This window comes from Heterodontus francisci, chromosome 10 (genome assembly GCF_036365525.1).
Source record: "Heterodontus francisci isolate sHetFra1 chromosome 10, sHetFra1.hap1, whole genome shotgun sequence".
NCBI classification, from domain to species: Eukaryota; Metazoa; Chordata; class Chondrichthyes; order Heterodontiformes; family Heterodontidae; genus Heterodontus; species Heterodontus francisci.
In genome coordinates this window covers 40023265-40167443 of record NC_090380.1, presented here as the reverse complement: position 1 = coordinate 40167443, position 144179 = coordinate 40023265, and the positions used below count along the sequence as shown (strand labels likewise).

General features: G+C 44.0%; 1 long non-coding RNA gene across 1 annotated transcript; it reads right to left on the bottom strand.

Annotated features, from left to right (window-relative positions):
* Positions 1-82097: 82097 nt before the first annotated feature.
* LOC137374109 (uncharacterized) lies at positions 82098-127036 on the bottom strand. Its single transcript, XR_010975764.1, has 3 exons — positions 126949-127036; positions 96232-96308; positions 82098-82180 (listed from the first exon to the last, which is right to left on the bottom strand). It is a non-coding gene; the product is annotated as an uncharacterized lncRNA (long non-coding RNA).
* Between the last annotated feature and the right edge of the window lie 17143 nt (positions 127037-144179).

The following is a 144179-nucleotide window of genomic DNA, read 5'->3' as shown; positions in this document are numbered from 1 at the left end:
GATGAGGCAATTATTTTTGGAAAGTCAGTGGATCTACAGTTTACCCAGTCAAGACATTATTGTATCCCCTTAACAACACCTGATGTTTCTCATCAAAGTGTTAGACAAGTATGAATGGCATCAAGTGATAAGAATCAGAGAGGGGGAAAAAAAAAGCAAATTAACAAGTAGGGTGAGCAAATTGTCTAACATTAAAAATCCTGCTAAAAGATACAATTGTGGTTGATGAAGAGTGTACAAAGCTAATAGAAGAAATTAATGAGAAGTGTGAAATCTGTGAGAAGTAGGGGGATGCCGCCACATCCTAGTGTAAGACTTCCATTGGCATGTGACTTTAATAGATCTAAAGGTTTGGGACAGAGGCAGAAATATTTTTATTCTACATTTTGTAGACCTGGTGACCAGATTTAGTCTTCCTACAATAATACCTAGAAAGGACAAAGGGCTTATTGTCGACAAAATCATGAAAAAAAGGATAGAGACCTGACTTGAGGCACCAGCGAAGTTTCTGCCTGATAATGGAGAGGAATTTGCCAATGACGCGTTCAGAGCCATGTGTGAGCACATGAACATCATGTTCATGAATACTGCAGCTGAAATTCCTTTAAACAATGAATTCTGTGAAAAGAATTATGTGGTGACAGATGAAATGCTGCATAGAATTTTAGCTTATCAACTGAACTGCAAGTTAATAATTGCCTTGGCATGGGTAGTTCATGCAAAGGATTCACTCCAGATGGCTGGAGGATATAGTCCCTATCAATTACTTTATGTATGAAATCCCAAATTGCTTTCTGTGCTGTGTGATAATCCTCCTGCTCTAGGAAGTACGACAATTAGCTCTGTTTTTTTCTGCACGTTTAAATACTTTACATGCAGGGAGATGGGCTTTCCGTATTATTATTTGTTCCTTTGATATGTGAGTTATTGTAAGACTCAGAGGGCTACAAGAAATATCCAAAGAAAATGTGGGTTTTTACTATACTTTAAACTGGAACATATATATACAAATAGTTACTGCACATCTAAACACATCTCACCTTTACTTACAGCTCTTAAGGTGGTCCGCTCTTAAGGTCATAGCACAACATCCCCCTTTTCTCAAAAGATAAAAACATGTGCAATATTCAATGATGTTGCAGTTTGGACTACTATACATGAGTAAAACAAAACATTATTTACAGGTAAGTAAATTCAACAGTCTCTAAAATGTAAAGGAGGTTTGCTCATTCATCCTGATTTTGTTATTGTAAACCTCTTCCCAGAGCTCAAGCTCATCTTGACTCCTCTGAGGCTCTGGTAACTCAGAACTCTGGTTAGTATGTTCTTTCTCTGTGCTTCTGTAAGGTCATCTTCAGACTTTGTCTTTGAACGTGTCCACGATGCCATAGGGTCGTCATGTGTAATGTTGTCATACGGCTCTTTTAGTTGACATCGGTTCCATCTGAGAATCGCACCATTGGGTGTCTGGACCTTATACGATCTGGGCTGGTCACATATCCAAGTTCCCGGCGATGATTGAGGACTCTGACCTTCTGTTCTACCCACAATCGAGCTAATTCTGGTCCTGCTTCCCTATCATATGAAGCCTTCATCTTCTCTTGCTTAGAAAGTATATCCTTTACTGTGGAAAAATTAGAGAGATGATGACTGGGTTGGATAGTTCTTACCTGCCTCCAAACATCAGCTCTGCAGGTGATGGTAAGCTCATATCCAATGGAGTAGCTTGGAGGTGCAGCATTGCAACCTTGAGATCTTGGCCTGTGCCTACACTATAAAATTAGTGATTTGATGGTGTGCACTATGCGTTCAGCTATGCCGTTGGACTTTGGATAATATGGAGATGATCATGTGGCAGCCTCCCCATCTTGGAATATTCTTCTGCATATTGTGGTCCATTATCGGAGATAATTTCTTCCGGCATGCCAAATAGGCTGAACAGATCACTGACCATATCAGCAACCACTTGACGCATCTTGTAGATGTTTGATGATCGGAAACTTGGTGAAGTAATCCGTAACAAGGAGGAAATCATCACCATGAATGTGAAATAAATCTGTGCCGATCTTCATCCATGGATGTGAAGGTGTTTCATGTGGGATCAAGGTTTCCTTCTGTTGATTTGGCTGACAACTTTGACATGCCTCACAGGATTTCGCCATCGTCTCAACATCATGTTCTATTTCTAAATGCCTGAAATGCAGTTGGGTTAGAATATCAGAATGCAGAGCTTCGGTATCAGGACTTGTTTCCCTTTGAAAATCACCCCTTGTGATATACTGAGCTCGGCTTAATGCAGCCAGAAACAGTGTAGATACTTGGCTACTTCCTGTATGGTGCCAGGCCATCCTTCCACAATCATCTTCCAAAACAATGATAAGATAGGGTCACATGTCGTCGCATCTCTTAGTTGCTCACATTTGTGGGGTCCAAAATTCATAAGGTTGATCTTCAGGACATCCTCAATCTCAATAATCTCAGACGTGCAAATCTAGTGAGACATCTTTATCTTTATTCGAGTTAGGCAACCTGCTCAGTGTGTCCAATGTGACTATTTTGCTGCCCAGTTGATATCAGTCGTCACTATCATAGCCCTGGGCTTCACCAAAAGTCTCTGCAATCGCAGAGGAGCACTGGTGAACGGTTTGTGCCATATGGTTTCAAGTGTCTTGTGGTCGGTCTCCACAGTGAAATGTTTTCCGAACAAGTCAGTGTGAAACCTAATGATACCAAAAACCAGAGCTGAGGTTTCATTTTGATGTTAGAGTAATTAGATTGGGTTGTGAAAAATTCTTCAACTCGAAGGTGATTGGCTTTCCTTCCTACATGATGCAGGTGTGTAATCCCTTCTGGAACACGTCGACCTCAAGTGTGGTCTCTTTGGTTGGGTCGTCACACTGTTTTGACTTGGCAGAGCTAACTTAAGGACTCAAACACCTGCTGGTGATCTTCCTGCTACAAGCGAGGGGCATCTTTACACAGCAGTTCCCTAAGCAGTGCTGCTCACTCTGTGAAATTATGAATGTACGGGGCCAGAAGGTTGAACAGCCCTAGACACTGTTGTAGGTCATCCTGGTCCTGAGGAGTTGGTATGGCTCTGACATCTTCAATCTCATCTGGGTCTGGGCGTATTTCTGTGGCAGAATATAATGACCCAAAGAAGTTGATGTACCCAACGTTGACCTGGCATTTCTTGCTGTTAAGCGCAAGGCCTTCACGACAAGCAGCCAGCATTAGCAAATGCAAGTTTCAGTTATACTTTGCTTTGGTTTGCCTCATCACCACAATATCGTCGGCTATACAGATACAGCCCAAGACATTTTCTGTTTCATGTATTGTTGGAAAATGTCCTGGCTGACGCACAGAACAAATAGTAACTGTCTGAAATAGTATCTCCCGAATGATGTTCTAGAAGTAGTGAGTAGCTGGGACTACTTGGCTAAGTGGACAGACCAGTAGCCATGTTTCGTGTCGAGCTTTGAAAAATACTTACTACCAGTAAACTTAGGATTCATCTCCTCCAGGGTTGGAATTTTATGTGGCCATCTCTCGTGAGGGCTAAATTCAGTCATCACGCATCTAAGCAAATCCTGAGAGTGCCATCTTTCTTCAGCACGCAGGTAATAGAGCTGCACCAATCGGAATGCTGGTGCACTTGGCGGAAGGCAGCTCCATCTCATCCAGTTCCACTTTAAGCTTCTCTTGAATTTGCAAGCTGCACTTCCTCGGTGCGTCGATAGTATGAACTGCATCCTCTCTGATATGCAATAAGGCATCACCCTTGAAATCGCCAATTGCATCAAATCTGTCTGGGTAAAGTAATTTCATGTCTCTAATCAACTCATTGCACTCTGTGCTGCAACCTACTGTACCTTTCAGCGCGGTGCTGACCTCATGTATTTTGGCGATTTGTAAATTTTGGCATACTGGATGTTCTGCGACAGCTGGTCCACTTGTGTCTACAATATAAAACATTTGTGCTAGCCATTCGGAGCTCCCATAGCTGCACTGAAAGGTTATCGTTCCAATGCACTTGATTGGAGGACAATTGTAGGCAGTCAGCCGAGTTGTGGTGCGTCGTACCATAGATTCCCATTTCTTTAAATACATGTCCTTCAGTATATGGGTGGGCACAATAGTGGCGCAATGGTTAGCACCGCAGCCTCACAGCTCCAGTGACCCGGGTTCGATTCTGGGTACTAACTGTGTGGAGTTTGCAAGTTCTCCCTGTGAACATGTGGGTTTCCTCTGGGTGCTCTGGTTTCCTCCCACATGCCAAAGACTTGTGGGTTGATAGGTAAATTGGCTATTCTAAAAAGAAATTGCCCATAGTGTAGGTAGGTGGTAGGAGAATTGAGGGAAGGTGGGGATGTGAGAGGGAAAATGGGATTAATGTAGGATTAGTATAAATGGGTGGTTGATGGAGGTGTGGACTCGATGGGCCGAAGGGCCTGTTTTGGTGCTGTATCTCTCTATGACTCTGAGCTTATGCTTGCCACTCTGTTCTGGACATATCCCAATCGTGGTGAATGCCACAGATTGCATAACAGCATTGACATGTTGATCAAAATTAACTATGTGGAATGCTTGCTCGCTGTTCATATGAGTGCGCTCTTCATCTATGTCCTCCTGACAATCTGTCTCTGCTGACCTGATGTACCCTCAAGGGCTTTTGTTGTGATTTGGCATACCTTGCAAATATGACCCCACTATTTAAGAAAGGAGGGATAGAGAAAACGGGGAACTACAGACCTGTTAGCTTGACGTCAGTAGTAGGGAAAATGTTAGAATCTATTATAAAGGGTATTATAACTAGACACGTAGAAAATAATTATATGATTGGGCAGATGCAACATGGATTGATGAAAGGGAAATCATGTTTGACAAACCTATTGGAGTTTTTGAGAATTTTGCTTGTAGCATAAATAAAAAAGAACCAGTGGAGATGGTGTATTTGGATTGTCAGAAGTCTTTTGATAAGGTCACACACAGGAGGTCAGAAAACAAGATTAGAGCACATGGGATTGGGTGTAATATACTGGTATGGACTGAGAATTGGTTAACAGACAGAAAACAGAGAGTAGGAATAAACAGGTCATTCTCAGATGTCAGGCTGTTCCTAGTGGGGTACCGCAAGGATCAGTGCTTGGGTCACAGCTGCTCACCAACTGTATAAATGATTTGGATGTGGGGACCAATTGTAATATTTCCAAATTTGCTGATGACACAAAACTAGGAGGGAATGTAAGTTGTGAGGAGAATGCAAGGAGGCTTCAAGAGGACTTGAGCAGGCTAAGTGAATGGGCAAGAAATACTTCTTAAATGTTGTGAGGGTTCCTGCCTCTACCACCCCTCAGGCAGTGTGTTCCAGATTCCAACCACCTCATATCCCCTCTAAACCTCCTGTCCGTTACCTTAAATCTATGCCGCCGGTTATTGATACCTCTGCAAAGGGAAAAAGTTTCTTCCTAGCTACCCTAACAATGCCCCTCATAATTTTGTATACCTCAATCAGATCCCCCCTCAGCCTTCTCTGCTGTAAGAAAAACAACCCTAACCTATCCAATCTCTCTTCATAGCTGAAATGCTTAGATTAGCACTTGACTCTAAGTGTGAAGTTAACCACTTTGATAGAAAAAACAGAAAGACAGAGTGTTTCTTAAATGGTGAGAGGTTGGGAAATGTTGATGTCCAAAGGAGACCAGGGTGTCCTTGTTTATGTGTCACTAAAAGCTAGGCAGGTGCAGCAGGCAATTAAGAAGGCAAATGGTTTGTTGGCCTTCTTTGCAAGGGATTTTAAGTACAGGAGTAAAGAAATGTTGCTGCAATTGTATACAGCCTTGGTGAGACCACACCTGGAGTATTGCGTACAGTTTTCACCTAAGGAAGGATATACTTGCCATAGATGGAGTGCAGCAGAGGTTCACCAGACTAAGCCCTGGGATGGCAGGACTGTCTTATGAGAAGAGATTGAAGAAACTGGGCCAGTATTCTCTAGAGTTTCGAAGAATGAGAGGTGATCTCATTGAAACTTACAAAATTATTTCAGGGCGTGAGAGGGTGGATGTAGATAAGGGACTAATTTTACAGACCCACCGATGTTGGAGGTTGTGGCAAGGGGGCCAGAAAATGCCTCCGGGAGAGGCCCACCATGGACCGCGACGCTGGGAAGGCCCAGCCCCATATTGCCAGCGGTGGTGAGGCCTCGTGGCACCCCCCCCCCCCCCCCCCACTGCCCCCCCCCGCCACTTGGCGATGGGAGCCCAATTTCAATGTGTAAATCAATTTAAATAAATGGATTAATTACTGTCGCGCTCTCGCCATCTGTCCCAGAGCAATATTGGTGCCAAAGGCCGGCACTCCTGCGCCTTGGCAGAAAACTGGTGGTGAGGGGGAGCAGGTACGTTTTTCAGTGCGGTGGTGAGGGGAACGGTGTCAAACTCATCTCATTGGTGTAGGGGATGGTGAGAAGGGTTACAGTGCACCGTTTATGAACTTTGCGGGGGAAGGTCATGTTCACAATCTAAGTATTTTGTGGGGGAGAGGGCAAGGAATTAATTCTATGGTTATTAGGGGGATGGGTGAGGGTCAAGATCAATTTGTTTAATTTATTAAAATCAATCTTGCTTTAAATCTTTAAATTGAAATGTAGGGCTCGAATCCCTTTAAAAATGGCGTCAGTGCCTGCGCAAAGGCGGTTGACACCATTGCCGGGGACGGACCACCCGCCCCCTCCTCGTCATCAGGGTGGGCGGTCCGCCCCTGCGATTTAAATGAGTTGCTGCACTTAACATCGCGCCGGCTCTGCATCTCAGCTGCTCGCTGGATAAACTTGCAGCAAGTATTTTAACCTGTAAAGCAGGAGTCTAGGTAATGTATACTGATATTTTCTGAGACTTTGGGCAATTGCTGTGTTTATTTTAAGCAATACTGGTACAGTGTGGCACTACCTGTCTGGGCACACCTCCATGGTTCTCTGTTTAACTCGTGACCAAACAATCACTGACGTTGTGGCTCCAATCTTCATCTTTTTAAATAACCTTTCATGTCCAATTAATACTGTGTGTGTCCGACCCGGACCCGACCTGACCCGAGCTGAGCACGAAAGCCGGATTCGGAAAAGCGATCTGACCTGACCCGATCCCGACACATGTCATTGGGTCCCGTTGGGTTCAGGTTGGATAGCAGGCCTTTACAACCAGGTTTGTCACATCAGTGTATTTGCACTGAAAAAGTCCTTGCAGATAGGAGTGATAAGGCCAAAGCGAGGCTATATGCAAGGGGTTTTGAAGAGTGACGAGGTGATACAGAAGTTAGAAATGAACTCTTACACAGCTGAAAAAGTAATCTTGAAAATCTTTTTAGCTCTTTTGGCCATATAATCATGACAATGTGGATCAATTGACATAAAAGCCGCATTTCTGCAGGACAATACTTTTTAGAGAGAATTGTTTCTGAAATCACCAAAAGAAACAGCAGATGCAGTAAAAACACTATGAAAACTAAACAAATGCATCTATAGCCTGAATGATGCTTCCAGGGTGTTGTATTTTTCACTGAGATCTGTTTTGCTGAAAATAAGTTCAGTTCAAAGCAGATCCCACAATGTTTTATTCATGTTGTCAGGGAAGCGCCCCACCTGCCAAGACTGAGGCACACATTATTTTGCCACATGAACATTAAAACTTAACATTGCAAGCCCCTGACTGGAAAGACATTTGCATCGTACCAGACAGTGCTGAAACAAAGGAACCAGACCCTGCCCCAATACACAGAAGAGACCTGGTCAAACCAGTCGGTCATGTAACCACCTGCTGGCCAACTAGGGGAGTTTTAAATTGGAAAAACAGAATTTGAAATGAGAGAACGCCATCTGCTCCCAGTTGGAACAGAACCTCTCCACTGTCTGCCTGCCTCCATCTCTTTCCCACAGAACTGACTCTTATGAAAACACAGGAACCTCAAAGGGAGAAAAGTATCCTACGTGAACAAGGTTTAAAAGGAACAATGTGCCCCGACGAACAGCAAGACTACCTACAATCAAGTGAGCTCACAACATAGTAAACAAGAGACTCTTCTAATATTGCCTCAAACCCCTCTCTACTATATTTTCCTCTTCTCTTTTCTGTCCCTATCTGCATGTGTATATCATGTGCGCATGCTAGCATGGGCACATTGTATATCCGTAGGTGTGAACTGTATTACAGTGTAAATTTAAGCTTAAGGCTTAATAAATTTCATTTTCCTTCTTTAAACCTGAGAAAACCTGGTGTGTTGGTTTCTTTGCCTTATAATTGGAAGGCTGTGAACAAGGATTCACAAAAGGAGGAGCTCAAAACACAGTGTGTTTAAAAATAAAACCCTGTTATGATAAGACCAGGTGAAGATAGTAACAGACCCCTAGACACCTTTCTCACCTGGTCGTAACAATGTTATATAGGAAAACTTTCAGGCATACTCTTGATAGTGGTACTGTGGAATTGAAGAAATATGTTATAAGCAAGATTAGCGTAGAATTTAAAATTGGGAGTCAGGCGTGTGGGGCTTTTAAATGTATTGGTTTAGTTATGAAACAGAGTAGGTCTGGAATAACTTTAAATCAGCAATCCTATTTAACGAGTGTTATTCCCATCCCAGTTAATCATGCTAGGTCATCACAGAAAGATGGTGTTCTATCTAAAGAAGAAACAGAGCAATTGCGAAGCTTGATAGGTCAGATGAACTGGTTGGGCACTAGTTTTTTATGTATTGGAATTAAGTATTATGATACAACACCCGAACATAGAGAATGTTTTAAAGGCAAAAAAAAAAATTAATAATTAAATCTGGAGAAATATGTACTTACATGCCTAACTTTAGGTGGTCCAAAAGAACATGAAACTGGTCATTTTTACTTTCACATGCTAATCTTCCTAATGGATATTATAGTGCAGCTGGTTCCATAATATTCGTTCTGGCTAAAATGTGGGAAATGCTGCCCTTTATCTTGGGAAGCTAAGAAAATAAAAAAAAGGGTTGTTAAAAGTACTTTAGCTGCTGAAACACTGACTCTTGTGGAGGCAGTGGATATGGGGTTCTATTTGTCAAATATGTCAAGTGAGATTCTGCATAAGCGGTATACTGAAGATATTATACCCATTGAATATTATGTAGATAATCGTTCATTGTGGGATAATGTATACTATATGAAATGTGTGACTGAGAAAAGGTTATGGATTGACTGGCTGGCTTGAAATTGCTGGAGAGGAAACAAATCTTTAAAATTAAATGGGTGGATGAAAGTCATCAACTGTCTGATTGTTTTACAAAAAGAAATGAATGTACAAAGAAATTGTTAGGGGTCCTAGAGGAAGGGCATCTCACAATGTAATGCTTTGCACAGAATGTGGAGGTTTTTAATTTAATTCATTTTGAAACTTTCATTGTGCGTATTAACTCTAATTTTAATTTTAAGAGAGAAAAGGGAATCTGTTAATTGTATATTAATTGTATGCAGGTTTTCGGACTAATGAGGCATGAGCCCCCTATAAATAAAACCATGGTTGTTGATTTGGAGGTGTACCCTTCTAGGGCTGAATTTTATCCGGGCGCCACGCTGTGTGGTGGCGCACTTTAAACTTGGTGGGGTGCCCGCAATTAGCAGCCGCCACAAAGCCCACACGATATTAGGTATGGGGGCTCATTAGCATCACTGCGCCGAGCCTCCCCCCCGATATTACGTGGGGAGAGGTGGGACATTCGGCGCAGTGAGGAACACTTTGACAGTTGTACTGCAGGTGCTGAGGCTCTATTTAAAGCATCCCAGCATCTGCTTCCTGACAGCTTTCAAAGAATACTTACCTGACTGCTGAAGAGTGGGGCTGCTGTCAATTTGGCAGCAAAGCAGAAAATGCTGCAGAAATCCAGCAGGTCAGGCAGCATCTGTGGAGAGAAAAGCAGAGTTAACTTGTCCAAGGTCACAGACCTGAAAGTTAACTCTGCTTCTCTCTCCACAGATGCTGCCTGACCTGCTGAGTTACCCCAGCACTTTCTGCTTTGCTGCCACATACTTACCCAGCTGTGTCCTAATGTCTTGTGAAGTTGCAATCCTCTTCTTCCACTCAAGTTCAAACATTCCTTCTTGTAGGCATGCCGCACCTGGGTGAAGAATCGTAATTTTGCACATTCCAGGAAATGAGACTTAAATAGACCATAAAAGTTATTACAGAGGTTTACAGAGAACACACTGACACAAATGGGAATGCACAAGTGTCACAGCAATGTAAATACGTCTTTCACTAAATGTTCCTCACCAACATGTGTGTCCTTTCCTCTGTGTGAATGATGTGTGCCAGCTTGTAGCGCCAATGTCACATCCCTTTGCACCGTTGGCCCTTCAGAGGAACCAACGTATGCAATAACATCATTGCCATGCCACCATTACACATGAGCGTCTCCACGGATGCAGTGACATGGACATTGGCTCAGTCAGCTGCTATCTCTAATGGTTTACACAGGGATGCTGCAGATGTGGACTGGTGCACAGCAGGTGAGCGAGGGTGATGTGTGGCTTGCAGAGCTCATGTCAGTTCCTATGGAGCAGACAGCCTTTGTCTGATAAGCCAGTGCTGTACATCCCTAGCTCACTGCTAGCCCTGCATGCAGAGCCTTCTTCCCTCCCATGCATCTCTTATGTTGTAGGTCCTCAGCATCCTCATAGTCCAACGAAGAATCCTGTTGACGTCTCTCCTCATCACGCCAGGCCTGGCCCCTATTGGGTGAGTAGTTGTGCAGAGCATCAAAGAAAGGAGCTAGCCTTTTCAGCCCATAGTACAGGGCATCACCCTATCCATACAGGCATTGGAAGCATTCTTTCAGCATCCCGATCTCCTGCTCAATGGTGGCTCTTGTAGCTCAGTGGCTGGCTTTTTATCTCTCCTCTGCAGCAGTGGTGGGGTCTCTCACTGGTGTCGTGAGCCATGTCTGCAAGGGGTAGCCCTTATCTACAAGAAGCCACCCCTCCATCTGAGCCAATTCAGTGAGCAGTGGTGGCAGGTGGGACTGGCGCAGGTCGCAGGTATCATGGCAGCTGCCTGAGATGCGGTCACAGGTTTGCAAGAAGCATCTCTGGTGATCACATACCAGCTTCACCTAAATTGAGAGGATTCCTTTCATGGTGACGTCTGCAGGTGGCAGCCTTGCGGCAGGCCTGATGGCCACATGAGTGCAGTCTATGAACATTACAACCTATGGTTCTCTGGCAATGATGCCAAAACCGATGGCTTTCTGGACCTGGCTGTGAGAGTCCGTCCTGAAGTGAACATACTCACTGGCCCTCTGGTGCAGGGCATCAATGACTTCCCTGATCCAGCGGTGCACTGTTGACTGTGTGACCTCACAAAGGTCTCTGGTGGGCCCCGGGAAAGCTGCATAGGTGTCAAGCTTGAGAACCACTGCCACTGTGAGGACCACAGGAATAGGATGTCCACCAAAGCCCATGGGTTGCAGGTTATCTTTGAGCAGGGCACAGAAATGTGTTATCACCCTCTCTACATACGCAATCACCTCTGACACTGGTCCTCTGACATCCGATGGCATGTCATGTGGGGCTTGTAGATGCACGGCAATTGTAATGGCGAGCTCCTCTTGGGGACACTGGAGGTCTCTACGTGGATGACACCTGCCTGTTGATTTTGCTTCTGACACATACGGATCCTCAGGAGCAGAGGATCACACAATGTAGGATGAGCCAAACCTATTTCCATGTGATAAATAAAGTTGAACCCTGCATGTATTCGAAGGTTCCTAACAGGGCAGGGATTGGTGTTGACGTGTACATCAGGTGCTTTCATGGATCAACTATGTGGCATGCCATGGCATTGCCCATCTTGGTCAACACTGAGCGGCACAGCATGACCACATTAAGATCAAGATCCTACCAGCTGAATCGATTGCCCTCACCATCCATATAACTTTAATCCTCCTACCCTTTCTGGCACCCTCCTCACATAGAGGGTGCCGAGTGTGCCATTGCCCCTCACAAACACAGAGCGTACACTGTTAACGGAGGGATGATACATGGTACCTCCCTTCATGCCAGCACAGCTTTCCCTCCAGTAATCCCAGACCCCCTCCCTTCCAGAATGCAGAGTTAGACCCCTGTGTATCCCCCCCTCCTCCCTTTAAGAATGCAGAGTTAGACCCCTGTGTATCCCCCCCCCTCCTCCCTTTAAGAATGCAGAGTTAGACCCCTGTGTATCCCTCCCTCCTCCCTTCCAGAATGCAAAGTGAGACCCCTGTGTATTTCCCCCTCCCTTTAAGAATGCAGAGTTAGACCCCTGAATACCCCCTCCATCCTCCCTTCCGTAATGCAGAGTGAGACCCCTGAATAGCAGAACTTGCCTTCGCTGGTGACAACTTCTGCCTCTGAGGACCCGCAGGCTTTTCAAATCGTGAATGGGACGGCACGTAACGGCCGCACATTCAGCAAAAAATCCAGAAGTGTCAGTGAAGAGGCAGCGGGCTGCATAATCAGCAAAAGTAAGTACTCTTTACCATATGCTAATTGTGGTGCCGCCGCCGTGTGGCCGGGGGGCCACACTGAGGTCCCACCGCTGCCGGTAATATGCAGCAGGCCCTTCTCGATGTCATGGGTCATGGTGGGCCTCTCCCTGCGGCATTTTATTAGCCCCCGCGCTGCGACCCTTGGCGTCGTGGGGCCGGTAAAATTAAGCCCCTAATGTGTAACTCTGCTAAATAAAGAGAAAGATATGTGAAGATTGATGACAGTTCTACCTTAAACCAACTGGCTTCTTGGAGTAAGACCAGTCATTGCTTGCTTGCTGCTGTTGCCTGAAGATTGAGGCCTGGAAAAGAGAGAATGGAGAGGCCCGAGGGGAGGAAGGAGCTGCTTCTGCTGTTACTATTATTGCTACAAGCCTGAAGCCTGGAGAGAGAAGAGTGGAGAGGCCTGAGGGGAGGAAGCCGCTGCTGCTGCCAATGTTTCATAGCTGGAAGAGAGAGAGGTGAGTCATTTATAATTGACAACACCTGCTTCAGAGGAGGGAAGGGAAGAGAAAGCATTTTATACAGCAAGAGGTCGGTGCTTTGTGCACTTTTTGCTTTTGTGAAAGCTTTTACTGTTGCTTGTAGGTGGAGGGAGGGAAGAAGAAGAAGAGGAGAGGCCGGAAGAGTGCGAAGGGGTAAGGTGGCTTCCCCACCTCCACTTTTTGCCTGGCCTGGGATAGCTGGAGCTGCCTGGGTGAAGTTTTTTTATCCTCATCAATAAGACCTGGTGGACGACTATGCTCGGGCAATTCCAGTTGTCCCAATTGAAGATATCCCCTCCCCCTAACTGGAAGATCACTAAGAATTCTTTACTATCTAAAGTAAGTGCACCCCTGTAGCACCCACCCATTCACCAACTTCACTCCTAGGTGGAGACCCTGCCCTGTGGCCCCCCTCTCTCCCCTGTTTCTCTCTCTCTCTCTCTCTCTCTCCTTCCCCACCTTTGCATCTCTCTCTCTCTCTCTCTCTCTCTCTCTCGAGAGAGAGAGAGAGAGAGAGACAGAGAGAGAGACAGAGACAGAGAGAGGCAGCTGGCCCATCCTTTAGGCTCCTCAGTAATTGTATTTGTTTTTATTATTAACTTGGGGTGGGAGTTGCTCATAAGATTCCATGGTGACTCCATCTTCGTCAATAACAGTATCTGCAAGGACCTATGTGAGTGTAATTGCATCTTCTGCTCCTGCATCCCCTGTCACCATTCATACTTTTGACTAAACAATGTCGGATGCCTTGCGGTGCCACACCTGTAAGGAGGTGGAGCATGTATGGAAGAACTGCCCTGCCTCCCAGGCTGCTGAAACATCAAAGGCTGCAGAGGCTCACGCTGCTGCATCTCCCCCCACTCCCAATCCTGCACCTGTAGCCTCCAGGGTGTCGTCAGGGTCGGCAGCCAATGTCACCACGGTCACTGGTGGATCTTGAGGAGAACGTCCGAGCGGAAGGAAGGTGCGGTGTAAATCTAGACAAGCCCTCCGGATAGTAAAGGACAGCCCACGAGCGACCCTGCGAGTGTCCCCATGCCCGCAAGTGACGCTAAGGCCATTGCAAAATCTTTATGCCCTGTGGCTGGGCTCCGGGGCAATAGCAAAGATGTAAGGGAGGGTCCGGAGCCAGAGACCCGAACGGACATTGAGGTCTTCCTCCCTCCACAATTCTCCCAGAAAAAGAGGAGCTGCCACTCCTCTGAAGTGGAGGTGACCATGGAGAAGGGATGTCCCTATGTAGAAGGGAGAGATCAGTGACCCTCAAGAATCCTGCACCATGCCCCACCACCATGCACCCTAGGTGGGACTCATCCGCCCCTCGGGAGGCTGAGACAGATCCTTCTGTCCAGCTTGTGCCTCCCGGGGATGAGCTGAGACCCCTGCCAGAGGGAAGTGGGCAAGGATCCTACTAGAAAAGCCCAGGCACTCTCTGCCACGTCAGGCGTACTAGGGGCTGAGGCGGGTGAGGTCATTGATCCTGAAATGCCCAGTCGCACGCTGATGTCACCCAGGGTCTGCCCGATCTGGTGGAGGATCCAATTAAAAGGACCCTACATGCTGGGTCACTGGGTGGCGGCAGGGGAGGGGAATGCCCCCCTTCTCTGTCTCTGACAGTGCCAGGACTGCTGGTGATAGAATTGATCCCTGCATCTTCGCAGGACCCTGTGCCTGAGGCGGAACAGGGCCTTGAGCTTCTGCTGCCCTCTGGCCTGGACCCCTGGAGGAGCCCGGGCTGAACGCCCCTGCCACTGGTCCTGGGGGTGAGATGCTGGTAGATGTAGGACTGGCTGGTGCAGCCAGGCTGCCCACTGCACTCTGGAGGAGGATGATGACTTGGTTGGGAGGTACCGGGGATAATTTAGAATCCGTTGCCAGCGAGGCGGTGGATGCCCTAGTGATCCCTGCCAAAACCCCCTTCATCCCCCTTGAGGAGCTCTGGGAATTTCTATCGATAATTTGGCTCGCCGTGACAAAGTCCAGCTGGCCCTCAACTGATGGTCAGAGCTGGTGCTGCGCATCAGATCCGAGCGCTCTGCTGCAAAAGCCGCAAGCACCAGCGAGGATGTGGACCAACTTGAGAGGCACCAGTTGAAGACATTCGTTGCAGGGCTGCTGAGGGATTGGAGATTCAGGAATGATTTTGCTCCCTTCCCACACTTGGGTGTAGGTGTATGGTCGCACTAGACTCTTGCCACGATCATAGCCAGCCTCAACATCAACGTCAGCAAAGAGGCACACCGTAGATTTTTCAACTTTTCGCTCCTTAAGGAAGGGAAGTATGCTGTGTGCTTCCTGCAGAAAACTCACACCATTCCAGGAGACAAAGCCATGTAACTCCTGGAATGGCAAGTAGGGGTCTACATGAGTCACCTCGCTTCCAAGTCTGGCGGTTTGGCTATCTTGTTGGCCCCACATTTTCAGCCGAAGATCTTAAGGAGCCTGTGCCAGGCTGCCTGCTCCATATCACATCAGGCTGGGGGTTGTGCCGCTTCACTTAGTGAATGTGCACTCTCCCCAGGCTGGCGTGCTGCAGGCGTACTTCTTCAAAGAAGTGTCCACTCACCTTGGCTCCATTGACGCGGTGAGTCCATTATCCTTGGGGGAGATTTCAATGGTACCCTGGAGGCGAGGGACCACTCCCGGACCCCACACCGCCTGACAGCAATGGAGAAGTTGAGGGACTCATTTCATCAGTTCTGGGCTAACTGGAGAAGGAAGCAGGGGGGCTTCGCCTCCTTGAGACTATTGTGGGGCGTGGGCAAAGCTCATGTCCACATCTTCTGTCAAGAGTACGCAAAGGAGTCAACCAGGAGACAGAAGGCCAGGGTCGAGAGGTTGGAGCAGGAGATGCTTGACCTGAAATCCTGTCTCATTTAGGCCATTGAAGACCTGGCCCTGCGTAAGGTGTATGAAGAGGAGAAAAGTGCGCTGAAGGAGCTGCAGCTTATCAGGTCCTGAGGTGCGTTTGTGAGGTTGCTGATCCAGTTCTTTCAGGACACAAACTGCGGCTCCCCCTTCTTCTACTCGCCGGAAAACAGACCGGGGGTCCATAAGCAGATCCTGGGGCTGCTGGCCAACAACAGATCCCTCATCTCGGATCCAGAGGGCATCAGTGCCCAGGCCCAGGCCTATTATGGCACTCTGCTCTCTCCAGATCCATCCTGTGAGGATGCTCGCAGAGTGTTGTGGGAGGACCTGCCGAAGGTCAGCTCAGAGAGTGCAGAGTGGCTCGAAGCTCCGCTCAGTCTGGCAGAGCTGACTGGTGTCCTTGAGCCAGCTCTCGAGGGGCAAGTCCCCAGGGCTGGATGGGCTGACCATGGAGTTCGACAGGAATATTCTGGGGGGTGACTATATACGGGGTTCTGGGGAAAGTTTGTCGACTGGGAAGATGCCCCTTTTGGTGCAGGGACGTCATTGTCCTGCTGCCCAAGAGCAGTGATCTCTGAAATAAAAACAAGAAATGCTGGAACCACTCAGCAGGTGTGAAGGGTCACTGACCCGAAACGTTAACTCTGCTTCTCTTTCCACAGATGCTGCCAGACCAGCTGAGTGGTTCCAGCATTTCTTGTTTTTATTTCAGATTTCCAGCATCCGCAGTATTTTGCTTTTATTATAGCAGTGATCTCTGCCTGCTTAAGAGCTGGTGCCCGGCCTCCCTCCTCAGCATGGACTACATGATCTTTGCCAGGGCCACGTCTGCTCGCCTTGGCACCGTGATGGCCCACATGATCCATGCTGACTGGTCCAACATGGTCCCGGGCCAGACAATACAAGGCAATGTGCACCTGGTCCGGGACCTGGTCCACTATTCTCATAGGGTTGGTCTGTTATTTGCCATCCTTCCCTGGAGCAAGAGAAGGTGCTCAACATGGTGAATCATGGGCACTCGGGTTTGGAATACATTTTGTGGCCTGGATCATTCTTTTGTATGCCACTGCAGAGTGTCTGATTAAGGTACATGGGTCTTTGACAGTGCCGCTTCACTTTGGGAGAGGAGTACGTCAGGGGTCTCCCATGTCTGGTCAGTTATATGCCACCTGCATGGAGCCTTTCATATACCTCTTGCAGAGGAGGCTGATGGCTCTGCATGGGCTGGGCATGGAGCTTGTCCTCTTGGCTTATGTTGATGACATGCTGCGCATGGTCATGGATCCCGTTGACCTGCAGAGCATGCACGAGTGCCCGCAGGTATACTCTGCGGCATCCTATGCCAGGATCAACTGGGAGAAATGTTCTGGACTCCTGGTGGGTCAGTGAAGGATGGACTCCCTGCTGGAGGAACTCAGGCCTTTTGCCTGGAGCACCACCCACCTCCTCTACCTGGGAGTCTATCTTAGCCCTGCCGAGGAAGCCTGGCCAGTGGACTGACATAGTGCTGGACAGGACTACTCTGATTGCCGTCCTATAGGGCTTAAGTGCCGGTCATAAACCAACTGGTGGCTGCTAAGCAGTGATACCAGTTGGTCACTTTAATCCCTGCCCCTGAATTTGTTGCTGCGATACAGAAGAAACTTGTCGATTTCTTCTGGGACAAAAGGGCGCACTGCATCTCTGCCATGGTGTTGAGTCTCCCACTTAGGGAGCTGTTGCTTCACTGTTGACTACAAAATCTGGGCCAATATAATTTCACTGTGAATCAAAATTGAAAGATCTTTTCAGTTAGCATGATGAGTTGTTGAAATCACATGTAGAATGTGAATTATTCAATACAATCGAGGTTTCTTTCATCACATATTTAACAGTCAGCCGAACCTGTATGGTGGGCGAATTGTTGGAAAAAGTTCTGAGGGACAGTGTTAACCATCATTTAGAAAGGCATTGATTAATCAATAACAGTCAGCATGAATTTGTTAAGGATAGGCCTTGTTTGATTGACTTGATTGTATTTTTTTGATGTGGTAACAAGGAGAGTCAATGAGGGTAGCATATTTGATGTAGTCTATATGGAGGTCAGCAATGCTTTTGACAAGGTAGACTGGTCAGAAAAGGAAAAGCCCATGGGATCCAAAGGAAAGTGGCAAGTTGAACCCAGAATTGGCTCAGTGGCAAGAAGCAAAGGGTTGACAGGTGCTTTTGTAACTGGAAGGCTATTTCCAGTGGAGTTCCACAAGGCTCAGCACCAGATCCCTTGCTTTTCATGGTATATATAAATGATTTAGAATTAAATGTAGGGGGCATGATTAAGAAGTTTGCAGATGATACAAAAATTGGCTGCATGATTGACAGTGAGGAAGAAGGCTGTAGACTGCAGGAAGGTATCAATATTCTGGTCGGGTGGGCAGAAAAGTGACAAATGGAATTCAACCCAGAGACATGTGAGGTAATGCATTTGGGGAGGGCAAACAAGGCAAGGGAATACACAATAAATGGTAAGATAAGGCGAAATGTAGAGGAATTGGGGGTCCTTGATGTGCATGCCCACAGATCCCTGAAGGTAGCAGGACAGGTAGATAAAGTGATTCAGAAGGCACATGGGATACCTTCCTTTATTAGCCAAAGTATAGAATAAAAGAGCTGGGAGGTTATGCTAGAACTGTATAAAACACTAGTTAGGCCGCAGCTAGAGAACTGTATACAGTTCTGGTCAGCGCATTACAGGAAGGATGTGATTGCACTAGAGAGGGTATGGGGAGATTTATGAGGATGTTGCCAGGACTGGAGAACTTTATCAATGACGAAAGGTTGGATAGGCAGGGATTTTTTTTTTGTCACAAAGGAGATTTAACTGAGGCGAATAAAATTATAGGGGGCCTAGATAGAGTGGATAGGAAGGACCTATTTCCCTTAGCAGAGAGGTCAATGACCAATGGTCACAGATTTAAAGTAATTGGCAGAAGGATTAGAAGGGAGTTGAGGAAAGAATTTTTCACCCGGGGGTAGTGGGGGTCTAGAACTCACTGCCTGAAAGGGTGGTAGAAGCAGAAACCTGCATTGTATTTAAAAAATACTTGAACATGCAACTGAAGTGCTATAGCCTGCAAGGCTATGGATCAAGAGCTGGAAAATTGGACTAGACTGTATAGCTCTCTTTAGGTGGCACAGCCATGATGGACTGAAAGGCTTCCTTCTACCTGTAAATATCTGGTTTCTATGATTATAGCAACAGGTTTGTGAAATCCTGTAAATTGTTGTAATTGAGCTATTCTGTGAGTGGTATGTTGTAGATTTGTACCCATGTGGTTGTTTCCAGCCTTATTCTGGATTTTGGAGAGGTAGTGAATGATGGTTAAGAGGCATTAGTGAAGGTTGCTTGGCACTCTTGTGCCCATCCCAATGGTGACAACACAAGATTAGCAAAGGTTGGCTGCTCACCATCCGAAGCAGGTAACTGCATGTTGTGCAAAGGGAAAAGGAAATAACATAGAAGGAAATTTTTTTTTGAAAGTGCCATGTCAACACAAGCACAGTAAGCATTTGAATCAAAACTAATGTAATATTGCTGCTGTACATCAATCAATCAATTGGAATTAAAGAAATAAAGCTGGAAGAAAATGGCAAAAGATGGACTTGTTTGAGAAAAATATCTGGTGTAGGTTTTAATAAGTGGTTGTTAAAGAGATTTTGTTAAGTGGACTATGGAGTTTAGCTTGCCAGCAAACTTCTGAGAACATCTCTGCTGAGAGCAATTAGGTGACAAAACTGACATTTTAAAAATCTTTGCACCAAGATTTTTTTTCATGTGTTTACACCAATTAACCAACTGTCATTGCTCATTATTGCCGAAATTAAAACGTTCATTTGGAAATGACTGAAAAATACCTCATGGCTTCTTAAATGAGACAGTATGCTATTGTGCCACATAATTATGATTAAATGTATTATTCTTATAATTTGACCTGTTTCTGTTAGCATTTAATTTGCTTATTTTGGAGATATATAGTTTTTTTAAAAACTCATTGAAGAAAAAAAAATGGTAATACAACAAAAACAGAAAAGGTTGGAAATACTCAGCAGGTCAGGCAGCATTTGTGGAGAGAGAAATAGAGCTAACGTTTCAGGTCGATGACCTTTCATCAAGACCAAGTTAATCCATAAAGTGTTAGTTTTCACATATACGCTGACGACACCCAGCTCTGCCTCACCACCAACCGCAGACATGAATCCAGGATGGTGCGTTGCCTCCCTGGTGCCAGGATCAAGGATGTCACTGAGTGGCTGCAGAGCACCTTGAGGGGGAGAGTGAACAGCCAGCAATTGTGGTCCACATTGGTACCAACGACATAGGTAGGAAGAGGGATATTGTCCTGCAGAGAAAGTTTAGTGAGCTAGGAAAGAAATTAGCAAGCAGGACCTCAAAAGTTGTAATCTCAGGATTACTCCCAGTGCCATGCGCAAGTGAGTATAGATATAGGAGGATAGTACAGATGAATACGTGGCTAGAAAGATGGTGCAGGAGGAAGGGCTGTAGATTCCTGGGGCACTGGGATCAGTTCTGGAGAAGATGGGACCTGTACAGGCCGGACGGATTGCACCTGAACAGAGCTGGGACAAATTTCCTTGCGGGGTGATTTGCTTGTGCTGCTGGGGAGGATTTAGACTAACTTGGCAGGGGTGTGGGAGCCAGGAGATAATACAAGACAGGAACACCAAGAATTGGAAGAGACAGATAACACTAGAGTAGGAAATAGCAAAGTATTAGATGGGGTCAGAGTGAGAATGTTAAACAGTACCAGAAAAGGGAGCAGTTCAGCATTAGATGGGAAGAGTCTGAGAAGAACTACAAGGATTACAATGCATTTGTAGAAACGCAGAAAGTGTGGTGAATAAGACTGGTGAGCTACAAGCACAAATAGCATTATGGGAATATGATGTAGTGGCAGTAACAGAAGTACTGTAGTACTTTTTAAAGTACTGTAAATAAACCAGTTGGTGAGTGTGATATCTGCATTTCTCTGAGATAATCCAGCAACCCGCATGAACATAACAAAAACATGGCAATGAGGATGATACAACAAAATTTAATTTTATCAGCTCCAGAACTATTTATTTCAATGCTGGGAAATCCTCCTTTGTGCTAGGAGTGATGGATTTCAGGGGTCAAGACTTGCTCACTCGCTATGGGGACAGACAGCGCAGCTGTAGCAGCAAACCGTAAGAAAGCGATACTCGTGCATGGTCTCGGAGCAGAAGGCCAGCGTCTATTTGGAGTAGCTCACAGAAGATACATCTACGTTTGATATGGTGGTAAGTACTCTCAAAAAATACTTTGTGCTGAAGTAAAGTGTGATGATAGAGCAATACACATTCTGCAGGAGATCCCAGGGACATGGTGAGCCCATTAAACAATATGTGACAGCATTGCAGCAATTGGTGTCTACATGTAAATTTGGCACACTAACTAACGAAATAATTTGTGACCAATTACTAGAAAAGACTTCAATTCCACAAATTAGGGAACGTCTCCTTATGGAGGATGATGATTTAACCTTGGATAAATTCATAACCTTGGCAATCCAGACCAAACCTGCCGTTGGTTAGATTCAAGGAGGTTACACACACATGGTTCCTTAGACTCAGGGCTGCAGGCACAGCTTGCCCAACCAGCTTCAGTGCAAGGGTTATGGACAACAAGACCTCAGCAACCTCAGAAAAATGTGTCCATCACAGTCAGTTACCTTCAAAACTGTGCCCAAATTGTGGAAATGCTCATTCAGTCACAATGTCATGTCCAGCTCGAGGAAAAAGGTGTAACTCATTTTTAAAGTGGAACCATTTTGCAAAGATGTGCAGGTTGTTGAAGAAAAAGAATTCATCGGTTGGACATGTGGGGGAGTCTCTTCCTGAGAGTGAGGTACAACATGTATTTACCATCACAAAGAGTAAAGCACCAGGTCATTTTAAGGAGTGCTCAGTCGAGATTGTAGCCACCTCAGGGTCACATCTTATCGATTTTGGTACAAAAGTATCTATTTTGAGTGACAAACTTTTTCACAATTCTCTCTCACTCCTGCAACAGACACTTTTCAAGCTGATGACGACTCAATCATTCCAGTTTCGGGGACAATCACAGTTCCAGTATGCTACAAAAATGCCACCCTAGACAGGTTCACTTCCTATGTAGCTAAAGGCCAAAACCTTGTGGGGGTAAACCTTTTCGAAAGGCTTGGATTCAAACTTGAAGACCCCACCAGAGCACACATGGGATTGATAATGCAGATTATCCATGCCAGTATCCTTCTTTATTTACGGGATTTGGGGAGCTCAAAGGGTACTGTCATGCTCCTCTCATTGACACATCAATTCCACCAGTTTCCCAAAATTTGACATAGTTGCCATTTGCAATCCGTGTCGAAGTGTCACAGGAGCTGAAATGACTATAAGCGATGGTATCATTGAGTGAATCGACACTTCGCTGTGGATATCAAATCTAGTCATTACATGATGAAAAAATAGCGAACTTAGACCATGCACTGACCTTAAGGCAGTCAACAAAGCTGTCATACCAGACAAGTATCCACTTCCTACATTCAAGAAATGTCATCATTCCACAGTCTTCACAAAGTTTGATATGTGACAGAGTTATCTTCAGATACCTCTAAAAGAAGAAAGCCGATATCTTACGGCTTTTGAAACCCATGAAGGTGTGCTTTAGTACTGCAGAATGCCATATGGACTAAGTTCAGCACCTAGCGCATTCCAGAAGATCATTTCTTCAGTCCTGTCAGATGTTGAGGGGATGCTTAACCTTCTTGATGGTATCGTTGTCCATGAAAGGGACAAAGCTGAACATGATCAATGATTATCTGCAGTGCTCACTCGACTTGCAAAACACAATTTAACGCTAAACAAGGACAAATGCACATTTGCAGCATCTGAAATTGACTTTCTGGGTTACAGAGTGATAGCAATTTTGGAGTAAAGCCTACACACTCCCTGACCAGAAAGACACCAGCTGACCTTATGATAGGTCGTAACGTTCGCATGCCACTGACCATTCTTAATCCATCACTACGAGTTAATGAGAATGTCAGAGCTAAAGCAGATGAAATCGCAAAGTGTCAACGTAAAGCAAAAGCATACATTGATGAATGTACAGGTGCAAGGGAACCACAATTTAAAGTTGGAGATTGGGTTCAAATCAAACAGTCAAATTGCAACCATAAACTTGTTCCATCAGTATCAAGTCCAAAGCAGACTAAACGTTTGCTCGGTACCAATGCTTATCTGTTGTATGACAACACAGAATCACAGTATTGTTATAGTGCAGATGGAGATCATTTGGCCTATCATGTCTGCACTGGCTCTCCAAAAGAGCAATTCCCTCAGTTCCATTCCCTTGCCTTCTCCCCATAATCCTGCACATTCTTCCTTTTCATATAACTATCTAATTCCCTTTTGAATGCTTCAATTGAACCTGCCTACACCATTTTCTGAGGCAGCGCATTCCAGATTTTAACCACTTGCTACGTGAAAAAGTTTTTCCTCAGGTCACTTTTGCTTCTCTTATCAAATAATTTAAATCTGTGCCCTCTCATTCTCAATCTTTTCATGAATGGGAACAGTGTCTGTCTATCTACTCTGTCCAGACTCCTCATGATTTTGAATACCTCTATCAAATCATCTCTCAGCCTTCTCTTCAAGGAAAACAGTCCTAACTTCTCCAATCTATCTTCATAACTGAAATTCCTCATCCCTGGAACCATTCTCGTGAATCTCTTCTGTACTCTCACCAATGCCCTCACGTCTTTCCTAAAGCGCAACGCCCAGAACTGGATGCAATATTCCAGCTGAGGTTGAACTAGTGTCTTATACAAGTTCAGCATAACTTCCTTGCTCTTGTACTCTATGCCTCTATTCATAAAGCCCAGGATACTGTATGCTTTATTAACTGCTCTCTCAACCTGGCCTGCTACCTTTAAGGACCTTTGCACATATACACTGAGGTCCCTCTGCTCCTGCACCACTTTTAGAATTGTGCCTTTTATTCTATACTGTCTCTCCATGTTCTTCCTACCAAAATGAATTATCTCACATTTCTCTGCATTGAACTTCATCTGCCACTTGTCTGCCCATTCCACCAACTTCTCCATGTCCTTTTGAAGTTCTACCCTCTCCTCCTCACAGTTCACAATGCTTCCAAGTTTCTTATCATCTGCAAACTTTGAAATTGTGCCCTGAACACCAAGGTATAGGTCATTAATATATATCAGGAAAAGCAAGCGTCCCAACACTGATACTGGGGAACTCCACTACAAGCCTTCCTCCAGCACGAAAAACATCCATTAACCACCACTCTTTGCTTCCTGTCACTCAGCCAAATTCGTATCCATGTTGCTACCTTCCCTTTTATTCCATGAGCTGCAAGTTTGCTCACAAGTCTGTTGTGTGGCAGTGTATCAAATGTCTTTTGAAAATCCATGTACACCACTTCAACAGCATTGCCCTCATCAACCCTCTCTGATTCCTCCTCACAAAACTCCAGCAAGTTAGTTAATCGTGATTTTCCCTTACGAAATCCATGCTGGCTTTCCTTAATTAACTCGCAATTGTCCTTGTGACTATTGATTTTGTCCCAAATTATTTTTTCTAGAAGTTTTCCCACCACCGAAGTTAAACTGACTGGCCTGTAGTTGTTGGGCTTATCTTTACACCTTTTTTGAGCAAGGGTGTAACGTTTGCAATTCTCCAGTTCTCTGGTACCACCCCTGAGTCTAAGGAAGACTGAAAAACTATGGCCAGTGCCTCTGTGATTTCCACCCTCACTTCCCTCAGTATCCTTGGATGCATCTCATCCGGCCCTGGTGCTTTATCCACTTTAAGTTCAGACTGCCTATCTAATACTTCCACTTTATCAATTTTAAACCCCTCTAGTGTCTGACTTACCTCCTCTTTCAACATTGCCTGGGTTGCATCTTCTTCCTTGTAAAGGCAGATGCAAAGTATTCATTGAATACCTCAGCTATGCCCTCTGCCTCCATGTGTAAATCCCTTTTCTGGTCTCTAATCAGCTCCACTCCTCCTTTTACCACCTTTTTACTATTTATATATCTACAGAAAACTTTGGGATTTCCTTTAATGCTAGCTGCCAGTTTCTTCTTGTGCTCTCTCTTTGTTTCTCTTATTTGCTTTTTCGCTTCCCCTCTGGACCTTCTATATTCAGCCTGGTTCTCGATAGTATTTTCTACCTGGCATCTGTTATAAGCACACTTTTTCTTCTTTATCTTAATCTCTACCTCTTTTCTCATCCAGGGTGCTCTGGATTCGTTAGCTCTACTTTTCCCCTTCAAGGGAATATACCTTGACTGTGCCTGAACTATCTCTTCTTTGAAGGTAGCCCAATCTTCATCTACCAGTTTTCCTGCCAGCTTTTGATTCCAATTTATTTGCACAGCTCTTTGTCCTTTTGCATAGTCAACCTAAACCTTATTATACAATGATCACTATCCCCTAAATGTTCTCCTACTGATAATTGGCCCACCTCCTTTCCAAGAACCAGGTTTAGCACTGCCTCCTTTCTTGTTGGACTGGCAACATACTCTTGTAGAAAATTTTCCTGAACATGCTTTAGGAACTCTTGCCCTTCACTGCCCTTTACGTTACTATTATCCCAGTCTATGTTTGGATAATTAAAGTCCCCCATTAAAACTACCCTATAATTCTTGCACCTCTCTGTAATTTCCTTGCAAGTTTGTTCCTCCACATCCTTCCCACTAGCTGGTGGCATATAGACAACACCGAGCAATGTAACTGCACCTTATTTGTTCCTTAGCTCTCGTCAAATTGATTCTGTCCTGGACTCCTCTGGGACATCCTTTTTCTCCAGCTTGGCAATGCTTTCCTTAATCAATACCACCACCCCTCCTCCTTTTTTCCCTTTCCTATCTTTCCTGAACCCCTTGTATCCAGGAATATTTAACATCCAGTCCTGCCCTTCTTTGAGCCAGGTCTCTGTTATAGCCACAACATCATGTTTCCACATGGCAATCTGCGCCTGTACCTCACCAATCTTATTAACCACATTCCATGTATTCACTTGCATGCACATTAACCCTGATTCAGACTTTATTACTTTCTCCCTTACTCTGACCCCACCTAATAACGTACTATTGCCTATTCTCCTGCTATCTATCTTCCTCAGTATTCTGTGCACCTTGGTATTCCTCTCTAATACTTGCTCCTGGTTTCCACACCCCAGACAAGTTATCAGTGTTGCTTCCCTCCAACCTGAGCTCCCTCTCAGGTTCCCATCCCCCTGACAATTTAGTTTAAACCCTCCCCAACAGCACTAGCAATCTCCCTGCAAGGATATTCATCCCAGTCCTGCTAAGATGCAACGTGTCCATCTTGTACAGGTCCCACCTGTCCCAGAACTGGTCCCAATGTCTTAGAAATCTGATGCCCTCCCTCCTACACCAGTACTCCAACCATATGTTCAATCGCTCAATTCTCCTATTCCTATGCTCACTGGCACGTGTGACTAGGAGTAATCCTGAGATTATTGCTTTTGAGGACCTGCTTTTTAATCTCCTTCCTAACTCCCTAAAATCTGCTTTCAGGACCTCATCTCCCATTCTTACCTATGTCATTGGTACCAATGTGGACCACGACCGCTGGCTGTTCACCCTCCCCAGAAGGATGTCCTGCAGCCTCTCTGTGACATCCTTGATCCTGGCACCAGGGAGGCAACACATAATCCTGGAGTTACGTTTAGTGCCGCAGAAATGCCTGTCTATTCCTCTAACTAATGAATCCCCTATCACTACTGCTCTTCCACTTCTCTTCCTCCCCTCCTGTGCAGCTGAGCCACCTGTGGTGCCACAAACTTGGCCCTGACTGTATCCTCTGAGGAACCATCACCCTCACCAGTATCCAAAATGGAAAACTGATCAGCAAGTGAGATCATATCAGGAGACTCCTGCACTGCCTGCCTGGTTCTCTCAGACTGCCTGGTGGTCACCCATTCCCTTTCTGCCTGCATGCTCCTAATCTGTGGTCTGACCACCTCCCTAAACATGCTATCCATGTAGTCCTCCGCCTGGCAGATGCACAACAGTGACTCGAGCCGCCGCTTAAGTTCCAAAACCCAGAGGTCAAGCCTCTGCAGCCGGTCACACTTCCTGCAGATGTGTTTGTCTGGGACACATGGTGCATCCATGACTTCCCACATGCCATAGGCTGTACATTCCACTCGGCAGAGCTGCCCTGCCATACCTTAAATTTACAGACTATTTATTATAAGTAGAATAGCAAGTGGAATGTGAGACATTTGATAGGGAACAGACCAGAATATTTTGAGGATAGTGGTTATGAGGATACATTTCCTTTTCCTATGAGTGATATTGATAATCCGCTTCATCATGCTGATCAAACAGATTCACAAACTCAAATTTGTTAATCTAATCATAGACCTAAGAGACCTTCCAATCTCAAAGACTATGTCTGTACTTAGAGAAAATAGACATGTTGAATACTAAGAAATAACAATGTATAAATGTTGTTTAATACTTTACTTCAATACTTTACTGTGTTTGATTGTTTAAGCCTAAGTTGAAACTGAAACTAAAAGAGGGATAGAATGTTCCACTGAAATCACAGAAGGTTCTGAGAAGGCATATTTTAAACTACTTTAAATAAACCAGTTGATGATTTAATACGTGAGATATCTGCATTGCTCTGAGCTAAGTCAGATATATAATATCCAGCAACCCAGCGAACAATGTTCGGAAAGGATAGAGAAGGAAAAAAAGGGATGAGAACAGAAAGTGCCAGAAATACTCAGCAGGGTCTGGCAGCATCTGTGTAGAGAGAAACAAAGTTAACGTTTCAGGTCTGTGACCCTTCATCTGATTAAACGTTAACTCTGTTTCTCCCGACGCACATGCTGCCAGAGCTGCTGAGTATTTCCAGCACGTTCTGTTCTCATTTCAGAGTTCCAGCATCTGCAGTATTTTGCTCTTATATTAAGGAGAAAAGGGAGGTGTGGTGGGAGTCCTGATTAGGGAAGGCATTGCTGTGTTGGAAAGGGAGGATGTCCTTGAAGGAGCAAGGACAGAATCCATTTGGTTAGAGTTGAAGAACAAAAAGCGTAGGTCACACTATTAGGGTTATTCTATAGGCCTCCAAATAGTGAGAGAGATAAAGGAGCACATCTGCAGGAAATTACAGAGATGTGCAAGAACTATAGAGTGGTGATATTGGGGGAATTTAATTACCCAAATATTGATTGGGATAATTTTAGAGTAAAGGGTAAGGAGGGGGAGGAATTTTAAAAATGTGTTCAGGAGAACTTCCTTGACCAGTATGTTCTCAGCCCAACTAGAAAAGAGGCACTGCTGGATCTGGTACTGGGAAATGAGGTGGGGCCAACTGTCTGTGGGGGAACACTTGGGTAAGAGTGATCATCATATCATAAGGATGAGACCAGTAATGCAGAAAAGCAAGGAAGAAAATAAGGTGGGATGTCTTGATTGGAAGAGGGCTAATTTCAACATGATGAGAAGGAATCTAGCCAGGGTAAAATGGAACCAAAGACTGGCAGGAAGAGCTGTATCGGAACAATGGGTTATCTTTACGGAAGAGATGCTTCAGATACAGGCTAGGAACGTTCCAACAAGGGTGAAAGGTGGGCTAACCAAGAACAAGGCTCTTTTGTTGACGAGGGAGATAGAGATGATGATTAAACAAAAGAGGGTGCATGATGCATGTCAGACGACCTCATCAGGTAAAAGCCAGACCATATACAATAAGTTGAGAGGGAAGGTGAAGAGGAAAATAAGACTGGCAAAGAGAAAATATGAAAATAGAATAGCAGTTAACGTAAATGGGAACCCAAAGATCATCTACCGGCATGTAAATAGTAAGCGAGTAGTAAAAAGAAGAGTGGGGCCTATTCGGGACAGAGAGGATAATATATGTTTAGAGGCGCAGGGCAAGGCTAATCTATATAATGAGTACTTTGTATCAGTGTTCACTAAGGAATTGGAGGCTGACAAAATATCAGTAGAAGCAGAGAGAGCAGAGGCAATTGATACAATAAAAATTGAAGGGGGTGGTACTAAAAAGGCTGGCTATGCTTAGCGTAGATAAGTCACCTGGTCCGGATGGCTTGAATGCCAGGTTGCTAAAGGAAGTGGGGATGGAGATAGCGGAAGGGCTTGCCATAATCTTCCAATCTTCCCTGGATACAGGTGAGGTTCCAGAGGATTGGAGAATGGCAAATGTGACTCCCTCATTCAAGAAAGGATATAAGGGTCTTAGCAACTACAGGCCAGTTAGTTTAACATCAGTGGTGGGTAAGGTTTTAGAAACAATAATCAGGGAAAATATCAATGAACACTTCTAAAGGTTCAAGTTAATTAAGGATAACCAGCATGGATTTGTAAAAGGCAGATCATGCTTGACTAATCTAATTGAATTTTTTGATGAAATAACAGAGAAGGTTGATGAAGGGAATGTGGTGGATGTTGTTTAAATTGATTTTAAGGAAGCATTTGATAAGGTACCACATAAAAGACTGGTTAACAATATTGAGGTTCATGGAATAGGAGGATCAGTGTCCAATTGGATAAAAAATTGGCTTAAGGACAGAAAACAGTGAGTCATAGTAAATGGTTGCTTTTCAGATTGGAGGATGGTAGACAGTGGTGTTCCTCAAGGGTCAATGCTGGGACCACTGCTTTTTTGGTATATATAAATGATTTGGATCTTGGAACAAAGAGTAGAATCTCAAAGTTTGCTGACTACACCAAATTTGGAGGTACAGCAAACAGTGAGGATGATATGAATTGCCTGCAACAGGACATAGACAGGCTAGCAGAATGGGCAGAGAGGTGGCAGATGGAATTGAATACCGACAAGTGTGAAGTGATGCATTTTGGCAGAAGGAATAGGGAGAGGCAATATAGACTTAATTGCACAGTTCTAAAGAGTATGCAGGATCAGAGGGCCCTGGGAGTGCATGTGCATCGATCTTTGAAGGTGGCAGGACATATTGAGAGAGTGGTTAGTAAAGCATATGAGATTATGGGCTTTATAAATAGAGGGATTGAGTACAAAAGCAGGGAAGCTATGCTAAACCTTTATAAAGCTCTAGTTAGGCCCCAACTGGAATATTGCATCCAGTTCTGGTCACCACACTTCAGGAAGGATGTGAGGGTCCTTGAGAGGGTGCAGAGGAGCTTTACCAGAATGGTTCCAGGGATGGAGAATTTTAGTTACAAGGTTAGGCTGGAAAAGCTGGGATTGTTCTCCATAGAACAAAGGAGATTGAGGGGAGATGTAATAGAAGGGTACAAGATTCTGACAGGCTTAAATAAGTTAGACAAGGAAAAACTGTTCCCATTAACAATGGTACAAGGACTAGGGGACACAGATTGAACGTTTTGGGCAAAAGATGCAGGGGGAATATGAGGAAGCACTTTTTTATGCAGCAGGTGGTAACAGTCCCGACAAGCAATTTTATCTGTAGCATCTGTGGAAGAGTCTGTCACTCTGGAATTGGCCTTTATAGCCACTCCATGCGCTGCTTCACAATCCACTGACCACCTCTAGGCGCTTACCCATTGTCTCTCGAGACAAGGAGGCCAAAGAAGAAGGAGGTGGCAATGGCCTGGAACTCGCTGCCCACAAGGGTGGTGGAAGCAGAGACTATCAATGACTTCAAGAGGAGGTAGGAGGGAAGTAGACTTGCAGTGGTATGGGGATCGAGCCGGAGTGGACTGACTGCATAGCTCCGTGGAGAGCCAGCATGGACTCGGTGGGCCGAATGGCATCCTTCTGTGCCATAAATGCCTCTCTGACTCTAAAACCTACCAAGCTTTTAGCCATCAACCCTAATATTGCCTTATGTGGCTTGGTGTATGATTTTGCTTTATAACGCTCGGGGCGGCACAGTGGCGCAGTGGTTAGCACCACAGCCTCACAGCTCCAGCGACCCGGGTTCAATTCTGGGTACTGCCTGTGTGGAGTTTGCAAGTTCTCCCTGTGTCTGCGTGGGTTTTCTCCGGGTGCTCCGGTTTCCTCCCACATGCCAAAAGACTTGCAGGTTGATAGGTAAATTGGCCATTATAAATTGCCCCTAGTATAGGTAGGTGGTAGGGAAATATAGGGACAGGTGGGGATGTGGTAGGAATATGGAATTAGTGTAGGATTAGTATAAATGGGTGGTTGATGGTCGGCACAGACTCAGTGGGCCGAAGGGCCTGTTTCAGTGCTGTATTTCTAAACTAAACTAAACGCTCATGTGCCTTTTGACATTTCATTGCATAAAGGCGCTATATAAGTATGTTGTTTTAACCTGCCAACTAACTTACCAGAACATCACTGCTGCGAAGAATTAGGTGTCAAAAGTGAAATTTAAAAGCCTTTGCTGAGACTTTTTTTGATGCTGTTAAACCAATTAATCAGTGGTGAAAGATAGCCAAGTAGTTTTGTTTTATATTGTAATGCTTACAATCAATCAAATGCTCCATTCCTTTTTTTCCCCTATCAGTACATTATCGCAAATTATCTTTGAAGCTGTAATGTTGGATATTGAATATGCTTTTCACTGGAATGCATGAAAAAATCTTTAGGAGAGTGTTTTGTTTTCATCAATTTGAGCTCCCGATTCTACATTTGGCTGTACTTTAAGCAGGAAGTTAGTTAACCTGTAACCCTGAAATTAAACTAAGTCATTTAAGGTAACAAGAAAAGCAGTGTCCAAAATGTTCACTCCACAATCTGGTTAAATGACAACAGTAATTGAAAGATTAATATATCACTAAAACTAATAACCTTCCCGACATTCCGTCATAGACATCAATAACTCAACGGTAATCACATATCATTATAATTAATCATTCAATAAACTATTTATTACTTGTAATTAATAATGATGTCAATAATGGTTCTTCCTCATGTCAAGATGATTGGAGCATGAGGTGTTTCTCACAGTCTTTGCTGTGGCAACAACTTGCATTTATATACATACTTGTAAAGATGCAATTTCAGTCTGCCTACAGCCTCATTTCTCTGTGTGGATGGGGCGGAAGGCAGACAAAAAAAAATGTTAGAAACCTACTATGCACATTACACCTGAGGCCCACTGAAAAATCGGGTTGAGTGGGCCTCAAACTACTCAAAACAAGCAGCCTGCACTCCTGCCCAAACCAGGGATAAGTCTTATTAGCATATTAAATTGAGGTCTTGGGCCTATTTAGGACCCCAATGCGAGTTTGTGCTTCTGCAGAGGCAGATGTGCACCTTTTACACTCCATGTTGTAACCAGCCAGGAGTCAAGTGGCTGAACTAGCAGTCCTTAAAGGGATGACTGCAGTCTGTTCTTCCCCCTGGACCACAGAAATCTTCTGGTTCACTGCTAGTTCCTCCAAACCCCTGCCCACCCTGCCCCCCATCCCCAATGGGATTATCATGAGATTTAAGGATATAGAAAGAAACTGGACTGACAGAGAATTAGAGGGAATTAGAGTCAAATCAGGTACAGAAGTTCGTAATTAAAATGAAAGTGCAGCAATTTCTTGAAACTCATGGAGAGGTTGATGGTGAGCTGCCATTTTTACAAGGCTAACAGTGGGGGTGTAATCGTCTAGCAATTTGTGGTGATTTGCCACGTTTGGCGTATCTCTTGCTCTCCATAAATTGCTGGACAATTTACACACTAATAACAGCGTGCAGCTTAAACTCACCTTTAATTTTCCAGAAAATTTTGGGCTATTAACTTAAGTGAGGCTCCCCCTATTGTTAGATAACCATCAATTAACTGCTGCTGTAAACTTTTTTGAACTTTCAGTACAATTCCCACACATGAGCATCATTTGTGAGTCATGAGTCATTTGAGGGACATGGAGGCTTTGGAGAGGGTGCAGAAGAGGTTTGCCAGTATGTTGCCTGGTCTGGAGGGCATTAGCTATGAGGAGAAGTTGGATAAACTTGGATTGTTTTCACTGGAATGACGGAGGTGGAGGGGCGACATGATAGAGGTTTACAAAGTTATAAGTGGCATGGACAGAGTGGATAGTCAGAAGCTTTTTCCCAGGGTGGAAGAGTCAGTTACTAGGGGACATAGGTTTAAGGTGAGAGGGGCAATGTTTAGAGGGGATGTGCGAGGCAAATTCTTTACACAGAGGGTGGTGAGTGCCTGGAACTTGTTGCCAGGGGAGGTGGTGGAAGCAGGTACCATAGAGACGTTTAAGAGGAATCTTGACAAATACATGAATAGGATGGGAATAGAGGGATATGGACCCCGGAAGTGCAGAAGGTTTTAGTTTAGGCAGGCATCAAGATCGGCGCAGGCTTGGAGGGCCGAATGGCCTGTTCCTGTGCAGTACTGTTCTTTGTTCTTTCTTTTTTATGACCACATCTTACCTAACTTTTCCTCCCTTCCTGCCTGTTGCAGCCAAGATGAGGAGGGGGTCACAGTTGCCCCTCTTGCCCTTCCTCTTATTTGACCACAACAGGGTTTATTCCTTTTAAACAGTGGTTGTGCTTACCACCTCAGTGAGTGTTTTATCTTTTACCCATAATGTGATCGTGAAAGAACCAATCGGACAGGTTTTCTTGAGTTTAAACAAAAAAGAGGTAAGTTTATTATACTCAACAAGCTAAACCCGATCTAAAATAATAAAAACTATGCTACGCATTCATGCACACATTCATACGAGGACCACACACACACAAATAAATTACAAAGTGGAAAGTGGGTTTTTTGGTTGGATTAAAGTCCAGAATAAATAAAAGTTAAATACACAGTTTGAGGTTGGATAATTTGGTGGTCTTCCAGCTGGAGTTGTATACTTGAAATCTTTGGCTGGTCAAAGTGCACTTTGTGGCTGGCCCACTCTGCTCAGGGTTTTCTTGGAGGCAAACTTGTAGTTGGCTCTCTTCCCCTGGTCTCTGGATGTAGCAGTTTGTAGGTTTGGAGGGTCCACAGTCATAGACGTTTTATAAACTTGATGTTTTCTGGAGAGAGTGAAAGAGAGAAAGGGAGTCACATAGCCTTCTCTCTTCTGCACACTCAGTTACTGCTTGTCTCTTGTCTGTGTAACTAAACTCCCAGTTTTTTTCAGCGATGGACAGACAGTCCTTCCCTTCTCATTCTCACCTCCTCCTTTTCCTCTCCTCCTCTCTGCTTTCCCTCTATCCCTCTTCTCTCCATCTCCACCCTCCAATTTACCTGCTCTCTTTCCCACCTTGGTTCAATTATCCTCATGCTCTCTAACCCTGTTCACTTTAAATACTCTAGTGGGAGAGTGGCAAAGTAATATATAAAAATAGTATGTCTAGTACACCCTAGATACCACACTTCATTATAGGTTCAAAGCAATCTTTAAGTGCTGAGTTATTTTGATCTGCAGCCTGAAATTTATTTGTACATTCTAAGCTGTAAAGTTCCCTGACCAAACAATTACTGGGAACTTTTGTGGGGCGGTGGGGTGGGGGTGGGGGGGTAGGGGGTGGTGGGGGGGGTGGGGGGAGCTGTCGGTGTTCAGCCACTTGTGGTGATCTTTTTATTTTCAGCAATGATTGTGTTTCTCCTGCAGCTTTGAAGTGATCTCCTCACTTCAATCACCATTCATAGGTTGTTGTCAGTGAAATTCCTGTGGAGAAAAGTGAAAGCACATAACGGAACTCCGAGCTGCAATGGTCACCTTCAGCAAAATGGTCATAATGTAAATATATTTTGTAAGTTGTCAAAATACTATACACAGTTGATTTTAGACACATTACAAGAATGAACCCTGGATAAATGTACCAGAAGGCATAGACAAAGGACAAAAAGGGCATTATCAACTGTGAGAAAGATGGACAGATGACATCAAAGATGAGACAGAATAAACAAAGATTTGCAGTAACACAGGATGAGGAACCAACAGATGGCAACATGGCCTGAATCCTAGGCCCTACAAGGCAGATATGAGAACTAGTCCCAGTCCCTACACGTACCAAACTAAAGATGTCTTTTCCCATACATGTTGAACTCTATTATGTTTGCATTCCTATTCAGAGAACACTTTAAAAAAATGAATATGTTGGGGATATTTAATTCCATAACTAAGCGCGCCAGGAAAATCAAGCAAAAAAGTGAATCAAAGTAGTGACACAACTCTACACTATAGAATAGCAGTAATGCAACAGTAACACATTTAAGAACAATTTTGTTAGCCCTGAGGCAAGATGAAGCAAACACCAGTAACAATGAAAGATCATATAAACTAGTTCATTCCTCCACGCCTCCTGAAAGGCAAAAAACAATTTCCGGTGTTGAATTTACTTTTTGGGCAATAAAAACAGAAAATGCTGGGAATACTCAGCGGGTCAGGCAGCAACTGTGGAGAGAGAAACAGAGGGCTGAATTTTTCTGGCCTATTGTGATCAAACTGGGAGGCGGGAGGCAGGAGGGGTTGGAATATTGGGATAGAAGGCAATGAGCTAGTAGGAGGCGAGTTCTGGTTCCAGACAGCAGCCATTGAGATTCCTAGTGTGGCTTGGCAGGGAGGGTGGAATTGCATAGGCATTGACACTGTCAGTTGGGAGAAGGGGAAAAGTTGCCAGAACTGCAGGCATATACCATCAGAGTGTCATCTCGGTGCTGGCACTCGTGTGCGTAATGCAGGGGTAGTAAGAAGCCCTGGAGACCGAGTAAATCCACATGCTATGGGTATATTGACTCAGGTTTTGGGTCATCCAGTGAGGAGGAGCATCAGAGAGGGAGGCAGCAGCAGCTACAGGAAGCAGAGCAGCAAGAACCCGAGGGGCACCATGAGCACCAGCCATGGGGAGTTGTGGGGGGGGGGGGGAACGGAGGAGAAGGGCACAGAGAGGCATGCACACAGCCTTTTGTGCACAGAAGAGCTTACCTACCACAGAGGGTCTACCGTTCAAGGCTCAGCTACCTACAAGTGTTGCCAAAGACTCCGCCTCTCCAGGGAGGTTGACACAGAACTGTATGCCATGATGGAGGACAAGCTGAGCCCCATGGGAAGTGGTGGCCACTCAATGACAGTGGTGCTGTAGGTCACCATTCCAGGGATCCACTGGAGATATGTGTGGAATCCTCCAGTCTGCGGCTCATCGCTGCATCAAGATGGTCACCAATGCCATGTTCAAGAGGGCCAGCCAATACATGCAATTTCGTATTGATGTGGACAGCCTGGCTGAGAGGGCTGTAAGATTCGGGGCCATTGCTGGTTTCCCCCAGATGCAGGGGTAATTGACTGCACACATGTGGCCATCAAGGCTTCCACTGACCAGGCAGCAGCCTTCATCAACAGGAAGGGTTTCCACAGGCTCAATGTACAACAGGTCTGCAACCACCGTAAGCACTTCCTGCAGGTGTGTGCACAGTTCCTGGGAAGCAGCCATGATGCCTACAGATTAAGGCAGTCCCACGTGCCAGACCTTTTAAGATCCCAGAGTACCTTCAAGAATGGATACTGGGTGACAATTGTTACCCATTGAAGACATGGCTATCAATGCCTGATAGGAACCCTAGCACTGCTGCAGAGGAGAGGTTCAAAACCTGCCACAGGACAATTCAAGCGACCTTCAAGCAGGCCATAGGGCTTCTGAAGATACGGTTCAGATGCCTAGATTGATCCGGTGGAGCCCTTCAGTATGTCTCAACAAGGGTCTCGTGTATCGTCATGGTGTGCCATGCTCTGCAAAAACTGGCACAACAGGGGGGAGAATAATTGAACAGTGAGATATTGTGCACTGCAGTGCCTCCTTCAATGATGAGGAAATGGAGGAAGATAATGACCTAGGAGGATGCTGAAGAACCTCAGGGACCACAGGCAAGGCACCATGAGACGCGCGCAAGGGAAGTTTGGGACGGATTAATACAGGTACAGTTCATATGATCCTTAATTACAGATTGATGCAATTCTATAAAGCTTCAGCACTCTGCAGCCCAGCATTGACCTTGCCATTTCCCTGCACCCAGTAAGACATTGCACTACAGCACGGGGAATGCATCGACCTAATGCAAGGGGCCCCACCCATCACATATAGATGGAGCCTGGGAGCTCTTGAAGTCCCAGCAGCCCACAATAAAGGCAAGGAATCCTAATGCCTTGCCACAACGCACATTTATTGGCAAACAAAAAATTACAAGTCTGCACGCTTCAAAAAAAAATTAACTCGTGAATCCCAAATGCAGCTTGGTGCTCTTCCTAAATCTCTTACGTGTGCTTCTGCATTGTGCACCCCACCCACTTGCCACAGTGCCAGCTGAGGTCGACGCAGGCTGCTGACCTTGCTGCCCTTGGTCATCGTCCTCAGGTTGCCTGAGGCCTGCAGGACACCGGCATACTGAGGGCCTCCTGCACAGGTGCAGGAGCCTCCTCTCTCATCGTGGCAAAGTGAAGTGCTAGTGTCAGAGCTAGATGGGCTGAGGGGCAGCTGTCCATGCCAGGAGTGCCCTGAGAGCACCTCAGATGCATCAGCCAGTCACTCCTCTGCCCTTTAAAGGCACAGCTGTACCTCACTGCTCACCTGAGGAGTGCGAGGACCTGGTAGTGAGGCCAGGTGCCTTGCTTCCCCCTCGCCCAGCCATCGCTGCATGATGCTCTTGGAATTGGCAAAGGCATGCAGGTCCACATGCATCTCCGGATACACTGGTTGGTTTGCTGGATATGACTCTCCCTGAGAGTCGCCAATCTCTCGCTAAAGGAAGTCAATGCACACATGCCAGAAACAAGGGGGCACTTATGGCCTGGATGAACTCCTCCATCGTTTGTGCCAGGGTGCGCCTTGCCTCTGAAAGCTCCGCCACATGTTCCCTCACCTCACGTTGTAGCTCCAGTATCTGCCACCTTGCTGACGACTCCAGAGGTACATCATCAGTCTAAGGCTCAGCATCATCGGGCCCTTTCACAGTCCTTCAAGTATCGGTGGCCTCAGATGTCACAGTCTCTGTGACTGCTCGGGTATGTCAATGCTGTTCTCACCAGATTGTGTTCCCGAATCTACTCGTGAATGGATACCCACCAAAATGAAAGTCTCCGCGTTGGTGAAGGGTGGGGGAGAACAATGTGACAGTGCATCCTCTGAGGCGCCCTCCTCCTCCTCAGAGGTGGATGTCTGTCCCCCGGTCTCAGGAGCTGTCTGCTCTTACCTTTAACCTGCGTGAGAGAGAAGAATAATTAGAAGGTGATGCATAGTCCATCACTCCCTTCAGACTACTTCCAGTGTGGAGCTCCATGTGATTTGTGATGGACATATGAGCCCTTATGCTTATGTGTTCACCAGAGGCTCTCTTGTGTATATCCATGCAGCCTCTCACTCTCTTGTGTATATCCATGCAGCCTCTCACTCTCTTGTGGTCTATCCATGCAGCCCCTCACTCTCTTGTGTCTCCACTCCTGTCTCACCATTAGTGATGGAACGGCCATCATGCTATCCTCCAAGTTCCGGTGCCTCCTTCTCCATGAGGGTCAGGATTGCAAGGAATAGGACGCCACTGCCAGTCTTTGCCTTTTTCTTGGCATTGTGGGCTGTCTTCTCCTGCAAACACTTAGTTGACCATTGTTAGTTTTCCAACAAAGACACACACACTGCTATGCTGGTGGCTGCCTGTCTGTCCATGATGGTACCACAGTACCACCTCTTGTATGTGGCCACTCAGAAAAGGCTGTGCAGGAGTTAAGTCTGACAAACCGGGGCCATTCACCAAGATGCTGCCATGCCTATGACAGGCAATGCTGTCGCCTGGCCCCATTGCTAGTGACTGGGTTGGCACTCCTTTTCTAGCAAGCTCACCCTCATGCATAGGCACATGTCAGCCCCTAAGGAAAGCAATGTGTGGTGCACTCACCTTGGCATGCACAAGGTCATTCACCCACTTGCAACACTGCAGTCAGGAATGGCCCCTCGGCTGCTAAGCCTCCTCTACGATTTCCGTTTAGGCTCACTTGGTCTGGTGGGCAGGTCTCCTCCTCCCCTCACAGTGGAAGAGGACCTGTCGCATTACCTAAGCAGTCTGGATGAGAACCTGCAGGGAGACATCGCTAAAGCGTGCAGCCACCCAGGATCTTGCCTCTGCCATGCTTTGACAGGTCTTCTTTCACAGATTTTCCACTCAGGCTTCTTTATAGCTGGATCGATTTAAAAGAGTGCTGGCAGCCCTTTAGATATGGCGCCAGCACTTCCAGCGGCATGACCTCATGCTGACGCTGATGTCTTACTGGATGCCTCCTGCTTTTTTTTTGTGCCAAAAATATACTTTATTCATAAAATTAGTGCAAATACATTACAAAACACTTCAAATTTGGCATTATCTAAAGTGCAATATAGATCAGTTTCTTTCAATACAGTGCATGAGGTGCCTCAGTACACTTGCCATTTCAGGTGATATTTATAATGTGCATTTACATAATAAATCAAAATATTCTCTGCTGCATACAGCCCAAGGGGTTTTGTACAGTTTCCAGCCCCTCGGTTCACTATGGCGGGAGGACCTTACACAGTGGTCTTTCCCCATTGAGCCTTTGCAGCATCTGCCCCAAGCTTTAGTACGTCCCTCAGCACGTGATCCTGGACCTTGGAACGTGCCAGTCTGCAAAACTCGGTTGTGGACAGCTCTTTACACTGGAAAATCAGCAAGTTTCGGGCAGACCAAAGTGCATCTTTCACCAAGTTGAAGTTGATGGTCCTCCAGTAGCAGTTGATATTTATCTCGGTCTGCATCCCTGGGAACAGCCTGTAGAGCACTGAATCCTGCAATACCGAGCTGCTCGGGATGAACCTGGACACAAACCACTCCATCTCTTTCCAGACTTGCTTTGCAAAGGCACATTCCAGAAGGAGGTGGGCAATGGTCTCTTCCCCACCAGGGATAGGCACCAACATGTTGCACCATGGATATTTGACAAAATTATTGACTCAGCCATGGACATGGGGGCAATTAATCAGTATACAAAGTGTATAGCCAACCTAACCCTCCATGGATCACCACCTTGACATGGTGGAGACACTTGTGCATTCTGACGATCTCTTGAGCAATGCCGTTGGGAGGTCTTGGGGGGTGCCAGACAAAGTGTGGTCCAAAAGGTTCACAACGACAGAACAGGCGAAGGAAAACAATGCATCTCACTGGCTGCGAAGGTGGAAGAAGGCTGCAGTGGCAAGTTGGTCCTGGTCATCGTGGTTCAACACGTCACTGAAATCTGACCACCAATCCATTAAGATCGTGTGGATAATGACATCGCCCCAGGTCCCCACATTAAACAAAGTCACGCACAGTCTTTTACCAAGTCCTGTGGTGATGGAGAATTGGAGACGGGGACAGCGCTGTGAACCTGGGAATCCCTAATCAAGAAACTGCACTCAGGCGGCAGATGCATGAAGGTCGGAGGACACCTGTGTTGGTACAGGGGCATCTTTGGACAGCAGCATCTGTGACTGAGCAGTCCTCTTCAGGATATTCTCTGCTCACCCCAAATAAGCTGTCCCACTTTCTCCTAGCTGGAGAACGACACCCTGCGGCATCATCATCTTCGTGGTCAAAGAAAGAAAACTTTAAATTTTGAGATTTGGAATGTCAGAACACTCATGGATAATCTCAAGAGTGACCATCCGGAAGGAGGAATGGCAATTGTGGGCATTCCAGTTTCTAATCGGTATTCAGTTCTGAGTACCGATGGGGGAGAGGGTTCCTCTGGAGAGTGCAGCGAGAATCAGGACCAGAACACTGTGGGTGGCTGAGCTGTGCAGGGAGGGAGGAGAAAAGACAGGAGAGCAATAGTGGTAGGGGATTCTGTAGTTAGGGGAACAGATAGGCATTTCTGTCGTCGCAGACGTGATTCCAGGATGGTATGTTGCCTCGCTGGTGCAAGTGTCATGGATATCGCTGAGCAGCTACAGAGCATTCCAGAGGGCAAGGGTACACAGCCAGAGGTTGTGGTCCACATTGGTACTAATGATATAGGTGGAAAAAGGGATGAGGTCCTGCAGGCTGAGTTTAGGGTGTTCGGAAAGAGATTAGCAAGCAAGCCCTCAAAGGTAGTAATCTCCCAAGGCCGCATGCTGTGAGTATAGAAATAGGAGAATACACCAGATGAATGCATGGCTGGAGAGGTGCAGGAGGGAGGGCTTCAGATTTCTGGGGCATTGGCATCGGTTATAGGGAGGGTGGGAGCTGTACAAGCTGGATGGTCTACACCCAAACAGGACCGGGACGAATATCCTTGCAGGAAGGTTTGCTAGTGCTGTTGGGGATGGTTTAAACTAGATTGGCAGAGGGATGGGAACCTGAGGGCAGTTTCAGATAGGACAAATTCAGAGCAGGGAACGGAAGGCAGAAAATTAGCGAGTGACTCTGAAAGACAGAAGAAGCAACAGTTAAAATGTGTACAGCGCAGGAACTTGGCAGTGTTAAAAGGTATTTATTTAAATGCAAGGAGTATAGCAAATAAAGCCGATGAGCTGAGGACACAGATAGACACATGGCAGCATGATATCATTGCTATAACGGGTACTTGGTTTAAAGAAGGGCAAAAATGGCAGCTCAACATCCCTGGATATAGAGTTTTCAGGTGGGTTGGAAAGGGGCATAAAAAGGAGGGGGTGTAGCATTATTGGTTAAAAATCAATTACAGCTGTGAGGATGGATGATATGCTAAATGAATCATTAAATAAAGCCATATGGGTTGAGCTCAGAAACAGAAAAGGGACAGCCACACTACTAGGAGTATACTTTAGACCCCCAAATAGTGAGAGGAAGATAGAAGAACAAATATGTAGGTAAATTTCTGAGTTCAAAAATAATAGGGCAAGAATAGTTGGGGATTTCGACTACCCTAATATCAACTGGGATACAAACAGTGTGAAGGGCACAAAGGGCACAAAATTCTAGAACTTTTTTATTTATTCATTCACGGGATGTGGGCGTCGCTGGCCAGGCCAGCATTTATTGCCCATCCCTAATTGCCCTTGAGAAGGTGGTGGTGAGCTGCCTTCTTGAACCTCTGCAGTCCATGTGGGGTAGGTACACCCACAGTGCTGTTAGGAAGGGAGTTCCAGGATTTTGACCCAGGGACAGTGAAGGAATGGCGATATAGTTCCAAGTCAGGATGGTGTGTGACTTGGAGGGGAACTTGCAGATGGTGGTGTTCCCATGTATTTGCTGCCCTTGTCCTTCTAGTTGGTAGAGGTTGTGGGTTTGGAAGGTGCTGTCTAGGAGCCTTGGTGCATTGCTGCAGTGCATCTTGTAGATGGTACACACTGCTGCCACTGTGCGTCGGTGGTGGAGGGAGTGAATGTTTGTAGATGGGGTGCCAATCAAGCGGGCTGCTTTGTCCTGGATGGTGTCGAGCTTCTTGAGTGCTGTTGGAGCTGCACCCATCCAGGCAAGTGGAGAGTATTCCATCACACTCCTGACTTATGCCTTGTAGATTGTGGACAGGCTTTGGGGAGTCAGGAGGTGAGTTACTCGCCTCAGGATTCCTAGCCTCTGACCTGCTCTTGTAGCCGGTATTTATATGGTTACTCCAGTTCAGTTTTCAGTCAATAGTAGTCCCTAGGATGTTGATAGTGGGGGATTCAGCGATGGTAATGCCGTTGAATGTCAAGGGGAGATGGTTAGATTCTCTGCATTCAAGAGAACTTTTTTAGCCAGCATGTAACAAGCGAAATGAGGAGGGACACAATTCTAGATTTAGTCTTTGGAAATGAAGCTGGGCAAGTGGATGAAGTAGCAATGGGTGACTGTTTTGGAGATAGTGACCATAATACAGTTAGATTTAGCATTTTAATGAGAAAGGACAAGGATAAAACAGGAGAAAAGGTTCTTAGTTGGGGGAGGCAAATTTTACGAAACTGAAAGGTGACCTGGCGAAAGTGAACTGGATACATCTACTTGAAGGAAAATCAGTGGCAAACCAGTGGGAGGCATTCAAAAGTGAGATTCTACGGGCATAGTGTAAACATGTCCCCTCAAAGAAAAAGGGTGGTTATCTAGAAGCATAGAGGGTAAGATAAATCAGAAAAAAAATTAATACTTTAGAAAGCCTAGAGGAGTACAGAAAGTGCAGGGGTGAAGTAAAAAAGGTAAATAGGAAAGCAAAGAGAGGACATGAAAAAATATTGACAGGTAAAATCAAGGAAAACCCAAAGATGTTTATCAGTATATTAAGAGCAAGCGGATAACTAAGGAAAGGGTAGGGCCTATCAGAGATGTAAAAAGTAACTTATGTGTGGATGCAGAAGATGTGGGCAGGGTTCTTAATAAGTACTTTGTCTCTGTCTTCACAAAGGAGAGGGATGATGCAGACATTGTAGTAAAAGAGGAAGAGTGTGAAATATTAGATACAATAAGCATAATGAGAGAGTTAGTACCAGAGGGTCTGACATCCTTGAACGTGGATAAATCACCAGGGCTGGATGGATTGTATCCCAGGCTGTTAAAAGAAGCCAGGGAAGAAATAGCGGATGCTCTGAGGATCATTTTCAAATCCTCAATAGATGCAGGTGAGCTACCATAGGATTGGAGGTCTGCAAACGTTGTATCATTGTTTAACAAGGGTGCAAGGGATAGGCCAAATAATTATAGGCTGGTCAGTCTGACCTCGGTGGTGGGCAAATTATATGAATTAAATCTGAGGGATAGGACAAACTGTCACTTAGAAAGGCATGGATTAATCAGGGATATTCAGCATGGATTTGTTGAGGGAAGTCGGTGTCTTATCAACTTAATTGAATTTTTTGAGGAAGTAACAAGGAGGATTGATGAGGGTGGTGCAGTGGATGTCGTCTACATGGATTTTAATAGGGCATTTGACAAGGTCCCACATGGCAGACTGGTCAGTAAAATGAAAGCACGTGGATACAGGGGAATGTGGCGAGCTGGATTCAAAATTGGCTCAGTGACAGGAAACAATGGGTAATGGTCGATGGATATTTTTGCGAATGGAAAGCGGTTTCCATTGGCATTCCACAGGGCTCAGTGTTGGCTCCCTTGCTGTTTGTGGTATATAATTAATGATTTGGACTTAAATGTGGGAAGCATGATTGGGAAATTTGCAGATGAGATAAAAATTGGCTGTGTAGTTGATAGTGAAGAGGATAGCTGTAGGCTCCAGAATGATGTCAATGGTTTTGTTGAGTGGGCAGAAATGTGGAAAATGGAATTCAATCCGGAGAAGTGTGAGGTAATGCATTTGGGGAGGGCAAACAAAGCAAGGGAATAGACAATAAATGGGAGGATATTGAGAGGGGTAGAAGAAGTGAGAGACCTTCGAGTGCATGTCCACAGGTTCCTGAAGGTGACAGGACCGGTAGATAAAGTGGTGAAGAAGGCATATGGAATGCTCTCCTTTATTGGCCGAGGTATAGAATACAAAAGCAGGGATGTAATGCTGGAACTGTATAAAATGTTGGTAGACCACAATTGGAGTATTATGTACATTTCTGGTCACAACATTACAGAAAGGACATAATTGCTCTGGAGAGAGTACAGAGGAGATTTCCAAGAATGTTGCCAAGCCTGGAAAGATTGGATCGGTTAGGGTTGTTTTCCTTAGAACAGATGAGGCTGAGGGGTGACTTAATTGAGGTGTACAAAATTATGAGGGGCCTAGGTAGAGTCGACAGGAAGGACCTGTTTCCCTACTGGAGAGGTCAATTACCAGGGGACAGATTTAAGGTGATTGGTAGAAGGATTAGAGGGGACATGAGGAAAAACTTTTTCACCCAGAGGGTGGTGGATGTTTGGAATTCGCTGCCCGGCTCAGTGGTGGAGGCAGAAACCCTCAACTCATTTGAAAGGTACCTGGACCTGCACCTGAAGTGCTGTGACCTGCACGGCTATGGACCAGGTGCTGGAAGGTGGAATTAGAGTGGTTAGCTAGTTTTTTCAGCCAGCGCAGACATAATGGGCTGAATGGCCTCTCTCTATGCAGTCTCTTTTCTATGGTTCCATGGTATCACGAGAGCTATCAAGACTCCAAATTGACATCACTGCCTTCAGTGAGACCTGGCTTCCTGGGGAGGGGCAGCTGAAGGTAAGCAGGGGGATACACCTTTTACTGGAAAGGAAAGGCTGACAGTGACCCCCATGTCCATGGAGTTGGTTTTGCCATCCAGAATAGGATCTTGGATGCACTGCCAGAACACCCTAACAGCATAAATGAAAGATTCATGACATTTCACCTTAATCAATATGCCACCGTCATCAGTGTTTATTCCCCAACCCTTGATTCCACTGAAGATGTTAAGGAAAAGTTATATTCTGACCTTGATGAAATCCTCACTGCCATCCCAAAAGAAGAGAAGATCATCCTTCTTGAGGACTTTAATGCCAGGGTTGGCTGTGACTCCAATGTCTGAAGAGGAACCATTGGGTAAAATGGGGTGGAAAAAGCCAATAAAATAGGGTCATCCGCTGACAAAGTATGCTCGGCATGGCCTCATTAGAACAAACACCCTCTTCCACCAGAAGGACAAATACAAAACCACATGGGAGCATCCAAGATCAACGCACTGGAACCTCCTGGATTAGGTCATTGTTCTAGTCAAAGATCTAAGTGATGCCTGTATCACTCGATCCATGCAGGGAACTAATATCTGCTGGACAGATCATTGGTTCGATTGGTGATAAACATTTACTTGGCACCAAGGCATTGCAAGACCCAAACGTCCAAGAGGAAGAAGATCAATGTCTCAGCCCTAAAGCAGCCCGACCGAAGAGAGGAATTCCAAGTGCAGCTCACAACCAATCTGGAAAATCTTCACACATCCAACTCAAATTTCAGAACAGTGGGAACAAGTAAAGTCAGCTGTACTAGACTCCTGTGTCCAGACCATTGGGTTCGAGCATTGTCGTTACCAGGACTGATTCGAAGAAAATGATGCTGAAATATGTGACCTCTTCGAACAAAAACGAGTAACCTCCATTACCTGGCAGAACAAGCCAAGGTCACAAGTCAAGAAGGCAGCATTCCAACAGCTCAAGGCTGACACCCAAAGACAAATCCAGAAGATAAAGAACAAGTGGTGGGAAGAGAAAGCCCAAGAGATCCAACAATGTGCCAACCATCATGACATGCAAAGCTTTTTTGAAGCCACCAGTGTTATCTATAGACCAAGATCAAATGGACAAAATCCCCTTCGCTCACAGGATGTGTCTCTCTTCTTAAGGATAAAAATGTCAACGGTGCAAAGAACATTTTCAACAACTCCTCAAGTGTGAATCCACAGTGGCAGTTGATACTCTTCAGGCTATCCCCCAATACCCTGTGGTAGAATCCTTGGATGAACCACCATCGATGGGAGAGCTGCAACAAACAATCAAATGGATGAAAAAGATCAAAGCCCGATTGAGCTCTTCAAAGCTGGTGGGCTTTTGCTTACTTCAAGACTCCATGCATTCATCCTACGGATTTGGGGGGAAAAAGAACTCCCCCCGCAACCTGACTTCAGGAATGCGACAATTGTAACTATCTTCAAGAAGGAAGATAAATCATGTTGTGGGAACTATCGAGATATTTCCCTCTTGTCCATAGCAGGGAAAATCCTGACGTGCATTCTCCTGAATCGCCTACTTCCTGTGGCTGAGGAAATCGTCACAGAAACATAGTGTGGCTTTAGACCTCCCAGAGGAACCTCTGTCGTGGTCTTTGTTGCCTGGCAAATCCAGGAAAAATGTCAAGAACACCATAGACATACATGATCAACAGCTTGTAGATGACTGCAGCATTGTTGCCCACTCTGCACCAGATTTGCAAGCCGCTCTTGGATCTTTTCAATTCTGCATACAAGAGACTCAGCCGGTCCTTGAATGTTGCCAAAACAAAACTCACATCAACCCACACCTGGTCAGCCAAATACTCCACCTCCCATATATGTTAAAGGAGAAACTTTGGAATATGTTGAGCACTTCCCATACCTTGGCAGCCACCTCTCTCAAAAGGCCACCAATGACGAGGAGATCCAACACCGGATCAGCTGCGCCAGCTCAGCCTTCTACAAACTATAACAGCGAGTGTTTGACAACAAAGACCTCCGCAAGTCAACAAAGGTCCTAGTGTACAGAGCAGTTGTTGTCACCACACTCTTGTACTACAGTGAGATCTGGACTGTGTATGAGCAACACATACAGCACTAGAGAAATTCCATCAGCAATGCCTCCGCCGCATCCTCCGGATTCAATGAGAGGACCATCGAGCAAACACTAGTGTCCTTCTTGAAGCCAGCTTCAGAAGCATTCAGGCAAAACTCCTGCAAAACCAACTTCAGTGGACTGGACACTGTGGTCGGATGGCCAAAAACCGTCCCTCCCTCCAGGTCCTGTTTTCTCAACTCTCAAATGGCCAGTGTTCCGGGGAGGACAAAGAAAATGCTTCAAAGCTCTATTTGAAGAGTGGCAGCATTGGCATTGATGATTTATTGGAGTTTGCTACCAATCGTTCAAAATAGTGACAACTTGTCCATCAAGCTGCATCATGCTTTGAGTCCAAACGCCTTAATGATGAGGCAGAGCAGCGGCAGAGAAGGAAAGAAAAGGAAGCTAATCCTGCACTCTGGATCCCACTACCTCATGGAACATTCTGCCCCCTGTGCCCAAAGATCTGTGGGTTGAGAATTGGCCTGTTTAGTCACCTGAAGGCCCATGGCAGAAACTAGCGACCTTGAGTAGACGTCATCCTCGAATCGAGGGACAGCCAACAGCCAATGGGCCAACCTAATGCCATCAAAACACAATCCGATTTGAAATGCATTTCTTCCTATTTAGTGAGACACCTGGCATTGCTTTTGCTTGCACAAGTAGTGAATGTCTGTCTGCACACTTGATGTAGTGCATGCAGATAGATGTCCTTTTGTCAAAATTAATCTTGATCTCTTTCTTTCCCCTCTCACTCTCTCTCCCTCTCTGTGTCAATCCCTATCCCCTCTCTGTGTCCATCTCTCTCCATTCTCTCTCCTCTCTGTGTCCATCCTTCTCCCCTCTCTCTCTCACCCTCCCTTTCCTCCCTCTGTGTCCATCTCTCTCTCTCTCCCCCTCTCTCTCTGTCCCCCTTCTCTCTCTCACTCCTCTCTCTCCCCCCTCTCTTTCCCCCTATCTCTCTCCCCTCTCTTGACCCCTCTCTCTCTCCCTCATCTCCCACTCTGACTGTTGCTGAGAGCAGGAACAGCAGTTTCTGAACTTTGGACAGAATTGGGGTTTTCTGGCGGGCTTTTAAAAAAAAGTCAGAACCTGACAGAAAACCCCGAATTTGTCTGAAGTTGGGAAAGTGCTCTTCCCAATGTCAGCACCTGTCAGCTGTGAAACTAACACTTGAGTTTTTTTTAACAGTCGCTCTGGTAGGAAAGAAGCAGCCAATGGGAAATTTCACATCCCTGAAATTACCAGTCACAGACCTCAACATCTTTTACCACAGACACTGGTGTCCATGTACTGACACGTTGCCGACCCCTGTTCCCTACCTCAGGTGCCTCAAACTTTATTTTGGAGAGCACGTCCATCATGCAGGTGTGCGATATCCTGTCAAATGCCTTCTCCTGGTCTGATGCGCTGATGAGGCAGGTGTCGACCCTCCTCTCCCGTACACAGGCGATCGTATCCCTGAGTAGTGCTAGGCTATCAGAGATCTTCCTGCTGAATACAGTGCAGGTCTGATCAGGGTGAATCATCAACTCCAGAGCAGACTTGACTGAGTGACGATGACCTTGGACAGAATTTTGTGTTCACATTAAGCAGTGAAATGGACCGCCAATTTCTGATTTCTTCCAACTCTCCCTTCCGCTTGTAAATGAGGGTGATGGTGCCTTTCCTCTTGGTTTCAGACATGCTGCTGGCCAGAAGTATACTCTCGTACACTTCCAGCTGTTCTGGGCTGATCCAGTCCCACAGAGCCGAATACAACTCGACCAGTAAGCTGTCACTTCTGGGAGTTTTACTCGTCTCAAAGGACTGGATGCCTCCTGCGGCAGCTGGCAGTTAATTGGCCGACCAGCATAGAATACCAGTTCCCAGCCTGCCTTCTACTCAAGAGAAAGCGGCTGCTGCTTCTGGTCGGAGCGGCAGGACCTCAGGGCTTGCTAACGTAGGAACACAGGGAATAGGAGCAGGCACTGGCCATTCAGCCCCTTGAGCCTGCTCCGCCATTCAAATAGATCATGGCCAATCTTCTACCTCAAAGGCATTTTCCCACACTATCCCCATATCCCTTGATACCCCGTGGGTTTTCGCCGGGTACTCCAGTTTCCTCCCACCACCAAAGACTTGCAGGTTGATAGGTAAATTGGCCATTATAAATTGCCCCTAGTACAGGTAGGTGGTAGGAGAATATAGGGACATGTGGGGATGTGATAGGAATATGGGATTAGTGTAGGATTAGTATAAATGGGTGGTTGATAGTCGGCACAGACTCGGTGGGCTGGAGGGCCTGTTTCAGTGCTGTATCTCTAAATAAATAAAAAAAAAACAGATATCTTTAATATCCAGAAATCTATTGATCTCTGTCTTGAATATACTCAATGACTGAGCCTCCACAGCCCTCCGGGGTGGAGAATTCCAAAGATTCACCATCCTCGGAGTAAAGGAATTCCTCCTCATCTCAGTCTTAAATGGCCGATCTCTTATTCTGAGACTGTGTCCCCTGGTTCTGGGCTCACCAGCCAGGGGAAACATCCTTCCAGCATCAACCCTGTCAAGCCCTGTAAGAATTGTGTATGCTTCAATGAGATCACCTCTCATTCTTCTAAAATCTAGAGAATACAGTCTCCTCAATCTCTCCTCATGGGAGAATCCTGCTATTCCAGGAATCAGTCTGGGGAACCTTCCTTGAACTCCCACTATGGCAAGTATATCCTTCCTTAGGTAAGGAGACCAAAACTGTAAACAATACCCCAGGTGCGATCTCACCAAGGCTGTATACAATTGGAGCAAGACGTCTTTACGCCTGTACTCAAATCCTCTTGCAATAAAGGGCAACATACCATTTGCCTTTCTAATTGCTTGTTGCACTTGCAGGTTATCTTTCAGTGACTTATGAACAAGGACACTCAGGTCTCTTTGGACATCAACACTTCCCAATCTCAACATTTAAGAAATACTCTGCATTTCTGTTTTTCCTACCAAAGTGGATAACTTCACATTATTCTACATTATATTTCATCTGCTGTGTTCTTGCCCATTCATTTAGCCTGTCTAAATCCCCTTGAAGTCACTTTGCATCCTCTTCACTACTCACATTTCCATCTAATTTCTTTTTTCCCAACTGGAGTATTCCATCCAGTTCTGGTCACCACACTTCAGGAAGAATGTGAGGGTCCTAGAAAGGGAGCAGAGGAAATTTATCAGAATGGTTCCAGGGATGGAGGATTTTAGCTACAAGGTTAGGTTGGAAAAGCTGTGTTTTTTCTCCTTAGAACAAAGGAGATTGAGGGGAGATTTAATAGAAGTGTACAAGATTATGACAGGTTTAGATAAGTTAGACAAGGAAAAACTGTTCCCAGTAACAAATGGTACAAGGAGTAGGGGACAGAGATTGATAGTTTCAGTAAAAGGTGCAGGGATAATATGAGGAAGAACTCTTTTACGCAGTGGGTGGTACTGACCTGGAACTCGCTGCCCACCAGGGTGGTGGAAGCAGAGATGATCAATTACTTCAAGAGAAGTTGGATGGTCACTTGAGAGAAATAGACTTGCAGTGGTATGGGGATCGAGTGGGGCAGTGGTGAGGGCAGGTGCTGAGGGAACCAACAAGAGGGAAAAACCTACTCGACCTCGTCCTCACCAATCTACCTGTCATATATGCATCTGTCCATGACAGTATTGGGAGGAGAGACCACTGCATAGTCCTTGTGGAGACAAGTCCAGTCTTCACACTGGATACCCTCCATCATGTTACATGGCACTTCTTCTTCTTTGGCCTCCTTGTCTCGGGAGACAATGGGTAAGCACCTGGAGGTGGTCAGTGGTTTGTGGAGCAACGCCTGGAGTGGCTATAAAGGCCAATACTAGAGTGACACACTCTTCCACAGGTGCTGCAGAAAAAATTGGTTGCTGGGGCTGTTACACAGTTGGCTCTCCCCTTGCGCTTCTGTCTTTTTTCCTGCCAACTGCTAAGTCTCTTCGACTCGCCACACTTTAGCCCCGCCTTTATGGCTGCCCGCCAGCTCTGGCGATCGCTGGCAACTGACTCCCACGACTTGTGATCAATGTTACAGGACTTCATGTCGCGTTTGCAGACGTGTTTAAAGCGGAGCCATGGACGGCCGATAGGTCTGATACAAGCTGGGGATGTTGGCCGCCTCGAGGACTTCTGTGTTGGAGATGCGGTCCTGCCACCTGATGCCAAGGATTCTCCGGAGGCAGAGAAGATGGAATGAATTGAGACATCGCTCTTGGCTGACGTACGTTGTCCAGGCCTCGCTGCCGTAGAGCAAGGTACTGAGGACACAGGCTTGATACACTCGGACTTTTGTGTTCTGTGTCAGTGTGCCATTTTCCCACACTCTCTTGGCCAGTCTGGACACAGCACTAGAAGCCTTTCCCATGCGCTTGTTGATTTCTGCATCGAGAGACAGATTACTGGTGATAGTTGAGCGTAGGTAGGTGAACGCTTGAACCACTTCCAGAGCATGGTCGCCAATATTGATGGATGGAGCATTTCTACGTCCTGTCCCATGATGTTTGTCTTCTTGAGGCTGATGGTTAGGCCAAATTCGTTGCAGGCAGCCGCAATCCTGTCGATGAGTCTCTGCAGACACTCTTCAGTGTGAGATGTTAATGCAGCATCGTCAGCAAAGAGGAGTTCCCTGATGAGGACTTTCCGTACTTTGGTCTTCGCTCTTAGGCAGGCAAGGTTGAACAACCTGCCACCTGACCTTGTGTGGAGGAAAATTCCTTCTTCTGAAGACTTGAACGCATGTGAGAGCAGCAGGGAAAAGAAGATCCCAAACAGTGTAGGTGCGAGAACACAGCCCTGTTTCACGCCACTCAGGATAGGAAAGGGGTCTGATGAGGTGCCGCTATGCTGAATTGTGCCTTTCATATTGTCATGGAATGAGGTGATGATACTTAGTAGCTTTGGTGTGCATCCAATCTTTTCTAGTAGTCTGAAGAGACCACGTCTGCTGACGAGGTCAAAGGCTTTGGTGAGATTAATGAAAGCAACGTAGAGGGGCATCTGTTGTTCGCGGCATTTCTCCTGTAGCTGACGAAGGGAGAACAGCATGTCAATGGTGGATCTCTCTGCTCGAAAGCCACACTGTGCCTCAGGGTAGACAAGCTCGGCCAGCTTCTGGAGCCTGTTTAAAGCGACTCGAGCGAAAACTTTCCCCACCTATCATAAATGCATCTGTCCATGATAGTATTGGGAGGAGAGACCACCGCATAGTCCTTGTGGAGACAAGTCCCGTCTTCACACTGGATACCCTCCATCATGTTACGTGGCACTACTACTGTGCTAAATAGGATAGATTTCAAACAGATCTAGCAACTCAAAACTGGGCATCCATGATGAGGCGCTGTGGGCCATCAGCAGCAGCAGAACTTTATTCAACCACAATCTGTAACCTCATGGCCCGGCATATCCTCCACTCTACCATTACTATCAAGCTGGGGACCAACCCTGGTTTACAATGTACAAGAGGGCATAAATGAAGGAGTGCAAAGACCATGAAGAGTTGTAGGTCTGGAGGAGATTGCAGGGCTTAGGAGGGGGCGAGGACATGGAGGAATTTGAGCACAAGAAGGAAAATTTTAAATTTGAGGTGTTGCTGGACCTGGTGCCAATGTAGGTCAACGAGCACAGGGGTGATGGGTGAATAGAACTTGATGTAAGTTAGGATACAGGCAAGAGAGATTTGGATGAGCTGAAGTTTATGTAGGGTGGAAGGTGGCAGACTGGCCAAGAGAGCATTGGAATATTCAAATCTGGAGTTAAGGCATGGATAAAAGTTCCAGCAGCTAATATGCTGAGGCAGGTGCAGAGACAGGGAATATGACAGAGCTGGAGGTCAGTGGTCTTGGTAATGGAGAGGACATGGGACCGGAAGTTCAGCACAGGGTTAAATACGACGCTGAGGTTGTGAACAGTCTGGTTCAACCTCATACAGTTTACAGGGAGGGCAATGGAGCCAATTGCTCGGAAACAGAGTTTGTAGCAGGGACCAAAGATAGTGGCCAGGAAATTGGGCAGTCCGCTGTGCCAGCTGTATGTCTGCCATCATGGCTAACCAAAGAGTGGTTACTGGGCGACAAGGGCTATCCACTATGTTGCCCTCACAAGGGTGATGACTACATGGTTGTGATTGCAACCTATGCACAAGTGCACATCATACATACAATGGGAGCTATGCTGCCACATGAAATGTGATAGAGCAGACCACTGGCATGCTGAAACAGTGATACCACTGTATGGACCAGCCTGGTGTGAGGGTGAGGTGAAGCATATAAATGTTAGTTATGAGTCATGATTGATCAAGATTGCTGGTGAGTGAGTGATGGAGCTGTGTTGATTTGAGCAGTAGCTGAGGTTAATGGTGCAGTTGGTAGGATATGGCATTTGAAAATGCCTTCACTGACCTTGGCCACTTGTGTGGGGTCTTTACATTTCTTGTGGCAGTACCTCAAGGTCCTTGGGACTGCACTCCTGGCATTGACCTCTGCGACGATCTGCTCCCACTACCTGTAAAACTGTGCATCTAGAGGACCTCCTGGGCCCCTGCAGATACAAGACTTCTTTCCACTTCCTCCACCAAAACCTACAAGTGCAGTATTGGAAACTATGGTTGCCCATGCTCTTCCATGATCAGTCATTCTTATCTCTTTCTCAGGTCAGATCTGTAGTATAATGCAATATAGTGGACATTGAGTTGTTACTGGGCAGCTTATGTAAACAGACTGTGTGCATCATCACAAGAAATGATGTAATCTGTACAGAATCCTAATGGAGAGTTGCAGAGGAAACCTTAGATGCAAGACATGTTCAATAAAGTCCTGTTATTTAAACCGTCAGACTCTTATATATCCTATACTCAGCCTTAATAGTTATCAGAATATTACAAGATCCAGCTCACAAAGGACTTCCAGCATCAATCTCTTCAAAGAACCAAACCTTGACCCCACCGTCTTTTGAAAACTACCACCCCATCTACAACCTCCCTTTCCTCTCCAAAGTCCTTGAACATGTTGTTGTCTCTCAAAACTGTGCCCATCTTTCCCAGAACTCCATATTTGAATCCCTCTAATGATGTTTCCGCCGCTACCACAGTACCGAAATGGCTCAAAGTCACAAATGACATCTCATGTGACTGTGACAAAGGTAAGCTATCCCTCCTCGTCTTTCTTGACCTGACTGCAGCCTTTGACACTGTAAACCTCACCATCTTTCTCCAACGCCTCTCCACTGGGTGGTACTGCAGTAGCCTGGTTTCTTATCTGTCTAAACAAAGCCAGAGAATCACCTGCAATGGCTTCTCTTCCGATTGTCCACCATTACTTCTGGTGTCCCCTAAGGATCTATCATTGGCTTTTTCCTATTTTTATATCTACTTCCTGGAAGTCCTCAAATTTGATCCAAACCCAAGAAGTCTCATGGCATCAGGTCAAATATGGGCAAGAAAACCTCCTGCTGATTCCCACGAACCACCCTCAGCTGATGAATCAGTGCTCCTCCATGTTGAACACTACTTGGAAAACATCATCTGAAAAGGGGTCTCCCATTTAAGGCAGAGATGAGGAGGAATTTCTTCTCTCAGAGGATCATTAATCTGGAATTTTCTACACCAGAGAGCAGTGAAGTCATTGAATATATACAAGGCTGATTTAGACAGTTTTTTGATCTACAAGGGAGTCAAGGGTTATGGTGTTGTATTGGATTATAATCCTAGCCCCTTTTTGGGGCTATCCCGGATCAGGTGTACTCCTCAGATGTTTATTCTCGCTTAAGGTTGAGAAAGACAGATCCCAAAGACGCTTGAATGGGTCAGAAGGACGGATCTAACTCTCCGTAAAGGAAAGAAACCTGCTGAGAACGTTATCATCCGCTAGATAGTCTTTTTAACATGTTTCAGGCAGATTATAATAACCTGGATATTATGAGGGTCCGGGAATCTCTCATCAGTAATGTACCTCCCCACCAAATAATGTACGGACACGGGTTCACAAGTTAGTGATACAGAAGACTATGTGAGACAATATATTTTCTAAATTATATAAAAGTTTATGAAAGAGCCAAACATGCAATTCACAGTTGGTGAGACAAGTCAATCACAGTGTTAATAGTTCTAGGAAAAGAAAGTACAATCTTGTTTCGAGGAGAGAATCCAATTTTTAAATCTAAATATTGTTACAGTAAAATATTTAAGTAGGACATCCATCAATTATTACAGTAACATTTATCTTAAATCCTCGAGTAGAAGACTACAGATTTAGCAAGATGCCTCTGTTCCATTTAAGTCATACCTTTACCATGAGAAACGTTGGAATGAGTCCAACAAATCTAAAATTCCAGTGTGTGCTTCTAATATTTATACCGTTTTCCAAGTTGCATAACTAATTGCTTACTATGGAGGTGTTACCTTGACTGCAAGTAGGTTCGTCCCCCTTCATTTCCCAAATAAGACTGCAAAACTGAATTAAAAACAGAAAACGCTGGAAATACTCACCAGGTCTGGCAGCATCTGTGGAAAGAGAAGCAAAGTTAACAGTTGATAAGTTAGTTTTATGCTGATAGCCCTAAACCACAGTCAACTGAATTTTTGACAAACTTGACCAAACCCAAAAACTGAATTATAATCTTGAAAAACAGTTAGATGACTAATGAGAAATTGACCATCATGAGGCTCACAGCTACCTTTCTTAGAAAACAAAGAGGCCTGGACTTTACCTCGAAATTAACAGCTATACAACTTTTCTTAGGAATCATAGAGGATGGATCTTACCTAGAAATTCAGTTATACACTAAAATAAAAGCAAAGTACTGCAGATCCTGGAAATCAGAAATAAAAACAGAAAGTGCTGGAAATACTCAGCAGGTCTACCAGCATTAGCGGAGAGAAGCAGAGTTAACGTTTCAGATCTGTGACCTTTCTTCAGAACTGGATGAAAGGTCACAGACCTGAAACACAAACTCTGTTTCTCTCTCCACAGATGCTGATTGACGTATGAGGAGATTTTAGGTCGACTAGGCCTATATACTCCAGGGAAAATGTTGTCACTGAGACCGCCCTCAATGCAGCCCAGTCTCTGCCAGTCATGGATGAGCTGGACGTACAGCCAACAAAATCAGAACTCAGTGATGCCATTGATTCTCTAGCCAGCGGAAAAGCCCCTGGGAAAGACGGCATTACCCCTGAAATCTTCAAGACTGCCAAGTCTGCTATACTTTCAGCACTGTACGAACTGCTTTGCCTGTGCTGGGACGAGGGAGCAGTACCACAGGACATGCGCGATGCCCATATCATCACCCTCTATAAGAACAAGGGTGACCGCGGTGACTGCAACAACTACCGTGGAATCTCCCTGCTCAGCATAGTGGGGAAAGTCTTCACTCGAGTCACTTTAAACAGGCTCCAGAAGCTGGCTGAGCGTGTCTACCCTGAGGCACAGTGTGGCTTCGAGCAGAGAGATCCACCATTGACATGCTGTTCTCCCTTCGCCAGCTACAGGAGAAATGCTGCGAACAACAGATGCCCCTCTACGTTGCTTTCATTGATTTCACCAAAGCCTTTGACCTCGTCAGCAGACGTGGTCTCTTCAGACTACTAGAAAAGATTGGATGCACACCAAAGCTACTAAGTATCATCACCTCATTCCATGACAATATGAAAGGCACAATTCAGCATAGCGGCACCTCATCAGACCCCTTTCCTATCCTGAGTGGCGTGAAACAGGGCTGTGTTCTCGCACCTACACTGTTTGGGATCTTCTTCTCCCTGCTGCTCTCACATGCGTTCAAGTCTTCAGAAGAAGGAATTTTCCTCCACACAAGATCAGGGAGCAGGTTGTTCAACCTAAGAGCGAAGACCAAAGTACAGAAAGTCCTCATCAGGGAACTCCTCTTTGCTGACGATGCTGCATTAACATCTCACACTGAAGAGTGTCTGCAGAGACTCATCGACAGGATTGCGGCTGCCTGCAACGAATTTGGCCTAACCATCAGCCTCAAGAAAGCGAACAACATGTAACAGGACGTCACAAATGCCCCATCCATCAATATCAGCGACCACACTCTGGAAGTGGTTCAAGAGTTCACCTACCTAGGCTCAACTATCACCAGTAACCTGTCTCTAGATGCAGAAATCAACAAGCGCATGGGAAAGGCTTCCACTGCTATGTCCAGACTGGCCAAGAGAGTGTGGGAAAATGGCGCACGACACAGAACACAAAAGTCCAAGTGTATCAAGCCTGTGTCCTCAGTACCTTGCTCTACGGCAGCGAGGCCTGGACAACGTACGTCAGCCAAGAGCGATGTCTCAATTCATTCCATCTTCGCTGCCTCCAGAGATCCTTGGCATCAGGTGGCAGGACTGTATCTCAAACACTAAAGTCCTCGAGGCGGCCAACATCCCCAGCATATACACCCTACTAAGCCAGCGGCGCCTGAGATGGCTTGGCCATGTGAGCCGCATGGAAGATGGCAGGATCCCCAAGGACACATTGTAGGGCGAGCTTGTCACTGGTATCAGACCCACCGGCGGGCAACCATAAAGGCGGGGCTAAAGCGTGGCGAGTCGAAGAGACTTAGCAATTGGCAGGAAAAAGTCAGAAGCGCAAGGAGAGAGCCAACTGCGTAACAGCCCTGTCAACCAATTTTATCTGCAGCACTAGTGGAAGAGTCTGCCACTCTAGAATTGGCCTTTATAGCCACTCCAGGCGCTGCTTCACAAACCACTGACCACCTCCAGGCGCTTACCCATTATCTCTCGAGACAAGGAGGCCAAAGAAGAAGAAGGCCTATATTCACTAGAGTTGAGAAGAATGAGAGGTGATCTCATAGAAACCTATAAAATTCTAACAGGACTAAACAGGCTAGATGCAGGGAGGATGTTCTCGATGGCTGGGGAGTCCAAAACCAGGGGTCACAGTCTCAGGATACGGGGTATGCAATTTAGAACCGAGATGAGGAGAAATTTCTTCACTCAGAGGGTGGTGAACCTGTGGAATTCTCTACCGCAGAAGGCAGTGGAGGCCAAGTCATTAAATATATTCAAGAAGGAGATAGATATATTTCTTAATGCCAAGGGGATCAAGGAATATGGGGAGAAAGTGGGGACAGGATACTGAATTAGATGATCAGCTATTATCTTTTTTGAATGGCAGAGCGGGACGAAGGGCCGAATGGCTTACTCCTGCTCCTATTTACTATGCTTCTATGTTTCACCACCACCTCTCACTATTCCTTCACAGTCTCTAAATTTTGAAACTGCTTATCTGACATCCAGTACTTGATAAGCAGAAATTTCCTCCAATTAAATATCGGGAAGATGGAGCCATTGGGCTGAATTTTTGTTCTGGGGTCGGGACTCCAATACTGGGTGCATTTCTGGGTTCGGACCCCACGTCGCGTTGCATGGTGCCTGACGCCTGATATGATTTTTGCCGAGCAGGCCAATTAGTGGCCAGTGTGTGCACTCGCCGTCTAATTAAGTATAATGGTTGGGTTCCTGCAGCTGGAGAGCCAATAAGAGGGCCTCCAGCACTGAAAGATTGGCAGCCCCACCGTCAGAAGTGGGAGCTGCCAATGTATCTGGGGATAAATGGGAGGGCACCTCGAGATGGAGGTGCTCTATGAAGACTTTTACAATGGTAAACCTATAAAGAGGCCACAGCTGCCAGGCCATCATCGTGGAGGGGAGGGGAGAGGGTGCAACCCCTCCAATATCTCCTGATGTGGTTCCATGTCAAATTTAGCTTTTTAATGCTCCTGTGATGCCTTGGGATATTTTATCACATTAAAGGTGCTATATAAATACAATTTTTTGTTGTTGCTCCAGCTACAATGGACTTCCCCTTTAAGAGGTGCAGGCTAGTTTTAAGCAGTGCCAGCAACTTACAATTTAAGCCTCCTGCTGCTGTGTGTCGACAATCAACAGCATGGTTAGTGCTGTCTGCATGTAGTAATCATGATAATGAGCAGGCAGCAAAGAGGTGAGGTGCTGCCTGTCTGCGTTGAACACATGCAGGGCAATCGTTCATTGCAATCCCCGTACCTGTTTCTGGGAGCTATCCATTTAGACTCCAGTGGTTTTGGTCTTCCCAATAGTTTGTCGATGAAATTTCTGCTCCTCCAATACTAGACTTCTGACAAGCAGTGTGGCAAATCAGAGTACATCCAACATTATACTTGACATTTCAAAATCTTCCCGACATTGCCTGCAATTTTTAAAAATATATTTCCAATATGTATGTGAAAAATTATCCCCATGATATTTGATTCCTTTATTACACCTCGGGATTTTATCCTCATTTCCCTTACTTAATGAAATATCCTACATATATATATTGTTATATTTTTAGACACTTTATATTGTTTTGTATTTCTCAACATAAAGTGCCATTTGGGAATCATGTTTGTTGCTGAATCTCCTCAAATTTCTTCCAATCATTCTGCTTTCCCACACAAATGACGACTGGTGCTGTCTTTCCATGGAGTATATTGTACTTTAATGTTTTCATGATTATGACACAGTGAATATCTGAGATCCTAACCTGGATTCTTGGGGTACTCCAATTTGAAGTAATTCATCTCTACCATTTTTCCAGTACCTTTAAACCAATATTAATTCACTACTTCCACATATCCCAACAGATTTCACTTTAGCTATGAGGCTCCTGTGACACTATATCAAGGAGCTTCTGAAAATCAATATCACATAACTTCATTACCAACAACCACCAATTCCATTGCATCAAAGAATTCTAAAAAAAACTTGGCTATGACTTGGCTGCTACAAACCTATCATCATTTTAAATTCCTAGTACATTTATTTGAATTGTTCTCTTTATAATAGGCTTTGATACTTTCCATGCAGATACTGCAGAACTTTGTTTCAAAGTATATTTTTCATCTCATCTTAAAAAAACACACCAATAGCTAATTTCTAACATTCTGCCACCAGTCAGGATAATTGATTGTCAGAAATTTTTTAGCCACAGCTTTCCTACTCCTGCATTCATTCCCAAAGTATTTTTGGATGTATTTCGTATAGTCCCAAACCTCATGCTTTTCCAAGAACTCAGTTTCATTACTAATCTGTATCGCACCAACTCATAACTGAGGATGGCAGACACAAAGGGCTGGATTTTGTAGTCCTGCCGCTGGGAGCGGAGGCTGGCATGGAACATGGCGGACGTCCCCTAAGGGACTTGTGCCGCCGCAATTATGTGCGGGCAGCCATTTTATGTATTCACACGTGAGCGGCGTCACCTGATGCAGGAGCAGGTGCTGACGCCACCTTTAAAAGGCTGCCAGCCCTGCATTCAATCTCTCCCTGCATTGCAGTCAGAATCATTGCAGCAGCATTGCAGGAGTATTGAAAAAATACCAAACTCAGCAAGTGGCCCCACTGAGCAATCTTTGTGTGATGGCTGAGGTCTGAGCAAGGGTGGCCCCACGGTTCAGTGATGCCTCCCTGCTTATTCTCCTCCAGGCTGCAAGGGAAATCCAGCAGGTACGTTTCCCCAGTGATGGCAAGAAGAGGTCCTCTCGCAAGCCTGGACGGAGATTGCAGAGGAGGTCACCCGATGAGACAGGGTGCTGTGTCGTAAGAGGGTGAATTGTTAATCTATTAATTGTGTATCAATTGTTTGATTATTTGCAGGTGGAGGGTAATAATTGGGGTCTTATAAGCACCTTTACTGAGACTGGTAAATGGTTTGAGTGAGAAGCTACATGTCTGTAATATGCTTACTCTGTAGATAAGCGATCAGTAAAGTGATGGAAGGTGTCATCAACAGTGCCGTCAAGTGGCACTTGCTAAGCAACAACCTGCTTAGTGACACTCAATTTGGGTTCTGCCAGGGCCACTCAATTCCTGACCTCATTACAGCCTTGGTTCAAACATGAACAAAGGAGCTGAACTCTAAGAGATGAGGTGAGAGTGACTGCCCTCGATATCAAGGCAGCATTTGACCAAGTATGGCATCAAGGAGCCCTAGCAAAACTGAGGTCAATGGGCATCAGGGGGAAAACCCTCCGCTGGTTGGCCAGGACTGGAGGCTGGCTCCCAACCTGAGGCCACTGTCACAGGCCAAAAAGGAGGTGCTGGAGCTAGCTGGGAGACAAGGAGCATGTGCCATTTCAAACTTGGAGTGCGGGATCCCAGTTGATGAGAGGGATTATTGTCAAACACAGAATGATTTGAATTTCACTTTCTATGCTGTCATCATTGCAACATGTGTACCAGAACACCTAAATGTCTGTTCTTCCCATTGTATCTTTCAGAGCGACGCTTATCAATGCCCCAGGGACCGAGTGAATGATGAACAGCTCTGAGGATGAGCAACAGTTAGAGGATACACTGTCCCATGACTCTCCTGCACCTTCCAGCGGCTCAGATACTGTCCCTTGGCGGGTATCCAATTGGCATTAGAATTAGGGTCACAAACTGGTGAGAGCACCACACATGCACCCGAGCAGCTGGCTGAGGCTGAGACAGCCCAGGCCTCTGACAGTCAGAGAATTGTCTGTGTCCAGGCCCATGCTAAGCCCCAGACTGATGATGAGCCTCTGGTGCCGGCAGCACAAGGCATGCTGAAGTTGCAGGGAGAGGTAAGGCAACATCTTGCGGAGATGCCAGAGGCCACGTGAAGCCTTGAAGTTCCAACAAGCCTTGAGGAGGAGGAGGAGGAGAGGCTGTGTGCCAGATCTGGGGTCCCTCCTCAGGGTGATTCCAATGTGGACAGTGGCTCCTCAGCTCCTCCGCTGGCGATCCAGCTCCAGCAGCCAAGACGCCTGAGGACAGCACTGCACTGGTGCAGGAGGCCCTCAGGCAGCTGGGACCCTACAGGCCTCAGGCACGCAAAGGACAACTGCCAAAGTTATCCCAGGCCAAGGGGCAGCCTGATCAGCAGCCTGCCTCTAGTCCAGCTGCCTGCGCAGGGGTTACACCGCAAAATAGCACCCGCAAACATTTAAAACGACACCTTGACACGTATGTGTATTCATGGGTGAGACAAATATGTCATATCTAGTTTAATTAAATGTGTTGTCCGACAATCATCAGCCTTCATTGTCTGAATAACGCATGCCACCATGAATTGATTGTGTGTCTTTCCATTACATTATAAGCCTGACAGTACTGCCAATGTAAGCAATAACATCATTGCCATGCCAATATGCATGATGTGACACTGCACAGATTAAGACACATGGGCAATGGCTCAGTTAGCTGCTGCCAGTTATACTGGAGAGACGGATGTTACAGAGTCAGAAGACTTCAGACAAGATGCAGGATGGTGCTTTGTACTCTGAGGAATATGTGTTGAACTTCTGGCCTTGTGGAAGTGCTCAGTTATCAGTCGTTGCCTTGCCTCGCTTGCTCGCTGCCCACCATGTTGGCCCTCCACCACTGCTCTCTGTGCTCCCATGAGTGCTTGTTCTTGGTTGCCCTCTGTGTCCTCATCATTGCAGGATGTGTCCTGCTCCTGTACCTCTTCATCCTGGAAGGCCACTCCTCTCTGGACTCCAATGTTGTGCAGAATGCATTAGACTATAACGATACGCCTAACCCTGTCTGGTGCATACTCTAGGGTTCCACCAGATCCTTTGAGGCAATGGAAGCGCATCTTCAGCACACCAATGGCCTGCTCCATAGTCGCTCTGGTGGAGCCGTGGCAGGCGTTGTAACACACTTCAGCATCATTGCTGGGGTTAGTCACCTGCATCAGAAGCCATGTCATCATGTTATCGCCAAGAATCCACCCTGAAGGTGAGTTAGGGGAGTGAAAAGCAGTGGCACCTGGTTCTGGCACAGTATGAGCCATGGCAGCTGCCTGGAAAGCGGGCACACACTTGCAAGAAGCGCTTCCTGTGGCTGCACATGAGTTGGACATTGATGGGGTGTAAATCCGTTCTGTTTATGAAGGCAGCTGGTTGTTCCGCGGGTGCCTTGATGACCACAATAGTGCAATGACACTCTGCATCCCTGTGGGAATCCTGCAAATGGCCCCAAATCCAACGGCCATCTTGGCTTGACTCTCAGGGTCCCTCTTGAAGCGGACATAGTCGCAGACTCTCCTGTACAAAGTATCAGTGACCTCCCCTTGCTGACAAATGCAGTGTTGACCCCTTCCCCTCCCCTTGCCGACAGACAAATGCAGTGTTGACCCCTTCCCCTCCCCTTGCCGACAGACAAATGCAGTGTTGACCCCTTCCCCCGCCCCTTGCTGACAGACAAATGCAGAGTGGACCCCTTCCCCTTGATGATACATGAAAAACAGATGCAGAGTCCCAATCCCCCTCATTTCTGCCGATTTCACTTCACTGCAAATGTCTGAGTTCACTACAGAAAAGAATAAGAGCAGGGCATTACTTACCAACCTTTGCAGGTACCGAGGACTCTCAGCTCGGTAGCGCCAGCTTTTCAAGGCCAGTAAAGTGAAGGCACATGAGTACCGCACATCGAGTTCTAGATTGGAAATAGCTGGTAGGATCATGGCGAATCCCATTTAAATGAATTGTAGAAAGGTTATTTAAATATGCTAACTCAGTTCCCGTCGAAGAGTGGCGGAGGCTCTGCCATGGAACTTCCCCACCGCCGGGAAGATCGGGCCCAGCAATCCCGGCGTCGGGTTCCAATGACAGCTGCCACCACTCCAATTCTCTGGCCCTTGCAGCAGAGAATCCCATGTCGGGCTGGGAACAAAATCCAGCCCACAGTTGTAAGTATCAGTTGATCCCTTCCCCTCCCCTTCCCAACAGACAAATGCTTATGTTTTTATGTTCTGGTTGTGAAATGAATAGTTTTTGCTACTCTTAATTTTTTAAAAATAAATTATGTACCATCATTATTTTATTGAGTAATTGTCATTCCAGTAGAATTCACCTATTCTAATGTACACAATGTTTTGTTGGAGGGCTAAGGACCACAGGCCAGACTTCCATCAAGGTTGAAAAGAGTTAGAGAAGTGACAGGTTACATTAAAATATTGACCAGGCAATGGGAAGCTTCTGTTTTAAAATATCTATAGGGGCTTATGAGTGATGGCTAGTGCCCCATATCTTCGGGTGCAAAGGCCTAAATCTTTCAATGATTTCTGGGGTGGTGCAGTGGCGCAGTGGTTAGCACCGCAGCCTCACAGCTTCAGCAACCCGGGTTCGGTTCTGGGTACTGCCTGTGTGGAGTTTGCAGGTTCTCCCTGTGACCGTGTGGGTTTCTGCCAGGTGCTCCGGTTTCCTCCCACTGCCAAAGACTTGCAGGTTGATAGGTAAATCGGCCATTGTAAATTGTCCCTAGTGTAGGTAGGTAGTAGGGAATATGGGATTAATGTAGGAGGGGATGTGGTAGGGAATATGGGATTACTGTAGGATTAGTATAAATGGGTGGTTGATGGTGGGCCGAAGGGCCTGTTTCAGTGCTGTATCTCTCTATGACTGCATGATTTCAAAGGGCTCAGCACAGCCGAATGTGGCAGACAAGTGTGAAGGATGCTGGGAGCCTGTGCACAAACTACAAGGTTGTCTCATTTGGCCCATGAGAATTATTCAAATTGGGGCCACCTCTCAATGAGACTGGAGTGCCTTGACAGCAAGCTAGTTGCACAGTGCACATTGGTTATGGGCACTGAAGGAAAGGCCTCAATAAAAAATCTAATTGTTTTGCCTCCACTCCACCTTTTTCCTTCTCCTACTGCCTAAAGCCTGTTCCCTCTTCCCTTGAAAATCCTCCCAGAACTTTCAGCAGTTCTTCAGTGCCTGCCGGTGCCCATCAGCGCATCGAGAGCAAAAGGCCGAGAGGACCAGAAAAATATTCAAATGAGCTGATCTCATATTATCGAGTGAGATCAGCTCATTTGTGCTGAGGGAGCACTACACTGTCGGAGGTGGCGTCTTTCGTAAGAGACGTTAAACTGAGGCCCCATCTACTTGGTTGGGTGGATGTAAAAGATCCCATAGCCACTATTTCTAAGAAGAGCAGGGGAGTTATCCCTGGAGTCCTGGTCAATTATATCTCTCAATGATCATCACAAAAACAGATTATCTGGTCATTATCACATTTCTGTTTCTGGGAGTTTGCTGTGCACATATCGGCTGCCAGGTTTCTTACATTACAACAGAGATTACACTTCAACAAGTACTTCATTGGCTGTAAAGCACTTTGAGATGGCTGGTGGTCATCAAAGGCGCTATATAAATGCAAATTTTTTTTTTCTTCTTTTCAAAGTTTTGAGGAGCATCCATGCAGCCCTGATACCACAATGCTGTGTGGAGACCCCATTATTGTACCATATAGTACGGTAACAAGATTAGAACATTAATCTCTAAGATTATCCAGGAATTTTGTGGAAACAAACCCTTCTCCTGCACATTGTTCTGTTTTTATTTTTGCTATTGCCATTTCCTCCATTTATACTCGTTTCTCTCCCGCTTTACTTTCATTGCAGTCCCTCAAAGCACTTCTTCAAGATACCAGGGTAAGAATTTAAATACAAATAAAGGATGGGATGCATGTTTATACACTGAACTGCAGTTAAGTCTGCTTAGTCATTTTTAAACCTAGATCATGATTAAAAAATCTTCTCAAATCATCCCCTATCTTCTCTGTTGAAAGATCTTGCCCTAAAAATCTGATCGAAACTGGAAAACAAGTTAAGCATGAAGCACAGGACCCTAATTTCTATACAAAATGTTGCCGATGTATGCTCCTGCTGCCAGCCCAAACTGTTGAACAAATATGGCTGGCTTATTGCTTGGAATCTTGAGATGTGAAAAATGAAAGAAACTAAGTGGTGAGCTCAAAAAAACATTGTCCCTGACCATGAAATCTCCCATGGATATTCTGTCCTGTCAACTCTTTGAAGTTCATATGAGCAAAATGTCAGTTTTCAAAGAACAAAACACCGATAAAATAATAAAAAGTGTAGAATCAACAGATCGCAAATGTCACCAAAGATTATGGCATTATACTTGTCAGGTTTACAGAGACCTCTGGACCTTAACATGAGTTAAAATACTGGTAAATCCTGATAACCAGAAGAGCTAAAGCTTTAATCTACTTATAGCCTGGCAGCATATGAAATCTCACCGCGACCAGAATATAGAATAGAAGGAATTGAGTATTCTTGTACAGTTCTTGGAAATGATTTATCGCAGAACCACAAAGCAGTAGTCAATTATTCACCTTGTGGTAATCTTTGTTGACACGAGCTATATAAGATTCAGCTCCTCTCTCATGATAAGCGGAGCAAATTGATTTTTTCCCATTCTGCAACACCTATTTTGACCTAACCTTTAGCGCATTGATGACTGAATGGTATGCATGCTATTTTTTTGTCCCGCACTGTATTTCCCAACTCACCATCGGTTACGGAAATCTTGAAAATGTTCTAATCTTCAGCATAATCTTATTGAAAATTATTTTTAAAAAGTTGAACGTGGCCAATGTAAATTTTATGTTTCCCACCCTGAGGTGACTCGCCCTATTAGTCTACAAGACTGGATTATGGACTGAAAGCTCTTTTGTTTATTTTTGAACCATTTTTTTAAATTTCTGCTCTGACCTGATGTATCCTCATGTGTGATAGTTGTGCTGAACAATTTAGCCCTGGGGGTTGATATAGCCTGTTCCTAGATATCTGCCATTGCTGTTCTTGAGCTCACTCTTAGAAGATGTGTAAATGACCCAGAGTGGCTCATCCTTTGTTATTTCCTTTCCTCCCTGTGCGTAAAAGCCCCTGGGGCATATTTTTCTCTGTCTACCAACATTAGTGGACGTCAGTAAGTATTAAGTGCATTTCCCAAAGCATTAACTAATGGAGGAAAACATTCAAATATGTGTCTTTGTGCTTTTCCCTGATGGCAAATCTGAGTCTAGAACTTTGTGTCTGAGCATAGTAAAGCATTCCAATACACTTCACAGGACTGTTATCAAACAAAGCTTGACATCAAAGCACATAAGGAGATATTAGGAAAGGTGACCAAAAACTTGGTCAGAAGTAGGTTTTAAAGAGTGTCTTAAAAGGGGAAAGAGAGGTACAGATGTGGAGAGGTTTAGGGAGGGAATTCCATAGCTTAGGGCCTATGCAGCTGAAGGCATGGCCGCCAATGGAGTGAAGGAAATCGGGAAGGTGGAAGATGCCATAATTGGAGAAACGCAGGGATCACGAAAGATTGTAAGGTTGAAGGAGGTTACAGAGATTGGGCAGGATAAGGACATGGAGGGATTTGAAAACAAGGATGAGAACTTTAAAATAGAGGTGTTGCTGGACCAGGAGCCAATGTAGGTTAGCTAGCACAGAAGTGATTGGTGAATGAAACTTAATGCATGTTCGAACGTGGGCAGCTGAGTTTTGGATGAACTCAGGTTTACGGAATGCACAAGTTGAGAGGCCAGCCAGAAAGGCATGGGAATAGTTATACCCAGAGGTAAAGTCATGGATGAGGGTGTCAACAGCAGATGAGTTGAGGCAGAGATAAGCAATGTTATGATGGTGGGAATAAGCGCTGTTGCTGATGGAGAGAATATGGGGTCGGAAACTCAGCTCAGGGTCAAATAGGATGTCAAGGTTCTGAATAGTTTAGTTCCATTTCAAATAGTGGTCATGAAGAGGGATGGTATCGGTGGCTAGGGAACAAAGTTTGTGATGAGGACGGAAGGCATTGCCAAGTGAATGAAGCAAGAGTATGGCACATCCAGTGTACAAGGATACAGATCAGTCAAGTCTATGCAGCACTGGTGCCGGTCCAATTTAATTGTTTACAGAAATAGGACTATTTTAAATATCAGGAACAGTAGATTTAATCATTGAATAAATTAATTCAAGAATGGTATTTTAACAAATTTTAATTGAAAGACAAATAAAAATAAATAAGAAACTATCAAATCTATTTGGGAATAGCTAGCAAGTTTAGTTGTATTAAAACCACTGGTAAGGATCCTTTGCCGTTTTTTATTAGTATAGGTGCCAATATCATCACCCTCTATAAGAACAAGGGTGACCGCGGTGACTGCAACAACTACCGTGGAATCTCCCTGCTCAGCATAGTGGGGAAAGTCTTTGCTCGAGTCACTTTAACAGGCTGCAGAAGCTGGCTGAGCGTGTCTACCCTGTGGCACAGTGTGGCTTTTGAGCAGAGAGATCCACCATTGACATGCTGTTCTCCCTTCGCCAGCTACAGGAGAAATGCCGCGAACAACAGATGCCCCTCTACGTTGCTTTCATTGATTTCACCAAAGCCTTTGACCTCGTCAGCAGATGTGGTCTCTTCAGACTACTAGAAAAGATTGGATGCGCACCAAAGCTACTAAGTATCATCACCTCATTCCATGACAATATGAAAGGCACAATTCAGCATAGCGGCACCTCATCAGACCCCTTTCCTATCCTGAGTGGCGTGAAACAGGGCTGTGTTCTCTCACCTACACTGTTTGGGATCTTCTTCTCCCTGCTGCTCTCACATCCGTTCACGTCTTCAGAAGAAGGAATTTTCCTCCACGCAAGACCAGGTGGCAGGTTGTTCAACCTTGCTCGTCAAAGAGCGAAGACCAAAGTTCGGAAAGTCCTCATCAGGGAACTCCTCTTTGCTGACGATGCTGCATTAACATCTCACACTGAAGAGTGTCTGCAGAGACTCATCGACAGGATTGCGGCTGCCTGCACCTAATTTGGCCGAACCATCAGCCTCAAGAAAACGAACATCATGGGACAGGACGTCACAAATGCCTCATCCATAAATATCGGTGACCACACTCTGGAAGTGGTTCAAGAGTTCACCTACCTAAGCTCAACTATCACCAGTAACCTGTCTCTCGATGCAGAATTCAACAAGCGCATGGGGAAGGCTTCCTTTGCTATGTCCAGACTGGCCAAGAGAGTGTGGGAAAATGGCGCACTGACACAGAACACAAAAGTCCAAGTGTATCAAGCCTGTGATCTCAGTACCTTGCTCTACGGCAGCGAGGCCTGGACAACGTACGTCAGCCAAGAGCGACGTCTCAATTCATTCCATCTTCGCTGCCTCCGGAGAATCCTTGGCATCAGGTGACAGGACCGTATCTCCAACACAGAAGTCCTCAAGGCGGCCAACATCCCCAGCATATACACCCTACTAAGCCAGCGGCACCTAAGATGGCTTGGCCATGTGAGCTGCATGGAAGATGGCAGGATCCCCAAGGACACATTGTACAGCGAGCTCGTCACTGGTATCAGACCCGCTGGCCGTCCTTGTCTCCGCTTTAAAGACGTCTGCAAATGCGACATGAAGTCCTGGAACATTGATCACAAGTCGTGGGAGTCAGTTGCCAGCGATCGCCAGAGCTGGCGGGCAACCATAAAGGCGGGGCTAAAGCGTGGCACGTCGAAGAGACTTAGCAATTGGCAGGAAAAAAGACAGAAGCGCAAGGAGAGAGCCAACTGTGCAATAGTTCGACAACCAATTTTATCTGCAGCACCTGTGGAAGAGTCTGTCACTCTAGAATTGGCCTTTATCGCCACTCCAGGCCACTGCTTCACAAACCACTGACCACCTCCAGGCGCTTTCCCATTGTCTCTCGAGACAAGGAGGCCAAAGAAAGGTGATTGTATAAAATATCACATTTAGTAACTGGGTATTAGATAATTTCACATTAATTACATCAATTTCCTGTTTATATTCTTCTTTTGCTTGATTCAATTGCCAGAGTAGAAAATGTAGTCCTGGTGGGGCAGTTTCAATACTAACATCACTTGAAATCAAAGGCAAAATGGAAAATGACAACACAATTGAAAAGACAAATTGTAGAATAGATAATGAAGTTAAATTATGTATGAAGTCCAGTCAAACATATTAACAGTTAGATCTTGTCTTGGGGAACATAGCTCTAACATCTCCTTAATTTGTAATACAGAATAAGTAAAACTTTATTTTGATATGCATCAAAATATTTGTCAAACATGGAGCCAATTAATGTGAAATATTTGGGGAGAAGCTAATTGATAACTTCAAACAGATCAGTACATACTTAGCCATCATGTAAATGCATACAATGTTTAAATTGGATGCAAACAAGATAACAATAATAAGCAACTATTTTCAGTTCTGGTTTTATAGCGGATATCATTTGAGACGCCAACACAGGAAACCACAGCTGACTAACCTACATTATTATACATATATATCTCTGTAATTTAGTGTATTAGCTACATACTAAGTACTGTTTAGTTAATCATGATTTTTAGTTTAGTTGTTATCATAAAAGTCTTAAAACATGAAATCTTGTGTGATTCTTTAATCGGTCTCTGGGAAGTTCATATCTCTTGTTTTAAAGTTAGCGGGCTCTACTGAGGCTGTAACAGTAGCAATTCATTGAGAATTTGAGGAAAATTAATACTATCAGGAGATTAGGAAGACATGAGGAAAGTTAGAGAAGGAATAAGTGCGAGGGGTGACAGTCGAATGAGATTGGCTGGAGAAGTATCAGGGAGATAGATTGTAATTTCAGCTTCAGCAAAGACTGAGTTGATGGCCCTACAAATCCTAAATTAGCTTTGTGACGGGGTCTTTGAATGTAATAGTGCTTTGAAATAAAGGATAATGGAGTGGGAGGCCACCAAGAATCTGACTGTGTCTAGAGTGAGCATTGCATAGATTAAAGTGTTGCCTGGCTGGAAAATCTAGAAGGGAGAGGGTTAGTTGCTTCTCCTAAAGTGCAAACTCAACTTCTATGTTTTTTGTGAGAGACTCTGCAATGGGAACAGATTTATCAGAGTCAGATGTAAGTTTATTAACTAATTTTGATAGGTTTGTTGATCCTTTGCACTGATTGCTGTTCTGATAGGTAATTTCACTTATTGAGATTTTGAGGCCTGCCACCTGGCTGAAATGAGGAGGCAGTGCCCCAAAGATATTGTGACCACCCTTATCTTCCCCATGAGCCTATTGCTTGGGGGCTGGAGCATCTGCCTGATGCTTGGAAGTAGGCCCTTTAATAAGCAAGTTCGGGTCCTATACTTATAGGATCTAGACTGCCATTTTAAGGCAAAACTGTGCCCTGTATCAGGTAAGTTTTTATTTATTCCAAAGGGGCCAGCAGGGGCAGGACAGACTTCACAAAATAACCTGGGCCGCTGCTGCACCCTCTTCCCCTGCACCCTCCCAACCTTAAGGTGGCTAGGCTGCCCAATATTACAGCAGCCTGCAGCATTCATTTTCTACCAGCCCTGTGCTAATGAGGTTCAGGCCTCAAAAATGGATCGGGTCCCATGCTGGTGCACACCACTGGACGGATGCCCAAATACCGCTCAGAGGGAAAATCTACCCCAATGTCTCCTGGTGTAGATAAACCTTGTATAAGGTTAAACATTTAAAATTATGAAGGTTGATTTTTTTTTTTAAATGGTGAATTTTTACAATCTAAATTATGTCAATATTTAGCCTTTTACAGTATAAGATATAGAACATTTTGGGGCCCAAGTATCATTATTAAACACTTCCAGGATGACATAACCAACCTCAGACTAAAGCTCTTTCTGCTTTGCCCCCATAATGTACTTAAATTCAACTTCTGAACTGCAGCTCCTCCATGTCCATTTCTTATTCTAGCCATCCCTATGGCCTTTCTGACTGAAAACATGAATGCAGAATGTACCAAATGAGCAGCAGGTGTGTAATGTGGGCACACAGAGTAGATAAGAGTGTTGAATTTGACTTCAGCAGTAATGCAAATAGGCAATAGTGAATTGGCAGCTTGTTTTACACCCCCATCAACTTTCTTTGACATTTGATGTCAATTAAAAAGGTTGGATGTAAAATGGGCTTTTGATTCACTACTGACAATTTCTTGTGACCATCAAAGACGAATTTCCCCTGCAGGATGTCAGCTGAAGCTAAACTAGGCCTTGGTGCAAAAATCAACCTTTTTTCTGGCAAACTGCCTTATTTGGCAAGGTGGCAATTTGGCAATTGAGTTCAGAAAAGCTAAGCAAATTGAAACTATGGCATTTCTGGCACAGTGGGCTACAATTTGCTGTCAAAATAATGGTGAGTCTAATGGCGTTTGCTATTGTTTATATGCAAATTCTATTGCATCTGCAGGCCAAGGGCAGACGTGTGGTTAAAGGTGAAAATCTCACTCTCTGCCTCATAATTGAAACATATTAAATGTTGTGAAGTTGCTGTCTTTGCATGGTAGATACAAACTAACCATACCACAGAAAGTTAAAGCTTCTCCATTTTAGGTGAAGTAATCTTTTATTAATGATATGCTAAGTAGCTATTACTGCTAAACAACCTCTCTGGTACTGAAAATTAACTTACAGAGCCTCATTCCTTCAGGTTTTTATTGTGGGAGATTTTAAAATGTAAAATGTAAAGTATTTTTTGCTTTTCATTTCTGCTTTTTTTCTCTTTCTTTCTCTTAATTCAATCTTTCTTTCCCTTCTTTGTTTTTCTATCTGTACTTGATTTTACATTGAATTCACCTGCTCTAATTTATACTTCCTTCTCTGTCTTTATGCTGTTAATGTAACAATCCCTCAATCTGATTGGTTAAGGAGATACACGTTTACTTGCGCTGTTCATTCGAGCTTTAGATGTCTTGTTTCCCTTGCTCCAACATTATCCTTTCGTACTTTCAGCAAATTGCCATGTCAACATTTAAAAATCTAAATGTGCAAGTACAAGTCCAATTGCAGACAGCCTTACATTCACTCCTACAGCACATTGTGATGCACTGAGAAGCTATAGGAATGGCCCTTTTCACCCTGAGTTTAATGAAGTCCTATAGAGTCAAAGGCAATAATTGAAGGGCATAAAGGAGCTTGCAGTAACAGGTAAGGAATAATGCATCATGCAATAAGGCTCATACCTCTTCAGCCATGGAAAAAATCTATTGCAACTATCTCCTCCTACCTGATGTGTACAGTCATATTTGGGAATGTTCTACTAGTTAAAAATCATGGACCCTTTTCATGACCTTCTATCTTTCTGCTGCAGAGGAAATACTGTACAACCACTAAATGCTGGGCCATCAATCTCAATATTTGCCTTTCCATCATGAACTGATGGTTAGAGCACAAAGAATTTGGATTGTGTAACACCTACTTTCCTTGTACAAACTACTACGATGTTGTTTGTTCACACAGGAACTGTGTAGCTGTGAGTCTGTGGCTGGAGGAGTTGAAGTACCAGGCAATGACCATCTTCTCCTGACATTCAACGGCATTGTTGAATTCCCCACTATCAACAGCATAGGGGTTATCATTAACCAGAAAATTAACTGGACCAGCCATAAATACTATGGCTAAAAGAGCAGGCCAGTGGTTGGGTATTCTGCAGTGAATGACTCACACCCTGACTCCCCAAAACCTTTCCATCATCTGCATGACACACTTCAGAAGCGTGATGAAATTTTCTCCAGTTGCCTGGGTAAGTTCAGCTCTCCAACACTCAAGAAATTTGACACCATTCAGGACAAAGCAGCCTGCTTAAATGGCACCCCATCCACCACATTAAACATTCACTCCCTCCACCACCGATACACCGTGGCTGCAGTGTGTACCATTTATAGGATGCACTGTAGCAATTTGCCAAGTACCTCGACAGCAATTTCCAAACCTGAAACATCTACTGCCTAGAAGTACAAGAGCAGCAGACATGTGGGAATACAATCACCTGCAAGTTCCCCTCCAAGTCGCACACCATCCTGACTTGGGAATATATCGCTGTTCCTTCATCATTCCTGGATCAAGATCCTGGAAATCTCTCTCTAAAAGCACTGTGGGTGTAACTACACCATATGGATTAAAGTGGTTCAAGAATGCAGCTCACCACCACCTTCATAAGGGCAATTAAGGGTAGGCAATGAATGTTGGCCTTACCAGTGGTACCCACACTCAGTGAATGAATAACAAAATGGTTGCAATTTTGCGCAGCTGGAAGGCGGGAGATGGCAAAAAGGTGGGAAATGTTTCCCTTTTTTATATATTAGTTTCTCCATAGTATTACGAAAAGATTTCACGAATTTCGACAAATAATACATTGGTAATTGATTGCAATTGCTATTTAACTGATGAGCAGTCTTTCTGCATTATGCACTTCACACAACTATGGAACAGCTCTCTTTTGGAATTGATGCTGTGGGATCTAAGTATGGATATAGCACAAATAACAAAATGGAGCCTTTCTCAAAAACAAAGGTTCTATGGAAATGTCTACAAGGAGATTAAACATCAGAAAAGGTTAAAAATGGCTGCTGATTTCCTCTCATCCATTTCACATTATCATGCAAAGTCCAAATGACCCCCATTATGTGTAAAAATGTGAGCATGAAATGGATTCTGCGGCAATGCAAGATGCAGTGCAGCATCACACCAAGGCTCCTTAGACAGCACCTTCCAAACCTGCGACCTCTACCAACTAGAAGGACAAGGGCAGCAAATGCATGGGAACACCACCACCTGCAAGTTCCCCTCCAAGCCACACACCGTGTTGACTTGGAACTATATCGCTGTTCCTTCACTGTCGCTGGGTCAAAATCCTGGAACTCCCTTCCTGACAGCACTGTGGTGTACCTACTTCACATGGACTGCAGTGGTTCAAGAAGGCAGCTCACCACCACCTGCTCAAGGGCAATTAGGGATGGGCAATAAATGCTGGCCGGGCCAACGACGCCCACATCCCATGAATGAATTTTAGAAATTCAGAAATTTAAAGCTCTAATAAAAACTTGTAGAATTTTATTTCTGAGTAAGTTGTGACCGTAGTGATTTTACAGCTTGTCACAGTTAAACAAAAAACCCTGACTTATGCAATTCATTGCACTTTTTCTGCTTTCAGCAAAACAGTAATGTAGGCTGGGTTTTGTTGTCAGCAGCAAATGGACAGTGCTCGCTGATGATCTCGATAAAAGCTGCCCACAAAGATTTAATGGGTTCTACAGTACAGATTTCCTCTAATTTGACTTGTCTATGAATCTTTTGCCATCTATAGGGGATCTGTGGTGTTCAGCAAAAGTGAAGTCATCAGACAGGCTGAGCAGCCAATCAGATTGAAGAATTTTCAAGACAGCAAAGCAGTAAGTAAAAGACATGAATTATAATTCAGTTTAATCATTGTAGGAAAATTAAATCCAGTTTGGGACATACACATGGGATTAATGTAGAAACTGAAATATATTGAAAAAGTATTTTTTATTATTTAAAAAAAATTAATTTTTAGATGTTTGCCCTAGGGGATGAGACTTCACACCTATGAAATTAGTTTTTTAGGGCTAGAGAGGTTGTTCAGCAATAATTATGACTTAGTATGCCATTGAAAATTCAGTTACACCTCATTCAACAAGGTTCAACATGTTCAATGGTTTTTACAGTAAGAATAGTGCATGAAAAGTTGAAGTTCACATCAATTCACTGATTCTGTATGAATTACATTTGCAATGACTTGCAACAGCGCACCCTGTAGAGGAGCAGAGTATCACTGACAACAACATCTGGATTTCCACATTTAACTGCATGTGTGTGGACACCAAAAGTTGGTGTCATTTTTATAGAGTAATGACGGCAAACGCTGACAGTTTAATTGTCATTACAACTGCAAATTCCGGGCCACAGAATCTGAGAGAAGATTTCCTTTGTGTGCTCTGTGTAACAAAGTCTAGAATTTGTTTGTAAAGAACAGGTTTATAATTTCATTACATATGATACACAGGGAAATTCTTTCCCCTCATATTTAGCTCTGATTGTTTGAAACATGCCATGTGGTGCTATTTATATATGATATTGTTTAGTAAGCTATCGCAATGTGTGATTTTGAAAAAAGCCAGAATCGCTAGACAAATGTTTTGTGAAATTCCACAGTGTGCAACATACCTGTCAAGGTGGGCAAAAAACCCAACAAAAATGCAATCTTCAAAAAAAAAAATACCATTTGTCACTTCTTCACGTGGCAAGATGGCTGTTCAGGAATGTTTTACCTTCAGCATACACTGTAGAACCAAACACGCAATCTCTGGCATTGTCCAGCTATAATCGAAAGTCCTCGTATGGATCCTTGCTTAGTATGTGATATTGTTATCCACTTTATTCCTGCTAAGCTACTTTTTCTTCAGTCTACTCCCTGAGATTATATTGCTGCAGAGAGTTCAGTTTTAATTGCTTGGTGACATTTGAACCACTATTTGCATAATAATATAAAAGCAAAATACTGCGGATGCTGGAAATCTGAAATAAAAACAAGAAATGCTGGAACCACTCAGCAGGTCTGGCAGCATCTGTGGAAAGAGAAGCAGAGTTAACATTTCGGGTCAGTGACCCATATGCAGTTTTCACAGGCCTGCGTTGTATTTGTTCAGATAATAATGTCTGGATTACATTACTTAATAGTACTCTCTGCTTGTTTGTTTAGGAGTGACAGTTGCAAAAGCCACACATATCTGCCAAAACAAAATCTGTACCAGTTACCCAGGTTTGTTTTCAGCATTTTCAAAATGTTAAGTTGCATTTTCCTTGAATAAAGGCAAAATCTCAATCCATTCGGCTACTATTCATAACTGTGGCTACTGAGTTCTTGAAACAGTACCATAGCGCTTCTATATTTGTACATTCTAATAGCATATCTTCCATGATATTCTCGCAATGGGCTGAAGGATATGCTGTTTTATAACAACAGGGGTGTTTATGCCATGCATGGGATAGCATCAGGCCCTCTGGTTTACAGTGTGAATCAGTCAAATTCCATTTTTGTTAATTGGCATTCTTAGAATCAGAGAATCATTGAATGGTTACAACACAGAAGGAGGCCACTTGGCTCTTCATCTCCGTGCCAGCTCTCTGGAAGAGCAACTCAGCTAGTTCCCCTCCTCTGTCCTTTCCCTGTAGCCTGCAAATTGTTTCTCTTCAGATAATTATCCAATTCCTTTTGAAAGCCTCGATTGAATCTGCCTCCGCCACACTCTCAGGCAGTGCATTCCAGATCCTAACCACTGGCTGGGTAATAAAAAGCCTTTCCTCGTGGCGCCTTTGGTTCTTTTGCCATTCACTTAAAATCCATGCCCTTTGGTTCTCGACCCTTCTACCAATGGGAACAGTTTCTCTTTATCTACTCTGTCTAGACCCCTCTGATTTTGAACACCACGATCAAATCTCCTCTCAACCTTCTCTTCTCTAAGGAGAATGGCCCCAGCTTCTCCAATCTATCCACGTAACTGAAGTCCTTCACCCTTGGAACCATTCTCGTAAACCTTTTCTGTGCCCTCTCTAATGCCTTCACATCCTTCCGAAAATGTGGTGCCTCAAATTGGATACAATACTCCAGTTGAGGCCAAACCAGTGTTTTATAAAGGTTCATCATAACTTCCTTACTTTTGTGCTTTTTGCCTCTATTCATAAAGCCCAGGATCCTGTATCCTTACTAACCACTTTCTCAACTTGCCCTGCCACGTTCAATGATTTGTATACATATACCCCCAGGAGCCTCTGCTCCTGTACTCCTTTTAGAATTGTATTCTTTATTTTATTTTGCTTCTCCTCATTCTTTCGACCAAAATGTATCACTTGATACTTCTCTACAGTAAATTTCATCTGGCATGTGTCCACCCATTCCACCAGCCTATCTATGTCCTCCTGCCAAATCCATCACTATCCTCCTCACATTTCACAATACTTCCAAGTTTTTTGGGGTTCGTTTTTTTTTACTTGTGTTAGAAGATTTTACTGTTTGAAAGACCATTAATCGGAAAACTGTCAATCAATGTCCTTTATTCTATGTAAATATATATTCATTTCCCTATTCTGCATTTATTTTTTATCATATATCAGTTTCAAAGCTGGCTGAGGAATCAGAGATGACACGGGAAAGTGGAGGCTCTGGCAAAGTCTGCTCCTGGCTCCTGTGCCTGTGGCCTCAAAACTCTGACTGTAACAAAGGATCCAAAATGAACATTACACTGACATGGAGGCACCAAGGTCCAACTGAGAGGACTTGACACAGATGACAAGAGTTCGTAGTGGAATCCAACATCATCCTCAGTGCCAATACCAGAGAGGGATTTGACACAATTTATCTCTATCTGGACTGGGTGGTGGCACGATAAATATCTGCATCCATCCCCCTGACAGAGAGACCTCTAGACCTAACTGAGAATCCAAAATGGATGTTTTGATCATTGGTCTTCTAACCTTGAGGGATCGTTTGGAAAGAACCATGTAGACAGTCTTTCCAGAGCTTTGGGGGGTCATCTCTCTGGTTTACAGGATTCCACTGATGTGATCAGTTCAAGATTCCCACCAATTAATAGACTCTTAAATCTAGCACCCAGCACGTGGCATGGCAAGAATCAATGATGTTTTCCTCTCTCCTGGTGGCACTTAACAGCACATTTTTCAACAAGCTCTCTCTGATGCTTGCTCATATGAATGTCAGAATACAGAACCAGGCTGTCCCTACAGCTACAGTGATGATTGTGTCCTTAATCAGACCTCTTCTGAGACATCACTGAAGGAGCGGTATTATGAGGGTACCACCCAGTGGGTTTTGTTCTCCCTACATGATTCCTGTGTGACTCTCTTATTTCCACTTTCTCCTGCTCAGATTCAGCCTCCATCAAAAGGATACATATAGGAATGGAAATAGTGAACTCCATGGTAAAGGCTCTGTGACAGAGGGTGGGAAGCTAAAGATTTCCTGCCTGAAGCTGCTGAAAGGCAGCTTGCAGAATTCTTGTTTGGTTGTACAGATGAGAAAAGATTTTTGTTATGCCTTCAGTGAAAGCTGGTGTTGCAGACAAAGTTTGTGGACATTCAAAGCATGTGAACTCAATCACTTCCTAGATTGACAAATCAGGCAGGTAATTTTGAATTTCTTTTCCACAGACTTAATTGAAGTCAGCTGTAAATGGTGGACTTTCTGTGACAGTAGGTTTTACCCTTATCCTGGCAATGCATACTTGCACCATTTTAGGGATAGGTGCATCTTCTATCAGCGAGCAATTATACTGGAATTAGCGTGTATTTTAGAATTGGTGCAACTCTGGCAAAATTGAGTTACTGGTACCCCTAGGGGTATATACCACTTTTGCACCAACAAAAAACAGAATTCTAGGCTACCCTGACTTTAAGAGACTTGGCGAGTGGGTAGGGTGAAATAGCATTGGGACTGCCATTTTGTAACTTTCAAAGAAAACACTACAAACGGTGTCACGGATTTTGCGGTAAGATCAAGCAATCTCTGTAGCATGGAGTTTCCCTTTTCTAATGTCAGTTTGAATCTGGCACTAAGTCAAGCGGATCTCCACATGTCCAGCAACAGTAATGCTAGCAAGCAGGATAAGCAGCCAATCATATTGAAGTATTCTCATAGACAGCAAACCAGGAAGTAAAATGGACTGGATTTTTCACTTTTAATTCAGATTTTTCAGAGGGCAAAAAAAATGATTGGGACATTTGAAGTTAAGCTAGAAGCTGAAAAAACAAACTTTAAAAAAAAATTGATTTTTCAAAAACTGAATGGAGAAAGCTGGCATTCCACAAATATAAAATTAATGTTTCAGGGAATTGAGCCTGTTCAGCAGTAATTATGAAATTAGCACCCTGTTAAAAACCCGGTTACACCTCATTCAACAAGGAGTAACGCTTTCAAGGGTTTTTACAGCGAGACTAATAGCACAAAAACACAACTTCTCATCAGTTCAGGGATTTCTGTTTGATTGCAGTTTGTGAGGTCTTCAACAGCACACCCTATGCGGTAGCAGAGAATCACTGAAAGCAGCTTCTGGATTTCCACATTTAAATGTGCATGTGTGGATGCCAGAAGTTGCTGTCAGTTTCAGAGGAGTAATGACCATAAATGCTGACAGTTTCACCATCATTACTACTACAAAATTTAACAATAACATGATTTTAATTTATCCATTGAATTATTTTGCATCTTTTACTATCGTCATGAAAATCTTACTTGAAATTTTGGGCTTGGATGTAATACGTGAGCCCACAGCAATACCTCTGTGAGCTGAGGCGGAGCCTGCTAACTAGGCATTTACAGCATGCACAATTCTTGAACAAGCTTTAGTAAAATTTAAACTAGCCAACTGATAGCATGCTTACCTATCTAATAGTAGCTGTTCCTTTTTAAAAAATTCACATGAAATCCATATTGAATTTATAAAGCAGAAAATCTCCGTGTGTGAAAGGAAAAGGTGAAAATTTACAAAGTATACTAATTACACACCTGCTGTGGTTTTAATTGATGCTTGAATTATAAATACTGTGTAAACTTTAGAAAGTCAATTTTATTTAAAACCTGCTTTTGGACAATGAAAATGTCAGTTAGAATTTTCAATTTCTGGACAGGAAGTGCATGGATACATAATATATCTAATAATATGAAAGCTATAGAACATTGTTTAGGATAGAAATTACTGATTAATGCACATGCTAAATTTTATCAGCTGTTCTTCTATGTACCGAGAAATAATAGGATAGTTTTTCCTCATCCCTGCACAGGAGGAATCAACATTTCCCAGGCACAGAAAAGAGTAAAATGGATAGGAGACCTGTTATTTTAGGTCTTTCCTCGACCTCCAACAGTCCTGCCCCTGGAATTCCTGGAATGTTCCCTACTAAGGTAAGTGGGCTTTGCCTATTAGTAAGGTGGAGTGTTCATCATTTAATCAGGTGGGCAATGGGGAAGTCCTGGCCTTCCGCCTTATTTTCTGTGAATTATTTTTAATTCATTCATGGGATGTAGGCATTGCTGGAAAGGCCAACATTTATTGCCCATTCCGAATTGCTCTTGAGAAGGCAGTGGTGACCTGCTTCTTGAACTGCTATATTTTCGTGTTTTGAAGGTACACCCACCATGCTGTTTGGTAGGAAGTTTCAGCATTTTGACTCAGTGACAATGAAGGAATGACTAAATATTTCCAAGTCAGACTGGTGTGTGAATTGGAGGGGAAATGCAGATGGTGGTGTTCCTATGCGTCTGCTGCCCTTGTCCTTCTAGGTGGTAGAAATAGTGGGTTTGAGAGGTGCTGTCAAAGAGGCCTTGGTGACTTCAAATAATGCATCTTCTAGATGGTACACACTGCAGCCACAGTGTCAGTGGTGAAGGCAGTAAATGTTTAAAATGGATGCTGGGATGCCAATTAAATAGGTTGTTTTATCCTGGAGCTTCTTGAGTGTTGTTGGATGTATAACATGCTGCTTCCACTGTTTAGCATGCATGTAGTTCTGTATTGTAGCTTCACCAGGTTGACACCTCATTTTTAGGTACACATAATGCTGCTCTTGGCATGCTCTTTTACAATCCTCATTGAACCAAGGTTGGTCCCCTGGCTTGATGGTAATTGCAGAGTGAGGAATATGCTGGGCCATGAGTTTACGCATTGTAGTGGAATACAATTCTGCTGCTGCTAATGTCCAATAGCGTCTCATGCATGCCCAGTTTTGAGCTGCTAAATCTGTTCTGAATCTATCCTATTTAGCACGATGGAAGATGTCCTCAGTGTGAAGATGGAACAATGTCTCCACAAAGATTGTGCGGTGGTACTCCACCAATACTGTCATGGACAGATGAATCTGCGATATGTAGACTGGGAAGGATGAGATTGGTTTTGGCTCTCTCACCACCTGCTGCAGGCCCAGTGTGGCAGCTATGTCCTTCAGGATATAACCAGCTCGATTGGTGGTGGTGCTCGAGTCACTGTTGGTGATGGACATTGAGGTTCCTCCGCCCCCAGAGTTCATCCTGTGTCGTTGCTACCCTCAGTGTTCCTTCCAGGTGATGTTCAACATGGAGGAATACTGATTCATCAGCTGAGGGAGGAGGCAGATGGTAATCTGCAAGAGGTTTCCTTGCCAAGTTGACCTGATACCATGAGACTTCAAGGGGTACATAGTCAATGTTAAGGATTCCCAGAACCACACCCTCCCAACTGTACACCATTGTGCCACCACATCTCACCTCTGTTGAAATCTGTCCTGCTGGTGGGACAAGACATATACAGGGATGGTGATGGAGAAGCCATTGTCAAATAGGTTTCATTGTGGGCTGCATCAGAGAAATGCCTGTAGAAAGCTGAGCTTGAGGGCTTATCCAGATACCCTGTGGACTGGAGGGTCTTCAGAGCTCCTGGGACAGATTAAGACATAATAGGAAAGTAAGTTAATTATTTTAGTACCTCGCCCAGCAAGATCAGAAGTGCTGACACCTATTTGTAGCTGGTTGCCAGCAGCAGCCAGAGGTTGTTATGTAAGGAGCACATCTGTGAGCCTCCCAGGCTGAAAGCTAGTCTCCAGTTCACTCCCAAATTAGCTGGCCCAGTGCACCATGACACCCATGGAGAAAAATCTACACTCATAATGTTGTTGTACAGATAAACATTTTCCAAACTGTACTAAATGGCATTGATATCTTGTCGGAGAAAGAGTTAGGAATTTAAAAATAAAATTACCTTTCAAAAAAAGTTTTAACTATTTCTCCTTCTCTTGGAAAAAGATAATAAACTATCCTTGAACCATATTTGTGGAATAGCAGTTCCAAGGCATCCTGCTGAGGTCCCCAGTATCACAGATGGCAGTCTTAGCCAATTCGATTCACTTCACGTAATATCAAGAAATGGCTGAAGGCATTGGATATTGCAAAGGCTATGGGTCCCGAAAACATTCCGGCAATAGTACTGAAGACTTGTGCTGCAGAACTTGCCGCGCCTCTAGCTGAGCTGTTCCAGTACAGATACACACTGGCAACTACCCTGCAATGTGGAAAATTGCCCAGGTATGTCCTGTGCACAAAAAGCAGGACAAGTCCAACCTGGCCAATTACCACCCTATCAGTCTACTCTCAGTCATCAGCAAAGTGATGGAAAGGGATCTATGACAGTGCTATCAAGTGGCACTTGCTCAGCAATAACCTGCTCACTGCCACCCAGCTCCTGACCTCATCACAGCCTTGGTCCAAACATAGACAAAAGAGCTGAACTCAAGAGGTGAGGTGAGAGTGGCTGGCCTAAACATCAAGGCAGCATTTGACCGAGTCTGGCATCAAAGAGCCCTAGCAAAACTGGAGTCAATGGGAATCAGGGGAAAAACTCTCCAATGGCTGGAGTCATACATAGAACAAAGGAAGATGGTTGTGGTTGTTGGAGGTTAATCATCTGAGCTCCAGGACATCACTGCAGGAGTTCCTTAGGGTAGGGCCCCAGGCTCAACCATCTTCAGCTGCTTCATCAGTGACCTTCCCTCCATCATAAAGTCAGAAGTGGGGATGTTCACTGATGATTGCACAATGTTCAGCACCATTCGCAACTCCTCAGATACTGAAGCAGCCCATGTCCACATGCAGCAAGACCGGACAACATTCAGGCTTGGGCTGATAATTGGCAAGTAACATTCGCGCCACACAAGTACCAGGCAATGACGATCTCAAACAAGAGAGAATCTAACCATCTCCCCTTAACATTCAATGGCATTACCACTGTTGAACCAATATCCTGGGGGTCACCATTCACCAGAAACTGAACTGGACCAGCCACATAAATGCTGTGGCTACAAGAGCAGGTCAAAGGCTAGGAATTCTGTGGTGAGTAACTCACCTCCGGTCTCCCCAATGCCTGTCCACCATCTACAAGGCGCAAGTCAGGAGTGTAATGGAATACTCCCCACTTGCCTGGATGCGTGCAACTCCAACAACACTCAAGAAGCCCGACACCATCCAGGACAAAATAGCCCGCTTGATTGGCACCCCATCCACCACCATCAACAATCACTTCCTCCACCACGACAAGACGCACTGCTGAAACTCACCAAGGCTCTTTCAATAGCACCTCCCAAACCCAGGACCTCTGCCACCTAGAAGGACAAGGGCAGTAGATGCATGGGAACACCACCAACTGCAAGTTCCCCTCCAAGCCACACACCATCCTGGCTTGGAATTATATTGCCGTTCCTTCACTGTCACTGGGTTAAAGACCTGGAATTCCCTTCCTAATAGCATTGTGGGTGAACCTACACCCCATAGACTGCAGTGGTTCAAGAAGGCAGCTCACTAACACCTTCTCATGGGCAATTAGGGATGAGAAATAAATGCTGACCTAGTCAGTGATGCCCACATTCCCTGAAACAATAAAGAAAAAAAAGTTTCATCGAAGCATTGTTGAATTGTTTCAACAAACCCATCACCACAACTAATCATGATTCTCCTGTTAAGATTTTGAAATGGAAACTCATGGAAACTCACTGCTTCTTACTCTACTCAACATTACCCAGAACTTCCTTGCCTTCGTGAACCTTCTCTATTTCTTACAATCTACAAAGTTTTAAAATCTGAGCTTAGCATCTTTTAAGCACTACTTTCTCATTTATTTAATAATTAGCCTACTGTTTTCAGTGTGTGGTCTTGCTCATGCACTGAGATTTTTCAATTTTTAAAATGGAGCCCCTGGCTGAAGTGGCATTACATTCTTGACTGCACATTCTTGCTGAAACGTGGGTAAAGTCCAATATTTGAGGCTGGATTTTCCTTCTGGGGGTGGAAAACAAACTTCAGGACCATTTCTGGGTCAGTGGTTAGCACCACAGCCTCACAGCTCCAGTGACCCGGGTTCAATTCTGGGTACTGCCTGTGTGGAGTTTGCACGTTCTCCCTGTGTTTGCGTGGGTTTCCTCCGGGTGCTCCGGTTTCCTCCCACATGCCAAAGACTTGCAGGTTGATAGGTAAATTTGCCATTGGCAATTGCCCCTAGTGTAGGTAGGTGGTAGGGAAATATAGGGACAGGTGGGGATGTGGTAGGAATATGGGATTAGTGTAGCATTAGTATAAATGGGTGGTTGATGGTCGGCACAGACTCGGTGGGCCGAAGGGCCTGTTTCAGTGCTGTATCTCTAAACTAAAACCAATCTCACCCTCAGGGGGAAGCAGTTGAATATATTTAAGGCTGAGATAGATAGATTTTTGGTCTCTCAGGGAATCAAGGAATATGGGGAGTGGGTGGGAAGGTGGAGTTGAGGCAGAAGATCAGCCATGATCATATTGAATGGCTGAGCAGACTCGAGGGGCCGTATGGTGTACTCCTGCTACTATTTATTATATTCTTATAACTTTGTCCTCATGTATTGCTGCTTTCGATCCTTTCCCTTATTCTGGTGCATCTATCTTTTGCCCATATTCATTTCCATTCCCTTTGTATGACATTGAATTCTCTCAATCTATAAAGTCCACATAATCAAGTATCCAATTACGAATGATATAATGAAGAATCACATGATTTTGATAATCAGCTATCAGATATACCCATTGATCAGGTATTTCCTAAAAGCATGCACATTTTTCCATCTACCCTTTCAACTGATTCGAATTGAGTTTAGTCACAGCCAGTTCATATAGCATAATCAGAAGTCATTCAAAATGTCTGGTCATAAGTGAGATTTCTTCATTTGCACACATCTGTCAATGAAAAATCTCTCACATTGCCAAACTGGATATGTGTCAAGGGACGCAGACTCTCTTCAGGGGGTTAACGTCAGCGTGTGCCTACACTAAAAGCAGAAGATGCAAATTGCCAGTGTTTTTGGGTGCTATGGTAACGGATGCGGCAGCTCCCTGGTGTGCAGAAATTTGAATCCACAAATTTACTTCAAACACAGACGAATGGGCTGCTGGCCGCAAGCCTGCTCCAGGTAAGACAGGCAATCATCTCAGATTGTGCACTGTGCTCCCACCACTAACACTAGTGAAGTCTGCCCTTTCAGCTTGTCTTACATTGATGTCTTTCTCCACTAGGAATTGAATTGAAATTGCCCAAATTAATTTCTGTTCAGAAGTAATAGGAAGAAGATTTTTTTGATTATTGAGCGCTCACTGTAAGTATCTCGTTGATTTGAAACTGTTAACAAAGACACTAAGAAAATCAAACATATTGTGAAGGGATTTAACTATAAATTTAACTATAAGTTATTCCTCTTTGTGTGGCCCACTGAAGAGACCACATTTGGAATATTAATTCAAATTCTGTAAATGCTGATGACACAAAGATAGGTAGGAAAATAAGTTGTGAAGAGGACACAAGGAGGCTACAAAGGGATAAAGATAGATTAAGTGAGTGGACATAGATCTGGCAAATAGAGTATAATGTGGGAAAATGTGAAATTGTCCATTTTGGCAGGTAGAATAAAAAAGAAACATATTATCTAAATGATGAGAGATTGCAGAGCTCTGACATGCAGAGGGATCTGGGTGTCCTAGTGCATGAATCGCAAAAGGTTAGTATGCAGGTACAGCAAGTAATTAGGAAAGCTAATAGAATGGTATCGTTTATTGTGAGGGGAATTGAATACAAAGGTAAGGATAGCAGAGTTAACGTTTCGGGTCAGTGACCCTTCTTCGGAACCGAGTTCCGAAGAAGGGTCACTGACCCGAAACGTTAACTCTGCTTCTCTTTCCACAGATGCTGCCAGACCTGCTGAATGAATCCAGCATTTCTTGTTTTTGTTTTAGATTTCCAGCATCCGCAGTATTTTGCTTTTACAAAGGTAAGGATGTTATGCTTCAGTTATGAAGGGCATTGGTGAGACCGCATCTGGAGTACTGGTATTAGTCTCCTTATTTAAGGAAGGATGTAAATGCATTGGAAGCAGTTCAGAGAAGGTTTACTAGACTAATACCTGAAATGGGTGGGTTGCCTCAAGAGGAAAGATTGGACAGGCTAGGCTTGTATCCGCTGGAGTTTAGGAGTGTAAGAGGCGACTTAATTGAAACATATAAGATCCTGAGGGATCTTGACAGGTTGGAAGTAGAAAGGATGCTTCCCCTTGTGGGAGAAACTAAACTAGGGGTCACTGCCCATTTAAGACAGAGATGCGGAGAAATGTTTGCTCTCAGAGGGTCATAAGTTTTTGGAACTCTCTTCCTCAAAAGGCAGTGGAAGCAGAGACTTTGAATATTTTTAAGGCAGAGGTAGATAGATTCTTGATAAGCAAGGGGGTAGAAGGTTATCAGGGGTAGGCAGGAATGCGGAGTTGAGGTTACAATCAACTGAGCCATGATCTTGTTGAATGGTGGAGCAGGCCCGAGAGGCCAAGTGGCTTACTCTTGCTCCTAATTCATATGTTCATATGTAATTCATTGATCCCATCCTTCCAACAAGGAGCCATACTTTTATGAGATGGAGAATTGGTGCTATAATGTTGTACCCTATTCCTGACTCAAGACTCCCTTCAAGCACGAGTCCCGATTGGGAACCCAGGACCATGCAACTTACCATACTGTTTTCAGGCCCCTACCTTCAAAAGGGTAGGTTCATAGGAGGGTTTGCAGAAACAGTAATAGCATGATACAGCGATTTGGGATTCTTAGTTATGAGAAAAGGTTAACAAAGCTAAACTTGTTTTCATTCAAAATGAAAATGCCAAGAGTTGTAAATAATGTGGGTGATTTTTTTTTCTTCATTTTTTTATTTTTTCTGCTTACCAAAGTGGGTAATGCCTTTGCTGAAAAATGGAGCTCCTTCTGGCTCAGAACTGGATTGAAGATTATGCTGCTAAGTTCAGGCTGAGGTGCTCAGGAATTTCCTGATGTATCGTGGTGGGGCCAGGAAAGGAGGAGTATCTGTTGAATAGTGGAAATATGGGCATGGATGAATACTATGTGACCAAAGATGCCTGGACTCGCTCCATTGTCATAATTGTGACAGGGGAGGACTTCTGCTGCAATGCTGACCTCTGCTTCTCTGCAGTATCCAAGGTCAAGGATGTGTCAACAAACCTAAATACTGCTGGGGCAGGCACCTTGCCAGTATGGACCCAATTTGGATACCTACTAAATGGGGGGGAGCAAGCTGTAGCATTGGCAAACTAGGGGAGAAGCAGCCAATGATAAGGGAACAATTGCCTTTTTACATGATGGCTATCAAGAGGGTTAATTTGCTTGCTCCATTTGGCAATATTCTGGTGTGACCAGGCCCAACCTGAGCTTCGACATCCTGGTGGGCCTTATTTCTGCCAATCCACTCATTTGGAGGCCAGTAACATGCTCATATCGAGATCTCTCAGTGCAAAGCTGATGGGATTCACAGGAACTCTGGTAGGGAAAGTGTCCTGCTGGTCCCATGTCCTTATGTTGTACTGGGGCTTGTACAGAGCAGCAGTTCTCATTGGTTGCCCTGCTACGTGGCAATCTAGTGTTTCTCAGTCCTCCCTGCATTCATGTCCATTTTATGCCAATAATGCTCCCCATGCCTGAAAGAAATGTGGGGCCTATGTGTTTCTTAGATACTTTGAGAAATCAGGAAATTATTATGCAGAACTATATTCTATGGGTTTTTTACAAATCCATTTATTCTGGAAGTTACAAATTGCATTCAGTATTCACAGGATTATTGTAAAAACTAAAGTTAAAAATTTCCATTTTGAGTACTCATTTGAATGCTTACTGTATTAAAGCCCCATATAGAACTACAAGGTAACCTATGGGTGTCCCAGGTCACTTTTGTTCTTTTGAAAGAGACCTGTTAAGTGCGGATTATTGATAGAATTACACTGATCATTTCAAACCTCCACTGTTTTCCACATTATGTCTTTGCATTTGTTATGAATGCTGGACCTTGTAACATGATGTTTTAAAAAAGGTGATTTTTAAAAGTTTAAGATGGAGTCCGGTAGTTCAGGTGACCTCGCATCCACTCTGCTAAAGGACGAGACAGATCAAAGACTTTTTTGTAAAAAATAAAGACTGCAAGGGTAACACCTGAAGAACAATAGGTTTCCCCCTCCCAGACTTTCGGGTTAAAAAACAAGGAGTCAGTGATTATGAAGATGTAAATGTACCAAGCAGATGTTAACACCTGGGAAGAATGGAAGGCCCAGGCGGCTCTGTGGAACCAGACTTCTGGACTTTTCATATTGGAACAGGACAATAAACTATTGACTTTTGAATCCAGATAAATTTAACAGGTTTTCTGAAGGAAGACAGGCTGTAAGAAGAGAACTTAACGGTTGCAGCCTGAGAGCAAGCTGTAAGGAAGACAAGTAGCTGTATTTTAATAAGTAAAGAAAATACCTATCTTTGTAATTTGGGCTGTCAGCTACTTACAAAGTACTATTTAGTTAATTGATGATTTCTTTTAGTTTAGTTGTTACAATAAAAGTCTTAAAACATGAAATCTTGTGGTATAATTCTTTAAGTTGGTATGGAGGTTCATCTCTCATATTTTTCAAGTTAGCGATCTCACTGAGGTCGTAACAATTTCATAAAATGTCTGTTACTTAGTAATTGGTGCCTTTGTTTTCTGTTGATGTCTCTGCTGAGCACTTTTCTGTCGTTGCATTTACAGTAATTTTTAGCTAATTTGAACATCGACAATATGGGATTATTTATTTGGTTATTTGCTGGTTATGTTCAGTGATAATGAGTTAATGCACAGTGAAGAGCAACAAAACACCAAGTTTTTCCTGTGAGAAATGTATAACCATTGAAGTCACATCTGAATTGAGTAAGCTGAATACTGCTCAGTTCCTCAATTCATGTTCTGTCTCTTTCGTACTTAAATTAAATTGTAATTAAAAATGCTTGTTGTTGATGAGATATTAAGTATACAGAGTTAATACTTCAGTGTCCCCATGACTTCTCTCCGTACACACAAACTGGAGAAACATGGCAGTAATAATGAAAGTGTCAGCATTGACAGGAACATGCAGACTTAGCATACTGTGTGAAAGAATACACTATACTGATTTTGGAATGATCTGTTCATCATCTGTTCCCTGTGAAATGATCAATAAACATGCCAAATTACCCTCTGTGTGCTACATGTAATGCAATTCTAAACCTGTCCTTTGTAAATTAATGAATCACATTTTGTTATATGAGGCCTCTCAAGCAGCCATGTTTGCTGATAGGCACAGGCTGAGTGCGAAACCCTGCACCTAAGGATTTAGGAATATATGAAATAGGAACAGGCTCCTCGAACCTTCTCCACCATTCAATACAATCATGGTTGATCTTCTACCTCAACTACACTTCCCTGCTCAGTCCCCATATCCCTTGATTCTCTGAGAGATCAAAAATCTACCTATCACAGCCTTGAATATACTCAACAATACAAACTTCTGGGGTAAAAAATTCCAAAGATTCACAACCCTCTGAGTGAAGAAATTTCTCCTAATCTCTGTCCTAGATGATTGATCCCTTATCCTGTACCCCCATGATCTAGATCCCCAGCCAGGGGAAACAACCTCTCAGTGTCTACCCTGTCAAGCCCCTTCAGAATTTTTTATGTTTCAATGCGATCACCTCCCATTCTTCTACACTCCAGAGAATATAAACCCAATTTTCTCAGCCTCTCATCTTGACAACCATCTCATCCTAGGACCAATTTCATGAATCTTCTTTGTACTGCCTCCAATGCAAGTATATCCTTCCTTAGATATGGAGACCAAAACTGTGCATTGTATTCCAGCTGTGGTCTCACCAAAGATCTATACAATTGCCAGCAGGGCCTTGTGAAGATTTCCCTAAAGTCCACAGAGCCATCTCTCCCAAGATATCACTTCAGTAGGACATTCCAAAAGTATCCTTTCCATCCTTATAAACAAACTGCAGTAATTTCTGTGAGCTAATTGTATAGGATTGTCTCAAATTCTACTAAGAAAGAATGCAATTAGCATTGGGCCACAAATTGTGAAACTTATTCTGTATATGAAAGATTAACAGCGGCTACTACTTTGTAAAGTATGCAAATGACAGGAAAATTAGAACAGTTTGGAGTTAACAACTAAATTGTCATTTCAATGATGTTCTTTCTACTTTACTGGAAGCTTTTATCAAGTTGAGATTAGAGAATGGAACCATTGTTCATTTTGCTTTCAGTGACAGTATGAGTCCTCTTGGGTCATGTGGGGCATCAGGAATATAATATTTATATAAAAGGTAGGATCCAGCAGCCTTATGTGGGAAGGTTCAGGAGAATAGAATACAAACTGTCCTCAGTCCCTTTCAGACTATCAACCCCAATATTCCACCACATTTCTAGCTGACAACCTCCAACCCAACCCATTTCCAGTCTATTTTCACTCTCAAATATCATCCTATACCACTTTCCCTATTGTCAGCTGGCTTCTCCCAATGTATATTCTTGCCTTTAAGCATTTAAGAGCAAATTTTCTGCTTCTTAAAACCAATGGTCAGAATGGACTATCCAACCTGTCATACCTAAACACTCAAATTTCTGCAACCCCCACTACTGCTAGAGTCTAGCCAACCCTATTGCACCAAGACTTCCTCTCCAGTCCTTCTGAGCCCTAGGACCACCAGCCCAACCAATTAAGTATTTCTGAAGTATGGACACTAGTACTAAGCATGGCAGTTAATTTGCACACTGCAAGGTCCCACAAAATAGAAATGACTAGATAATCTGCGAAAGCTGTTGGTCGAGGAATAAATGTTGGCCAGGACACTGGGAGGACTTGCCTGCTGTACTTCAAGTAGAACAGAGGCAATTTCACCATCACTGGTGGTGCACTACAGATAGCTGGGGAGTCCCTATAGGCTTCTCTAAAGGAGATGGCACAACTCAGTCACAACCTTAAGGTTCAGACTCAGCCTCCTTTGGCATTTCTTCTCTGCCATGCCCAGGTAATCAATTCTATGAAGTAGATACATTATCAGGCATAATATATACTGGGACTCATGAGTGTTTAATATCCTCTGCGGTCCCAGACTATCCTCTTTTTCTCCCCTATAACACAATATATTCAGCAATTATCTTTTCTTCAAACTTGCAGTCAAGAAACCCCAGTACTAACTACTGCTCTCATGCTGCTCTCCAATCTTCTAGTTCATAATGCTCACTTACAGCAGATCTGGACATGTGCAATTTACTTGCCTCCAGAACGGTAGAATATTTCGCTAGCTGTTCATTCATGACTTTAAATTGACAATTTTAACAACTTCTATTGGACCATTTTTCTCCCAATGTTGCACGTCTTTACCTCTTGTGACGGAAACCACACCAGCCAAAATCAGACATATTAATTTAATCATATGGAACATTATTATTTGAACGCTTACTGGACATTGAAATAACTTGTTTAAAAAGACCACAGAACTGTGGCTGAAAATATGGCTGTACATTTGCATTCTAAAGGACAGTTGCATGGAGAGACAATGGGAGCACTCCCAGATCCCATTAGCCAGATGGGCTTTGTCAATAGTGATGATCAAGAGACATTAAGGGTCATTGAATGTGTAAGAGCCAGCATTCTACTCCCCCACTGAGAGTGTCTGATAAGCTTGGAGGAATCCACAAACCTCATAAGTGAGGCTGTCTCAAGTAAAACGCTAGTCACATGACTAAACTAACCCGCTGACCAACCTGAGTAAATTGAATTGTGCTCATAGGACAGTTTTTGGGAGAGACTGCAATTGAATTTCAAGAAGAAAGCATTCCCTCTCTCTGTCTGTCTCTCTCTCTCTCATGCAAAGTTCCAGGGACCCACTGAAGAAACGCAAGCCTCAAGACAGAAGACTCCTGCAGCCTTCTGGTACCAGCTAAACAACTTTGAAAGTGTGCACCGGGCCCCAACGAGAACTGCAAGACCTAAATTCAATCAAAGACTTTACATCCAACCCAGAACCAGTAATTGAATTCCATCTATTACTTAAAACCTTTCCCCCTTAATTCTTTCTCTTCCTCTATCTCTATTTGTGTGTGTGTTTATCGTGTATACATGCTAGCATGGTCACGTTGTGTATTCTTAATAGTTTTAACTGAGTTAGAGTTTTAAGATGAATAAACTTACATTTTTTTAAATCTGAGAAAACCTGTCTGCTTGATTTCTTTGCAATTACAATGAGAGAGCAGTGAGGAAGGACAAGCTAAAAACATGGTGTTTTAAAAATTAAATCCTGTTATGGCCAAACCAGGAAAAGGCTGAGAGGGGAGCCCTAGACCCCTTTCCCACCTGGTTGTAACACTCTTTAGAAACTGTGACACATTAGCTAAGCAGTTGTATGGTGCAGGTCAGCAGAGTAGTTATATAGGGCAGGATTTTTCCAGTCCCAGGGTGGCAGGCTGGTTTTGGGGGGGGGCGGGAAAATAGTGGGGAGCTGTGTTGGGACGGCTTCCCAATGTATTCCCACCACCGCAGAAGTTTCCCAGTGGCGGGACCGCATGCAGATCGGCTGCCCGCCAAATGGAGGTGAGCAACAAATTTAAATAAGTAAGGTCACTATTAATAGTGATTTAGAGGACCTGCTGCCATTTCACCAGCGACAGAACAGTTCCCCTGCTACATGCGGAGGCCGCCAGCTTTGTGGAGGCGGCCTCCCAATGGCAGGCTGGGGCGGGGGTGCCATCGGAGGCTGAGGTTCCATGCACTATCGTAGGGGTCGCATGATGGAAGGGCTGCCCGTGTGGTCCAAGCATGCCCCCCAGAAGTCTTCCCCCTCCGTTCTGCAGGTCCTTCTGCCGTCGGCCATCCAATTTTTAAAATTATACTGACCCCTCCGAGGGTGCCTCCATTTTGAGGTGCTTTAGCCTTCTCCGAGCTGCCTCAGCATCATAGAGTCATAGAGAGATACAGCACTGAAACAGGCCCTTCGGCCCACCGAGTCTGTGCCGACCAACAACCACCCAAAATGCAATACCTCACATTTGTCCGGATTAAACTCCATCTGCCATTTCTCCGCCCAAGTCTCCAACCCATCTATATCCTGCTGTATCCTCTGACAATCCTCATCACTATCCGCAAATCCACCAACCTTTGTGTCGTCCGCAAACTTACTAATTAGTCCAGCTACATTTTCCTCCAAATCATTTATATATACTACAAACAGCAAAGGTCCCAGCACTGATCCCTGCGGAACATCACTAGTCACAGCCTTCCATTCAGAAAAGCACCCTTCCACTGCTACCCTCTGTCTTCTATGACTGAGCCAGTTCTATATCCATCTTGACAGCTCACTTCTGATCCTGTGTGACTTCACCTTTTGTACCAGTCTGCCATGAGGGACCTTGTCAAAGGCTTTACTGAAGTCCATATAGACAACATCCACTGCCCTTCCTTCATCAATCATCTTCGTCACTTCCTCAAAAAACTCAATCAAATTAGTGAGACACGACCTCCCCTTCACAAAACCATGCTGCCTCTTGCTAATAAGTTCGTTTGTTTCCAAATGGGAGTAAATCCTGTCCCGAAGAATCCTCTCTAATAATTTCCCTACCACTGACGTAAGGCTCACCGGCCTATAATTTCCTGGATTATCCTTGCCACCCTTCTTAAACAAAGGAACAACATTGGCTATTCTCCAGTCCTCTGGGACCTCACCTGTTGCCAATGAGGATACAAAGATTTCGGTCAAGGCCCCAACAATTTCTTCCCTTGCCTCCCTTAGTATTCTGGGGTAGATCCCATCAGGCCCTGGGGACTTATCTACCTTAATGCTTTGCAAGACGCCCAACACCTCCTCCTTTTTGATAACGACATCACCCAGACTATCTACACTCCCTTCCCTAGACTCATCATCCACCAAGTCCTTCTCTTTGGTGAATACTGATGCAAAGTACTCATTTAGTACCTCGCCCATTTCCTCTGGCTCCACACATAGATTCCCTCCTCTGTCCTTGCGTGGGCCAACCCTTTCCCTGGTTACCCTCTTCCTCTTTATATACGTATAAAAAGCCTTGGGATTATCCTTAATCCTGTTTGTCAATGACTTTTCATGACCCCTTTTAGCCCTCCTGACTCCTTGCTTAAGTTCCTTCCTATTGTCTTTATATTCCTCAAGGGCTTCGTCTGTTCCCAGCCTTCTAGCCCTTACAAATGCTTCCTTTTTCTTTTTGACTAGGCTCACAATATCCCTCATTATCTAAGTTTCCCGAAACTTGCCAAGCTTCTCTTTCTTCCTCACAGGAACGGTCCTGGATTCTAATCAACTGACGTTTGAAAGACTCCCACATGTCAGATGTTGATTTACCCTCAAACAGCCACCTCCAGTCTAAATTCTTCAGTTCCTGCCTAATATTATTATAATTAGCCTTCCCCCAATTTAGCACCTTCACCTGAGGACTACTCTTATCCTTATCCACAAGTACCTTAAAACTTACGGAATTATGGTCACTGTTCCTGAAATGCTCCCCGACTGAAACTTCGACCACCTGGCCGGGCTCATTCCCCAATACCAGGTCCAGTACGGCACCATCCCCAGTTGGACTTTCTACATATTGTTTCAAGAAGTCCTCCTGGATGCTCCTTACAAATTCTGCCCCATCCAAGCCCCTAGCACTAAGTGAGTCCCAGTCAATATAGGGGAAGTTAAAATCACCCACCACTACAACCCTGTTACCTTTACATCTTTCCAAAATCTGTCTACATATCTGCTCCTCTACCTCCCGCTGGCTGTTGGGAGGCCTGTAGTAAACCCCCAACATCGTAACTGCACCCTTCCTATTCCTGAGCTCCACACATATTGCCTCGCTGCATGACCCCGCGGAGGTGTCCTCCCGCAGTACAGCTGTAATATTCTCCTTAACCAGTAATGCAACTCCCCCACCTCTTTTACATCCCCCTCTATCCTGCCTGAAGCTTCTAAATCCTGGAACATTTAGCCGGCAATCCTGTCCTTCCCTCAACCAAGTCTCTGTAATAGCAACAACATCATAGTTCCAAGTACTAATCCAAACTCTAAGTTCATCTGCCTTACCTGTTATACTTCTCGCATTGAAACAAATGCACTTCAGAACACTAGTCCCGCTGTGCTCAGCAACATCTACCTGCCTGCTCTTCCTCTTCGTCTTACTGGCCTTATTTTCTAGTTCCCCCTCATTTAATTCACCTGCTGTCCTACTGCTCTGGTTCCCACCCCCCTGCCACACAAGTTTAAACCCTCCCGAGTGACACGAGCAAACTTCGCAGCCAGGATATTTATGCCCCTCCAGTTTAGATGCAACACGTCCTTCTTGTACAGGTCCCATCTGTCCCTGAAGAGATCCCAATGATCCAGATATCTGAAACCCTCCCTCCTACACCAGCTGTTCAGCCACGTGTTTAGCGGCACTCACTTTGCAGTTGCCGACCTGGAGGTCCTCCTCGAGACAGTGGGCTGAATTTTACAGACCCTCCGACGTTGGGGGTAGTGGCGGGCGGGGTGAGGCAGAAAATTAAAATAATTTAAATGAATAAATAAATTACCTTCCCGCTCCTGCTGTCCGTCCCCAAGAGAGATGGTGGTGAGGTAGTGCGGGGTGTCATCAGCCTACATGTGGAAACTGACACAAGTTTTGTTAATTAATATATATTCTGAACATTAAACTTTACATTATTCAGTTGCTTTTATGAGACAATCTTTTTGATTATGCTAGATGTCTATCTTAAAGCAATTAGCTCTGAATTTCAAATAACACTTTGAAGATGACACAAGTTGGTAAAAAGTCAAGAGAAAGGATATTATTAAAGGAGTAACATGAGATCATGTTATTTTCTCTGTATCCACAAAACATTATGCAGCTATTTTAGGAAATGCCTGTACACAACAATACATTCCAGGAGAAAATCAGTTTGCAAAGCGAGATACTTGAGAAATCTGATATTTGCAGATGGGGGGAAGCACATCGTTTGGTGCAGCACTGTATACAGTAAATCCTCATTTCTTTTGTTATTGACATATGTTGCTATATTTTTAAGTTGTATTTCCCTTGTATCATTGTCATTCACAGCAGACTGAACTTCAATGCAAGTGAAACCAAACAGCACTGTTGTTTCCAGAAATATGGAAATGCACCTGAAGAGGTGGCTTTCCAAACACTGGGAGCCAGCAGAGTGAGGACAATATAACCAATTGCCACCACAGCCTACCAGAGTTTCTCCGGCACAGACCAGTAATGTGGTTTTCTACACAGTATTTTTGTGTTTCCACTTATGCTATGAATTCTGACCTGTGATGCAAACAGGATGCATGCCCACTGCAGCAGAAGTCCTGGCATATAACAGTTATTAGATGCATCATGCAGTGCGTGATTTCATGAAAATCGGGTGTGAGGGTATGGCAAAGATAAAAGGTCACATTCATTTTCTTGGATCGAAATCCATTATTTGTTATGATGGTCTGAATGGAAGCCAAAGAAAATAATCATGTCAATGATATTCTTCAGAAAAACAATTCCTGCAATCTCCAAGCGCATTTTGCAATGTGTGTTATGCATTAACATTGAATTCACTTCAGGTGATCTAATACTACTAGTGGCTTTAGGAAAGTCAGGTAAAAGAAACAAGTGAAGTTACTCTGAACTGGTTATTAAGTAGTGTAGCTGGTGAGTACACTACCCTTTACAATCTGAGACCTAGGTTTAAATCAGCACAAATAGACAAACTGAAAGATTTCTCTCCATGTCTGCTTTAATGTATCTACTTTGAACTGATTTTTGAATATTTAGTCTCAACACATTTTTCAATGAACCTGGATTTACAGCACCAATCTGCATATTATGTTGCACTAATTAGGTAATCACACTTAGAGGAAGCTTAAGAATAATGTGGGAAATGAAATGTCACATTAGGACAGCAGTGGGTGGTCTTGGAAGCAGCTACTAAACCACGGAGGGACTAGTTTTCAAAAGTTAATGCAGTTATCAGTGCTTGAGATTTTTATTTTAATTATTTTGTGTCCATCATTTAGCAAACTTTTCAAGTTGTATTTGAACTTTTGAAGCAAATGCTGGAAATCTTAAATATAGTTTTCCCCAATGTCTAAGTTCAGAAATAAAAGCCAATGCAAATCAGAGGCATTTCCTTGCTGTGCGAGAGTTGATTTTTTTTTTACAAAGCAAATAAAGGTTATTGAGTTCTAGTTGGTCTATTGATGTTACATTAGTAGTGATAAGCATGGGATCTATTATCATCAATGTTGCTTGTTATGAATGCACAAACACACTATTAATATGTTTAGTTTCATATATGCAACATAAGTTATTTGTATAAGCAAAATACTGCGGATGCTGGAAATTAAAATATAAACAGGAAATGTTGGAACCACTCAGCAGGTCTGGCAGCATCTGTGAAAAGAGAAGCAGAGTTAATGTTTCGGTCAGTGACCCTTCCTCGGAACTGACAAATATTAGAAAAGTCACAGGTTATAAGCAAGTGAGGTGGGGGTGGGGCAAGAGATAACAAAGGAGGTCTAGATTGGACCAGGCCACATAGCTGACCAAAAGGTCACGGAGCAAAGGCAAACAATATGTTAATGGTGTGTTGAAAGACAAAGCATTAGTACAGATTAGGTGTAAATACACTGAATATTGAACAGCAGCAAGTGCAAACCTGAAAAAAAACAGTGGGTAAGCAAACTGAACAAACTAAGATGAAATGAAATAAATGCAAAAAAAAGATTGTAAATAATGTAAAAAAGAATGTTAAAAAAAGGAAGAAAATATAGCTAAAATGAAAATAAAATGGGGGGCTGTCATGCTCTGAAATTATTGAACTCAATGTTCAGTCCGGCAGGCTGTTGTGTGCCTAATCGGTAGATGAGATGCAAGCTCGAGGAACAGCATCTCATCTACCGATTAGGCACACTACAACCTGCCGGACTGGACATTGAGTTCAATAATTTCAGAGCATGACAGCCCCCCATTTTACTTTCATTTTTAGTTATTTTTTCTTCTTTTTTTTTTACATTCTTTTTTACATTTTTTACAATCTTTTTTTGGCATTTATTTCATTTCATCTTAGTTTGTTCAGTTTGCTTACCCATTGTTTTTTTCAGGTTTGCACTTGCTGCTGTTCAATATTCAGTGTATTAACACCTAATCTGTACTAATGCTTTGTCTTTCAACAAACCATTAACATATTGTTTGCCTTTGCTCTGTGACCTACTGGTCAGCTATGTGGCCTGGTCCAATCTAGACCTCCTTTGTTATCTCTTGCCCCACCCCCACCTCACTTGCTTATAACCTGTGACTTTTCTAATATTTGTCAGTTCCGAAGAAGGGTCACTGACCCGAAATGTTAACTCTGCTTCTCTTTTCACAGATGCTGCCAGACCTGCTGAGTGGTTCCAGCATTTCTTGTTTTTATATAAGTTATTTGTACCCTTGCAATGTAATTATGTTTGCTGGAAAATGCAGATCTGAACAAATGCTGTTCTTGGATTTCATGCATAATTTTAATGTTGCTGACGAGTTACACACCCAAAGCCAGTTAAATTCATAACAGCTGTAAAATGATCTTTTAATAATCCTCATACTGTTCAGCCATGCTATTAATTCTTGCTTGAAAAGCCAATAATTCCTGCAATTAAAATCATGATGTTAAAGGTCTGGGTATAAATTTAAACAAATTGTTTTCTATTATGACTGATGCACAGATCTCTGTACTTTGCATTTATTGCCCAAAATAGTTCAGACTTATATAGGTTGGCAAAGATATGTGACTAAATTTTAAGGGGCTGTTTGAGATGGGAATGGAGGTGGGGGGGGGGTAGTTGGGGCAGGGGAGGGTGGTCATAAAATAAGGATGAAAGACGTCAGACTGTCGTGATGTCTCTTTGGGATTTTACTGTTGTAAACTGACATGGAGAGCGGGCTTCGCACATTCATGAGACAGGAAGCCATTGTGGTACTTAACATCCCAAAATACTGCAATTTTATTCAGTGTTTTGAATTTTTCTGATGGCACATGGAACCATGGGGCTTCGGGGCCTCGCCTGGTAAAAGGAGGTGACAAGGAGGCAGGAGCTCAGTGTTGGCTTGACTGGGAAGATATCAGGTGAGGCAGCAACCATTGGTAGGAAGGGTAGAGGGGGAGGGCATTGGGAAGCACTGTAAGGAATGGGGGCTAAGGTGCCAGAACTGTGAGGGAGCCATACCAGGGTGGCATTGGGATAGTGACACCTCATTGAAGGTCACTATTAAGGGGAGGGGGAGGGTCTGTTTGACCTGAAGGCCTTGCACTCAGGGAAAGGCAACCTCTCATAGGCCTCATTCACCCTGGTTTCAAGGCCCCCATGAAGGTGGAGGAGCAGCAGAGAGGAGGGAGGAACATGAATGTGCAAGGGCACCAGCACCATCTGAGGCACAAAGGAGAGCCAGACTCAGGCACGGGAGGCTAGAGAAGGATGCAGAGGGGCACACCAGCTAGATCTAATATGCAGAAGAAGCTACCCTCCCAAAAGGGTCTACCGCCACAGTTCAACTACCTGCAGATGTCAGAGCGGCAGCATCTTTGAAGACTGTGCCTCTCCAAGGAGGCAAGCAATGATCTACGTGCTATGATACAAGATGAGCTGAGGCCCATGGGACTTGGTGAACACCCGATGCCAATGGTGCAGAAGGTCACCATGCCACTAAACTTCATTCCAAGGGTCTACTGGAGACATATGTAGAATCTCCCAATCTGTGGCGCATCACTCCATCAAGAAGGTCCCCAAAGCTATTTTCAGGAAGATCAGCGACTATGTGCGCTACTACACCAATCCAAACAGTCAAGCTGAGAGGGTTATAAGATTTGGGGCCATCACTGGATTTCCCCAGGTGCAGGGGTCATCGACTGCACGCATGTGGCCATCAAGGCTCCCAAGGACCAGCCTGCTGCCTTCATTAAATGGAAGGGCTTCCACTCCCTCAATGTGCAACTGGTCTGCAACCACCGCTAATGGATCCTGCAGATGTATGCAGATTCCCAGGAAGCAGCCACAATGCCTATATATTCTGGCAGTCCCAGGTTCCCATGCCCCAGTGCGCCTTCAGGGATGGATCCTAGGAGACAAGGGATACCCACTGAGGACATGGCTACTGACGCCTGTCAGGAACCCATGGACAGATGCAGAGGAGAGGTACAACATTTTCCATGGGTCATCCTGAGCAATTATTGAGCCATTGATCTCCCAAGATGAGATTTAAATGCCTAGATAAATCCGGTGGAGCCCTTCAGTATGCCCGAGTGATGGTCTTGTGTATCGTGGTGGTCTGCTGTGAATTGCACAACCTGGGAGCTACATAGGGTGGAGGCGTTGACCAGTGAGGATATCATGGAGTACGATGCCTTCTCCAATGATGAGGATGTGGAGGAGGATGCTGCCCAGGCAGTGCCAGATGACGGACCCCAGACACAGCAGGAGAGGCACCATGAGCGATGCACAAGTGAGGCACAAGACACCTTTATACATTCACATTTCCTTTAAGTCTTATTGCCTTGTGGAACTGCAACAATAAAGCCTTACCCTTAAGCAGCCCTGTTGTTGCCTCCTTCATTCTGTATTGCAGCACCCAGGTGCACTTCGCACAGCGGCAAGGCTAAAGCTCTGAGTGCTTGGGGCTTAGTCTCTCATTTCCAGCCCATTGGGAGGAATGTTTTAAATGAATTCCCAAAGGGCATCAACAACAGAAAGGAAATGTGGTGAGTCAACACCATTATTTTATTCTGCGTCACAATCAATGCACAACTACCCATTTCTACTGTATCTTCACCCGTGATCCTTTAAGTGCATCTCGGTGCTGTTTTTACATCTTTTCCAGGTACTCCTATGTGGTACTCCATCTGCACTGTCAGCTGAGGTGGAGACAGGCTGCTGACCTTGCTGCCCCGGCTTGGGATGAGCTTGGTGGCCGTCCTCTAGCTGCCTGAGACATGGAGGACCCCGGCACACCGAAGGCCTCCTGCAAAGGTGCAGAGGCCACCTCTGTCAGCGGGGATGATGGAGGCACTGGCATCACTGGCAAAGGGACTTTGGAGCTACTGTTCACACCAGGAGCACCCTGAGAGGAACTCCCAGATGCAGAAGGCAGCTGATCCTCCCCACTTATATGACGCACTTGTACCTCCCTGCTGACCTGAAAGAGACATAAACCTGGTGGAGATTCCAGGTGCCTTATGCCCCTTTCAGCTTGCCAATGCTGCACAGAGCTCACAGTCAAAGTGATGGACTGCAGGTCAGCGCGCATCTCTGGCAGCCACTAATTGGGCTGCGATGGAGGAAGACAGACACACAACCGGCAGAGACATTGCAGCACCCAAGGCCTGGATCGACTCCTCCATCATCCAAGCTTGTGTACGCAATGCCTCTGGCATCTCTGCCAGATGTTACCTGACCTCTCACTGCAGCTGCAGCATTTCCTGTGTTGCCACGGACAACATAGGCATGTCATCAGCCTGGAACTCGGCATGGGTCTGACCTCCCACAGCCCTCCAACTGCCAGTACCCTGGGCTGTCACCACCTCTGTCAGCTGCCAGGCGTGTCTGTGCTATGTTCACCAGATCTAAACACGTGCGACTGCCCACCAACGTGACAGTATCTGTGCTGATGGGGGGTGTGGGGGAATTATGTGATGGTGGACCCTCTGAGGCTCTCTCCTCCACCTCAGAGGTGGGGGACTGCCCCCAGTCTCTTCAGCTCCTCGCTCTTGTCATTCGTTTTGACTGATATGAGAAATCATAGACATTGATGGATTAGGGTCCGCCTTTTGTGACATTCCAACCACCCCAATCTGTTTCTCCATTGATGCAGTGATGACCACCTGCGCAGCATGGCTAATTGGTACCAGATACACTGTTGTGCCCCAGGAGATGCTCACTCACTCTCTTGGGCAGGCGCCCATGCCTAACCCTCAGCTATAGAGGTGGGGGGGGAGGGGGCCGCCTTGTAGACCTGCCAGTTCCATGGCCTCCTCCTCCATCGGGGTGAGGACATGGAAATAAGGCACTCCACTACTGGTCTTGGCACACTCCTTCCTATTGTGGGCAGTCTTCCCTTGCAGACACAATGATGAACAAAGTTTGTCTCCCAGCAGGGAAAAGCCCAGACCTCTGAAGATGATTGTCCAGCGAAACATGATGGGGGCACACAGATGCCTCCTGCATGTTTCCACTCTCGAGGGACTATGCAGGGGAATGCAGTGACACATGGGCACCTCTCACTGAAATGCCTCAGGGGCAATTTCCAATTCCTTAATGTTAAACTCCAGAAAGCTTGTTATGGAAGGAGAATGCTGGAGCCCATCTTTACTCAGTTTGACATTCATTGTAGAGTTAAAGAACTACAACATATAGCTCTTCACTGAAACCCTCCACTAGACTAAGTGTCTTCTTATAAGTGCTCAAGTAAGACCCCAATTAAGACCCTCCATCTGCATTTAATCAAACAATTGGTCCAAAATTAACAGATTAACAGATTCCCTTCTTTCTTTTATAATACAATGTGGATTAACATGCTCAAAGAACATTTCAAAATAAATCAAAATAAATTCCATATTAGGTACAAAGTATTACATTTTGAGATGCCCCTCCTCTAGCACCCCTAACAATTTCTTTGTACTAGCATTTCTTTTTTGTGAAACAATCAATTAGCTGATGACATGCATCTACCCATTTAAGTTTGGAAATTTCCTTTCTCTCCAGCATTTATTTCAACCCAGCGAGGTCAATACATAATCTTTTCTCACTCAAACTTTTTGTAGAGTGTACATTGCCCCACAAAGAATGATTATCCACATAACCCTATCTTCAGTTTGACTCTTGCTCTGAATTTCACTCAAAACAGTTGACAAATAGTACCCCATATCCACTGGCTCCACAAGATCCAGTGTTTCCGCAGTTAAAGTGCTTTTAACGACCCGTTTTATTTTCTTAGCCTTCCAAGCTAAAGGACAACATTTCCCATTTTCATCCATCAGAAATATTATGAAACCAGCTGCACTCGAATATCCATCAGCAAGATTAGCATGTGAAGCATCACTAAAAATTATTAGCTTCATGTTCTTTGGGTCACCTAAGGATGGGAATTTCAGTACACATTTCTCCAGATATAGTTTTTTCAATGTTTTATTTGCCCTTAAAACCACCTCAATTTTCGGATGTTTCATCATCGTGCTTAACTCCAGCACATCAAAACTAACATCAGGCCTGTTCTGAGAGCACAACCAGTTTAATTGACCAATCAAGCTTCGCAATAGCTCAATCTTTGCTTTAGATATATCATCATCTTTCTGTGATGACCTAACACAATTAATCGAGATGGGAGTAACACTCTCGAAATAGGATTAGATTGTTGATTTAAAGTTATTCCAGACCTAGTCTGCTTAATATCTAAAACAATATATTCAAAGACCTCACAAGCCTGACCAATCATAAATTCTGCACCAATCTTATTAATAACATATTTCTCAAAATCCACACTACCACCCCATAAGAAATCATTAACGTGCATCATGAAGATGCCTGAACGTTTCCCTTTCTGATACCAATAAAACTTTGCAGGATCTGCTTTTAGTTGAGCGCAACCAATTTTCAATGAAACAGATGTCACCAAGAAATACCACACCCTGGAAGCATCATTGAGGTCATAGATGCATTTGTTCAGTTTCCATAGTTTTCCTTCTGCATCTGCTGCCTCTTTAGGTGGTTTCAGAAACACTTCTCTCTGAAAAGTATCACCCTGCAGAAATGTGGCTTTTATGTCAATGGATCTACACTCCCATGAATATGTGGCCAAAAGAGCTAAAATAATTTTCAAGATTACTTTTCCATCTGTAGGAGAGTGCACTCTAACATCGGTATCCCCCTATCGTTCTTCAAAACCCCTTGCAACTAGCCTCACTTCGGCCTTATAAGTTCCATTGGGAAGGACTTTTTCAGTACAAATCCATCTATGTGATAAGGCCGGCTGTCCCCGATCTGGTACCTCAGAATAAACTCCAAACTCGCCAATCTCCAATTCCTTATGTTTTGTTTTTCTTATTAGTTTATCCTCCAGTTTATCGGCAGCCTCTAAAGCTTTACGGTCAAGAGGACTTCTGCTTCTAGTTCTATTCAAAGGCTGCTCTCTAGCCTTCATTTCATTGTGGAATCTGCTCAGACTATGTTCTGTATTAGCACTTTGATGTCTTTCAGGACTACTGCTAGAAGATCTCCCTCGCACATTATCGGAGGCTCTTTCTCCAGCATGTGATCGTTTCCTTATGCGAGTTATTTCCAGACTCACTATTAGAACTTACACTGCACTTTCCTACTCTCCACTCTTTCACCCCATTCTGCCAACCTATGGACCTTGCTTCTTGGCTATTATCTTGAACATTTAACCAATAGATTTTCCTGCACATCGCACAATTGTCCATCTATTAGACCCCTCTGGAATACATGTTACCCAAGTGCCAACTCGATGCAATTGTCCTTTGGATGCGATAGCTCTTTCTTGAGTGTCATGATTCCTCACATTACTATCCAACCCTTGATCTACCTCATTCTGTTCCTCAGGGCCTTCATCACAAAACACGCGAGTATTAGAGGTACAAGGTGCATCGTTTCCCTCTATCAACTGCCTAGATTCTGAGATTTTGTAATCAACCCCGATCAATCGCAAGGAATGAACCTTAATAGCTTGAATTTCCATGCTTGGTAACTACTGTCTTAACATCATGACCGATTCCCCATGACCCTCTCTTTTATAATACACCAAATCTCCTGAATTCAATTCTGCCTCAGATGGCCTTATACAATGCCTCAGAGCTCTCCGAATTTTCTCAGAGACCTCAGCCTTGATGAAAGCCTGTCTCCCTGCATGTAAAGCATTCAAATGTGCAGAAAAATGGAACTAACTGTAGTACCCTCTAGAGCAGGAGGACTGTTGCACAGTACGGAAGGTAATTTGGGATTCCACCCATAGACCATATCCTCCAACCATCTGAAGTGGATTCTTCGCATGAACCATCCATGCCAGGGCAGTTGTCAACTTGCAGTTTGGCTGGTCAGCTAAGATTTGAGGCAGCATTTCAGCAACCACTGCATGATTCCATTCATAGAGCCCATTGCTGAAAGGACTTTCAGTTGCAGTATTCATATCCATAATGTTCATGTTTTCACACATGTCTCTGAACTCGTCATACAAATTCCCCTCCATTATCAGTCAGAAACTTAGCTGGTGCCCCAAGTCCAGTCCCTATCCATTTCTTCATAATTTTGTCTATAATCACCCTTTTGTCTTTGCTATTTATTATTGTAGAAAGACTAAATCTAGTTGCCAGGTCTATAAAATGTAGAATGACAATATTCTTGTCTTTGTCCCACATCATTAAATCCATGGCAACTACCTTGTTAAAGTCCCATGCCAATGGAAGGTTGACTGTAGGATGTGATGATGTCCTCTGATACTTTTTATAGATTCCACACTTTTCACTAATCTCTTCTATTATCCTGGCATACTTGTCATCAATCACACCTGCATCCATTAGCAGGGTTTTTAATCTCTGACAAGAATGGTGAGCAAATTGTCGGTGTAACTTTAAGACAATTTGCTTTTTATCTCTCTGATTTTAACACCTGATGCCATTAATACTTCTCTAACACTCTGACTGGAAATATCAAGTTTTGTTAAGGGCATATAAAATGCCCTGACTGGGTAAACTGCAAATTCACTGACTTTCCAAAAAAATTGCCTTATCACGCTCCATATCAAGTTTCATTTGTGCCTTTTTCATTGAAGGCATACTCAACAGTAAAAGGTATCATACTAGAGACTACATCAGTACTGATAAAATGGCTTATTCCAGCTATTTTACATGGAATTACTACTCTCTTCAGTGACTTGAATGTGTTGTCATCACCAAACATAAAGCTGGTAGTACTTTTATACTCCTTACCCTTGTGTCGATCCTTCCTACTAAGTGAATCTAGATAACATTGTAACCAATCAGTTCCACATACTGTTGATGTGCAAGCACTATCCAATACAGCGCCGTTGAATGAATCCGCAACTAACACATTCATCACAGGACGAAAATTCCTTGTGACTATTGTTAAGATGGAGGTTGGAGGAATCTAGTTCTCTAATTCCAGTACTCCACTGGTCACAACATATATTTAAATGTTTTCCCAGTTACTGATACAGCCAATTATATACTTCATATTAGTTTCAGAACAAAACTCTGTCAACCAGGTTTCATTAATAAACAACTAAAGTGTTGATTTATTATAAAACAAGACTTCAATAAAGTTGCAAAGCTGATTAACACACAGTTTGAAATATGAAAGTATAAATATCTACCCTTCTAAAATGTCCTAATACAAATGCACATACTGGTTAAAGAAAAGAATAAAGAAAATGAAAAAACTGGCTGTGCAGAGATCAATTTAAAAAAATACTTTGGCCAAGTTACTGCCAATTCTTTAAGAAAAAGTATAAGGTATGGAATGTTCCAGATGGCCCTTTGGTCTGGCGTCCGGGTATACATAGATGGCTGTCACTGGGATCTTTCTGGAACAGTTCTGTTCAGGAGACATCAAGGAGTAGTCTTGCGGGTTTTTTGGGAGAATTACTGCATCAGTGGATTCAGTTATCACACTGGATTCTCAGAAGATTTTCCATAGCAGGTGGAAAAGGATGAGTTGGGTGGCTTCCCTCTTTGCAGGATACACATCAACTGAACTCCAAACAATATCCAAAAATGAAACCAAAACTCCTGGCAGTCATAAATCCAGACATGTGACTTCCCTAAGCCTAAACAGTTCCATGGTCCATGTTCCATGGCTGTTTACTTAGCTTAAGACATGTGACTTCCAATAAGTGTTTATTTTAAACAAATTCCCAAGAGTCCTTCCAGTGATCTTTCCAAAAAAAAACAGGTCCAGGCATCTTCTCAGGTATTTTTCACATTCTTTTAAACACAAATCCTCAAAAAAAAAATTAATAATAGCAGCACCTTCACGACGCTTGTACAATTCGTGCAGATTCATCAGTATCTTCCTCTTGTGCCCCAGAATTCTCTGCATCGTGTGTTTTTTCAAGGACTCTGCCCCTCCGTTTAGGGCAGTTCATTGCATAATGATACTTTAAGTCATATCTGCAGCACCTATTAACTGTTCCTTCGGCATTCCTGGGATCCATTCGCCTTTGATTGCTGTTCCAATCCTGTCTTCCACTGTAATAGGAGCTTTCATCCTCATTCCTCTTGTCTTTAACTCTTCCATTGTACTTATATGGACCATTTTGAAATCTAGTAAACACTGAGCTCTCCATTCTTTGTGTCACCACAGAATGCCCTGTTTGTTCTACCAGGGCTGCAGGAAATGACTGTTTCCCCAGGAATTTCTTTAAGGCAGCAGACATTTGATCCAACAGGAGTCCTTGTCCAAGAATCGAATCCCAGCTTGAACCTGGAGTCTGTCCATATGTGACCAGGGATCTTCAAATTGAATTTCCTCAATCTTCTATACAATCTGTTAAAGTCCACAATATATTCCTCCATTGAATAATCATCTGTTTTTCAAAATCTATCAAAGTCTGACCATGCCTCATACGCATTCAATAGGTCATCTTTCTTGTAAATTTCATCCAATAATTCTAGCAGAAGATCCAAACCTTCATCAGTATCCAACTGACGAGCATCCAGTTCACAAAACACTTTACTTCTGATTTTATTTGTGGTAGGAAGTGACAACGCCAAGGCCATACCTTGTTTCCTCTTTGGTAGAGATGTAACCGATGTCCACATATCCACTTCATTCTTCCACTGGGCATATGGTTCAGACTCAGAGAACATCGGAGGGTAATCATAACCTGACAATTTACACTTGCCTTCTGCCATATTTTACACAATAGCCTGTGAAATTTTAGTTTTCTATGTAAAAAAAATCCTAGTTTCCAACCTTCAGCTTTAGGCAACCATCCTCTGCTACCCTGTTAAACTCCAGAAATTCTGGAGTCTATCTTTACTCAGTTTCACATTTATTGTGCCTGTAGCTCCTCACTCAAACCCTTTGCCAGTCTCAGCAAGTGTCTGCTTATATGTGCTCAAGTAAGACTCCAATTAACACCCTCCGCCTGCATATAATCAAACAATTGATATACAATTAACAGATTAACACCTAACCTCATTGCCATGGATGGGTGGCCACACCCTCTCCACCAAATGCAGTCTCTCCCTCTGACACAAGATAAGCCCAAAGGGTGGGAAGTGTATGGAGCACTCACCTTGGCAGACAGATTCAGGTCATCTTTTCCAGCACTGGATCCAGGTCCTGGGGGTGACCCCACGGCTGCTGACCTCCTCCCTCTCTCTGTCCAAGCTTGCTTGGTCAGGTGGGCTGATCTCGTCATCCCATCCCTGGGGAAGAGGACTTCTCGCCTTTCCCTTGCAGCCTGGAGGAGAATCTGGAGGGAGGCATCACTGAACCGTGGGACCACCTGGGGTCTTCCTTCTGCCACTCTGCCTGCAGGCTTCTGATCAGATTCTTGGCAGTCCCAAATGCAAGGGCACTGGAACAGCAGGCAACAGCCAGGCGGGGACTCTGGAAAAGCAGGCAGCAGTCAGGCAGGGGCACTGGAACAGCAGGCAGCAGTCAGGCAGGGGCACTGGAACAGCAGGCAGCAGTCAGGCAGGGGCTCTGGAACAGCAGACACAAGCTCTGGAGCGGCAAGCACCAGTCAGACAGGGGTTCTGGAGCAGCAAGCACCAGCCAGGCGGGGATTCTGGAAAAGCAGGCAGCAGTCAGGCAGGGGCACTGGAAAAGCAGGCAGTACTGAGTGCAGGGCTGTCAGCCCTTTAAATGTAGCATAAAAACAGAAAGTGCTGCAAATACTCAGCAGATCTGGTCGCATCTGTGGTGAGAGAAACAGAGTTAATGCTTCAGGTCGATGACCTTTCATCAGAAAAGTTGCCTTGAGCTTCCGCGGCGTCATCTGACGACGCCTTTGCTGCCGCCTCCGTCCTCTCACTGGACAGTCCCTGCATCTCCTGACTCTTAATTGGGTGGCTGCTATTTAATCGCGCTCGGCTTTTCACTCATTTACCCAACGCATGCCGCACCCATTTCCAGTAATAACTTCGGGAAATGCAGCCTATAAATAAAATTCAGCATGGTCTGTTCTAGCATAGAGGCACCAAATTTATTACCGAACAAAGTCAGTATTAACACTTCTATGTTTTGACAGGGTTTGAGTTTTATATGCAACATAGCATGGGGTCACTTTTAACTGTGACCAACACAGTGTGACTGAGGTGGCATTGGCATAAAGAAAATGACTTTGGGTCACTTTCTGTGTCAGTTACACTGGCACTGTCATTTGGGTGGGGTCCTGAGAAGGGCAGGCTGTTTAAGGTGGAAGACTTTCAATATCCAATGAGGCTCCTACAATGTGCATTGGACCTTGTTTGCAATTTTGAGGTTCAAAGGGGTGGGTCGTACACTTAAAGTGATCCCTGGAACCCTTGAGACAACATAGAAATTTGCCTGAAGAAATGTTTTAACTTTTATTTTTGTGGATCTAATGGATGGAAGAATGCACTGTTTTTAATTTTCCAAAATTCCCTAGATATGAGGAAGGTTCCATTATATTGAAAAATAGAAAATATAACTCTTTTATTCAAAAAGGGAGGGAGACTGAAAGCAGGAAACTACAGGCCAGTTAGTTTAACATCTGTCTTCGGGAAAATGTTCGAAACTATTATTAAAGACGTTACAGCAGGGCACTTCGAAAAATTCAAGGTAATCAGGCAGAGTCAACATGGTTTTGTGAAAGAGAAATCATGTTTAACCAATTTATTGGAGTTCTTTGAAGAAGTTCCAGATAAAATGGAAACGGTGGATGTATTGTACTTAGATTTCCAGAAGCCATTTGATAAGGGGCCACATCAAAGGTTATTGCAGAAAATTAAAGCTCATGGTGTAGGGGATAACTTATTGGCATGGATAAAAGATTGGCTAGCTAAAAGAAAGCAGAGCGTAGGCATTAATGGGTCAATTTCTGGTTGGCAAGATGTAACGAGTGGTGTGCTGCAGGGATCAGTGCCGGGGCCTCAATTTCTTACAATTTATATAAATGACTTGTGTTGTATGATTGACTAAGAGTGATGTCCCTTTAAGATGTTAGTAGGCTAATGAGCTAAGTACCAGGATGCAGTCATGCCAGGCTAACTCTGTAACTGTAACACCTAGAGGAAAGCTCTCTAAATAGTTTGCTGTGTACTGTATATAATAGTTTAGCTGTAATAAACCTGTTTGAGATCTTCAGCATAACTAGACTCCACGCATCTCATTTATGGCGCATCAGAAAACATAAAGAACTCATTACATGATGGCAGCTGTGTGAGAAGACAAAGGCCGGTATTTTTCCTTCAGCGGACGGCAGCTTTCCACCGACTGAAAAGATGCTGGCGAACCCACCTCCGCCTGGCCTGGGGATCCGATCCACATCTTGCGGTTCCCTGGCCTTTAATTAGTCTGAGACGGGGCTTCCACCCGCTTGAGGCAGGAGGTCTCGCCTAAGGGAGCTGCCGGTCAATCAGCAGGCCAGCAGCTCTCTTTCCCAGCAGTGCCACTGGGAGCGGTGACCACTGCTGGGACTGCAACCCAGCCATCGGGATGAAGATGTCGGGGAGCATGGAGAACGAAGGTAAGTTTTTGGTGCCTCGGCGGGGGTGATCAGTCAGGCCCCAGCAAGGCAAGGGTGGTCGATTGGGGGGACAAATTGAGTATTGGGTGTCGGGGGTGGTTGGGGCTGCAGTGGCGGTCGTCCATTGGGCATAGGGTGCCTGATCATGAGGGATCCACCCCCCCCACCCCCAGGCAGTCAGCTGGGCCACCTGCTTTTGTCAGGCGGCTTCTCTCAGGCCTGGGTCGTCTGACCGGCCATGGGTAAAATCCCCGTGGTGGCAGGTGGAGGCCCTTAAGTGGCCACTTAGGGGCCTTGATTGGCCTGGGGTGGCAGGCTGTTTTTTGCCACCGCCGCCCTGTGTAAAGTGGCTGCGGAGAGGGGATCGGGTCGGGAAGGGCACCCCGAGCCTCCTGCTCCATTTTACGCCCCCTCCACCACCAACCTGCTCTTTGTAGGGGGGGCAGGCGTAACATTCCCGCCAAAGTCTAAGTTGAAGACCACAGGTCAAACAGCTTTAAAATCGACCTTTCCTACATCCACTGGAAAGAAAATTCAAACGAAATACTGGCCCAAAAAGTGGAAAGAAGAAAGAATATACCTCCAGCTGTAGATGACAGAGCTCAGAACGACAGGCTGCAAGTAAATCGAGTGAGTCATTGGGCTGATGGTCGAGGGATACTGGTTTAAAAAAAACAAGCTTTGAAGTGCTTAAAAGATTGATTTTTTTCTAAAGATTCTGTGGAAAAAAAACCAGGGAAGACCCAACTCCTCTCCCAGGCTGATCGAGGTCAGCACCATTACAGGAGACATCCGATTGCAAAAAGTGGGGAAAACCCCGATCACTGCGGAGCCTCATCCATGCAGCCAAAATTGAAAAAGCTCATTAAATCACTCGAGTGCGAAGAACATAAACAAATTCTAGCAAAGAAAAAGCAATTAAACTGTCTATTGAACAGCTGTGTAAACAGACAAGCTTAAGTGCTGCAAGCAAGATTAACACACAGCACTATCAAACACCTATTCCTCTCAATCCAAACAGCTAGTCTAAACAACAGAGAGTTTCTTAAAGGGGAAACAGTTCAGAGTCATAGAACAAATCTTAAAGCAAGCTTTAAGCAAAGGAACAACAGGAAGATGGATACCAAATTTCCCAGCATGAACTGGAAGGCCATGGATATCCCATCTGAGTTCCAACTTTTTAAGGGAAGAATGCGATTATGCTTCACAGATCAAGTGATTGTAGAAGCAGAGAAGCAAACTCTAAAAATACTGATAGCAGTTGAAAATGAGGGCACAAAATCAATCTCTCTGGTTTATCTGAAGAGGACCCGAAAGATCCTGCAAAAATATGGAAAGTGCGAGATGATCAGCTCTGATTATGAGTGAATTTTAGAATTCGCTGCCTGGAATCGATGTCCTACAGGCAACAGCCACAGGAACCAATAGACCAGTTCATCAGTAGATGCCGAAATAAGGACAACAAAATCAATTTTTCAGAAACTGAGCTGTCGGACCGAATAATGGAGTCAGTGATTGTCTCAACACCTATTGAGGCATTTCAGAAAGACCTCTTGGGAAAAAAGAAAGGTCACAGCATTGATGCACTGCTAGAGGATGCCAAGAAATATGAAGCCATTGTCGCTGGACAACAGCATCTACAAGCACTAGGTGAAGCCAACAGTATTGGCATGATAATTAGGTCGAAAAGAGCAAGCAAGCTGTGTAGTAAGTGAGCCAAAACAAGAAATGCTGGATTCACTCAGCAGGTCTGGCAGCATCTGTGGAAAGAGAAGCAGAGTTAACGTTTCGGGTCAGTGACCCTTCTTCGGAGGTCTGGTTCACTCACCGCGAAGTTGTCCTGCATTTCAAGATCTGTGCAAGACGTGCAGTGCAAAATGACACTGGTCCCGCCTAGTCAAGAAATCTGTCTCCAAAGACGTAGCCAGACGTCACAGCAGGACACCAGAAAACAGAAGACAGGTGCAGCAACAAGGCAACAGCAGCAAGGAGAGTGCCAGAGACCTGCTTAAATGCAAGCTGATACACGAAGCCCACAACGAAACAAACCTGAGACAAGGCTCAATGAGGAGTACTTCTCAGCCAAAAGACAAACAGGGATTTCACATTGTGAACCTTACACATCATGTTGATGAATTCAAGCAACTGGTAGCTTTTGCCATTATTAACAACATGTGCCCCAAAAAAGCTGGCAAATATACACTCAGGATCAAGATTGACACCGGCGCTTGTGCAACTATCTTACTAGTCCGAATCCTGAAGGATATGTTCTGGAATTGTTGGAAATCAATGACACAACCGACAACTGCCAAGTTATCTTCACACAACAGGTCACCCATCCTTTGTAGTGGCACACTAACAATGCAATGCAGCTATGGCAAGTCAGCATGGAAATCACAAATATTCTACCCGGTAGACATGAGTGGAGCAGCAGTGGCAGGGCTACCAACGTGTAAGGACCTCAACATTGTAACTATCCACGAGGTCACCAAGATATCCATTACAGCAGAAGAGACCAAGGGTACCCACATTGAGTCAGTCCATGACTTGCAACAAATGTACCTGGATTGGTTCGACTCCATAGGAGAATTCAAAGGCAATGCCAAACTGCACCTCAGAGAGGGTGCAATTCCATCAATCGACCCTCCTATAAAATGCAGCGTGCACATACAAAAAAAGCTTAAGCACGAATTAGACGACATGGAACGCGGTGGCATCTTCCGTCGTGTGCATCATCACACAGACTGGTGCAGCTTAATCACATGCATACTGAAGAAGGATGGAGCAATCAGGGTAAGTCTAAATCTGAGGCGTCTAAACCTCTCCCTAAAGAGATGTCCCCACAAGATTCAGAGATTAGAGGAATTGAACCCCAAGTTCACAGGAGTCAAATTCTTCTCCAAGTTGGATGCTAAACATGGATATTGGTCAGTACACCTCGCTAAGGAATCTCAGGAAGTCACCACCTTCAGGACACCATTTGGAAGATATTGCTTCCAGAGACTACCCTTTGGCTTGTCTGTCAGTCAAGATTTGTTTCAGAAGCATATGGACAGAATTATAGAAAACACGCCTGGATATATATGCATTGCCGATGACATTGTGGTAATGGGGAAAACCAAAGAAGAACATGATTAAAATCTCATTTACTGATGGCAGTATCTCATTGCGAAGAGCTCATTGTTAACAGCATGAAGGGCCAGGTAAATGTAAGTCAGATCTATTTCTTTGGCTCCATCTATTCAGGTTGTGGAATCTATCCTGACCCAGGCAAAATCGAAGATGTTAGGCATATGCCTGACCCACAAGACAAGGAAGACCTCCAGAGACGTCTTGGATTTTTCAACTTGTAGAAACCTGTACTCTACAGTACTACGATCCAAGGAAGAAGACAATCCTAGAAGTCGACACCTCACAGAAAGAGCTAGGAGAGTGCAAATGTTTTATCTTCAGCACAATCCAATTACTCAAACATAGAGCATGAAACACTTGCTCTGGTGTTTGCGATCACAAGATTCCACACCTATCTGTTCGGTAAGCAGCTCACTGTTGAAACTGACAACACACCACTGGAGATGATCTGGTGCAAACCACTGACAAGCGCACCACCTCAACTACAGTGACTCTTACTACAAACCAGTAGTAAAATGGTCACCTCGGATGTACTGAGCAAATTTCCAAACCTGAGCAAGAATGAATAATTTCCACTAGATCTGCAAGTAGACAGCATGGATATTGAGGTGGAAGATGTGCTCAAAATCGATTTATTACATTTTGGTCAGCACAAATGTGACCAACTACACTCAGAAACAGCCAATGACCCATAACTGGAGGCAGCATGGATGGTCATCATAGAAGGCTGGTCTGATACGGTAAAAGAGGTGCCAGAAACCCTCAGGTGCATTTGGCCTTACAGCGATGAACTTGGTATCTCGAGAGGCATTACCTTCAAGGGAGAACAAGTGATTGTGCCCAAAGCTTTCCAACAGGACATCTTGTCACAACTTCACCAAGGCCATATCAACATTGAGCGAATAAGACAACTGGCACGAGACATTGTTTATTGGCCAGGGATCAAAAGTGACATTGATAGGCTAATGAGGATCTGTGAGACATGCCAGAGTCACCAGCTGCAACAACACAAAGAACATCTACACCAGAGTTGTCCTACCATATCGGGCGGAGGGCTGCATTACAATTTTTGCTCGGCCTGGGGGAGCTGGTGAGCAAATTTCAAAAGATAAAGGCATTAAAAATGTATCTTACTAATAAAAACAACAACAAATGTGCATTTTTGTGAAGAAGCTTTAAATGAGAAGACTAATTTATTGACTTACTTTCTTGTCACTATATTGAAAACTGAGTTAGTGACATACCTGGCATTGTTTTTTCTTGCACAAGTAGTCATTGTCTGCCCGCACACTTGTAGCAATGTGGAGTATTCTGGATAGATATTGTTACGATCGCGGTGGGAGCAACGCACTGTCAATCCATCTCCATTCACGGAGCCCTGGCGAGGATGAGGAACTGCCCTGGGTACAGTTTACACCCACGAGCCGGATGGAAACCTTTGGCAGGCCAGACGCTGGCCCATGGGCCGTATGTTGGACAACCCTGCTTTACATCCTCACAAGATTCCTTCAGTCCCTTGGTCCAAAATCGCCACTGACCTATTTTCCATTAATGGAGCTGACTTTATCTCAGTCACTGATTATTTCTCCAAATTTCTAATTGCCAGACAGGTAAAAGTCACCTCAAGTGCAGTCGTTGCAGATGCATTGGGTGCCATATTCCGTCTATTCAGTCCACCTGAAGAGATCATTTCTGACGATGGGATACAGTATACGGGCAAAGCTTTCAGGGATATGTGTGCCAAATGGGGTGTAAACCATGTGACGTCCTCACCACATTACTCTAGATCTAATGGTCTTGCCAAGCAAATGGTTCGCACAGTCAAATCACTTATTCTGAAGTGTAAGACAATGAAACAAGATTTTTGTGTTGCCGTGCTACACCTCAGAGCTGCACCTATGGATATGGGCTTACCGTCACCAGCAGAGATCATGCTTGGCAGATAAGTGCAAACGACTCTGCCAAGCCATCATCTGTCCAAATTCTCCAAGGTGCAGGGGACACTGCTTGAAAAAAAGGGGAGAATGAAGATTGTGCATGACCGACACGCAGGGGCAGAACTACCTAACTACATGTAGGACAAAAGGTCAGGGTCATACACCCCACAAGGAGAACATGCTTACCCACAGAGGTATCCAAAATATGTAGTGAGCCTAGGTCAACATCTAGCGGAGCAGTGTTGAGAAGGAACCGAAGCCAACTAAGAGAAGTATGCAATACTCCAATTGCGCTCAGCGGACTTGAAAGAACACACTCCGATGATGAGGATGTGATGGAACAACAGGACAACAACAAACACATTGACAACGTGCCTGCAAACCCAAAACAGCCAAGGGTGAAATCCACATCCCCAGAAGGTTATACCATAACCAGATCTGGAAGAGTTGTCAAACCGCAGAAACGATATATGGACTTCTAAGCTTCTACACTTGTACATTTCACAATCTCTATCCCTGTGCAATTAGTTTTGATGTTATCTTATTATATGTTTTTACTTGTAGCATATGAGACTTATCTTTGGAAAGAAAGGGGATGTTGTATGAGTGCCTTTAAGAGTGATGTCCCTTTAAGATCTTAGTATGTTCATGAGCTAAGTACTAGGATGCACTGGCGTAACCACAAGCCAGGGTCACTCTGCAACTGTAACACCTAGAGGAAGGTTCTGTAAATAGTTTGCTCTTTACTGTATATAACAGTTTAGCTGTAATAAACTTGTTTGAGATCTTCAATATAACTGGACTCCACGCATTGCATTTATGTTGCATCAGACAACATAAAGAACTCATTACAACTTGGATGAAGGGACTGAAGGTATGGTTGCTAAATGTGCTGATGACACAAAGATAGGTAAGAAAGTAAGATGTGAAGAAGACATAAAGAGGCTACAAAATTATACAGATAGGTTAAGTGAGTGGGAAAAGACCTGGCAAATGGAGCATAATGTGGGAAAATGTGAAATTGTCTATTTTGGTCTAAGAAGCATATTATCTAAATGGTGAGAGATTGCAGAGCTCTGAGATGCAGAGGGATCTGGGTGTCCTAGTGAATGAATTACAAAAGGTTAGTATGCAGGTTCAGCAAGTAATTAGGAAAGCTAATAGAATGTTATCATTTGGAATTGAATTCCAAAGTATGGAGGCTATGCTTCAATTATACAGGGTATTGGTGAGACCACATCTGGAGTACTGTGTACAGTATTGGTCTCCTTATTTAAAGAAGGATGTAAATATGTTGGAAGCTGTTCAGAGAAGGTTTACTGGACGAATACCTGGAAGGCTGTGTTTGCTAACAATGCAACCACTAGATGGCGCAGTACTTGCCCATGCGTAAATGCAGCCTCATGCACTGAAACATCACTGTCTGCGACATTTTTGGCAGCTGCCAGTAGTAAAGATGGCGCTGCTCACTTTATCACAAAAACAAAAACAAATGAAACTCAAATCACCAGTGGCTGCGTTTTCATCCGCATGCGCAAATTAGTCTTGGCAAACCTGTTGCAGCAGCATACTGACAGCAAGGCTCCATTCTGTGCATGTCCGAAGCTGGGAGTGCTCTGATGATGTCGGCACTGGATTGCGTTGTCAGGAGTCACTTTGTGGAATGGGCAGGTTGTCTTATGAGGTAAGATTGGACAGGCTAGACTTGTTTAGGAGAGTAAGACGCGACTTGATTGAAACATATAAGATCCTGAGGGGTCTTGACAGGGTGGATGTGGAAAGAATGTTTCCCCTTGTGGGAGAATCTAGAACTAGGGGTCACTATTTGAAAATAAGGGGTCACCCATTTAAGAAAGAGATGAGGAGAAATGTTTCTCTTTCAGTGTTGTGAGTCTTTGGAACTCTTCCTCAAAAGGCAGTGGAAGCAGAGTTTTTGAATATTTTTAAGGCAGAGGTAGATAGATTCTTGATAAGCAAGGGGGTGAAAGGTTATCAGGGTAGGTGGGAATGTGGAGTTGACGTTACAATCAGATCAGCCATGATCTTATTGAATGGCAGAGCAGGCTCGGGGGCTTAGTGTGTTTGTATGCTCTTCCTGACCCACAGATAAATACTCCGACCCATGCATGCGTGTTGTTCCCCACCTCCCATAACCCCCTTTCCCAGGATTGCTTCCCTTCCTTCCTAATTTATATGGGTTAATGCTTTTGCAAAAATAAAGGTGAGAAATTTCAGAACAGGTAAAGCATTCATAAGTGGTCTCAAGAAAGAACTTCAAAGGCCTAGATTTTTGTTTTGTTTTTTAAAAAGGATTTTTTTTATCCTTGTTTTTGAATATAGTGAGGCAGTACTTTGATTAAAAAGTGCTCTTAGATGTTTCTGCACTTAAACCTCAACATCGAAAATCACATAATTACAGTTGTCTTTTTTCTGTGCTCACCCATGAATTGGAATGAGACTGACAAAAATCATTTCATTTGGGCCATTACAGTTGGAGAGCAAAATAGTTTTGTTATCCCATCGGCATGGTCTGAATGCAAACCCAAATGCTCATGCTAAAACAGCAATGCACAAACCATTTCCTTAAAAAAGTATATTGAGAGCTATGAAGAGCAAGCAATAGAGTGGGTTTGTGTGCAGCAAAACACTAACATGGTGAAAATACAGATTGCAGAGCAATGCTTGACATGTCCTGACAACATCACATAATTCTGCACCATTTTGATATTCATCTTTATTGTACAGTGGTTCTAGAATTCTTTTGTAAAATGCATGTTTTGCAGCATAAACCTAAACAAAAATAACATTTTTTCCTGAGTGGGTTGATTTGTGAAAAAATGATATGTGATGCATCAAAAGTACTGATAATTTTTCAACAGACAGGGAGATTTATTTGTGATTTAATATGTGCAATAGATTTTTTATAGTCTGATTTAATAGGAAGCAGCTTCTTAGTTTGAAAAATAGATTTTAAAATTCTCATCCTTATTTTCAAATGTTATTTTATTTATTTATTTATTTTAGAGCTACAGCACTGAAACAGGCCCGTCAGCCCACCGAGTCTGTGCCGACCATCAACCACCCATTTATACTAATCCTACACTAATCCCATATTGCTACCACATCCTCACCTGTCCCTATATTCCCCTACCTATACTAGGGGCAATTTACAATGGCCAATTTACCTATCAACCTGCAAGTCTTTGGCTGTGGGAGGAAACTGGAGCACCCGGCGAAAACCCACGCAGACACAGGGAGAACTTGCAAACTCCACACAGGCAATGCCCAGAATTGACCCCAGGTCTCTGGAGCTGTGAGGCTGCGGTGCTAACCACTGCACCACTGTGCCGCCCTTTCAATGCTTCATCCTTCCCTATTTCTGTAACTTCTTCCAGACCTACAACCCTCCAACAGATTTGCGCTCCTCCAATTCTGGCCTCTTGAGCATCTCCAATTTTAATTGCTCCACCATTGGTGGACGCGCCTTCAACTTCCTAGCCCCTTAGCTCTGAAATGCCCTCCCTAAACCTCTCTGCCGCTCTACCTCTCCCTTTCCCCCCTTAGAACGCTTTTTAAAACCTATCTGACCTACTATATCCTTATGTGGCTCCGTCTCAAATTTTGTTTGATAACAGTCCTGTGAAATGCCTTGAGACATTTTCCTATGGTAAAGGTACTATAAAAATGAAAGTTGTTGTTGTATTATAGCATTATTTTATTGCTTACAATAAAATGCTTGAGCTCCACTGCACAGAATTCTAAATGCGCAGATGTGCAATCTTCCTTTCTGCTTGAAGCAAGCGCTGGATTTTTAAAACTCATTAAGTGTAGGTGCAGAGACGAGTGCGATTTGAAGATCACGCTCTTAGAAGCTGGCACTGAGACCCATTGCCTCTGGAATGTGAAGCCATCTTTAAAGGGATGCTGGAGGCAGGGAACAGGTAGGGCGCATGCCTCCAATTAAGTGCCCATTGAACTCATTGAGGAACTCTAACAGGTTTTTCAGCAGCAGTTTTTAATTTTCAAAGGCTGAGAATGTGGAAGACCCCATGTGGGGAACACGGCAGGGTGTTCACGGTGGGGTCATGAAGTCTATGGGAGCAGCTGACTAAAATACTGCAGAAGCACAAAGTAAAGTGCTAGGCCCCCACCTGCCAAGAATGATCCACATCAATTTTGTCACAAACATTGATTTTTAACTGTTGTTGGAGCGAGGAAATGACTTGTTAAACAGATCAGTCGTAGCTGGAAAAAAACATTTACATACTAACAGACATTGAAGTGGAGGAAGCACATTCCAGGGCCTGCTAAGGAGGTTACTATCCACAAGGGCCAGGACTGGTTAGACCAGCTGGTCACATAACTACCTGGCTGTTCCAGGGTTTTCTTTTGAACTGGCCACAGAGAGTTGGAAGGCAGAAAGTCTGTTTGCTCCTGGACTGAGAAGATCTCACCTGTCTGCTCCCATCTCTTTCTCACAAGCCTCTGAATCCACTGAAGACACATCAACCCCAAGAGAGAAAAGTATCCTATAGCAAACAAGGTTTAAGAAGAATACTGGGCCCCAACAAAAAGCAAGCTCTACCTACAATCAAGGACTCTTCAGTGAGCTTGAAAAACCGTAACAACAATTCTTCAGATATTGCCTCAAACTTTTCCACATTATTTTTCTTCTGCTCTTTTCTGTCTCAATTTGCATGTGTGTATCACGTATGCATGCTAGCATGTGTGCATCGTGTATCCGTATGCGTCAACTGAATGAGGTTTATGTTTAATAAATTTCAACTTTTCTACTTTAAACCTAAGAAAGCTTGTTTGTGCTGGTTTCTTTGCCTTATAATTGAAAAGCGGTGAACAAGGATTCACCAAGGGGGAGCTAATGAAACCCTGTTACAGTAAGACCAGGTGAAGGCTGAAAGGGAACCCTAGACCTCTTTCTCATCTCGTCGTAACACTGTGTATACAGCATCTGGGCATGCACATTACTTTCATCATTCCATCATAAAGAACTTCAAAAATGTGGTCAGAAAATTAAAATGGCAGAGTACACAATACAAATCTGATCTACAGAGAAAATAGTACAATTTTATTTTATTGTCATTTTTCCTCCTACACAAACACTTAATACCATTGTGGGCCTTCCCACCACAAGGATAATAACATGCAAGAATAGCCTGCAGATTCACCATTTATGTCTAAATAAATAAAGCATGTTTTTCTTCTGAATCCTCTCAGCAACAATCTGGAGCAAAGAACATACAGACTCTGAGCACATATTGCATCATAGATCATGAGCAAAGAGCCTTTTGTGAAAAGAAAAGATTCACAACCCATGCTTGTGCTCTGAAACAATTTATAAAATAAGGCCCACTGACAATACCTTTTCAATCAGATACAATAAGGAGTATTAGTATATTTTGATTGCACTGAAAGCACAATTAGGATAGACAAAGCTATTTGAATTATTTATCGTTGCTATTTTTTACACACTGGTTTATAAAATACATGTGGTGCCCTTGGAAAGAGGCTGAAGTGAAGAATGAAATCTTTATGCTTTCCTCTTGCACTAGCCTTAAAACTAAAAAGCAGCATCCATGTGTTTTTTTTTAATTCTCTTTCCATTAACCCTTTTCTCTAGAAGGATTTTCCAATACAATTTTCCTGGCACCCAGAATATTTAGTGCGCTGAGTGGCAAGGTTACTATCAATAAAAACTTGAAAAGTGAACTCACCTACAAATACTGCTGGCAGAAAACTTCATGAAATTTCCCAAAATGTAAATACAGTGCAATGGGAGGAATAGAGAATGAGTTTCAAAATACTACAACTACAACATTTCCAAAAGATTTGTGTTCCTGCACCATAGTAATGTGCTAATTAACCTGGTGTGACACACATTGAGACTGTGCCTGGGCTTTGGTTGCAATGGAGGATGGTCCTGAGGTTTGGCTAATCTGGGTATAGTCCTGATGAGTTTGTTAGTGTGGTGTGGGTGTCCTTAAGTCTTGGAAACCTGTGGAGGGGGAACCTAACATTTGGCAGAACTGCGAGCTGGAATGTTTGGTGCACTCACTGGTAGATTTCAACAACAACAACTTGTATTTATATAGCATCTTTAACATAGTGAAATATCCCAAGGCACTTCAAGAAAATTTGACAGCAAACTATATAAGAGATATTAGGACAGATGATCAAAAGCTTGATCAAAAATGTAGGTTTAAGAAGCGTCTTAAAGGAGGAGAGAGAGGTGGAAAGGTTTAGGGAAGGAATTCCATAAATTCTGGTGTCTTATCAGCAATAAGGAGAGGGAGAGGCCATGGGCCTGCCAGAGTAAAAACACAAACTAGGCTTTCATTTATACAGCACCTTTCATGACCAGTAAATGTCTCAAAGTGCCTTACAAGCACTTTTGAAGTGTATTCACTGCTGAAAATTAGGAAACAGGGCAGTCAATTTGCACACAGCAAGCTCCCACAAACAGCAATGTGATAATCCAACCTCTACCACCTAGAAGGACAAAGGCAGCAGATGCATGGGAACACCACCACCTGCAAGTTCCCCTCCAAGCAGCACACCATTCTGACTTGGAACTATATCAGCGTTCTTTCACTGTCGTTGGGTCAAAATCCTGGAACCCCCTTCTTAACAGCACTGTTGGTGTACCTATACCCCAAGGACTGCAGCAGTTCAAGAAGGCAGCTCGCCATCACCTTCTCAAGGGCAATTAGGGATGGCAATAAATGCTGGCCTAGCCAGTGACCCCCACATCCCATGAACAAAAACAAAAATGACCAGATAATCTTTTGTAATGTTGATTGAGAGATGAATATTGGTCAGGACACCAGGGATAATTCCCCTACTCATCTACCCTTCTTCGTAATAATGCCATGGGATTCTTTATGTCCACCTAAGAGGGCAGACAACTCATTCAAAAGGCAGCACATCTGACGCTATAGTGCACTCCCTCAGTCCTGCACTATAGTCAGCCTTGATTTTTGTGCTCAAATCCTGGAATGGGACTTGAATCTACCAGGTTCTGACTCAGACCTGAGAGTGCTATCAACTGTGCCATAGATGATACCATGGGCCTTATTTTTAAAGCCCGCTGGGGACAGGAGCAGGTGCGCATGCAATTTAAAAATCGCGTTCTCAGAGGTTGGCACTGGGTCACGCCACTTCTGGAATGAGAAGCCATTTTTAAAGGGACACCAGGAGGGAGGGAATGGCAACCCAGCACGCCTCCAATTAAGTGCCTGTTGAGCTCATTGAAGAGCTCACTAACAAGCTTGTCAGCAGCAGTTTTCAATTTTCAAAGGAATGAAGTGGAGAAAATGGCATGCCTGGAACAAGGTAGGGTTTACAAGTTGTGAAAACTGAATTTCTATGCAACCGGATCATTCCGGAGATCAGCTGTGGACCTAGGTGGCATCTCGTGGTCGGCAGCTCATCATGCCATCAGGCAGGTCCCGACTGCCATTTTCAGGAGAGCAGGGGACTACATCCACTTTGACACAGCCAGGCCTGTGCAGGCAGACAGGGCATTGGGGGCCATGAGGGCTATGGGAAGGGCTGATTTACATAATGAAGAGGCCCGAAATAAATTTCAGCTGCTCCAAAAGTGCCACAGAGTAGCCATTGCTGCAGCTGTAAGACTTGCTTTTCTCAGTGGTGAGTGGCAGGAATCCGAAGAGGGCCGTGAGGTAGCTGGCATCACAGGGGGAGCTGGGGTTGGCAGGGGAAGGCCTGGTGAATGCACAAACCCCAGCTGAGAGAGTTCACATGGGAACAGGCTACTCTGACATTGGACAGAGCAGACAGGATGAGCTGCAGCAGATGCAACCTCCGGGATAGCAGGAGGCCAGAGGACCACAGAGGGGGGCTGCAAGACATCGGGTCTACCACCCAGCAGGCAGCTACCTGCAAATGACAGAGCGCCAGTGTCATAGAAGGCTACACCTATTTAGGCAGATATTCTCAGATCTGTGTACTCTGATCCACAGTGACCTGAGGCCTCACAGTCCCCAAAGGTCTCCATCGCCCTGAATTTCTATGCAACCGGATCATTCCGGAGATCAGCTGTGGACCTAGGTGGCATCTCGTGGTCGGCAGCTCATCATGCCATCAGGCAGGTCCCGACTGCCATTTTCAGGAGAGCAGGGGACTACATCCACTTTGACACAGCCAGGCCTGTGCAGGCAGACAGGGCATTGGGTTTTGCCTCCATCACTGATTCCCCCAGGTGTAGGGCATCATCGATTCTGCCCATGCGGCCATCAAGGCACCCAGTTACCGGCCAGTGAGATCCATCAACAGGAAGGGTTTCCACTCCCTCAATGTCCAATTGGACTGCAACTACAAGAAGACCTTCCTCCATGTGTGCGCTCTCTTTCCTGACAGCTGCCATGACACCTTCATCCTCCCTCAGTCCAGGCTGTCTGGGATCTTCACTCCATCCCCCAAAGTGCATGGATGGGGACAAGGGAAATCCCTTGAGGAGATGGCTACTGACCCCTCTACAGGTGCCCCCAGACAGAGGAACATGGTGAAACAACCCATGCTACCTGCTCAGCAGGCCAACCATTGAGTAGGCCATCAGGCTTCTGAAGATGTGATTTTGGTGCCTGGTGGTTGGTGCCTTCCAATACCCTCCTGCACGGGTTTCAGTGGGCTGATGTGCTCTCCATATCATGACCCTCCAGAGAGGTGTGGACCTTGAGGACAATGATGCCCTGGAAAGCGACAGCTCATCGGGGAAGGAGCAGGAGAGTAGGAGGAAGAGGGGGGTGAAGGGGGTTAACTTTGAACAGAGGGGCTCCTGCTGCACAATGAGGTGACTTCCTCCTGCCACCCTCCGAGAAGAGGACCTCCCTCCTTTCCCTGACGGCCTCCAACATTTGATCCAAGTCAGCCTCGATGAAGGAAGGGTCTGCCGTGCCCCTAGTTCCAGGCCTCCAGCTCCCCTGTGACATCTCACTTCCCTCTGGTGCACTGGAGGGTTTTGGCACAAAGTGCAGATCTCTCCCTCAGGACAACCATCAGCCTCAGTGATGTTGCTGTGGGAGTCTGCAGGAGCTCCACACTTGATCTGACCCACCTCCATTCCCGGCCCAATCGGCTCTAAGTTGACAGGAGACCTGTCTCCTCACCAATTAAGGGCTTACCCATTTGAAAATCTGAATCTGAATCAGTTCCCCAATGGAGGTGGGTTTCTGACCCAAAACCGGACCAGGCTCCTGTTTCCCACTTCCTTAACAAAAATCCAGCCCCATGTGTTAGTTGCATGTTAATTGTCTTTAATTGCATGCAGGTAGTTGCGCTAACTGGTGATGCAGGTGTTTTTTTTTAATTCGTTCATGGGATGTGGGCATCGCTGGCCAGGCCAGCATTTATTGCCCTTCCCTAATTGCCCTTGAGAAGGTGGTGGTGAGCTGCCTTCTTGAACCACTGCAGTCCATGTGGGGTAGGTACACCCACAGTGCTGCTAGGAGGTGAGTTCCAGGATTTTGACCCAGCGGCAGTGAAGGAACGATGATATAGTTCCAAGTCAGGATGTTGTGTGACTTGGAGGGGAACTTGCAAGTGGTGGTGTTCCCATGCATCTGTTGCCCTTATCCTTCTAGAGGTACAGGTAGTGGATTTAGAAGGTGCTGTCTAAGGAGCCTTGGTGCAAAGCTGCAGTGCATTTTGTAGATGATACACACTGCTGCCACTGTTCATTGGTGGTGGAGAGAGTGAATGTTTGTAGATGGGGTGCCAGTCAAGCAGGTTGCTTTGGCCTGGATGGTGTTGAGCTTCACGAGTGTTGCTGGAGCTGCACCCATCCAGCCAAGTGGAGAGTTGGGGCGGGGGAGAGGAGAGCATGGAAAAGACATCCCAGATTGACAGCATTGGTTTCTAACTTACTATGGGATTCCAGCAAAGATTGAATTTTGTGTTTTATAATTTGTTCCTAAACATGTATCTCTGTGTCTGTGTCTGTCTCACAGTTGTTAGTAATTAGATGGTTTACATTTTCTAATTATCTACAAAAGACAGGTCATAATTAGAGATTTTCTATTTGCTTTCAAATTCAAAGCATCCTTTTTAACTCAAGGAAGCACAGAGGAAAGCATCAAATGTTCTGGCCTACTGTAGTGCAACTCCTACCAGCCAGTTAGGCAGACAAAATGCCAAAGTTTGTTTCTATACAACAGCAGCTGCAGATTGACTATCACCTTTCTGTATAAAGTCCTGCACTGACCTTTCTCAACTGAGAATATCTGAACTATGAAGAGGAAGTTAAAAAAGGAATAAAACAAAAATAGAGCAGTAAAAAGGATACAATGGATGAGAAATAGCAGAAGCAAAAAGAGAGAAATGAAAAGGAAAGGTAAATGAAAGGAGAAACATTTTTAAAAACTATATAGAGAGCATATAGAATTATTGAGTGCTACAAAACTATATAAAACACAGAATATGCTTACATAATGGCTCGGAGATTGCGAAGTAAGGGCGCTAACCACTGGCCTCGAAGTCAGTGTCGCTGAGAGATCTAATGATCTATCTGATGAGAATTTCACCTCTATCTCTGTGCAGTGGTATTGCAACTAAAATGTTTTTTACTGGGATTCCCAACATGGAGCTGGATTGATGTCATCAGGCTGTCCAAGCAGCCAATCAAATTAAAGGTTTTTCACAGACACACAAACAGGAAACAAAAAGCACAAAAATAAAATCACTTTTAAAAAATTGTACATACAGCAAATTAAAGATTGGACATACATATACACAAGGTAGAAGCTAAGATATTCCGGAAAAAAAAATTCAAAAAATTATTCTTAAAAAATGTAGCTTAAAAATCTACTAAGTAATCATTTAACAGCATTCCACAATTATAAAATTATTTTTTCAGGGCCAATTCCAATGTTCATCAAATTTTGTTAATCATGTCACCATTAAAAACCCAGTTACATCTGATTGAACAAGGTGTAACTTTTTAAGGGGTTTCAAACAGTGATGTGGCAGTGGGGGAAAGTTGAAATTCTCACTGATTTCAGTGATTGACAGCTCTGGGGGAGTCCACAGATCAGCCTGTATCACACCCCTGTGTGGCAGACCACAACTTCAGGATTTCAGTGCTAATCTGCGTATCCCCAACATCCTGAAGTTGTGGTCACTTTCAGAGGGTTAATAACAGTGAATGCCAACTCTTTGCCATCAACAATCCCCACGTGTATGGCATGCTATTATTGGATTACTTAGGCCATTTTGAATGTAGATAGAGAAAAGCCTTCTAAAGGACATACATATCCAGATAAAAACATTGAAAACACAACCATCTTCATTGTTTTTTTCCCTTCTAAAACAGGGCTTAGTAGAGCAGGCTAGACCGATGTCAAGCAATGATTTTGAGTAGACATGTAGAAGCACAGAAAGCCAAATCAACCTCAGCATGTCTTTGAAAGCTGGGGAGTTGTGATTGGTAGACACACAAGACAAGTTAATGTAATTATGGGAATGAGCGTTAAAGGGAAAGTATAGTCTACTAAATTGTCACATACTCCTAAATGTACCAAGGAAGACATCAGTACACTTACTTGAGTGTCTCCAACTTGTTCCTTGATACTGTCCTGTATTTGTCAAAAATGTACTACTGGGAGTATGCATTTCAAGCAGATCTCTCCTCACCCTCCATCATGGATAGGGTCCTACTTCATGGTGAGGGAGGTCTGCCCACAGCTCATCATCTTCAATTATGATATCATTAGTCATGCTGCCATAACAGATGGTGGCACACAAAATGCCTGCTCGCATGTCACCTTCAAAGCTTAAATGATAGGTACCTAGAATAAACAAAAGATATTGTTAAACATGTAAATATCTCCCTTTATAATAACTAAGGCTAAGTGCAATGCAGTGGAATTTACTTTTTTTTTAAATACAAGGAAACTTAAGATTGTTAGGATTATTAAATTAGTCTGATGGGCAAAGGAAATCAATTATAAACAGAACTGGTCAATATGTTGACACCACCAATACTAAATCCCATTATCCTGAAACGTGGATGTTTCAACTAACTAGGTAAACACACAAAATTGTACAATTTCTGAAGAAAACAAATTGCGACATGGTATTGCTGTAAGAAGTACATTTAAAATAATTGGAAGCAATGAAGCTAAGAGGTAGACTTAGTTGGGCTTAGAATTATGTCGTCATTTATAATAGCAGGAATTATGGAATAATAAAGGAATTATGTTATACAATTGGATGCTAAAATTAGATTCAATGTTGTTAATGTAAAGTGTTTCTAACTATAGCTAATACCTACTCTTCCATTTTTTTCTCTAATCTGCCCAATATATTTTGCAACATAATCATCAGAAAAATGTTATATTAAGAGACTAATAAAGCTGAGAATAGTATTTTCGACAAACTGCTATCAATAATTTTCCTAGAATTAAAGCTTGCAGAGTTAATTTTATTTTGACTGGGGACTTATTGATTTGGGAGGCTACAGTATTACATCCAATTCACATGGATTTCTTTATTGCTCTTCTATACAAAATAGTTAGTCAGTCATTCATATAGGGACTATATTTTGAGTAACAAATAAACCTTACCAGCACAAGCCTTGGCTCAATTCAGAACTCTTGCCTCAGAGCCAGAAGGTTGTAGCTTGAAGCCCCAGTCGAGATACATGAGCACATAATCTATGCTTATATTGAGCTGCACTGTCATAGATGCTTTTGGTTGCGATATTAAATGAAATTCCCATCCAAGCTCTCAGATTGACGTAAAAGATCCTATGGAATAATTCAAAAAAGAGTTGTGGAATTCCCTTGGTGTCCTGTCCAACATTCTCCTTAATCAACATCACAAATAGATTGCCTGGTCATTTATCTCATTGCTGTTTGTGGGACCTTGCAGTACACAAATTGGCTTCCGCATTCCTTACATTACAATGGTGACAACACTTCACAGATATTTCACTGGCAATAAAGTACGTTGGAATGTCAAGAGGTAGTGAAGGGGTCTATATAAATACAAGGGGCTAAAAATTGGTATGCACCATTTTATCAGGCGAGAAGGTGAAGATTCACGACCTGCTCACCCCACTCACCATAGAGGTAGGCAACACATAAAGGGCTGAATTTTATTGGGGCGTCACACTCCGCGGTGGTGCCTTTTAAACTCAGTGGGGTGTCCTCATTCAGTGGCCACCGAGAGCCCCCACGATATTTTGCACGGGGCTCATTTAAATAGTGGGGGCGGAGCGCCCGACCTGATGATGTGTGGGGGCGGCCACCACATCCCCGGCAATGGCATCCATGCTGCCGTGCAGGTGCTGGCGCCATTTTTCAAGGGCTTTAAGCCCTTACAAATAATTTCAATGTTTAAAGGCAAAATATACTCGAGTGTTATTAAACGTAAAAATAAGTGATGGAGGCCCTTCTCCAATCCCCCCAATGGTCATTTCATTGCCCAAAATCACCATCCACTGATTTTACCAATACCCAAACATTCCCTCCTAACCTTCAATCTTTTGCCCTTCAACCCCTTCCCACCATCCCCATATACAATTAAAATTGATTTCCCCATTCCTCCACCCCTCCCGCCCTGAAAATTCTATTGCTCCCCCCTCCCCACCAGGTTCTCGCCCGGAACTCTGTGCAGAGTTCCGAAGGCGTGCGGAGCACGAATGGCGGCTGTAATATTGGTGTGGGACGGCTGCCGCCTGCAGGTAAGTTTATTTGCATCTCAATTGGTACGATTTGCATATGTATATGAAGGGGCCATCGCCTGGCAGTGGAGGGTGGGGGGCTGCACCGAGGTCACGGGTTGAGGCGGGCCTCTCCCTGCATGATTTTACCAGTACCTGCGCCCTGACCCGCGGCATCAAGGGGCCAGTAAAATTCAACCCAGATTTTGTGCTGCCCCATTATTTGACTGATTGTGGCATGCAGCCTAGCGTGACCCATGCTACTGGCTGGCTGTATGCACAACTGGGGGCCTACGAATGTGTAAGACTAGCATGTTCTATGTAGCCTCCAGTGCTTAAAGGTAGGCTGTCCCTCTTAAACGGAAGCTGCATTGGATAAGTGAAAGCTGCAAATAACTCATACTAATACAGTCAAAGTGAAGAAACATGGAACACCATGTTGTGTGATTGCACTTACTATGCTAATGAGCTAATGTGACTCAGAGTACAGAAAGCTGTACAGAGTCATAGAACAGGTCTTAAAGCAGCAGAAAAATGGATAGAAAATCCTATCAAGTTCCAACTTTTTAAACAGTGAATGCAATTATGCTTCACAGACCAAATAATTGTAGAACCAGAAAAACAGGCCGTGAAAATACTAATAACAGTTGGAAATGAGGGATTACACAGAATGAATACCTGAAGTTTATATGAAGAAGAACAGAAAGATCCTGAAAAGATATGGATAGTGTTAGAAGATCAGCTCCAATTAAGAGTGAATTTTAGAATTCACTGCCTGGAATTGATGTCCTACAGGCAACAGGAACCAATACCAGTTCATCAGTAGATGCCGTAATAAGGGCAACGAATGCGATTTTTCAGAAGCTGAGCTGTCGGACCGAATAATGGAGCTGGTGATTGTATCAACACCCGTTGAAGCATTTCAGAAAGACATCTTGGGGAAAAACAAATGTAACAGCATTGATGCACTGTTGGAAAATGGCAGGAAATACAAAGACATTGTAGCTGGACAACAGCACCTGCAAGCACTCGGTGCAGCCAACAGTATCGGCACCATAACCAGGTCGAAAAGCGCAAGCAAGCTGTGAGGTACGTGTAGTTGGTCCTACTCATGGCAAAGTTGTCCTGCATTTCAAGGCCTGTGCAAGGCATGTGGTGCAAAATGACACTGGGCCCACCTATGCAAGAAGTCTGGCTCCGAAGAGGCAGCCATAAGTCACAGCAGGGCACAGACAGATGACAGATGCAGCAACAGTACACACACCCAGGAGAGCGATCAGCTTCCCTAGTGCCATCTCTAGCGGTGCTGTGGATTCGAATTTCATACCCAAGTTCCTTCTTTGTTCTTTCTTGTAATTTCTTATGTCATATCAGATAATATACCTTTAATTCCTACCAGGGGATAAAAACCTTCAAATAATCAACCAGATGGAAGTTAATTTTCTCTAATGACTCCACTTTTTTAAACATTTAATAGTTAGGAAAATGAACAAATGTTTTAGAAATTAAAGGATCTGTTTTTGCAATAGTAAACGATGAAACGCACGTTTTAGGGAAAATTGTTTATCTGATATTCCCTTAAATAAAGCTTTAAATAAAAACCATTTTTGAAGTAAAAAAGGAGGATGATGGATATGGAGAAAGAGAGATATGTTAGAAAGGAGAGTTTTTTATTGTTGCAAGGACTGATGAATAAGGAGTAACAGGTTTTCCAAATAAGAAGGTAACATATATCAGAATGAAACAAGACAATGAACAACAGATTAGTCAGGAAAACTGAAAAACAACTCCTATCACACCGTATTGAATCATCAAGATTACAAGGATGAGTACAAGTGACTCGAGGCCTACAATTCTCTTAAGCCAGTGTCAGCCATGGCCCAGTTGGTACCATGCTGCTGAATCAGAAAGTTGTGGGTTCAAGTCCACTCCATGACTTAAGTACAAAAATCAAGGCTGACATTCTAGTGCAGTACTGGGGGAAGAGCTGCACTAATAGAGATGCTGTCATTTAGATGAGATGTTAAACTGATGCCCCATCTGCCCATTCAGGTGGATTTAAAAGATCCCAAGGTGTTACTTTTGAAGAAGAGCAGGGGAGTGATCCCTGGTGTTCTAGCCAATATTTATCCCTCACTCAACATCACAAAAACAGATTATCTGGTCATTTTAACATTGCTGTTTGTGGGAACTTGCTGTGTACAAATTGGCTCCTGCATTTCTTATATTGCAATAGTGACTACACTTCAAGAGGTACTTCACTGGCTGTAAAGTTGTTTGGGATGTTCTGCGGTCATGAAAGGCACTATAGAAATACAAGTCTTTTTTTTCCTTTACAAGAACAAAAGAATCGACGATGGATGTGTCTCTATCCAGATTGAAAGTGGGTAATATTGTTTATTTCTTTGTATAAATACTGCTTAAAACATTGAGGCCTAGAAACTTGGTCGCGTTCATTTTTGGGCACCTTAGAGTGCTGACAGGCCATGCTGAAATGGGGAGGTCCGAGGAGTCCTGGAATTTTGGACCTCGCATCTCGCAGCATAATGTAGATTACGCAGCAGTAGGAGCCCACATAGGCTTGTGTGCCAATTTTTAGGTAAGTGATTAGACATTATTGTGAGGTCTGGGTGAGAAATGGCTGAGTCTTGGAGTGTGATCAGAGGGCTGTCAGGGGTCAGAGAAGATCACAGGGATCTGGAGGAGGAATGGTTGGGCCTCAGAGTGTGATCAGAGAGCTGTTGGGTGTCAGGGAAAAAGATCGCAGCAGTCTGGAGTATTGTTGGGGGGGTTGGGAGTACTGTCAAAGGGCCTAGGAGGCTGGGGTTGGGGTTAGGCGGGATTGGAAGCCACGTGTTTATGGTAAGTACTTAATTATTTTTTTAATTCCACGCTGCTTAATGTTGGTTTTCCCAAAGACAATCAACTGTGCTGGCTGCGTCAGGTGTGAACAAAAGTTGGAATAGGGAGCAGAAGCATTCATTAGGTCCCGTATTTGTATATGTTAATAGCTGAACGTCTGCTTCTACCATGGGTAAAGGACACCTCTTGTTTGGCCTTTACCAAAATGGCGTCTAGCATAGCCTGCACCAAAATTGACCATTTTGAACACAAAATGGGACCCATAACGTCAGAAAAATGGGCACTACACAGACAAATCTCTGGCCCTGAGTGTGTCAAGGCTTGATCAAACTCAATCAAGATTATTTGCTAGCGCAATTGGTGATGAGTCCAAGGACCTTCTAAATGAAAAGATGTTCAAATTATAGAAGCACATTAGATGAAGACAAAATCACACTCTATATGCACATTTCAATTCTTGCCTCAATATAGAAGGTGCTTGTTACTGGCATCCTTTACCTTGACCTAGTCTAAAATTATTATTAAAATGGTGAGGCCCTTCACCTTTCCATTCAAAAATCGTATGTCAACATCCAATGTGGTTTTCAACGTGGTGACCTGTCATGCTTTTTAATAATGTGGCAGTGTCTGATGCTAGAAAACTTGAAGAGCTGTTTCTGTCTCCCTGCAGTTCAATGCTTCAGCAACTGGGTGACTGGATGAAACTCTAAAAAAATCTTTCCTAGTCCCTGAATCTCTGCAGTATGATGGGATTTCTACTTTGAGAGTTGAGTAACAAGATATAAACTTTACTATTCAAAATTTTAACTTATTTATATTTTCACTATATAAAATGTTATTGATTTGTTTAATTTCCCCTCTCCATGTAATATTTTCCCTAAAATGTACCCTTTTATCCACTTCCTTATGCCCTCCAGCCAGATGTACCCTATTTCCTTCTTAGCCCTTGAAATAGAATTTTAATTTTATTTTGATTTTTAATTGGATTAATCATTAGTCATTTGTAACTTGGTATAAAGAAAAAGAAATTACTGAACACTATTTTTACATTTTTTGTCAGTTCTCCAACCTGTTTTCCACTTTTTCCTGTTCACTCAAAACTCCACTCCAGCTGATCACCAACTTGGGCATGTTCAAGGGAATGTTACTCCTCTGACAGAATGTTGCTCTTCTATCCTCTTCCTTTTCTCTTTTCCGTCACCACAGAGTTTTCCAAACTCATGTAGTTCCTCCTCCCTTCTTTTGCTACATCTCCCTTTCTCCTTCTCCCCATTCCTCTCTCCTTTCCCCTCCACTTTCCTCCCTTCTCCTTCCTAATCTTCCTCACCTGTGTTCTATAATTCCCATTATCTATCCTGAATAGTCTTGACTCCTTGTGTAACACATTCACTAAAAAAAAGGCACATTTGCACACATATGGATGTTGGGAACATGAGTTTGCTAAATAAACTTTGGCTGAAAAATGGGAATGCACAGCATTATGTATATTTCAGGCAAAATAGTCAAAATAAAGTGAGATCATTTTCGGCTCCCCAGGCATAAACTGATCCAGTCCATGTTGTCCAATTCAAAGTCAGATAAAAATCACTATTTAGTCACAGTAAATAAATCTTCCAGTCTTCAGTGGAAAATTGACCAAGAAGAGTACAGTTTTCCTATTTGAAACCACTTTTACAGAACAATATATATTCAATAAGGAATTCTATCTATGCCCATGGGGCGATCGTGGAGGTTGATGAGATATTCAATAGCTCCCATTATTCGTTTCTAACCAACTGAATCTAATTTTACTGAAACTAAAGTTCTGGACAACAGTGCCCTCTTGTGTACAAGTAAACCAACAATTTACTCCAATTAAGGTAACTTATTCAATTGCATATTTTGGCTTCTTGGTTAGCCTTAATTAGAAAACAAGAATAAAGTTTTAGCAAGGAAATTAGAAACAGTTCTTCCATGATTAATTAACAATGGTCAGCTAGGCTCATCAAAGAACTATAATTTAATTTGAAAGAACTGCTAGGTAAATGCAGAGAGTGAAACAATAATACCATTCTGTGCAGTGCTGTCATTGGTTTAAAAGGACTTTAAAGATAAAGATTTGGGAGCTAATTTTATAACCTGAAACTACACACCATAATTCAATATAATGAGAGTATCTAATGATTTAATGTGCATCTAGATTAGTGGTATGAAACTGTGATGCCTCTTGCCTCCATTTTTGATGAATTTAATATGAAAACCATGAGCCTAAAGGATCAGTTAAGACTATTACACTGAAAGGGCAGAATTTTACCGGCCCCTCGATGCCGTGGGTCACGTCACGGGGCCGGTAAAATTCTGTGGGGAGAGGCCCACCTCAACCCATGACATCGAGAAGGGCCCGCCGCGTATTACTGGTGGCGGGGGGACCTCAGTGCGGCCCCCACCACCTAGCGGCAGGCCCTTCATCTCCATATGTAAATGAACATTAATAAGGTGTAAATGTACTTACCAGCAGGCGGCAGCCTACCCACACCAATTTTATGGCCACCATTTGTGCTCCGCCGGCTTTGGAACTCCGCATGGTGTTCCGAGGCAAGAGCCTGGTGAGTAGGGGGGAGTAATAAAAATTTCAGGGCCAGAGGGGTGGAGAAGTGGGGAAATCAATTTTTATTGATGTGGGGATGGTGGGAAGGTGCTGCAGGCCAAATGTTAGAAGTTTAGGGGGTAATGTTCGGGTAGGGGAAAAGGCATGTGTTGGTCATTTCGGGCATTGAAATGACCATTGTGGGGTTTGGGGAAGGGCCATCCACATCGTTCTTGTTTCTTAAAAAAAATTTTATACTGCTGCACCTATAAAAATTAAAAGTAATTCTAAGCGCTTAAAGCACTTTAAAAATGGTGCAGCGCCTGTGTGATGGCGCCGGATGCGACGCGGAGGCCGCCCCTGCACGTCATCGGGGGCGGCCACTCCGCCTCCACTATTTAAATGAGCCCCTGTGCGTAATAACACCGGGGCTCTTCGGCGGCTCTTCTGTGTCGGAAGACCGCCGAGTTGGAAGCGCGCCGCCAAGGAGTGTGCAATTAAAATACAGCCCAAGATGTTTCTGGTGGGTCAATTGAACATAAAACTATTCCACATGCAGATGATGTAATGTGTAATTTGACAAAAAGAATCAATAACTAACATAATAAGGTTAATCATTTTGTGCCCACAGAAACTGCAGGGTGTTATTCAGGATATATTAGTTTTTGTTACTTTTACCAGTTACTCATTTCACATGTTGTCACTACACCCACTATCATACAAAAGTAAATGGACTACAAATAAACCTGTGTATGGAAGTTATGGAAGATCTTAAGAAAAAAATTAGTTTTTGGGGGCATTGCTCATGGACAAAAAATGAAAAGAGCTTCTTTCTCTTCCTGTAACTATCTGTCTAGGTGCCTCTCACACTTCAATTCTTTATCTGTTTCTCTTTTTTTTAATCACCCACACGTTTTGACTCCCTTTCCCATCTCTGTGGTGCTTGGACTTCCTCTCATTGTCAAGTCTGCTTCCTTGTTTGTCTAGGATTCTTTTAAAGTTTCCTTTCTGTAGGTCTCTCCTTCAGATAAATGCAAGAAAATGTCAGCGACTGTGAAGGGGAGAACATTCAATTAAAAGATTGCCTCTCTCAGAATTCATTATACCCTTAATTAAATACCTTTTCATATACTTGTCTTTCAAAAAAAGAGAAACTATTAAAAGCCAAGTAACTTTGTGCATGGTAACACAAAAAACAAGGATCAGTATCCACAAACTGCACAGGTTAAAGCACGGTGAATGCCAGTGGAGTTTATTCAGAATTAGAATTATTTAATTTTCTGGCCCACGCGATTTCCTCTCTCTCACCCACCTCCAAAATCAGAGTTAAGTTAGAACAAAATGAGATATTGCCTTCTTGTTTTCAAAAATCTGGAGGACTCTACTACCCAATCAGTTGAACAATCAAATAATAATTTGCCAAATATACAACACACCAGAGAATACTGCAGATTTATTTATTGTAAGAGGACAGTGATTCTTATGGAAAATGCAATCAAGTTTATGGGCAACTGATAAAGTGGCATTGTAGAATTTGATCTCAAACAGGGGTCAGTGGACTCCATGGGCTGAATTTTACGCCGCCCCAGTGGGTCGGATGGAGTGGGAGCGGTGTAAAATTGAGCGGGAGGCTCCAGGAGGCCTTCCCACCATGCTCCCGCCTCCGGCCAACATTATGCCGGTTGTGCGGGGGGTGGGGGGGGGAAGCGGCCTGCCCACCCAAGGCCAATCAAGGCCCTTAAGTGGCCACTTACCGGCCACTTACGGGCCCTCGCCTGCCTCCATGGGTATGTCATCCATGGCAAGCGGGTATGCTGGGGACGTGAAAGGCCGCCCAGCAATAGCTGCCGGTCTTTCTGCATGCTGGGGGGTGGGGGGGGGGGGTGCCATGGCAGTCGGGCACAGGGTGCCTGATTTAGGGCCACCCCCACCTCCCAATCCATCCCCAGGACCCAAGATTGGCCCCCTCCCCGCAAACGACTACCCTTGCCTCGCCGTCACAACCGATCATCCCCCTGGTGAGGCAAGCCCAACTTACCTGAAGACCTGGCTCCATGGTGTCGGCTGGGCTGCAGTTCCAGCAGTGGCCACCGTTCCCGGTGGCGCTGCTGGGACTAAGAGCTGCCGGCCCTCTGATTGGCCGGCAGCTCACTAAGGCAGGACCTCCTCCCTCAAGCGGATGGAAGTCCCACCTCGGACCAATTAAAGTCCGGGGACCCGTAAAATGCGGGTCGGATCTCCGGGCTAGCGGAAGCTGGTTTGCCACCGACTTATATATCGGTGGTAAAGTCCCGTCCGCCTACGGTAAAATCCAGCCCCACATCTGCAGCGCAGAGTGGGCTGGCTATCTCACCTAGGAAGGCAGCCTGCAAGGAGGAGCGTTGAGAACGGTATGAAGGTCACCAGGTTGAGCCACAGTTACTGAGGCTGGTGGTGGGCACCAGGTGAGTTCAACCTGGTTCTAGAGAGAGGAGTTCATTTAAACTATCTAGGTGCTATACACAGACATCTGAAAGTAAATACCTGTTTTCTTAAAAGCATTATTAAAGCACTCTTTACATGCAACACTTTCATATTATGAATGTTATATAAATGATATATAGTAATATAATTTAGATTGGTGTTCATAATTGCTAATCCATTTGAAAAGGGCACTTTCAAAGAAAAAGGTTTGAGAACCAATAAATTAGATGATGACTAAGTTTCAGGAACTGTGGGAAATAGGAACTGCTCAATTATTTTCATATTTACAACTGAAAACAATAATTGTTTTTATTTGTTTGTGGGATGTGGGCATCGCTGGCTAGGCCAGCATTTTTTGCCCATCCCTAATTGCCCTTGAACTGAGTGGCTTGCTAGGCCATTTCAGAGGGCATTTTAAGAGTGAATCACATTGCTGTGCACCTGGAGTCATATGTAGGCCAGACCAGGTAAGGACGGCAGATTTCCTTCCCTACAGGACATTAGTGAACTAGATGTGTTTTTACAACAACAGCAATGTGTTCATGGTCAACATTAGATGAGCTTTTTAATTCCAGATTTATTATTTGAACTCAAATTTCACTATCTACCTTGGTGGGATTCCAAATCAAGTGCCCAGAGCATTAGCCTGGGCTCTGGATTACCAGTCTAGTGACATTACCACTACGCCACCACCTCCCCGGGTATTACAGGAATATTAAAAAAAATCACTGAAGTTTAATTTTGAAGTGTAGTCAAATAGAAAGATAACATCTGAGTTCTACAGAATTATTTTAGCCACAAGAAAATCACTCTCAAAGTATCTTGGAATATTATGGAAAATATCTTAATTTACAGAAAACTGAGTTGCATCTTTCATGCATTTGTTCTGTATCATTGGCACTTGAGCTGTGCCAACTGAGGTGGGAGAAATGCACTATTAATTCAGTCCCACTTCTCCACTGGTCACAACATATATTTAAATTTTCCCACTTACCGAAACCATCAAAAGGATACTCTATCTTTCCCCCAGAATAAAGCACACAAACCAGGCTTCTCTAATAAACAACAAAACTATACATTTATTATAAACCAAGTCTTAACCAATAATAAAGCAAACATATACATGAATTGAAATATTAAAGCCCCTTATTTATCCTAGCCCTCACGCACACACACATACATACACAAGCGATTAACTGTGGAAAAAAGGGATTTTTGTTTACAGCTGTTACAAATAAATAGAAAGAATATAAAACACTTAGGCTGAAAAAAAGGTGTGGAAGTCCTTTGTTTTGGCAAGTTGTCACAAAGGCGAATAGCGGTTGTCAGTGGAATCTTCCTGGAACAGTTCTTTCCAGGCGATGTTGATGATCAGTCTGGGTAGGCTTCCAAAAGCTGCAGCACAGAAAACTCCAGTCAGGCTTTGCAGAAGGAATCAGCAACAAGGATCATCTTAGGTCTTATAGCAGCAATATAGCAGTAAAGGTTTCTTTAAATACAGGAGGCAATAGTAACACCTGATGCAGGAATTCTATAAAGATGCAAGGATTCTTCAAAGAGAGAAAGATACCAGCTGTCTTCTTCTGGCAGGCACACAACAACTCCTTCTTTCTGTTTTCAGGCCAATCACCAACAGGCTTTTTAACAGTTCAAATTGAAACTAACTTTTTCGAGGAACAAGTCCTGTGATAACCATAAATCTTGGCTTGTCATTCCTTTGCAAACATCTTTTCAGAGTCACAAGCACAAACCCTGCTGGGTTATTTACAAACATGCTTTCCAGTAAGACTTGTTTACTAGCCAACCTTCTGTTGACCTTCCCTTTTGTTTTTTAAAACGCAAAGTTCAGCAATCTCCAGATGCCTCAATGTCCATAATTCAAATATAAGTTCTTAAAACATATTTTACAAAAGAAATGGAAGCAATTTTGTAACACAATACAGCCATTGATGCAGGCCAATGCAGTGGTAAAGTTTGTTTTTGATTCCCTTCACACAACAACTACTTGCATTTTTTAGGACACTTAACGTAGTAAAACATTCCAAGGCATCTCACAGTAGTGTTATCAAACAAAATTTGACATCAGGCCACATAAGGAGATATTAAGACAAGTGAACATTGGTTTGGTCAAAGAGGTAGGTTTTAAGGAGCATCTTAAAGGAGGAGAGAGAGGTCGAGAGACCTAGAGGCTTAGGAAAGGAATTCCAGAGCTTAAGGCCTAGGCAGCTGAAAGCATGGCTGTCAATGGTGGAACGATTAAATTCAGGGGTGCTGAAGAGGCCAGTATCGGAGGAATGCAGAGATCTTGGAGGATTGCAGAGGAGGTTACAGAGATAGGGAGGGATGAGCCATGGACAGATTTGAAAATAAGGATTAACACATAAAAATTGATTTTTAAAACGAAGAAGCTGCTTCCAGTTCAATCAGACTATTTTATTGCATACGTTAAGTAGCAAATAAACTATTGCATAATTTGAAAAATTAATTATCAGTTCCTTATGATGCATTATATATTATTTTTCACAAATCAATCTACACAGAAAACATTGTAATTTTTATCTCAGTTTAGGCTGCAAAACATGAATTATGCAAATTTCAAAATATATATTTGAAAATAAGGATGAGAATTTTAAAATCGAGGTGTTTCCAGAGCAAGAGCCAATATTCGTCATTAAGCATAGCATAAATGGGACTTGTTGCATGACATGATACGAGTAGCAGAGTTTTGGATGAGCTCAAGTTTATGGAGGGTGGAATAATCAAGTTTTGTGATAACAAAGGCATGGATGAGGATTTCAGCAGCATATGAGTTGAGGCATGGGCAAAGACAAGCGATGTTATGTAGGCAGTCTTGGTGATAGAAAGGAAGTGAGGTTGGAAGATCATCTCAGGTTCATATAGAATGGCAAGGTGGTGAACAGTCTAGTTCATGTCAGACATTGGCCAGATGAGGATACAGTTGGCTAAAGAATGGTGCTTGTGGCAGGGACTAAAGACAATGGCTTCAGTCTTCCCCACATTTAGTTGGAGGAGGTTTTTACTCATCCAATACTGGATGTCGGACAAGCAGCATGACAAATCAGAGGCAGTGGGAGAGTTGAGAGAGGCTGTGCTGAGGTAAAGCTGGATGTCGTCAGCGTACATGTGGAACCTCACATCAGATGATGGCATCAAGGGGAAGCATGTAGATGGGAAATAGGGAGGTGCCAAGGATAGATCCTTGGGGATTCCAGAGGTAATGCAGCAGGAGCAACAAAATAATCCATTGCAGGTGATTCTTGACTACGATTGGATAGATAACTAACTTGTTTGAGTTTTTTTATGAGGTAACAGAGAGGGTTGATGGGGGTAATGCAGTTGATGTGGTATACATGGACTTCCAAAAGGCATTTGATAAAGTGCCACATAATAGACTTATCAGCAAAAGGGACAGTAGCAGCATGGATACTAAATTGGGTGAGTGACAGGAAATAGAGAGTAGTAGTGAACAGTTGTTTTTCGGATTGGAGGAAGGTTTTTTTATTATTCATTCATGGGATGTGGGCATCGCTGGCTAGGCCAGGATTTATTGCCCATCCCGAATTGCCCTTGAGAAGGTGTTGGTGAGCTGCCTTCTTGAATTGCTGCAGTCCATGTGAGGTAGGTACACCCACAGTGCTGTTAGGAAGGGAGTTCCAGGATTTTGACCCAGCGACAGTGAAGGAACGGCGATATCGTTCCAAGTCAGGATGGAGTGTGACTTGGAGGGGAACTTGCAGGTGGTGGTGTTCCCATGCATTTGCTGCTCTTGTCCTTCTAGTTGGTAGAGGTCACGGGTTTGGAAGGTGCTGTCTAAGGAGCCTTGGTGCATTGCTGCAGTACATCTTGTAGACGGTACACACTGCTGCCATTGTGTGTCGGTGGTGGAGGGAGTGAATGTTTGTGGATGGGGTGCCAATCAAGCAGGCTGCTTTGTCCTGGATGGTGTCGAGCTTCTTATTATGACCATGGCGGGAGCAAGGCACTGTTAATTCAGTCCCGTCACTCCACAGGTTGCAGCATATTATTAAGCTTTCAAACCCAATTGGAAAACCACCAAATTAAATACTCTATTAACCCCAGAATGAAACAAACCAAACCACGTATCTTTAGAAAACAACAATTTAACAATTTATTAAAACTAAATCTCAAACACTTTTAAGATCAACCTATATCTAAAGACCTTATAACTTCTTATTTTAATCTAACTCCCACATTCACACACATACACTCAAGAAACTAACAGTTAAAAGGTTTTAAAAGTGGAGTTTTCAAAAAAATTAGCTGTCTCTTGAGAGTAAATAAAACAAGTACATTTGTGCATGTTACGTTCCTGGTGGATGAGGTCTTCTAATGTGGAAATGGTCAAAGGTCACTCGAAGTCTTCATTCGGATTTGATGAAAATAGTTCTTCAGAAGATAACCATTCAACTCTTCAGCTGCAGCAAGCATTAAACAGTTCTTTGAATGATGAGCACAGCAGCACAAACAGTTTCTTGAAAAAAAAAGCTTTTCTTCTTTACTCAGGGAATTAACTTGGCTTGTAGCTCATTGTAGAATTTTTGCTGAGAGGAAATAGATAGCTTTCTTTTCTTCAGTTCGCGTCACTGGAAAGTCTCACAGAACTAACTGGTATCAGCTGATTCTGCCAGTTCCAAACACAGCCAAGTGGAAACATCTCTTGATCTTTCTCTCTCCGGCTGTTGCCCAAGGTAACTAAAAACGCAGCCGTGGCACACTGTCTCCCCAGAACATTCTCTCCCTGTTTGTAACAAAGTCTTATAGGCACACACACTGTTTTTAATCTGAGGAGAAAAATAATTATAGGTCCATGACAGTATATAGTGGGGTTCCCCAGTGGTAGGAGTTAGGACCCCTGATTTTATTGATATATTAATGAACTAAACTTGGATGTGCAGGGTACAATTTCAAAATTTGTGGATGACACAAAACTTGGAAGTATTGTGAACTGTGAGGAGGATAGTGATAAACTTCCAGAAGATTTGGACAGACTGGTGGAATGGGTGGATGTCATGCAGACCCCCACCTGCCAAGACTGAGGCACACATTATTTCACCACATGAATATTAAAACTTAAAATTGTGCCTGGGAAGAAAAGAGGGCCTATTACAAGGAATTGCCAAGCCTCTGACTGGAAAGACATTTGCATGCTAGCAGATAGTGTTGGAACCAGGGACCCAGTCCTTGCTTCCCCAATACACAGAAGAAGTGGTCAGAATGGTTTAGTCACATGACTAACTGACTATTGGAGTTTTTTTGAATTTTAACTTGCTGAAAGAAACTCAGAAAGCTGCTTCCCCCTGGACTGAGAACACATCTCTCCTGTCTGCTCTCATCTTACTCTTACCAGCTTCAGAAACCATTGAAGACATATGAACCCCAAAGAGAAAAGTCTCCTACAGTGAACAAGGTTTAAGAAGAATACTGGGCCCCAACGAAAAGCAAGACTACCTACAATCAAGGACTACAAGTGAGTTTGAAGAACAGTAAAAAGCCCTCTTCAGCGATTGCCTCAAACCTCTCCATTTTATTTTTCCTCTGCTCTTTTCTGTCCCTATTTGCATGTGCATATCGCATATGCATGCTAGCATGGGGCACGGCGTGTATCCGTAGGCGTTAACCGTATTAGAGTTTAAGTTTAAGTTTTAATAAATTTCACTTTTCTTCTTAAAACCTAAGAAAACCTGTTTATGCTCATTTTCTTTACCTTATATTTGGAAAGTGGTGAACAAGAATTCACCAAGGGGGAGCTCAAAACACAGTGTGTTTAAAAATTAAACCCTGTTACACTAAGACCAGGTGAGGACAGTAAAAAAAACCCTAAACACCTTTCTCAACTGGTCGTAACAGCGGACAAGTGTCAGATGAAATTTAATGCATAAAAGTATGAAGTGATTCATTTTGGTCGGAAGAATGAGGGGAGGCAACATAAATTAAAGGGTACAATTTTAAAGTGGGTGGAGGAGCAGAAGGAAATAAAAACAAGAAATGCTGGAAACACTCAGCAGGTCTGGCAGCATCCGTGGAGAGAGAAGCAGAGCCAACGCCCCAGGTCAGTGACCCTT